General features: G+C 31.8%; 6 protein-coding genes and 2 long non-coding RNA genes across 10 annotated transcripts; 1 reads left to right on the top strand and 7 right to left on the bottom strand.

The window, feature by feature from the left end:
* Positions 1-1,203: 1,203 nt before the first annotated feature.
* LOC143052637 (uncharacterized) lies at positions 1,204-6,176 on the bottom strand. Its single transcript, XR_012971190.1, has 2 exons — positions 5,940-6,176; positions 1,204-2,183 (listed from the first exon to the last, which is right to left on the bottom strand). It is a non-coding gene; the product is annotated as an uncharacterized LOC143052637 (long non-coding RNA).
* Positions 6,177-35,601: 29,425 nt separating this feature from the next.
* Positions 35,602-66,508, bottom strand: LOC143052636 (uncharacterized). 2 transcript variants are annotated; one of them, XM_076225702.1, is made up of 18 exons: positions 66,402-66,508; positions 59,900-60,067; positions 59,193-59,264; positions 57,910-57,981; positions 55,555-55,626; positions 55,185-55,256; positions 54,529-54,600; positions 54,070-54,141; positions 53,092-53,163; positions 52,357-52,428; positions 47,201-47,272; positions 45,036-45,107; positions 44,101-44,172; positions 43,270-43,341; positions 42,068-42,139; positions 40,812-40,883; positions 38,741-38,901; positions 35,602-36,328 (listed from the first exon to the last, which is right to left on the bottom strand). In XM_076225702.1, the coding sequence occupies exons 1-18, from the start codon at positions 66,428-66,430 to the stop codon at positions 36,207-36,209; spliced, it is 1,488 nt and encodes a 495-aa protein (XP_076081817.1). In that variant the 5' UTR covers positions 66,431-66,508; the 3' UTR covers positions 35,602-36,206. The 2 variants fall into 2 exon arrangements, 1 of the variants encoding a protein (XP_076081817.1); XR_012971189.1 differs by lacking the exon at positions 35,602-36,328 and having other exon boundaries at positions 38,835-38,901; positions 43,263-43,341.
* A 6,267-nt stretch (positions 66,509-72,775) lies between these two features.
* On the bottom strand, positions 72,776-76,631 carry LOC143052635 (uncharacterized). Its single transcript, XR_012971188.1, has 2 exons — positions 75,993-76,631; positions 72,776-75,195 (listed from the first exon to the last, which is right to left on the bottom strand). It is a non-coding gene; the product is annotated as an uncharacterized LOC143052635 (long non-coding RNA).
* Positions 76,632-83,127: 6,496 nt separating this feature from the next.
* On the bottom strand, positions 83,128-87,923 carry LOC143052634 (potassium voltage-gated channel protein Shaw-like). Its single transcript, XM_076225700.1, has 2 exons — positions 86,894-87,923; positions 83,128-84,474 (listed from the first exon to the last, which is right to left on the bottom strand). Exons 1-2 carry the CDS (start codon positions 87,368-87,370, stop codon positions 83,614-83,616), a joined length of 1,338 nt encoding a protein of 445 aa, XP_076081815.1. The 5' UTR covers positions 87,371-87,923; the 3' UTR covers positions 83,128-83,613.
* A 3,998-nt stretch (positions 87,924-91,921) lies between these two features.
* On the bottom strand, positions 91,922-103,369 carry LOC143052633 (shiftless antiviral inhibitor of ribosomal frameshifting protein homolog). Its single transcript, XM_076225699.1, has 7 exons — positions 103,260-103,369; positions 101,523-101,634; positions 100,749-100,795; positions 99,795-99,926; positions 96,266-96,369; positions 94,946-95,097; positions 91,922-92,150 (listed from the first exon to the last, which is right to left on the bottom strand). Exons 1-7 carry the CDS (start codon positions 103,278-103,280, stop codon positions 91,975-91,977), a joined length of 744 nt encoding a protein of 247 aa, XP_076081814.1. The 5' UTR covers positions 103,281-103,369; the 3' UTR covers positions 91,922-91,974.
* A 9,744-nt stretch (positions 103,370-113,113) lies between these two features.
* On the bottom strand, positions 113,114-120,954 carry LOC143052632 (shiftless antiviral inhibitor of ribosomal frameshifting protein homolog). 2 transcript variants are annotated; one of them, XM_076225697.1, is made up of 7 exons: positions 120,840-120,954; positions 119,155-119,266; positions 118,249-118,295; positions 116,609-116,740; positions 114,510-114,613; positions 114,031-114,182; positions 113,114-113,335 (listed from the first exon to the last, which is right to left on the bottom strand). In XM_076225697.1, the coding sequence occupies exons 1-7, from the start codon at positions 120,858-120,860 to the stop codon at positions 113,160-113,162; spliced, it is 744 nt and encodes a 247-aa protein (XP_076081812.1). In that variant the 5' UTR covers positions 120,861-120,954; the 3' UTR covers positions 113,114-113,159. The 2 variants fall into 2 exon arrangements, with proteins under 2 accessions (XP_076081812.1, XP_076081813.1); XM_076225698.1 differs by lacking the exon at positions 116,609-116,740.
* Positions 120,955-125,149: 4,195 nt separating this feature from the next.
* LOC143050868 (potassium voltage-gated channel protein Shaw-like) lies at positions 125,150-131,815 on the top strand. Its single transcript, XM_076223973.1, has 3 exons — positions 125,150-125,626; positions 130,672-130,851; positions 131,777-131,815. The coding sequence occupies exons 1-3, from the start codon at positions 125,150-125,152 to the stop codon at positions 131,813-131,815; spliced, it is 696 nt and encodes a 231-aa protein (XP_076080088.1).
* A 7,884-nt stretch (positions 131,816-139,699) lies between these two features.
* LOC143050867 (uncharacterized) lies at positions 139,700-141,409 on the bottom strand. The gene has a single exon (XM_076223972.1). It carries the CDS (start codon positions 141,407-141,409, stop codon positions 139,700-139,702), a length of 1,710 nt encoding a protein of 569 aa, XP_076080087.1.
* Positions 141,410-144,179: the final 2,770 nt, after the last annotated feature.

Below are 144,179 nucleotides of genomic sequence, written 5' to 3'. Positions count from 1 at the left end.
GTGTACATAATGAATAAATTATATAAACGCCTAACAAAGTGTACACAACAACTCCAAATACAAAAAAAGGTAACTATTAATGTAATTATTTATTAATATTTCGGATAACAGATATCCTTCCTCAGTGAGATTCTGATATTAAATGAATCATCTTTAAGTCTTCTTAAGATTAAACTGTTACAATCTTGAAATTTATACAATAAAAAAGTCAAACCGAACATCCGTTAGGACGTTTGCACCATTCTAAAAAATTATTAAACATGAAATAGATTATATGGCTTATTACAACAGACAGTTCAAATATATGCTTTAAATACAAATAATATTGTGCAATATGAACTAGCACAATTCTAAAACTTTAACGGGAACGACAATTATGACGGTATAAGAATGATTACGTCAATAAAATTACCAAATAGACAGCACTGAACGATCTGAATTTATAAATATTTTAAATTGACAGAGTTATTAAGTAGCTGCAACAGACTCTGAGTATTTAAACATCGCGAACAAACAGCCGTTAAAATGTAATAATAAGTTTATAAACATATATATAAATATATATTACTTCATCAAAGCAAAATGTAATGAATTATATGAAGAGCATTGTGAAGATTAATTCATCTATATTTCTATTGATGTGGACGAAAAATTCCAATTAAATCATAGTCATAGAAATCATATATTATGTATATGATGCCTACAGAATCTGTTGCTGAAACTAAAATTTAAGCAGTAAAAACGCTAAAATACATTAAAATTGAGATAGACAAAACTTAAACAAAAACAAAAAATAAATTAACATAACATAACAGTCAAAAGGATCACTTTATTTGAGGTTATTTGATATAATAATGCCATTAACAAAGTGTCAATTATCAAATCAAATATAATAGAGAAGGGAAATCGGCAATGTGACGAAGAGGCACAACCCGACCAGTATAACAATTGATATTGGATTCCTGTAGGAGTCGAATTGTGTAAATTTCAATTCCCCGATTTTGACTGGATCTTACTTTTAAGGCATTTAATGTCAACAGAATTCAACAGGTTTTTATGCAAGAAGGATTCTGTCAACTTATTTTACCAATGTTAATCTTTTCCCTTTGTAATAACTCTTCATGGAAGTAATAAGTTTCGCTGGTACTTGCCTTATTGAATCTATGGGGAGAAATGTTTAGAATGACTGATTTAAACATGAAATATTCATAATATAACCACGTTCATTATATTGGAAAACTCTTAAATGATAACGATACGTATTCAAAATGATGCATAATGAGGGGACATTATAAAACAATATTCATGTCGATTATCCATCGTCAAACTGGAAATATTTTCAACACAAAAAATATCCATTATAGAATTGAACACATCGAAAACACCGCAGCAATAAAAGCGGACGGTCCAACAGTTGCCGCACCAGTAAATAACGATCCAACAATACTACCTATTCCAGCACTAATCAAGTATTGCATCACTTTAGTCCCCTCTCTCTGTATTTCCTTTCGCACATCTGCAGCCTGTCCTATTTCTTTCATGCTTTTCAAAAAAGCCTCTTCAGCACATTTAATCACATAATTTGTGTAAAATGAATGATCACAAATCATGGTGTCAATCATTTCAAGCAAATCATTCACTGCCTGTAATTTTTGCTCATCAGTGCCTTCGTTGTCTATAGCAAGCATACGATACTCGCATTTTTTCAAAAGGTCTTGCAATGGTCCAGGAGCATTCGACACATATTCAGATAATTGTGTACCATTTAAGTCATTTTTTCTCGTAAATACCACTATAACAAAGTTAAAAATGTTCTCTCCAAACACCTTTGTGAACATTTCTATGCAAGTTCTTTCATTCCGTGTAAACCTATCGCCTACCCTCATGACATAGAGAACTGCATGTGGACCAGGTACAGAAATGCCTATACTTTTAATGATTTCTGTTTTTATTTCAATCTCATCGCGATGCGTATCCATAATTCCTGGTGTGTCGACAACAGTCAGTTGTTTATTGTTATGTGTTCTTGTCCCAAATGATGATTTACCAGTCACAGACAGGACACATGCTTCAGCTCTGAATATTGTTTGATTAAGAATGGTGTTCCCGGTAGAACTCTTTCCTGTCCCTGTCTTGCCTACCAACACAATCCTTCTTTCACCTTTAAATATTGACATACTGCCCTGAAACATAAATCCTCACATTCAAGGATACTGAATTCATGTTCTGATGGATATAATTCCTCAAAAAAAAAAAACAAAAAAAAAATGCAAAAGAATTTTCAACAATTTAATAAATAAAAAAAAACGGTTCTTCATAGTCTTCAACTTCTTTTTGATAATTAACTCTTTGAAATAATTTGTCGAAAAAAAACTAATCACATTTCTTAAAGTAACATTCGTCGATAATGATCAAATATTATCGATAATATTACCTGATATTAAGGTCGTTCCACTTTTCTAAGGAAAGACATTGATTTTGTTTTAATCATTATTTTTTTTCTTCTTCCAACAAACCCTTTACTTGCGGTATGAAATTGTTTCGCAAGATGTCGCTTAGATATTTAAGATATTATTTCGAACTGTTTTTGTGCTTTAAAACTTCATCTTGCTTAATAAAAGATTTCTTTATTGTAGAAAATATCTCCAGTTTTTAATGCTAATGCATCTCTTCCGTAACCAAAAAAGATAACAACACAATTCTGTTTTATATTACAAGTATTTGTTTATCAATTCCTGGAAATTTGATGGCTGATTTGGATCGAAACATAATAGGAGAGATTTACCTTTACCCAAATAAATTTGTAGTTATGTTTTCAATAGCTCATAAATCGTAAGCCGTACAAACCTAGAATCTTGTCCATAGAGGTACTTTGGTCCCAACTTAGAAAATGAGGTAACGGTCATGTTTTTGCATTTTCTTATACACTTATATATAAATTGATTATTTCTTCAGATTGGTACATCAGGTCGTTTTCGAAATTTTTGGGTGACACATGATCTTGAAAATGTCAAATAGAAGTGATCAATGCGGTATGAGTGCCAATAACACACCTCTCAAAATGTGCAATAAACGACAATTTCTGAAAAATATGTTACTGACTAAGGCAACATGCAAACAATTGGACTGGGTTTAAACCATTATACAGGCGCCAACCGTCACCTTCATACATACATGGAATATCAGTGTCACATTACAACATACTTCAAAATATCATTTGCAATGGCGTAACTCAATAAAAAAAGACACATAAACAATAAAAAAAGTAATCAAACACTTAACAAATAAATTTCATATATGACAAAATATAAATAATATTAAATTAAAAAAAAAAAAAGGTAGATGTAAAACATGAGCTATAACCTAGGAAAAAATGGCTCCACAAAATAACGTACGGAGGGAAATTTAAATATAAATGTTGTAATTGCACAACATGTTCCGAAGGAAAATATATTTTTACACTGAGTTTTACAAAAAGTAAGACGTGATACGCCACAAAATACTTACACACTGAATTACAGAAAAGCAATACGAATGGTGTAAACAGTTAATTAACACGCAAGTTCGAATTAAATGTACTTTGCTTTATAATATCTAACAAAAAGCTTCAACAAAAATTAATAATAAATCATACACTAAAGTTTAAAATAAACAAAAATTAAAAATAAATCATACATCAAAGTTTAAAATCATTTCAAACAAAACACAGGGAGTAAGTGTTTTAACGCCATGGATATATCAAAGTAGACATGACTTCTACAATGTATTTTCCCCATCCAAATTACAGTTCAAACGATGACGCATCGCACCCAGCGAAAATGTAATACGGGTTTCCGTGTTTCCGAGAACAAATTTCTATTTATGTAAAAATTATCTAGCAGGACAAATGATAGTGATGCGAATTACAAGGCAGATATTGGAATCATGATTTAATAAGTTCGTTGATTTGTTCTAAAATATATTTTTGATGATATTGCCGAAGAACAACAGTTAAAGTCTTTCTTAATATATTTTACATCACAAGTGTGAATAATTTTATCAATGTAGACCAGCGTTTTTAATTCTTCAGCAATTTAATTTAAAAAGGGAACGATTAAAAATCTAGCTAAAAGAATATAACATGTGCATATTGCGATTATTTCGCTACGCATGCATAATACTATAGTTTAGAATATGAACATAAAACATACTCTTCCAATCAGTTTAAATGAGGTCTGGAGCTGGCATGTCAATTAACTGCTAGTAGTCTGTTGTTATTTATATATGTATTATTGTCATTTTATTTCTTTTATTTTGTTACATCTCTAGACATCGGACTCGGACTTCTCTTGAACTGAATTTTAATGTGCGTATTGTAATTCGTTTACTTTTCTACATTGGCTAGAGGTATAAGGGGGTGGGGGGGGGTGGGGGGGGGGTTGAGATCTCATAAACATGTTTAACCCCGCCGCAATTTTGCGCCTGTCCAAAGTCAGGAGCCTCTGGCCTTTGTTAGTCTTGCATGATTTTTAATTTTCGTTTCTTGTGTATAATTTGGAGTTTAGTATGACGTCCATTATCACTGCACTAGTATACATATTTTTTAAGGGACCAGCTGAAGGACGCTTAAAGGGTGCGGATGTTTCTCGTTACATTGAAGACCCATTGTGGCCTTCGGCTGTTGTCTGCTCTATGGTCGGGTTGTTGTCGCTTTGACACATTCCACATTTCCTTTCTCAATTTTATGTGTATTTCTTTCATCCATAATATTTAAATGACGGTACAAACATGTACTATAAAGTTGATTAGTACATGCATCATCATAGGCAGAAGGGTTGGTCGACAAGAGATAATCTTTGTCTGTTGAAAACAAAATGACGTGTTCTTAAAATAATCTTTAAAAGTAACAAAGAAACTATCGCTGTCTGTTAAATAAAAATAAAAATTGATAAAGAAAACAAATCACGATAGCACACCCACACATTTAAGGATTCACATTAAAACCGAAAGGAGCGATTCCAAAGGTTATCGTACCTGCCGTGCATGCTACAGATAAAACTGACAATTTTGGGCCATTCGAAAACCGTGAATGAATATGTTTACACTGGAGGTTCATTTTTGTTATATTTGTCCATGTTGTCGGCTCTACGATCTGCGTACTTATTCTGAGCATCTCAGATCACTTTATATCTTCGGCGGGCTTTGCTTTGCTCAGTTTTCTGTATAGTTTTCTGTATACTGTTGTTTAGTTTTATATGCATACTTGTTGACAAATTGTTACACTATCGTGTTTAAAGGTCGAGGGAAAAATGGACATTGCTCAAAGGATACATCGTTGGTGATGATTCGAATATTTCATTACATTTATATTAGAACAATTATGACCGGATAGGACATGAAATTCAACAAATTATATAATATGAAACAAACTTATTTTAAAATTGTGGAATTCGAGTAAGTCTTCGATAATCATTCTCACATACAATATAAATGTTAAGTGTACTGTCGAAAACAGGCGAAATAACATGAAAATCTTTGTCAGAAGTATACCACTTTACATCATGTACATGACCCTTTAGAAAAAACTTCAGATATGATACAGTAGCATGATACAAACTATGAAATATAATTCTGGAATAACATTAAATTTGAAAAGATACATGAAGGTTTAAAGGTTTTTCAAAATATTGTAGATACAAACAAACATAAGAATTTTAATTTAACGAGCGTTAACTCCATAACTCTAAAAGGAGGGTACTTTTAGGCAAACCGAATCGTGTTATTATTTTTTTTAAAAAGAGAAAAGTGTGCTGTTCTAAAATAAATCATTTCAAAATAAGATATCTATATTGTGTACATAATATTCGAATTCCGTGTGTCTAGTCAATCATTTCCAATAAAACATTTCTTTATTTCTTTGGCATTAATTTGTAAGAAGTGAAATATCTCGAAGAACTTACCTTTTCTCAGTTATCACAGCGACTAAATCGGCAGACTAAACGGTTGACGACGACTATCGTATTAAGTTCCATAAATTCGTCCACACGTCAACCCATTTATCTTGAATGAAAAGGAGAAAAAAAAAGGACAAAATAAGGAGACGTGGTATAATTGCCACGTTCAATTTGTGATATGAAAACAGTCCAACATGATAACACAGATAACCTACTAAGAATCAAAAGAAATTGATATCAACTTTTCTGTTTAGAATATTGCCATTTAATGAACAAAGGTAAAGTTTGTCCTGACCAGAGATTATCAAGTATACTTTTACACCCAATATCAATTGAACCTTTTTGGATATTGGCGGTAAGAAATAGAATATTTTTAGTGAATAAACTTGTCATGTTTATAGAAGCACATACTTATAACTGCGTGCTGTGAAAGGGAAAGTATAAAGAAATTCTTAAAACGTACAAACTCAGCTTAATCGCAGGTATTTCCAATTATATATTTTATAAAAAACACAAACAAGAATATTAATATAATTCAAAACGTTCACTTCATAATAAATTAAATTCCTTTCTTATGTTCTTCAATACGATGATTTGTTTGCCTCGCCAACATACTCTGTTATTATTAAATGGAGGATGTTATCATTTGATTTTTCTATTTGATTAGGGACTTTCCTTTTGAATTTTCTTCAGAGTTCAGTATTTTTGTAATTTTCCTTTATATACAAGTTATAACAGGATATGTCTTCAAAACTAATTCTGGGAAATGTTTGTCACAACAAAAATAAATATAACATTTATTGAAAATGCACTTTTCAACTTCAAAAAGTACTGCTCTATACTTATAAATATTTTGAGCTAGACTTTACTTGATAACATTATTTGTTATGTAATGCATATTTATTTTAGATAACCTTCAATGTAGTTGTACGTGCGAAAAGTGTGAATATTGCAAGCTATACATTTACTGAGATATTTTGTTTAAACAAGGAGTTTAGAATAACATTAATCTTTTTCTCGAGCACTGTGATGATCAAATACACACGTTTCAGAAAGATTATTTGGTTCATGTTAATGTGTCCATTTATAAGGAAATTCTCTTAATACATTTTACCAATAGACATGTTACGAAAAGGTATATTCACGACGCTGAGGTCGACAAATTACACTTTAAATGTGGGGACTGTGTCAAAACACAAAAAAGAGTACCTGTGTATACATTGAATATTATTAAAAAACTGCATTGATTCTTTTGGAGGCAATTTCGTATGAAACGAATAATAAATAACATTTGTACCATAAGAAATACAAGAAATCAATATTAATAAATTCCATAATATTTTTAAGAAACTCTAATGCAAAAAAAAAAAATGGGGCAAAAGGAGGGGGGGGCTGCAATGGAGACACGGGGTACATACGTGTGTGAATTTTTCGGCGAGCCCTTTAAAGACCTTGCAAATAATCTTAAGTATTATAATCTGTTTTATACCTACATTTATCATAAACTTAGCATTTATATGATAGCTTTTGCATATGTGTAATGAGCGGAAGTACACAAGTCATAATTTCCCACCCGGGCCAATAACCCATATCAGGATGCATCTCGTGCACAAAACCCATAATGGTGCCTATCGTGCAAGTTACTTCCGGTGTTTCCGGTATCGGTTGTTTACTTTTTAATTGTGACTTCAGATATTTTTTATGACGACGTCAAAATTTACGGGAACTTTTGTGGGAATAGTTTAGTACTTGCTAAGTTAACAAATGCCATTGACAATTATGAATCATTTTATAGTACAACAAACATGGAGTAGTAATGATAATAATACTCTTCCAAATTTTCAATGTTTCAAAATGCCTCTATAGGAAATGTTACCATAAATATATATGGAGGTAATGGTGCTGTTGTTGGACAATTATAGCATATTTGATTCATAATTTAACTTCTTTATAAAGTTTTAGTTATTGCATTTGATTATTTGCCTTACATAAAACTATTGTCGGAAATATATGATAAAGTGATTAATACATGGCCTTTTCCATATCATCCTGGGTATCATCCCTCGACCCATATCAGCACCTCGACTCCGTCTCGGGCTGATATGGGGGTCTCGGGATGATACCCAGGCTGATATGGAAAAGGCCATGTATTAATCTCTATTTATCATATACTTAGCATTGATATGATAGCTTTTGCATATGTGTTAATGAGCGGAAGTACACAAGCCATAATTTCCCACCCGGGCTGATAACCCATATCAGGTGCATCAAAACCCATAATAGTGCCTCTCGTGCAAGTTACTTCCGGTGTTTCCGGTATCGGTTGTTTACTTTTCCATTGTGACGTCAGATATTTTTTATGACGACGTCAAAATTTACGGGAACTTTTGTGGGAATAGTTTAGTACTTGCTAAGATAACAAATGCCATTGACAATTATGAATCATTTTATAGTACAACAAACATGGAGTAGTAATGATAATAAAACTCTTCCAAATTTTCAATGTTTCAAAATGCCTCTATAGGAAATGTTACCATAAATATATATGGAGGTAATGGTGCTGTTGTTGGACAATTATAGCATATTTGATTCATAATTTAACTTCTTTATAAAGTTTTAGTTATTGCATTTGATTATTTGCCTTACATAAAACTATTGTCGGAAATATATGATAAAGTGATTAATACATGGCCTTTTCCATATCATCCTGGGTATCATCCCTCGACCCATATCAGCACCTCGACTCCGTCTCGGGCTGATATGGGGGTCTCGGGATGATACCCTTATATGGAAAAGGCCATGTATTAATCTCTATTTATCATATACTTAGCATTGATATGATAGCTTTTGCATATGTGTTAATGAGCGGCAGTACACAAGCCATAATTTCCCACCCGGGCTGATAACCCATATCAGGTGCATCAAAACCCATAATAGTGCCTCTCGTGCAAGTTACGTCCGGTGTTTCCGGTATCGGTTGTTTACTTTTCCATTGTGACGTCAGATATTTTTTATGACGACGTCAAAATTTACGGGAACTTTTGTGGGAATAGTTTAGTACTTGCTAAGATAACAAATGCCATTGACAATTATGAATCATTTATAGTACAACAAATATGGAGTAGTAATGATAATAAAACTCTTACAAATTTTCAATGTTTCTAAATGCCTCTATAGGAAATGTAACCGTACATATATAAGGAGTTAGTGATGCTGTTGTTGGACAATTATAGTATATTTGATTCATAATTTTACTTCTTTATAAAGTTTTTGACTGTTTTAGTTATTGCATTTGTTTATTTGCCTTACTTAAAACTAGTATGGGGGTCTCAGTGATACACAGGCTGATATGGAAAAGGCCATGTATTAATCTCTATGTAATTGTGAATATATATGTCATTTATATATAGTTATGAAAAGCAAACAAAGGAGCGTATGTTTTTTTTTTATTCAGGTGTTTGCCACCTGAAGTTTTATCTAACAGGCTAGGGTTTGGTTTAAAACACCTAAATCACAATTTTTATACAATTTTAACTTGAAAAATGATGCATTGTAGTTTCAGAAAAAATCTCCCTGTCCTATAGCTTCAAATGCATGTATTTTATTCCTTTATTTCCTTCCAACTTTGTTTTAATTTAAACAGTTTTACTCAATTTGTTTTCTTTATAAGGGGTTTGTGATTGATTGATCGTTGGTTTATTAACATCCAGTGGCAAATATTGCATGCATGTTCAGAAGAATAATAGGTTTGTGACACCAGAAACACTCTCGGAAATGTTAGGCGTAGTTGGACTTTCGATAAACTGTCTAATGATGGTAATTTTGTAGTTGAGAAGCTACCCTTGCTGTGTAATGCTGTCTTTACTCTTTGACGTTTCTGTTCATGCTGTCAGTACACCAAAAAATGACTTAATTCTCATTCTTTGGGAAATTATATTTGCCCCAAATATCTTGGCCATCTGAAGAAAATTTGAGCCAACTACGCGATGGGTGGCATACATAACCTCTCATGCCATTTATACAGACCACAGACGGAGCCTCAAGAACACAGACACGGACACAGACATTGCACTAATAGAAAAGTGATTGTTGACAACAAAAATCATATAAGATTTATTCGAAGTGTTTTCATAGGACACCAAAATGATGCCCAACAGAATAATAAATTGCCTTATATTGTACCAGAATTTTGAATTTGTCCCTCGTTACCCCCTACAGACGCCATCAACAAAGAGCTTAACCACGAACAGAAAGATTTTGAAATGTAAAAAAAGAAAATTGCGTATATCAGTGTGTCGTGTATATGTCGAACACACTATAAGGCGCTTAAAAACTTTCAGAGTAATTGGAAGCTGATGGAGACACCAGAGAGACAAAATCAACCAGACTGTAGAGCTTTGTGCGGTATTAGTGGAGCGACTCATTAAACTTTTTTCAGGAACTGTAATACAACAATAAAACATATATCTAACTGGCTTACTATGTATATATTATCAATCTAGAATCGAATGAACTTGTATAACTCTCAGCCCCCCTTTTTCTAGCCCACCCACTCCGGCACGCAAATACCTTTTATGTCTTGTGATAGCCAGCAACGATATCACAAAACCAATTATCATATAGGATGTTACATATGTGATTTGAATTAACCAAGACGCATAGGATTTAAATTTTACATATTTAAATCTATAATCAATGTTTTGACACTGTCCCCAAATATAAAGTCTAATTTGTCAACCTCAGCGTCGAGAATATACATTTTCGTAACACGTCTAATACTTTGTGATAATATGTGGCTTTGAATCTATTTGTCTACTGATATCGATTTGCCTTTAATATTAAATGTCATTCAATGGTTTATCTTTTCTAAAAAGGTATTTAAGAGACTGATAAATGCATATAAATTTCTTTGTGTTCCTAAACAGAGGGTTATACAGACAGAAGAAGAAGAAGTATACTTAACAACACAACTATTTTCATTTACATGTGTATAATTTTGATGTTGCAAATGGCGTATTTTTTTTTTAACAAAATTGATGTTTTTTTTTTTAATTGTTTAGCATTTCAAAGCTGTATAATACTTTTACTTTAATTATTCATCCCTTATTTTTATTAACTTTTTATTTACATTGTATCATATATCAAATTTATTTGTTAGTTCAGTGTATGTTCATTTGTATTACTATGTCTTTTGATTGAGTTAAGCCATTCAGATTGATATTTTATTGTGTGTATTTCAATGTTGTGAAGTTACACTATTGTTTCATATAAGGGTGAAGTTTTGTGCCATTAAGACATTTAAACCCGCTGTAATTGTTTGCACCTATCTTAAGCCAGGAATCGGATGTTTCGCAGTTGTCGTTTGTTGATGTGGTTCATAAGTTTCTCTCCTTTCTCTTGTAATAGATTAGACCGTTGGTTTTCCCGTTTGAATAATTTAACACTAGTATTTGTTTGTGTTCTTTATAGCTTTTTGTTCGGTGTGAGCCAATGCTCGGTGTTGAAGACCATACTTTGACCTATAATGGTTTACTTTTATAAATTGTGACTTGGTTGGAGAGTTGTCTCACTGGCACTCATACCACATCTTCCCATGTTTATATATCAAGGCTTGATTCGTATGATAGATCTTGAAGTTCATCACCAAATATTATGTTTGTATCATATGTGAAATTTCAGGTTTTGGAGGTTCGAGTAACGTATAATCAAAGATTAAGGTAATATAAATCATATATCTTTTTTACTCCACAAAAATATTCAATTGCATAATGTTTTATTTGTGTTCGGGAAAAGTCTAATTTGGTAATAATCTTCAATTATCAATTTGAAAAAAGAAAAATAGTCCGGTTTTGTTAAATACGTAAAGATAAAAAAAGGTTGTTAACAATCCACTTTATTGGTGAAGGTAGAACGATAGTATTTCATGAACCATAGGCCTGGATATTGATAGAGTGTTTTGGTCGAGATTTTTCACTTCTTTCTAGCACTGTTCAAAATTCTACATACACAGTTATCTGGGGTACTTTCATTATAATATTTAACATAAACAAATATGTATGATGACCGTTTACCTTTTTTCTATTTTTATATACATAAGGCCTCTAGTGGTGTGTTGGTCTTTTATCAGGTAGTGAATATACCCGATTTACAAAAGAAAACCCGCATAGATTATTGTTTACCTGTATGTAAAAAAAAATCATATTTACTGTATACTTTGTCCAATCACACAGTTTAGATACTTTGCCTTAAATAGGGTACACAAATGAGTAACCGAAATTCCAGGATGTAGTTAATTACCGTGGCACCTGCATCTACATGTAAGTATTTGTTCAGAGCAAATTCACCATAAAAAAATGCATTTTGAATATACTATAAAAAACTTATAATTTTGTATGATTTTATATACATAAATGTTGCTAAGCAATTGACAGAATCGAGACTAAATTACTTATTCAGTAATAATGAGACTCGTATTTTGTCAAAATTTGTCAAATACCTTCACCTATTCTATAGAGGGGTATAACTTGTGAAACATAACCTCTTTTCAAAGGAATATAGCTCAAACTTCAACTCTTAACATACGATTGTTAAATACGAAGAATTTAAACACAGTTTGAATTTATCTTTTAAAGTGTTGAGTGTATTTAGAACAATGTATAAAACCAAAAACTACCACGATCTTTCATTTTGCCAGAGGGATATGGAACTAAGTTTTCTGTTTTTCTTGTGAAATATCAACATATAAATGTAAGTATCAATGAGATACAGGGCAAAAAACCCAATGATACTAAATAGCAAACATGTACGATCTGAGTAACAAGTGAAGATATGAAATAGCCATTAAAACAACATAAACGTGAAATGGTATTTATTACAAAATCATAACAACATATAGTTTTAGAATGATTGATGCCGAAATTAGTGTTTCTGACGTCGTGGCTCAATTTATTGTGCATAAGTCAACAGTTTTGAGACTAACAAACATATATCGACAAATTGCAACTGCACAGGATAGGTCGATAGCTCTTAGATAAAAACAAACTATCGTCAAGGGAGGAGCGATACCTTCGCTTTCCGTCAACACGTGACAAGTTTTTTTCGGCAACAAGAATAGTGGATTGACTTAGAGCAGCTGCTGGTGTGCCTGCCCGTCCATCATTGGTGCACTTGGGGCATGGCTGAGAAACTGATTTTGAATAACACTATACTCATTTCCACATATTGACCCTACCAAGAAAATCCTATTGGATGTGGGTTATACACATTCATGTTGCTTCTGACATGTCATAATTCCATTTTGTTATTATTAAAACTATATGTTGTTATGATTTTGTAATAAAATATCGTTTCACGTTTATGTTGCTAAACTTTTTTGGCTCAGTAGATATATATATAGATGTACAAAGAATGTCATCAAATACTGAGTTTGCGGTACCGCGCTATTTTTCAAGGTACGAGTCGTTCAAAATTGCAAGAATTTGCTTAGATTGTTTGTGAATAAAAAGAAATCTACGAGACAGAATTTTGAAATAAAATATGCGAAGATAGTTTTTATAATATATTTCAGGAAAACAAAAAAATGTTGTCCAGAAAAAAGAGGCAGGGGCAATTTCCCCTGAATTTTTCACAGAAGGGTCAATTTCAAAGAGTGCTGAAAGAAAAGAGTTTACTTTAAAAACAAAAAATAAAAATGCTTTTTGATCAATATCTCGATTTTCATATGTATCATGATATTTGTTATAAATGATTAAGTTAACCCTCCAAAAAGAATGGAAGTCCAATATGCAGAATTTAGGGTGTTTTTAAGTTGGAAGAACAGGGAATCCTCGAGAAGGACATTTCAAATAAAAAAAAAGTTATGTTTTTGTTATTGTTGTAATTTATACAATTTTTTCATTTAAAAATGAAATTGGTTTAGTGTGTCCTTGATATATACAAAACAACTGTTTAATGAAAAAAGTGCAACTTCGCTAAATTGTAACTAAATGGCTCCTTAATAAGAAAATCAGATTCATAATCATATTTTCAAAACCTTTTTTGAACATGGTATTATATCTAACAAATGCAGTCAACAGCAATTTTGTCGCCAATTCACCAACTGTGTAGATACTAGTACTGACATTTTAACCAACGTCCCTGCGTCGGTACTAAAGTTGTCAGAAAATAAAACAACACCACAGAATAAACCAATTACACTACAAATCGTTATTGTAGGTAAAATATCAAGAAGCTGTTGCATCTGTATCACAACGATGTTGTCCGGTTAAAACATATCTTATCTTATCTTATAGACAATAAAACATAAAAGACCAGGACAAATACAGATAATTATACCTATTTTCAGAATGAGAAAAACAACATCCCGTTTGAATTTGTTCGATATTATTTGGCTTCTTGACAAGTTACGTGGCATGGTACCTTATGGTCATGAAGGGTAATAACAATTAAACAAAATGAATATGAAAAAATCAATAGTCTTGGCCTTGTTTTGTGTAGGAATACCTGTTCGAGGTATGAAAATAGATGATGTGACGTATTTTCATGTCCTATAATTAGCATCTATCGGGCTATTCAAAACATGATTTACCTATTTAATCGAATGAAAAGAACGCCAGGGAAAATGGTCCTAGCTCTTTTGTACTAAAAGAGTTATCTCCAATTAAATGGCTGTTTAACAAAAATAATCTACAAGCACACATATTTAGTATTTGTTAAAACATTTTCGATAATGCAATGAATAACTAAGTTCTCTTTAAATGGATCAACAATGTAGCCAATAAATTGCAGATCTGTCTCCAAATTTGCAGATTTGGGCAAAGAACTAGACCGATTATTTATTGTGGTGATTGTACAATTTAAGATAGCGGTATACCCCTGAACTACCTTAAGTTTACCGAACACTTGTTCTTACACAATTGTTTACACACTTGATTGCTGTTGTGATCATCGAATAGTATTCTAAGTCATGCTTGAAATCGCTCTGGAATTACCGTATGTAAATTGAAATGAATATGGCTGGAAACTATGATATGATGTTTATCATATCATGATTACAAACAGTCGAGTTGTTTGAGCTAAAATAAACTGTTCGTTTGGAAAGAAAAACATCGAATGTAAAGCCGTCTAAATCGAATTCTGGTAATAATAATCATATGTTGTTTTATAACAATTTGTAAGCCATTATTATAAGGTATTCATTTTCACTTCCTTGTTCCTTACTGGCAACATTCATCAAGCTTTGAACAAAACAATTACTTTCGGAAATAAGCTTATTCATCTATTCTTAATTAGATATAGGAAGAAGTTGTATGAGTGCCAATGAGACAACTCTCCATCAATGTAACAATTTATAAAAGTGAACCATTATAGTCAAGGTACCTTGACTCACACGAAACAGCAAGCTATAAAGGGCCCCAAAAATTACTAGACAAGTGTAAAACCATTCAAACGGGAAAACCCAACAGTCTAATCTATATGCAATCGAGAAAGAGAAACACGTATGAACTACATAAACAGACAACAACTACAACTAGATAGGAGGAAAGTGAACTGTTTAAATATTACACACAAGTAATCAGACGTGATGATACTATTTAACCCGAGTTCGATTGATCAACCTATTTTAAGGCTTACCAAAGTCAATAATTACGACATAAAGATGTCACTCGTATACAACGCTTACAGAAATATACTACAAATACACCTAATTTGTTTTTGATTAAACATGATAAAAAAGAAGCCCAATATCAAATTATTGTGACGACATGAGCGAATAATTAGTTGATAAAATCAAATCTAAAAGTTACTTTATTATCGCATATTTTCACCTGAAATTAGACTTATGTCGATTAAAACTAATTTTGCATGAGAACTAAAATGTCAAAAGTCCTCATATTTTTGTTTGTTTAAAGACTAGGTAAAACTTTCTCTAAATTTGTAAACATGTTTGTTGATAATCAATGTAGTCTTTAGATCATACTCCCCAAAACTGTTCTTATATTTCGTTTGACGCTAAAATTCGAAAATAAAGCCATCACGAAAACCATAAAATATTGTAAAAATGGATACCCTACAAATAATTCACATTGCAAGGTAAAGAAGATGAAGGAGCGTAAAAAAAACATTTAAAACATTTCAATGATGTACAATGCAATTTGATTATCAGAAAACTCCATTCATCTCTGATGTTTTTGTTTTGTAGGCTTCACATAACCATGACATTCGTATTGTTATACTAGGTAAAACGGGAACTGGAAAAAGTGCAGCTGGAAATTCTATTCTAGGTAAAAAAGAATTCGAATGTTCACCTGGAGGAAGCATTTCGACATGGAGTTGTTTGAAGAGAGAAACAAAAAGTTTTGAAAGAAATATAGTAGTAATCGATACCCCTGGACTACAAGACGTAAAAAAACCAATTCATGCCATTCGATCTGAAATTCAAAAGTCAATTGAAATGGCGTACCCTGTTTCTGGAATGGCACATCCAGGACCAAATGTATTTTTACTATGCCTGAAGATGGGTCGTTTTACAGCAGAGGACGAAACCTTGTTTCAGGAGTGCTTGCTCACTTTCGGAGAAGAAATGTTGCCATTCACCATTGTTGTGTTTACCCATGAAGACACATGGGAGGTTGATATGGAGTATTCTGGAAAAAATCCAAAACATAGCGAATACATGCAATCGCTACCATTATTTGCTTTAGAGTTTATTGGCAAATGTCGCAGCCACGTATGTTTTAACAACAGAAAAACTGATTTAGATATGGATTTGCAAGTTCAATTACTGTTTAAACAAATTGAAGATGCAATCGTATTAAATAGTGGGAATATATATACAAATGAAATACTCCAAAAAGTTGTGATTCGCGAACAATTCAAAAACAATATTAGCTACTGGTATACCAATGGGAAGAAAATGCTTAACTCAGTTCTAGCAATAGGAAATGTTTTTTTGTTTTGGAGAAATTCAAGACGATAATTGAACTTTTAAGTTAACATTTTAAAAAGCTTTTGACTGCTTTATGATAGGCTACATTTCAAAAGAAAAGAAAAACAACATAAAAAAAGATCTATGATCACGGGATTCGAACACCGATAACTTCAATGTTCACAGACTAGATGTTTGACCACTCTGCCATCGATGTCATTTTAAAAACAACATAAAAAAAGATCTATGATCACGGGATTCGAACACCGATAACTTCAATGTTCACAGACTAGATGTTTGACCACTCTGCCATCGAAGTCATTTTAAATCTAAAAATAAATGAACGTCAAGGGTTTTAGCATAGTAATATTTTCAGACAAATACTGTAAATTAGGTTATTTTGGTTGTAGTTTTATTTTGGTTTATTTTGCGCCTCCAATGAAAGTGCCAAAATTAAACATACTTATATATTCAAAATCACGGCAACATTACGTAGCGGTATAACAATACCGTAATGATAATTGTTGGGAATAATACACAAGTACATTTAGAAACCACGGAACGCATCAATAATGCAAGTAAAATTTGTCACGCCACTAATTTGGACCGTGCCAGAAATCACATATCAGACCGAAGTACATTTTCTACATAAAATACTTCCTACGCAGAAGTGTTACTCTCATATATTTTTTACTTTTTTGGAAGTTTTCTAGAATTGTCTAGAAAACACAATGTGAATTTCTATTTAAACATGTCATAAATATGCCAGGTATATAAGAAATTCGAATGTTCACCGAGAGAATATTAAAACGTTTTAAAAAAAATATAGTAGTAATCGATACCCCTGGACTACAAGATGTAAAAAAAAACAATTCATGCCATTCGATCTAAAATTCAAACGTCGATTGAAATAGCGTTTCCCATGTTTTGATTAACAAATCCTGGACCAAATACAAACAAACACAGTATTACAAAATATTTACCTATAGTTTTATTTTAATACTCGTAGTTAAACTTATTTGGTATACTATCAACTTCAAATCCGAACATATTGATTTACATTTAACAAAGATTCAGAAGACGACAAGTAAATGGGAACTTCATCATCTCGTCCTCTTGATGCAACTAGTTGATGTTGTCTAAATTCCTTTGCGAAACAAACAACAAAGTCATATTTTGTATCATCGTATTTATAGTATTATAGGGGACTTTTCTCGAAAGCCCATGCACCCTTAGAACTTTTCCATTTGTATAAAGATCCGATTTCAAAGTTCGTACATGTTTCCTGCCAATATATTGAACCACGGTAAAACATTTCCGACATATGTTTAGACTCAGAAGAATATAAATATCTTTTTCTTTTATTTGTCCTTCCCTTGTTCTGTTTATATCTCCAGTCATAGTTATAAAACCCATCGATAACATTTTTTTTGATTTGCGGCGACGTTAACAATTTCGGAATCAGTTTGAAAAATTACAAAGTTCTATATCTAGGAAGATATAAAGACACATAGAAAATATGTAAAGGTTGACGGATTGTTAATGTAAATCGTAATTTTTTTGTGATGTACGATGTTGAAAATAGGTCAGTACATAATAATAGAGTACGTTAGGTTAATGATCGTAATTACGGTGGTTAGTAACTACACCAATGCACAAGATTCATTTTTAATGTGTAAATACAGAAACACCTTGTTTCAGTGAGTTTTCTAAATAGTTTAAGTGGTTACAAAAGTTAAGTTTAGCTGAAGTATCAGTCATTAATATGCTCATTACTAAAAGAAGGTGGTCAAATCGTTAACTATTTGTCATACTGGAAAATTAATTTAATAAAGATATGTTATTGCAATATTTAGCACTTATATAGCACATATTAAATAAATTAATAGCTAGGGTGTTTTATGTGTTTTTTATGTCGTTGTTTAACAAACAATCATCCTTTTTTATTTAGGTGTTATTTCGTTGTTAGATTTAAGACTGACTAGAAATTAATTATTTTTAAATTACAAGTAAATATTTGTTTTTGATTATCAGATATTAAACACGAAACAACAAATTCAAATTATCGAGGAATTATTCAATACTACAACAGTTTCTAAAGTTTTTACGTATATTAATAAATGGTGATCCTGTTTCATCTGTTTATTACCAAAAATGTAACTGTATCAGAAATGCGTTTATTAGATTTTGCTTAACGGATAGGTTTTTTTTAACGGAATGATATAATCACGGTTATAGTACATTTTGTTTTAAAATAAAGAATAACCATTCTAAATCATGTACACATTGAAATCAGTATTCTTTGTTGTCAGTACTTGCCTAAACAATACAGGTACGTTATAATACTATTCAGGATTTGACTTGTTCTTCTGGATTATTATTGGGCAGTTTTATTTGTATCCGAACCCATGTCCTGCTTTCGAAATAATTGCATCACCTTTATAAGATAAATGGTTTGATATCAACTGCCTCTTACTTTCAATTCATCAATGTAAATCAAAGTAACAGGCAATCACTTTTTTGGCTGTCCCGGACCATATGAGTATATGAACCATACGCGTATGGTCGGACCATATGAGAATAATAAGATTTACGGTACCAATTTTCTTGCACCAGATGCGAATTCGACAATACATGTCTCTTCAGTGACGCTCGTTGCTAAAAAATTTGAAATCCAAAGCTTATATAAAAGATGAAGAGCTATAATCCAAAAAGGTCCAAAAAGTATATCCAAATCCGTTTTGGTTTGGTTATTAACGGGCCGGACCATGTGAGTATTTGGACCATATAGGTATTTTTTTCAAATAATATTATGAACATTTCAATAATATAAAAACTTTATCTAAAAAAAACTAGAGGCTCAAAGGAGCCTGTGTCGCTTACCTTGGTCTATGTGAATATTAAACCAAGGACACAGATTGATTTATGATAAAATTGTGTTTTGGTGAAGGGTATGTGTGTGTATATCTGACTTTTCTTAACATTCTTGCTACTTACAATTTCCCTATCTGTAATGAACTTGGCCCAATAGATTCAGTGGAAAATGTTAGTGAAAATTTACAAATGTTATGAAAATTGTAAAAAGTTTACTAAAAAGGGCAATAACTCCCTAGGGGGTCAATTGACCATTTCGGTAATGTTGATTTATTTTTAGGTCTTACTTTGCTGTACATTATTGTTGTTTACAGTTTATCTCTATCTATAGTAATATTCAAGATAATAACCAAGTTTCCTTAAAATTACGAATTTGGGGTCAACAACTCAACAACGGGTTGACTGATTCATCTGAAAATTTCTGGACAGATAGATCTTGACCTGATGAACACTTTTACCCCATGTCAGATTTGCTCCAAATGCTTTGGTTTTTGAGTTATAAGTCAAAAACTGCATTTTACATCTATATCTTTTTTTAGCCGTGGCGGCCATTTTTGTTGGTATGCCGGGTCACCGGTCACAATTTTGAAACTAAATGCCCAAATGATGATTGTGGCCAATTTTGGTTTAATTTGTCTCAGTAGTTGCAGAGGAGAAGATTTTTTCTCAAAGATAACTAAGAATTACGAAAAATTGTTAAAAATTGTCTATAAAGGGCAATCACTCCTTAAGGGTCAATTGACCATTTAGGTAATGTTGATTTATTTGTAGATCTTACTTAGCTGAACATTTTTGCTGTTAGCAGTTTATCTTTATCTATAATAATATTCAAGATATTAACCAAAAACAGCAAATTTTCCTTAACATTACCAATTCAGGGGCAGCAACCTTACAACGGGTTGTCAGATTCATCTGAGCATTTCAGGGCAAATAGACCTTGACCTGATAAACACTTTACCCCTGTCAGATTTGCTGTATATGCTTTGGGTTTTGAGTTATAAGCCAAAAACTGCATTTTACCCCTCTGTTCTATTTTTAGCCGTGGCGGCTATCTTGGTTGGTATGCCCGGTCACCAGACACAATGTTTAAACTAGATACCTTATTGATGATTGTGGCTAAGTTTGGTTAAATTTGGCCCAGTAGTTTCAGAGGAGAAGATTTTTGTAAAGTTTACAGGCGACGGACGACGGACGCTGGACGCCGAACGACGACGTACGACGGACGCTAAGTGATGAGGAAAACTCACTTGGCCCTGTGGGCCAGGTGAGCTAAAATGGTTTCTTGACAATTCGTTTATTTAATAGGTCAAAACTACGTAAAAATTAAATGTTGATGGCATAGGTAGTTACATTCTTACATGTAGTCTTGGGGTGACATTTACATTCACACGGTATTATGGCTTTTTTTGTAATAACATGTCTTGGTTATGCACGACCCTTTTCATGTACACCTTTTGTTTGGGAGTGAAAAGCTAGCCTCTCTGCAGCTGCGTACAGTGATACCGAGGTATTTGGCCAGTTAAGAAGTTCTAGATCTCAAATATCGTAAAAATGACTGCAATACAATTAAATTCAATTCAATCAAATATTTTATTTACGTCTCAACTTATGTATAAAATTACACAATACATTTTATAAAAGATACATTATGTATACATAAGCCAATCTGTACAGATTTATGAAAGACGATAATCACTTAAAAGAATATGTATATTACATAATACATATTAAACCTGAATGGTAAAATTATACAACAAACGTATTTAATTAGTATTTACAATATAAAACTTCTCGGCGTCGTTTAAGAATAAAATGTCCATATTTACCATATTTAAAAGACTTTTTAAATAAACTATGTCACCATACAGTGACTTCTTGAGTAAAAGTTCTTTAGATTTTTTTTTTGAAATTTAATTAATTTAAGTCGACATCTTGCCATTCACTCTTAATAACAAATCTGTAATGACTATCGGTATAAAATGTATTTATCATAGTTTTGACAATTAAATAAAATTAACTATGTGAAACTTCTATTTTTTCTATTACTAATCTTTTAATTATAATATAAAAATTTTACCTATCTGATAGCGTCTTTTTAAAGAACTGTCATACCATATGAAGAGTTTAGAAGTACTAAAAGTAATTGTTAAAGAATGTTAATTTCCCCGACCATACGCGTTCGGTCGGACCATACGCGTACGGTCGGACCGAACTCGTACGGTCGGACCATATGAGTTTTTACCAATATGGTCCAAATACTAATATGGTCGGAAACATGGCTATGCAATCCTTATTTCAAGTATTCCTCGACATCAGTGCAGCTACAGCGACTTTTGAAGTTAAACCTACAACTTCGCCGATGCTTGCAGCTACAACTGCAACACTATCAGCGATTGCAGGTTCAATAACATGACTTACAAATTGTCAGCTATAATTGACCCAACTGCTTTGACAACCTTAATAGAAGCACCAGCAATTAAGATTCCGATAATGACCTGTCCAAAAAAACTTAGAGAACGTTCTACGTTCATGAATGCAGTTCCTCCACCTGCAATTTCTGATCTTACTGCATCTACATGTCCCATTTCTTTTAATCTTGCCAAGAAAGGAACTTGAGCACTTCTTAGCATATCATTAGAGTAATAAGATTGTTCATAAATCATGTTATCAATCATACCAAGCAAAGTATCTACTGCCTCTTTTTTTTCCAAATCAATGCCAGTGTTATCAAAAGCAATAACGCGATCACTACATTTTGTTAAAAGACTTCGAAAAAAATCAGGAACTTCTTGACAATATTGACTTAAAGGTTTACCATTTAAGTCCCTTCCTCTTGTGAAAACTACTATAACATATTCGAAAACCTGTTCTCCAAATATTTCGGTTAATAACTGTATGCACTTTTGGTCATCATCAGTAAGTCTATCACCAATTCGCATTACGAACAAAAATGCATGTGGACCAGGAACAAAAATACCAACGCTCCTTAATATTTCTGTTTTCATTTCTTCCCTGTCGCGATGTGTATCAAGTAATCCTGGTGTATCGACTACAATCAACTTTTTTCCGTTCAATACTCTTGTTCCAAATGATGATTTGTCCGTAACTGCTAGGCCTTGACATTCAGCTTTGAATTCCTCACGATTCAGAATTGTGTTTCCAGTAGAACTTTTACCAGTTCCTGTCTTTCCAACTAACACAATCCTTATCTCATTGTTAAAACTATCCATATTGTCCTGAAACATATATTATCTTTTTTTAACGAATAGCGCATTAAAGATCATAATGTATATTTATTGACTCTATATAGTGGGATAGTGCATTTATTTTCCCCGAGGTGAATTTTTTTCAAGTGGCGGAATCGAGGGCACTACTATTTCACGAATATCCATTTAGTGTTTTATCATATCAAAAAGACACAGAAAATAAATGAAAGAGGGACGAAAGATACCAGATGGACAGTCAAAAACATAAATCAAAAATAAACTGACAACACAATGGCTAAAAATAAAAAGGACAAACAGATAAACAATAGTACACATGACACAACATAGAAATCTTAAAAAAACTTTTGTAATATACTGATTATAACGTTTACTTCATTAATATTCTGAAATGCTTAGGCTACATCGTGCACTGTCGTCAACCTTTAACTTTATATAGGTTAAACGCGACGTCATAAACCCAGAATAAACCCTGCGGTATTTTCAAAATCCTCCAGTATCGTAGCTGCATTTGAAATTCCACGAAACATGATGACACTCGCAGTCATATAGTTTAATCGAGGTAAAAAAATTTGGAAACTTTTGGCCGTTTATATAGTTCAACGCTTGCAATTGGAAAAAAAAGTCAATATATTGTATACTTTTTTTACATAGAAAATTGTAAGTTAGGTATTCTAATAGATGTAATTCATAATTTGAATAAAATAGGCCCTAATCACGTAGAAATGCAACCATCTTTGAAAATGCAGCCATCGTTCATGAACAGTCGAGTAATAATAAATAAGACCTCAACCTTAAATATGATCCTATCATAGAATTGCTACATGCATATACCTGTTGAACAATAATTAAAAAAATAATAGATATTGACAAGTGTACAATAAGAATATTAAATGAATTATACTATCTTATATACTTAGGTGTCTTCCTTAACATGCATGAAAAATTTACCAATGGACGGTACGGAACCAACAATCGATCACTCAATCAATCAAATAAATGAATTTAATTCCATAATTCTCTGACTTTTCTGTAGACAAATAAGCGTTTTTGTCTTAAGGATGTCTGCCTGTCATGTTTTGGATTTTTTTTGTCAGATTTGCGGAATCCTCTGTTTTTATCCATTTGAATGCATTAAAAAAAATTCCCCATGAACCCCCATTTTTCTTTTGATAAATCTTTTACATGTATAATTATAAGTCATTTGTAAAAGTCTTTTTAAAAGTATTTTTTAATAATATTTGAGAACTATAACTGGTCAATGATAAAGCTATGAAAATTCAAGAGAGAACATTTTCCCGCCAAAATTCCAATGGATAATATCTCGAAACAAGCACATGGACCCCTATATTTTTTGCTATTTTGATTCCTCAATTTATTCCCTACCAATATATAGTAGTTTTATGAAAAGTTATTTATTTTGAAACTGAGCAGCGAACATCCTTGAGAACGATACACATATCATAAAATTTGCAAGATTGTTTTTTAAATATTCATTTTGTAAATGAGCAAACGGTGTTACGACAGCTGATGTCAAAGGTTAAAACTCTTCTAAATTTGTCAAGGAATCATCATGTAATCTTTACTATACTGCACTTATACATCCCGTCAGTGTGGTATAGTATTTTGATACTTTTAATATTCTTGTGCCAATTGACTTTCAATTGAGCTTATGTGCTCAATCTAATGCCTTGTTGTGTTTCGTTGGTACATACGATATAGATCTGTACTTTAACAACCCGTCTTTGTGTTTTTGTAAATTTTGTATTCTGGTCTTTTATTTTCGCTAATGTGCTTTGTCTACATGCCTATTTATGGCCCTTTGTAACATATTTACTTGTTTGATAGTGATTAAAATTAGAACACAGTTTGACTGCTCTAACCCTTTGTTTGACCTTTTTATCTATTAAGCATGTTTGCTTTGTTCACACATCGTTGTCTTTCCGGAGATAAAATAGATAAAAAGGTCACACAAAGGGTTACAGCAGTCAAACTGTGTTCTCATCTTAATCACTACCAAACAACCAAATATGTTACAAAGGACCATAAAAAGGCATGTAGACACATAAGTGAAAATAAAAGACCTAAATACCAAATTTACAAAATCAAAATGACGGAATGTTAAAGTACAGATCCATGTCATATGTACCAACGAAACACAAAAAAGGCATTAGATTGAAATATAACTGGCACAAGAATATTTAAATTAGCAATGCACTATAAAATTGAGAATGGAAATGGGGAATGTGTCAAAGAGACAACAACCCGACCAAATAAAAAAACACAACAGCAATAGGTCACCAACAGGTCTTTAATGTAGCGAACAATTCCTGCACCCGGAGGCGTCCTTCAGATGGCCCCTAAACAAATACATAATAGTTCAGTGATAATGAACGCCATATTAATTTCCAAACTGTACACAATAAACTAAAATCAAAATAATACAAGAATAAAAGAAGCCAAAGGCTCCTGACTTGTGACTGGCGCAAAAATGCGGCGGGGTTAACATGTTTGTGATATCTCAATCCTCACCTATACATCTAACCAATGTAGAAAAGTAAATGCATAACAAAACGCACATTAAAATTCAGTTCAAGAGAAGTCCGAGTCTGATGTCAGAAGATGTAACCAAAGAAATTAAACAAAATGACAATAGTACATAAATAACAACAGACTACTAGCAGTTTACTGACATGCCAGCTCCAGACTTAAATTAAACTGACTGAAAGATGATGATTTCATCATATAATCATCAGGCACAATCCTTCCCGTTAGGGGTTTAGTATCATACCATCATAACATATATGGGAAGAACATATACCGTGTCATGCCAATAACTGTTTTTAGAATAAATGTGTTTAGTTCCGATGCAAAGACATTATCAGTGACTCAATATTAACGCCAAAATATGCAATCTTTAATGACTTGACAACAGTATCGTAATTATATCCCTTCTTAATAAGTCTATTCGAAGATTTTGTAAGTTTTGAGGTGAATACTGACACCTTTGTGCTTTATAAAGAATTTTTCCATAAAAAATTGGATATGACATACCTGAATGTATAAGAAGTCTATAGTTGAGCTATATTTACGAATGATGTCTTTATACCGATGATAAAATTTGGTGAATGTTTTGACTAGTTTGTGATATCGAAAACCCTGGTGTAATAATTTTTCAGTAATACATGAATTTCTCTCGTTAAAATCTAAAACATTGTTACATACACGAGCGAATCGTACAAGTTGAGATATATAAACACCGTAAAATGTTGACAAGGGAACGTCACAATCTAAAAACGGATAATTAACGATAGGAAATGAAAAATCATCCCTTTTATCATAAATTTTAGTATTCAGCTTTCTGTTAGTGATATAAATATCAAGATCGAGGATTGGGCAGTGGTCATTGTTAGTAATAGCTTTATTTAAAGTAAGTTCAACAGGATAAATTTCATTAATATACATACTGAAGTCGTCATTATTGAGAGCAAACATATCATCCAAATATCTAAAAGTATTATTCAATTTGTTTATCATATGTTGTTTCGATGTGTCTATGCTTATTTTTGTCATAAATTGTAACTCATAACAATACAAAAACATGTCCGCAATAAGTGGTGCACAGTTAGTTCCCATTGGAATTCCGATAATCTGACGATATACAGAATCCCCAAAGCGAACAAAAATGTTATCTAGTAAAAATTCAAAGCATATATAGTATCAAAGCCGTGTATTCAAGTGAGCTTGTGCCATTGCATTATCAATGAGTAAGTTTTATTTGGATATGATCTGTGGTAGAAAATAAGTATTATTTCGGGGAAAATAAATTTTAACATGCAATTTATAAATATAATATTTAAATCATATATAACATGTACAAGATAAAATTAATAAACAGCTGCGCCATGAGCGCATGATACGCACGACGTCTTATGTGGACGTTATATGCAATAATCATGAATAGTTTCTGAGAAAGTTTTAAGCAATAATTTTGAGACACGGCGGGAAACCCCCACCCTGGTTTTTTTTAACAAAAACTAAATATCACCAAAATAAAATTTTGAATCAAAACCAAAAAGTATACAGATTTTTAGATTAATATAAAAAAGAAGTGTGTAAAGTTTTAAGCAATAATCATAAATTATTTTTGAGATACGGCGTAAAAAAATCCAATGTTTAACAAAATACTCAATAACTCAAAAATAAAATTGTTAATCATCACCAAAAAGTATACAGATCTTTAGATCAATATAACGAAGAAGTGTGTAACGTTTTAAGCAATAATCATAAATTGTTATAGAGATACGGCACAACATGTAAAAAAACCTCCCCCTTTTTTACAAAATTCTCAATCACTCAAAAATGAAATTTTTAATCATCATCAAATAGTATACAGATCTTAAGATTAATATAAGAAAGACATGTGTAAAGTTTGTAGCAATAATCATAAATCGATTTTGAGATATGGCGCGACATGTAAAAAAACCCTCCCCCTTTTTTTTTAGAAAATACTCAATAACTAAATTTTGAATCATCACCAAAAAGTATACAGATATTAAGATTAATATAACTAAGAAGTGTTTTAAGTTTTAAGCCATAATCAAGAATCGTTTTTGAGATACAGTGCCACATGTGAAAAAAACACCCCTGTTTTAGCTACAAAGTGCCGTAAATCAAAAAGTTTAAATCTAATTTTTACCAAAAAGTATACAGATCATTTGATTATCATAAGAAACAACTATATTAAGTTTCATGAAATTTGGATAAGTCGTTGTCAAGATACGGTGCGACATGTTTACGCCGGACAGACAGATGGACGGACAGACAGACAGACGGACGGACAGACAGACAGACGGACGGACAGACAGACGGACGGACAGACAAACGGACGACCACCGGACATGTGTGTACCATAATACGTCCCGTCAAAATTTTGACGGGCGTATAAAAACAAATTCAAATCTGTCTGATTAGATTACTGAATTCCAAAGTTTATTGTTATCCGTATTATTGATACAAGTAGGTCAAATGCTAGATTGAAATGCGTTATATGTTAGGAAAATATGATATGTCAGTTTTGTATCTAAAAGTAAAATCGGCGAAGGGGGGAGATTGAACTCTAATGTTATTTTTTTTAAGCAAATTGTTAATGAAACCTGGTTTTGAAATTGCCAACCAAAAAATAAACATATTACATGAATATACAAATAATCACAAATAGAGGTACAATGTGCATCAGTCAAAATTTAGTTAAAGTCTTATTCACTAAAAAAAAATTAATATATACAACGAAAAACAAACTGCCTTAAGAATTAGCACATAATCAACAACGAAAGGAAAAATATAGAAAATAAGCATTACGTTTTGATTATTTTTATGGTTATTATGATTGAATGTTATCGCCAAATAAACCTGTGTCCTTAATCTAATAAAATATGTGTGCACATAAGTTTTATGACTACTGCACAATAATACATTTGATCAAATTGATATATTTCATCAACCTTACACTTTTTCAAACTCTTGAATGATGTACATGTTTTTACTAATTCATTTATTATTACTGTAATGTGTTGCAATTGGAAATTGACATATTTTACCTAGATACGATTTCCGCTCATGCTGGCTGTAAAAAGTCTTCCCTTTGAACAGTCACAATGTCAATTGCTTGTTTAAAAACAAAAAAGGTAGGCAAAATGGATGGTGTGACCTAGACACATAAGAACTATAAGAATTTCAGACATACATACGATTGACATGCCTATTTAATGAGACTTTACAAAACATAACAATGATTAACTAAGTACAGAACAGCATTAAACTGTCAAAAGCAATATCATTGGGATTGTGTGTTTCGATTCTTATATAATTTGAAAATCATGATTATTAAAAAGTACTAACTGAATTGTAACTATTTGTAATCCTTATAATTTTGTAACCAATACGTCAATACTAGATCTCATTCGAAATGACAAACGTATTGAGCGTATACCTATCTTTTCATCTTACTGCTTAATGTTAACAAAATAACTCGATTTCCGACTGATCACTTTTAATTGTAAACACAAATCACTGGAATAACACTTGATTTCACAAGTTTAAAACACGCAGATCTGTTTTAAGTAATTTCAAAATAGATAACCAAAGTAAAAATAAAGCTTACCATTGCTCGTAATTGTTTCTATTTCCTCAATCTTGCATACACAGTTACGTTAGAATTCCTACAAAAATATACAAACATACAAATAAAACGCAAAAATTGATATCAACAAAGTACCGCGAGATTTACTGTAAGATCTAACTTTAGATTTAGCTGTCACATGGATCTGACAGATTTATTTAAACAATGATAAACAAACAGAGTAAATAACGAATATGCATGTCAAGGTGAGCCGAAATCAGCGGAGTGGTTAATTGTAAAAATTGTAACAATGTAATCAAATCCCAAGGTTAATTAGCAAAAAGGGAAGCATATAAAACTGCACAAAAAAGTTTGATTCTATCGCCATACGGAGCCAAAGGAAACCAACAGTCATATTCCGGCCTTCTTCCCGACAGTTTCGCGAAGAAAATTGTTAGTTTAATCGTGTTTTGAAGGCTACCTAAATGTCTCATCTGTATTACCGTAACAAGATCCGTTGTAGTGAGCAGCCAAACAGGCATCGAATGTGAGAGTGACACAAATCGGCATATAGCAACCGCAATAAATATAACATACTATATCATTATATAGTACATTCAACACAAAAAAAAACCCAAAAAAAACATAATTCATACAGAATGTACAAATAAATCGAACTAAGTTACAAACAAAAACTTTTTTTATATACTAGTAAAGTTGACGAGGTTGCAAAACAAAAGTATGTACGTTAGTAGGAAAACAACTTTTCGTTTATGTTTGTATGTTTTTAGTCGTTGTACTTATCATATTTGTTTAGTTAATTTTTCTAGTAGTAAAAATCATACCATGCTGAGCAGACGCGGATCCAGAGGGGGAGGGGGTCCTGGGTTGGAACCCCCCTTTTTTGGACGATCAATGCATTTGAATGGGGAGATGTAATTGCCACCCCCCTTCGTCCTGGGTTAGGAACCCTCTTTTTAAAACGGCTGGATCCGCCTTTGCTGAGAAACAAAGTAGGTTAATGCTCATACGTCTAAACTGATACAGTGTGTACGTCATTACACATAGTGATGCCTAGAAGGTGTAGAACAAACATACATACATATCAATTTATAGTTATCACTTTTGGCCTTTTTAACTTTTTTTATTCGAGCGTCACTGATGAATCTTTTGAAGACGAAACGCACGTCTGGCGTATACACTTAATTTAGTTCAGGTATCTATGAGGAGTTTACTTTGTGATATTTCAGAAATAAGGTAAGATGTGAAGGAAATGGTTATCAAAATGGAAACATTGTGAAACAACATATGCATACGAATTGTGCACTGAAACAACTTAAACAACTGAAACATAAATATTCTCTATCGAAATTACATTACATTATTCATCATTGGTATTTAAGACCAGTTATTGTTTATTTCTACTTGTAAAATACTTCACTTTATTTAAAAGCTATCTTTTTAAGGTATAAATGTAGTGTTTTGTACCTTCTGAATTTCATCTTTACACAGAAAACACTTATTAAAAAAAAAAACGAATTTGGACACAGTTGTCAATCTGTGTCTTATATTCTTTCGCACATGCTTAATCTACCTGCAGGTAAGTTCCTAGTGGAATTCCGATAACTTGACAATAAACAAAACCTTCAAACTTCAAAGCAAACAAAAATCAAGGGCATTCACTTTTAACTACTCTGAAACCACCGTTGATGTACAGTGAAATGATCAAATCCGCTATTTTGCTTGATACGCTCTTTCAAACAGTTTTTTTTTCATCATTAATATTTTTATATTCCCGATTTACGGTTTGAACTGGCATTAAAGTATAAAAATGTGAGCATTCCATAATATTGCCTAAAATACCTTGACATTTAGCTATTTGTATTAATACCACGTCTATTGATTACACTGGACACTTGTGATATTGAATTGTTTGAACAGTTACTTAAAATCATGTGATCGTTTAATAGTGTTCTATTAATTGACATCAACAAAATACGCTCTAGAAATACAGTGTAGCCAAGTGGGATGTTATAACGTGAAACGTTATATAATGATTAAATTGGCAAATTAAATTCTTCAAAAAGCTTCCTTAGTCATTTAGTGAAATCAGTATATTTTGTGATATGCATGTTTGCATTGTCTTTGGTTTAAAGCTAATCAACAATTTGTTTATCTTGAATTGAACGAAATATATTATCTGTAACATTTTGTATCTTTTGTATCGATTGTTATAAAGATGTCGTTTGTCGATATAAAAGTAGTGGCTTCAGAAAATATATAGCTGTCAAGCCTAATCAAAAACAAGTGGAAGCAGTATTAAAAAATATATTAAAACATACTCTTATGATTCAAAATGCAAATACATGTGTCAATTAAGAGTTATCTCTTTATGTTTTTATAGCCATCACATAGTGACATTCGTATAGTTATTCTTGGAAAAAGGGAACTTGAAAAAGTGAAACCGGAAACTCTATTCTGGGAAGGGAGGAATTTAAATGTTCACCGGGGGAAAATATGACGACCACGGGTTGCTTAAGAAAAATAGCAACACGTTTTGAAAAAAATATATAAGTAATTGATACACCTGGACAACAAGACAACAAACCATCAAGTCATGAAACTCGATCAGAAATTCAAAACTCGATTGAAATGGCGTATTCAGTGTCTAGAACTGGAAATTCAGGTCCAAATGTATTTTTATTGTGTTTAAAGATGGGTCGTGTTACAGTAGAAGACGAAACCATGTTTAAGGAATGTTTGGTCTGTTTTGGAAAAGAAATGTACCGTTTTATAATTGTAGTTTTTACCCATGTAGATATATGGGAGGCTAATATGGCATTTTCTGGTAAACCGTCAAACAAACGGTCTTATATTGAATCGCTACCGGACTTTGCAAAAGAGTTTATAGGCAAATGTCGCTCCAAAATATTTTTCAACAACAGAAAAACTGGACCCGATATGGAGTTACAAGTCAAGTTTTCAGAAGATTGATGAAATGATAGACTTGAATAATGGTAACATTTATACAGAGGAAATTCTTAAACAAGTTTTGCATCGAGAAAAAATGCAAAACCATATGAACTTTATCAATAAAACAAATATTGTTACTTCAGTGCTTGCACTCGGCAGTGCAGTTCTCTTATTTGGAATTTTACGAAAATAGCTGTATGGTTAATTGTACCGTTTGAAAATGTTTTAGCTGCACGTTGTAATTCCGTTTTTATCATATTCTTAGCTATCAGATTTTATAAGTCATCTAGAAAAAAAAATATTGTGCAGCAACTTTGTACAACGATTTATATGCCTGGTGATCTAAAGCGCGAAATGTATTTTCAAATATCTAATAAAAAAATGGTTACACTAAAGATAAAGTCGAACTAAAGCCGCTGTTGTCTAACTCCGATATTATTATTTTATGTTTGTGTAATTAGCAATGATAAGGCGTCTGTCGTATTGTTTATTCATACTAAGTCTATGAGTGTGTAATTAGCAATGGTAAGGTGTCTGTTTTATGGTGTATACATCCTATGTCTATGTGTGTGTAATTAGCAATGATAAGGCGTCTGTTTTATTGTGTATACATTCTAAGTCTATGTGTGTGTAATTCGCAATGATAAGGCGTCTGTCTTATTGTTCATTCATACTAAGTCTATGAGTGTGTAATTAGCAATGGTAAGGTGTCTGTTTTATGGTGTATACATCCTATGTCTATGTGTGTGTAATTAGCCATGATAAGGCGTCTGTCTTATTGTGTATACATTCTAAGTCTATGTGTGTGTAATTCGCAATGATAAGGCGTCTGTCTTATTGTTCATTCATACTAAGTCTATGAGTGTGTAATTAGCAATGGTAAGGTGTCTGTTTTATGGTGTATACATCCTATGTCTATGTGTGTGTAATTAGCCATGATAAGGCGTCTGTCTTATTGTGTATACATTCTAAGTCTATGTGTGTGTAATTCGCAATGATAAGGCGTCTGTCGTATTGTGTATACATCCTAAGTCTATGTGTGTGTAATTAGCAATGATAAGGCGTCTGTCTTATTGTGTATACACCCTAAGTCTATGTGTGTGTAATTCGCAATGATAAGGCGTCTGTTTTATTGTGTATACATCCTAAGTCTATGTGTGTGTAATAAGCAATGATAAGGCGTCTGTCGTATTGTGTATACATCCTATGTATATGTGTGTGTAATGAGCAATGATAAGGCGTCTGTTTTATTGTGTATACATCCTAAGTCTATGTGTGTGTCAATAGCAATGATAAGGTGTCTCTCTCATTGTGTATTCATCCTAAGTCTATGTTTGTGTAATTAGCAATTGTAAGGTGTCTGTATCATTGTGTATGCATCCTAAGTCTATGTTTGTGTAATTAGCAATGTTAAGGTTTCTGTTTTATTGTGTATACATCTTAAATCTCACCTTCATCATATTTTTTCAAAGGCTTGTCGATAAACAAATATTGTGTTTTTAACAAATTAAACCATTACAATAATACATGATAAAAAATACAAAGTCAAATAATGTATTTGTATTTCGTATCGATCATTGTTTTCGAATTTCATTTTACTTTAGCTAAATCATGGAAATGATGTATATGAAGAGTTAATATGCTAGAAAACCATGCAATAGGCCCCAAAAACAGTTTTATAATATTGACCAGAAATTAGACATGAACCACATCTGATAAAAAAAATTAATGACAATTTTAGATATTTAAATGATTTAATGGCTCTCAATAATGACGACTCCAGTATGCCCAATAAAGAGAAATGTATCCTGCTGAACTTACTCTGAATTAGGCTTATACTAATATTATAATGAATAATATCTTTCACGGGAAGCTTAATTCAAGCATGCATGACAAAAGAAACGAGTTTTCATTTCCAATTGTTAATTATACACTTTTTAAAATTGACGTTGCCTTTTCACCATCTTATTGTGTTCATATATCTCAATTTGTTAGATTCCCTTGTGTATATGCAAACGTTTCTGTTTTCAATGACATAAAGATTGGTGCAACTGAAAAAATTATTACAATAAGGATTTCAATGTTACCAACAAGTTAAAACATTTACAAAAGTTAATCATCGGTACCAGGACATCATTTGTAACTATAAATCAACATGCAGACATCATATGCGTTAAGATATTTTACATCTTGTATTTTATTTATATTTTCTTTAATTTTACAAAGCACGAAAATGTCGGCATTCACCCCTTGAGCTAACTAAACCTTAACACAGACTTATTCGGAAGGGATTTAGTTACAATACTGTTATCAGGTTTAACACATGTTGGCATTATATTGATCTTCGCATCGGACATAAACACATTTGTTCTAACATCAGTTGATGGCATGCTACGATTATGATTTTCTTATATATCTTATGATGGTATGATATTAAATCCGCGACGGGAGGGATTGTACTTGATTTTCATGTAATAAAGACATAGACTTTCAATAAGTTTAATTGAGGTCTGGAATTTGCATGTCATTAACTGCTAATAGTCATTTGTTAGTAAATATGGCATTTGTATTTTCCTTCGTTTCTTGTGTTACCTATTCTGACATCGGATTTATTTCTATACTGAGTTTTACTGAGTGTATTGATTTGTGCTTCCTTATTCTACGCAGGTATAGTGGGAGGGTTGAGAACTTACACATCATGCTTAACCCCACTACATTTGTGTGCCTGTCCTAATTCAGGAGCGTCTGGCTTTTGTAAGTCTTGTATGATTTTAAATGAAGTTTCTGTTATATATTCTAAAGTTGAGTATGCCGTCCATTATCATTGAACTAGTATACATGTGTGTTTAGGTATCAACTGAAGCACGACTCCGTTGTGTGAATTTCTCGCTGTATTCAAAACCCGTTGGTGGACTTCGGCTGTTATCTGCTCTCTTGTCTTATTGTTGTCTCTTTAACACATTTCCATTTTCCATTCTCAATCTTATTGTGTATATAACATTGGGGGAATACAATTGAGAGAAATAAACTCTTAAGGTTCTACATAATAGGTTACTGTAAGGACTGTCACAACAACAAACTAGTTTACGATACACAAATATGACAAAAAGAATGAATAGCATTATAAAAAAATAAGTTGAAATAAGTTCCTTTATCAAAATAGTGTAAATGACTGCTAGGCCTTCATTTAACCTGTAAATTGGAGGTGTCACTAAACGGTGGCGAGAGTTTTTGAAAAAGGTCTTCTGCTTCTTAGACACGTGGTTTTGTCAGGTTACATATATGGTCAAGTTCAATTTGAATGCCTTCTAGAACAGGTTTGTGTTTTCTTTTTAATTATTAAATAAATCGACAAAGTAATACAGTCGTGATCAGCTGATATATTCACTTCTTTAAACAACGTGATTTATCAAATGCCAAGAATATGGTACGTGGCCCAAGATCTGGAGATACCAGAATGGGCGTTTTATCATCTGCATTTTAACCAATGATGGCGTATTCCCATTCATGATATTAAGATTAAGGATGAATTGTAAATGCAGCTTACTAGTTCGCATGCTAAATAGGGAATTAATATTTTGTTAAAGAACCTGTTTTTGATATGCTTAATGTTACATTGCTAGTATGGTTTAAAATGTTCCGTACATTTGAAAAACAAAAATTTAAACTTGGTGGTTTACAATAACTTCTATTCTTGAACACCAACATCACAATACATTGACAATTGTAAATACTACAAGAGAAAACAAAATTACAATACAAATCTAACTGAGTATACGAAAAACAGCTTATCAGATTATTTCAGCTCAAATTGTTCTAGATGAAAAAGGTTCTGTAAAACAGTTTCGTTAAATCATTATCCTTGTTGTGAACCTGATTTCTGTTTTTCTGCGGCTAGGCATTCCTCACTATTAATACTGCACAAGGCTGGACAATATGTGTACACACAATACAAAATAAACATTGTACCTACGTGGTATAATGTCTATACATATATAAGAAGAAAAGAAACACATTGGTTATTAAAATTTCTCAGGTTTCTACAATAACATGTATCACACTGGCAAAATTAGTTGTTTGAAGTTCAACAAAATATATAAGCACATGATAGCTGACTAAATATATTTTATGTTAAAATACAAAAATGCATTTATCTAATTTTTTGAGTATTTCTTTTTTCTTTGCCAGACTATCACCACTACAACAACTATTAGTACTATAATTCCTCCACCAACTATAAAGTATGCATACATAGCTACCTTTTGTTGTTTGTGTACTGAAAATAAAGAATATACAAACTGGTTAAATCATAATATACGGCCGCCTCTCCTCATTAGTGATGATGTAACTGTACCATAAAGAGGACATTAAGATGTGATATTCTATAGATAAAATAAAAGCTAATTGCATTTAAATCAAAACCGATGATAATCATGATAATGAAGAGAAAGACAGTTGGTGAACAATTAAAATCTTATTTAATATCCAAATCAAAACTACAAAAAAAAAAGGTAAGAGACATATATCAGTTATCGGTATTCCCGGGAAACTTTGAGATGTCCTTTTTGTCTTCGCAGTCTCTATGTAACTTAGTTGTGTTTTTCGTATTGGTGTATTTATGTTCAAGACAAAAATTGTTTTGAAAGGCGTTGTTAGTTCAAATCGACTTATGAGTATATGTTTCGTTGATTTTCACAAATGATAAAATGAACTTGGACTATATCATAACGACGGTTTTTACATATTTGAGTTTGTAATATTGTCGTGTTCACAACTCCCTTTCAGGATGTCAAGATTGATTTAACATATATGTTGAGCTTAATTTTGCAAGGATCTTTATAATTAAAATACTTTGTTTACTTTTCAGCTAAACAATTCACTTCAGCTATAATTTTAAAGTAATTGTTGTAATTGTAAAAGTAACTAAATGTGGATTTGTTTGGCACTACCTTTCAATTGATTACGTATTATGTGCATTACATTGAGGTAAACATTCCAATATCAAATATATATAAATATATAGGCATACGAGTTTCTTCTGTGCAATAATTCACACACTTTAAAAGAAATTAGAGGCTCTAAAGAGCCTGTGTCGCTTACCTTGGTCTATGTGAATATTAAACAAAGGACACAGAATAATTCATGACAAAATTGTGTTTTTATGATGGTGATGTGTTTGTAGATCTTTCTTTACTAAACTTTCTTGCTGCTTACAATTATCTCCCTCTATAATGAACTTGTCCTAGTAGTTTCAGTGGAAAAAACAAATGTTATGAAAATTGTAAAAAATGACTTTGAAGGGCAATAATCCTCAGGGGGCAATTGACCATTTTGGTCATGTTGACTTAGTTTTATGTCTTACTTAGTTGTATCTTATTGCTGTTTACAGTTTATCTCTAGCTATAATAATATTCAAGATAACAACAAAAAACAGCAAAATTGCCTTAAAATTACCAATTCAGGGGCAGCAACCTAACAACTGCTTGTCTTACACATCTGAAAATTTCAGGGTAGATAGATCACTACCTGATAGACAATTTTACCCCCATGTCAGATGTGCTCTAAATGCTTTGGTTTTTGAGTTATAATCCAAAAACTGTATTTTTCCCCTTTGGTATATTTTAAGACATGGCGGCCATATTGGTTGGTTGGCCGGGTCATCGGACACATTTTTTTTTAACTAAATACCCCGATGATGATTGTGGAAAAGTTTGGTTAAATTTGGCCCAGTAGTTTTAGAGGAGAAGATTTTTGTAAAGGTTAACGCCGGAAGACGGACGACGCCGGACGACGGACGACGCCGGACGACGGACGACGCCGGACGACGGACGACGCCGGACTCTGAACAGTAATCGATGGTTTTTCAACCCTTGATGATGACGCTGAAGTGCAATTGTTGGACGCTATAGTGCGTTTATTTCAAGTAGAAGTGCGATGGTTGAATTGTGACGTTATCTTTACGATATCTACCACAAAGTGCTTTCGTGATAACGATGAAGTGCAAGAAGTTCATAAACCGTCAATTATTGTCATGTTCTCATGTCAATTGCGAGGTCGGAGTGTGTGTTACTGTAAAGCACACAGAGTATGATAAAATAAAGTCATAACAATTCGTATCATAACTGAATTGTTGATGTTTACCTTGTTAATAAGCTTGGACAACAAAAATGGAACGTTCATCGAGATTGATTTATATAGACACCATATTGTAAGGCTATTATACATACAAGTCAGTACTGATTTTGAAAACTGACAAAATGAAACAGCTTAAAGAAATTAAAAACTACTTGCTTGTTCACAACGAAACAAAAAAGCCTCAAATATAATCGGTTGATATGAATGTGAGCAAGTATTCAGATAGATAATCGTATCTTTCACTGCAACAGGACACAATATGAAATCCTTTTTCGTGACACGAGATTTATCTTTTAATGGTCGCTCTATCATAACGGTCCAGTCTCTCGTATCACAATCTCTAACACTCCGTCCATATTATAAGACAGAAATGAGGACCATCCCTTTTCAGCGTGACCATTACACGTCAACATCTCCATCAAAAGTCTGAGTTGCAACTTTTTATGTTTTAAATAGTAAATTTTTTAGATAAAGATCAGTAAATGGAAATGGTTTTGTCAACACAATTAGTCTATTAACAACAGATAAATGTTCAGAACAAAATAATAGTTACCAGCTATGCATTTGTCAAAAGAAGAAACCTTGACATCATATATTGCTGATTTTACATCGACACACCATCCCCTAAGAACAATGTGCTGTCTGGTTTTCGACCATTCTACGAAGTCTTTAAATCCACATTGTTTGCATTCTATTGGATTCTCGCCAACATCTCTAAAATGCAAATCAAAAAGTGTAACAGTATTAATTTAAAACCGTTTTTAACGAATGTGTATAAAAAACAATAATATCCAGAGAATGTCATATGTTTCTACTTCTAAAAATGCCAAACCATATCGGATGTGAGTTTAAACACATATACACAATGGAAGTTAAGAATTTATCATTGTGACTTCAAATTCTATTTTCGATTCGAGAGTTCTTCCTCTTTTACCTGCTAGAGTAGTATTTGTGTCAAATGTATTACCTATTTTATTGTGAATATTTGTTTTATTTATGCAGTCAATTTTGGTTATTAATATACTAGCAAACTGTGAATTAAAGGATAAGTAAATAGTTGTATAACAGTTTATTGTTCAATAGTATGACTGTGACAGGCAATAGCTTGAGATCAGTTATGACTACTGCAACGACTAGATAACATTAAACCTACAATGGTGACTATTATCGCATGCGGTTACGGTATTGTAATATATTTTCATATACACATAATACATGTAAACTACACATTTAATATGTATGCATGCATGTTATTCAATTTAAATGCAACTACAAAAAAGCAAGTCTTATATCCACGATTTTTTTTAATAAACTTCAATTTACAACATGTACCACTAGACTAGCGCTATTTTTATTTTAATTTTTTTTTCGCTAGATCTACATGTCATGCTCAAAGCGACTTACAGATTCGTGATATTTACAAGACCAAAGACATATGAGTTGTCTATTGTCCTAATTTCATTAAATGAAAGTGACCTGAAAGTAAATTATATTGTTCTACCCATGAATACAAAATATGGATACGCTGATATATATATATATATATATATTTATTATGTTTATGGTATGCAATTCTAGAATTAAACATTTAACATGTCTAACTCCACCACATTATTTATGTATGTGCCTGTCCTAAGTCAGGAGCCTGTATTTCAGTTGTTGTCGTTTGTTTATGTGTTACATATTTGTTTTTCGTTCATTTTTTTACATAAATAAGGTCGTTTGTTTTCTCGTTCGAATTGTTTTACATTGTCTTATCGGGGCCCTTTATAGCTGACTATGCGGTATAGGCTTTGCTCATTGTTGAAGACCGTACGGTGACCTATAGTTGTTAATGTTTGTTTCATTTTGGTCTTTTGTAGATAGTCGTCTCATTGGCAATCATACCACATCTTCTTTTTTATATAAAATTGATCATGTTATTGGCACTTGAATTGTTTCAATTGAAGAACTTTCCAGTGTACACATATTATAAGTACATTTTTGGTACAATAGCTTACCTTAAAGCAACAACCCTATATCTAGGAATCTTGACCATACGCCGTAAACACACAAAATGGTAAATCATTTTAAAAAACAATAACGAACATTAAAAGTTCCAAATAGCCTTACTTTGTACACGCGTAACTTTCTGGCGACCTATCAGTATTATATGCCGTTAACTAGAATATTACTAATAGTGTACATGCTGTAGACAAGAAATCGAAAATTGATGGTTGATTTACGATAGGACTCTAAATATCTTTGATGATAAAATAAGCCAACGATCTAGTAAACTTTTTTTTTTAATTATTTAGTTCAAATGGTAATTTGGTTGTAACGTTCTGTGAATTTTTTTTTTTGTATTTTGACAAAGATGTTGTCTGATTGTCCAGTTTGAACAATCACTGAATGTTATGAATTGGGTTTATTTTCTTTCTCGTTGTTTGGTCTTTCTGTATTCGATTCGGTATACGATTGTAATGTTTGTCAACGGTATAGCCTTTATATACATCATACATTTTGCTATTTGTAATATGATTACTTTTGGCGGCTTTATTTCTCAAAGTAGTGTATGTGATATATGTTAGTAAGAATTTAATGGTCAGTTGTCCAGCACGGGAAACCAACAGTGTAATACTTACAGGGATGACAACAAGACAAGGTCGTCGAATGAATTGCTTTCAATGGAGGATATATTGTTAGAATACAACGACCTACAATGATATAAAGTGTGGTTTTGACAATATAAACAAACAAAACAAGTTCCAATACATCTGACATGTAGGGTTTCCGCTAGAGATCGTTATTTTTACATTTTCCGAAACAAATATAGGTGTGACAATTAGAAAACTATTCTAAGATTACAATAATTGTTTCTAAGTGGACACTTCCAAAACGTTTTGCAGTGCACCCTTTTGAAAGCTTATTTTTTATTTGAACGATCATTTGAACTGATTGTTAAATAAACTGATTTGAGATGAATACATGTTTCCTGAAAGTCAAATTCAATAGTAATTCTAAGATTATTTTTGTCGGATTGAATGTTTATTTATATAAATGTAGGATATGAAAAAGATATCTGAATCATAATAAATAAGTAACAGTGTTGCATCAAGGCTAGAAAAGACAAAAAAGAGAGGACAACATATATTTACTTTTCAGAAATTTTCTTATTTTAGATTTAAAAAAAAAATATTTGAATGCAGTTAATCAGGTACTGTTCGGATGCTTTTTTGACAATTAAGAAGATATCAATCTGCACAGTTAGGTGATTGGAAATTTTTGGGCAGTATTGACAAATCATTATTGGACGGGAACTACTGTTCTCCAACTGTATTTTTTTTTATTTTATATCCAATGATGGGTAGAATATCGCTAGAAATTTAAAAAGACAAAATGACAAAATAGAAAAAAAAACTGTTTCCCGAGGTCATGCCTTTTCGAAAGGGACAAATATATTCAACTCTCCTGCAATGTTGACCCTTGAAATACTTTTGTCAGTGTTCATGATATGTTACACAATTATTAAGAGTCCGCTTTTTTCGGATAACGTGTTTTCAAATGACCTTTAAGTGAAACACTATAAGCATGATGAGAATAAATTCAAGTATCTAGCAGTTGTATTTATAAGCTGATGCATGTATATACATTTTTTGTAGAAGTTGCTTGTTTTTAGTAGGACCCTGTTTGATCCTTTTCCAGTTGACAAACTTTAGTATTACTTAATTAATAGAGATATTTTACTTTCAGACATTCGATTTTCAAATCAATTATATTTCAATCCTGTCTACAAATCTAACTATAATGAATATCGTCCAAGAGATCGTCTCAATATATCTGATTTATTTATTTAAATTGTATTGTTTAATTAACCTTTACACCAAATTAACATACTTACAAACTATCAAGCTTCTTTAAACCTACAAACCAGTTCCGTTTTATTCCAGTTATAATATTGCGACCGATATCCCTGCAATAATAATAATACGGCATACAAATATATTGTAATTGTATCCGACTGTAATGCAAGTTAGAGGAATGACTAGCTACATGTTTACGATCAGATTACAAAATGTATGTATTAAGTCAACTGAATTCAAATTTGGACATCAGTGAACTAGGTGTTTACATTTTTATTGAAATAAGGCTTGACTTGTTGTAGACTTACAGTCTGTCTTTAACATTGATTCGTTGAGTCGGTTTAACAGTTTTATGTTGTTCTTTTTTATTTGTGTGATGCATTCAAAGTTTGTTTGTATTGTTAGCAATAAGTACATCCAGCTTACTTAAGTGGTTGGAATATCTTAGTTAATTGAACATTTCACAGCTTTTGTAGCATATAATTTGAAATTTAGGATTTGACAGCTACTGTTTAAGTCTGCCAAATATTATTAAGATACCCGAGAATGAAGGTTTGCTTGGAACGTAAAATATGTGTTTTGAGCTTCACAATTGTGAAGTTCTCATTTCTATTGTACAATTTCTATCGATACGATATTCTAGGGCGGCTTGCATTCAATACCATAATGTCTTTGATAGAAATGCCTGCTTAAACAGAACCTATTACATAATAAATTTAAAGTGGAATATGTCTGTAACAGTCCTGTGTATTCTTCTTCTAGAAAAAATATTCTAATTTTAAAAATTTACAGTAAGTTACTTTTAAGAAATCCGTTAATTTTTAAAAGTTATTAATTTGGGGATGTCAAAAGTGTTTAAAAGTTAGATAAGAGTTAAATATAAATCCGCTAGTGTGAAATGATCACTTAGCAAAACAAGCATCTAACGAATGATTAGGAGTAAATCATAGGGTTTGAATATAATACAGAATCTGCTCACAAATCTGGAACACATGAGATCATCCCCGTTGTTGCTAGTTTGGTATGTTATATTTTGTATACGGTTGTTTGTCTTTGGATCGTGTTTGTTCTTTCTTTTTTCTTGATGGCATTGTTAATTTTCCCTCGAGTTGTGAGTTTTTATTTTCCGTTATAAGGTACGCCTTTCTTTTATATAGACATTTAATTGTAATTATAGATTAGTACACTGAATAAGGAAAATTTTACTAATAATACGAGTAACAGTAAACTTACTACATACAAGGAATTAAGTTCCGTCATTTTGGAAAACGTGAAGTCTTTCAGTGTTGCAATTTTGTTCTGATACAACATTCTGCAAAGTTTGAAAACACTTTAACTCTTTTAAGTAGATTTGTAAATCTATACTTTGTGTAATGATCAATCTTTTTAAGGTGGTACCTAACACTAAAGGGAGATAACTCTGTAAAGTCAGCTAAACGTCTTAATTACTTTTTGTTGTTAAGGGAATATTAAGCTTTTCAAGGAACAAAATTGTTGTTTGTCAAACTACTATATAACCAGTGTAATTTTTCTGACAAAACGGTTAATTAGATTTTTTGAAATTTTTAGAGTTTTGTTAAAGGGTCAAAGTAAATACTTTTACAAAGTTTAATGAATTTTAAACGAGCCAAATTAATTTTAGTGAAAGTGTTGGGTGCCACCTTAAATTACAAACTTTTTAGAAATGCATCAACACCACACAAACTTAATAATGATAAAAGTACTTCTTAAATTTGCATTAGTTGCGATATACAAATATTTTTAAAGAATTATTTAACAATATGCGTTGTAGTTAATCATCATGCTGCATATAAATTCAATTAATGTAGGTAAATAAAACTAAAAGAAAAGAGAATATATACATCTGTGTTATATAGATTTTCCAACACAAATACTAAAACATACATAAGAAACAGAAAACAATATTAGACAAACGGATCCGCAATACACAGGAAGGGACTAAATTGTAGTCCTTTGAAATCAATCCCATATCAACTTCAATTTCAAAGAACAACGTAATCCCGTTAAATTCATTTGACGAAAATCGGATTATGAAAAAAGACATACTTACATTCTTTGAAGATTAGATAAACTGAAAAACCCTTCTGCATGAATGTCTGATATTCGATTGAAACGTATCTCCCTTGTAAATGATAAAATTATTTGATTGATTACGTTGAACAATTTTCATGCAGATTGAACTATGATAAGTAACAATGAAAATAAGAATACCGCTAAAGTGCGTTAAATTCGATTCACGGATCTATATCAACATAGTTCATTGAGTGTCAACAACAAATGTCATGAATCAAAGACTTGACATAAAAGAAACATATGAATATACAGATCAAAATTTAAGATCAATCACTTCTTTAGGTGTTAACAGATATAAGAAGATGTGATTTCAATGCCAATGAGACAACTTCCCATTCAAGTTACAATTTATTATGGTAAACAATTATAAGTAAGGTCTGAGCTGCTAGCTAGACTCTCGTAAAGAATACTGTGGATTCATTTATTTCCGTGGGTACCAATTTTCGTGGATTGAGGAAAACTTACATATTCGTGGATATTTGATTTCGTGGTTTTGCCGAAATCTACATACAAGCCTATTGAAAATTTGTCATTCGTTGAACATTTAATTTCGGGGTCCAACTTTTCCCACGAAATCCACGAAAATTGGTATCCAACGAATAATAATGAATCCACAGTAGCATGTACATAAAACTGTTCGTCGACTGTATTTTCGTAGTTTATCAACTGATCTACTGCTTGTGACTTTATATGTTACCTGGACATCTTCATTTAAAGTATCTTATTTCTGATTTGTTCATCTTCTGCAAAGTCTTCTACCAAAAATGTAGTTTTGAAGGGCTGTGAAAATCGATCTTGCAACGTGAGAATATATCTAATGTCCTTCACAACAGATTACGATTATTCCATACATATTAACACATATAATTTCCAAATAAAATCAAACCAATTAAATCGTATGTATGTACTTACAACTGACGTAAATTTTCTAAACCATAAAACATATATTGTGTTATATGTGTGATCTTGTTAACTCGTATGTCTCTGAAATAAAAGAACATGTGTTTCATGTTTATTGAAAGTATCTCTAGATCGTATCTCCTTATATGGAGTGAGCAGATTTTTTTCTTCTGAATCGCTATAATATTAACAGTCATTTACCTTGTGTGAAATAATATGTGAATTTATGTAGAATTTTTACATGCGTTTTGTTTGCTTTGTTTTTCATATGTATTTTTTAGGAGTCAATTTTAATTTCAAACAAGGCGCCTCAGTTGCCAGGTATAATTAAGAAATAATTGATGCAAACTATTTCATTGTAGTTTTAACATGGATAGGCATTAAATTTGTGATTATGTTTGCTCGAGCGATAGGGAGAGCTACAATAACGCGAATATATTGCCTTCCCATGTTAAAACTACAATAAAGTATAGCGTGCATCAATTATTTCGATTCTGAATAGGACAATTATGTTAATTTCTTTGTCCGATATGTATAAGTGTATAAACGTCTGTGTAGGCTCGTCCATGAACTTCCTTTTTTTGTTTTTTAAAGAAGCAAACGGCTGGCACTTTGATTTTTTAGAGTGAGAAGTTTGAACAGCAAGCATAAACGGTTGTCGTATCAAGGTCAAGTATGTCAATTTCGGAATGCAACACATTACAGTCATAATAAATGAATTAGTAACATCATGTGCACCATTTAAGAACGAAAGATAAAGAATACTACAGATACAGTTAAGTCGGCTTCATATCTTGACTTACAACTAGAAATTGACAATGAGGGTCGGTTGAAAACAAAACTTTACGACAAAAGAGATGATTTCAGCTTTCCAATTGTGAACTTTCCATTTCTAAGAAGCAGCTTTCCAGCAGTACCTGCATACGGGGTATATATCTCCCAATTGATACGATATGTACGTGCTTATCATTTCCTATCATGATTTTCTTGATAGAGGGTTGCTGCCCAGAAAGAAGCTATTTAACCAAGAGTTCCAAATGGTGAAATTGAAATCATCAGTTCGTAAATTTTACGGACGCCATCACGAGTTGGTTGACCGTTATGGAACAATCGTTTCACAAATGATATCGGATATGTTCTTTACGTCGTAACTACAATCCATCCCCTTCCCTTCCATGAGTATGACCTACCGAATTAGACTATTTACCGGATTTGTAATCACACAAGCAATACGACGGGTGCCACATGTGAAGCAGGATCTGCTTACCCTTCCGGAGCACCTGAGATCACCCATAGTTTTTTGGGGAATCATTATTGTTTATTCTTTAGTTTTCTATGTTGTGTCGTGTGTACTATTGTTTGTTTGTCTTTTTTTTTCATTTTTAGCCATGGCGTTGTCAGTTTGTTTTTGATTAATGAGTTTGACTGTCCCTTTGGTATCTTTCGTCTCTCTTTTTTAAGAGTTTAAGAGGGTTTTTTTAAAATTAAGGAAATATATTAAGTGCATGCAAATTTGATTAAATGCATTATTTTGAAGAATCCAAAATATGCATGTGCAAATAAATTGCATTGGATGTAAAGCATGGGTTTGTTCACAAAGCAAAAGAGGCATGTCATTATGACAATATGTAATTAAAGTGATCACTATTTCGTCTATTATGAGTTAACAAGTTCGAGTTTCGCTCGTTTTTAGATCTGTTAAACTCAAACCTTAATTGATTACCACTTTTGCCAAATATTTTCTCCTGATATTTCCGCTTCCTCAATCATTACATCATGTACATTATGGCAGTAATGATACAGTCAATTTGTCATCAAATAGCCTCAATACAAACATTAATTTATGAAACGAAATGTATTTACATTCACTTGCTCAGCTTTATGTTTGATTAAACGACTCGTGTTATAAAACTACGTTAGAAACGCGTTACGATGGCTTGATATGCCTTGCGTATTTTTGTTTTCTTTTGTTGTTAAAATAAGTGTTTTATTACAAAATGTCGTTAAAATTTGAAATATAATAGTTGTTCTGCGTTTGTAGTGTTTAAATGTTTTAACTTTGCCATTTGATAAAAACGTTCAGGGTAGTTTTGTATTCCTTGAAGTGCAGTAGTTTTGTTAATATGTACTGTTTTCTTACTTAACTTCTCTACTGTACAAACCTCTTGCATACTTACAGGCTATTAAGAGATGTCAAATTCGAAAAAGAAAAATCCTTAATTTCAGCTATTGAGTTGGTTCCTAAATTCCTGTGAAAAAATATTTTGATGTAAATATCGAAAACAAAACGACTAGTATGGAAGCAATAACAAAGAATGGGTTGCCAATGTCATTGTCATTGAAACATTTCCATTAAATTGAAACTGTTATCTTAAATATACAATGTACTCATCATAGATATGTAACACTCCCAAACGTGTCCTTCCTCCCAAACGTGTCCGATTCTCCCAAACGTGTCTTTTCTCCCTAAACGTGTCCGAAATGTCCAATATTCCCCAAACGTGTCCGATTTCGTAACCCCCAAACGTGTCCGATAATTGTTATTCGCCAAAACGTGTCCAATATTTAACGCCAAAACGTCACACGTCTTTTAGCGCTAATACAGATATCTCCTAATTAAGGGCATATCCAACAGTTTCAGGGGAGGTAATAACAAACGTAAACATCGTCTATTGTTTCCCGTAATTTAACGTTGTTTCAACGACGTCATAACGGAATCACCATTAGCTATGGCCGTCTGGAAAGCGCGGGTTCTTTCATCAAAAGAAAGAGCATGGTGGGAATCGGCAAAAAAACTCATACAGAATAAAACAGAAATAGAACTCAAATCTTAAAAGATATCTTTGTCGTCTTAGTCTATTATAAAAGAACCGCAATTATCTTGATCATTATAAACTATATTCACTTGAGTTTCCGTTTTATTGAAATTTATTTTCAATACAGTAGTGAACAACAAGAATAAATGCGTACAATGATTTATTATTGCATTATAATGCAAATTGTAATTAATTCTTTATCAAACTTTTCCACGATTTTGTCATTCAGGATAGAAAACTCAAAGTTTGGTTTAACTTAAGAAAGATGTAAAAACCCTAGTTTCTTGAGAAAAATAAGATACAGCGTAAACTAACATTTATCATGCATCTAGCTTTGCGTTGAAGTCCTAATGTACAGTACATACATATAGTAGATCTTTAAATGAATAAGACCTTTAACTGGTAAACGTTGTAAAACAAAAGATGACACTGTAATAAAAACAAAATTGAAATAGGAAAAGATTGTAGTATATGAATATACACTGACATACACGTAGAAAAGATCTGACGATTTTGATGTTTACTTATGTATAAGAAAACAAATATAATTTAAAAAAAAGGTGTAGGTCTTGATGTTTGTCTTCACTAATAAGACACGTTCTCATAAAATCAGTGGGTCCATAATAGGATAGGGGAAAAAAACAGCCATCGAAATGCCATAATTTTAAATTGAGGAAAGGGGGAGGGGGCTAATAGCTTAACTCAAAATTTAGATTTTATTCAACTTTATTCTAGTACGGCATACGTTTTACCGCTAGCAAACTATTTATCTTAATAATGTACCAATGATTTACTTCAGATCCACTTTCGCCTCGTCCTAAATATGTGTAATATATTTGCCACGGGAGAAAGGGAGCAATCAATTTATCAGTTTCATATAGTGATGCATAATCATCAGTTTTCAACAGATAATTGTCTGAAACAGGGTTCCAGTTTTGGTATTTTATTTTTATTTACATTTATTTACAAAACGAAAATTTTAGAATTTTTTTTCGCATCTTTCTCTTTGAAGTCATTTGTTTGCATGATCAAAAAAAATATAGTAGTCTACATCAGTGGTTACATTGTATGCAGTCAAACTAGTTGGAGGGCAGTAGAACATAAAATAATCTCCTTTGTGTATATGCAGTAACTCATATATTGAAGAGTAAATCAACGGCAGTCACGAAGTTCGTATAGCCCTTCAACCATTTTAATAATGTACCAATGATGTTCCAGTTTTGGTATTTTATTTTTATTTACATTTATTTACAAAACGAAAATTTTAGAATTTTTTTTCGCATCTTTCTCTTTGAAGTCATTTGTTTGCATGATCAAAAAAAATATAGTAGTCTACATCAGTGGTTACATTGTATGCAGTCAAACTAGTTGGAGGGCAGTAGAACATAAAATAATCTCCTTTGTGTATATGCAGTAACTCATATATTGAAGAGTAAATCAACGGCAGTCACGAAGTTCGTATAGCCCTTCAACCATTTTATTTAGATGTTTTTTTAACATATAGATAGCACGAAACTCACTGCACTATGCATCGGATATTATAAAGTCACATCGCAAATTTATACATCCATGCAGCCAAACGGCCGCACCAAAATTTAGCAAAGATATACTGTCGGATGGGAGAAGTCCAGAGATGTGAATATTTCTATACCCAATCAATTCTTTTGTTTGGAAAAGATTTTAAATGTATACATTAATACGACAGCAACACAACGACCCATATAATTCAAAACACTAAGAGTCAACATACAGATTTTTGTTATTGCTAGAAGCCTATAAAGAATAAAAAGCACGAAACTGCAAAATGCATTAATACGGAGTCAGTGAGTTTTTCACTATCAAGTTTCCCAATTTTGATAAACACAATAGTAAAACTATCTGAATTGTTATCTCGTCCAGATACTGGTTCATTATAAATAAGAAAATGTAATACGATTGCTATCGAGACAACAATCCAACAAAGTCAAAGTGTATACATACATTTGTCTACCACACTGTCGCACTGCCTTTGAAAAATTAGAGGGAAATATAACGTTATTTTCCGAAACGTCTTAATTTTTGGCGCAATTTGTGAGGCTTACCGGAGAGATTGAGTAAACAGTATTGTATTACTCAATTTTTCTCAAAAACGAGCATGGTGACAAATGTTTTTCAAAAAGTTATAAAGTTCCATTTTTTTAAAAAGAATAACATATCTCACTTTGGCCAAATCAACACCGTTAGAAATACTTCAAAAAATCAAAAATGTGCATTTCAAATGTTCATTTCTTGCCGTTGCTTGGGTCCACTATAACCTTTTTGGCTTTTATTTGAGTAAGAATTAAAGCTTTAAATGGTAAAGTTAGATTTTCCTAACCATCTTGAATTATTTTGCTTCAATTTGAGCCCAATAATATAAGTATATGTTGATTAAAATATCGTATTTATTTTTTTCAATAAAAAACGTTTTCTACTCAAAAATTGCAAAAAATGTTCAATTTTCAGCAGTAATTTTTGCAAAAACGAAATCGACAACATATATTTTTTTTGGCAAAGTTCGATTCTCTGCCAATTGAAGAACGAAATATCTTAAAGGGAAAAAATTCTCACCGTCAGAAAGAAACTGTTGGATATGCCCTTAAAATCGCTGATAACGTTTACGGCAACTCTATGATGGGAGACACACGTGATGAAGTTGTCTTTCATTAGATTAAGTTAGTTCGATGTAGGTTTTTAATGATCATAATAATGGCAAAATTAATCTGTTATTATTAAGAAACTTTGACTGCAGTTGCTTATTGTCCAGTTGCAAAGATTTCATATTCATTTAGAGCGAACATACGCATAGTTCTGGAGTCGAATAAATCGTTAACTTTTTTAATTATTTTGTACTTATTAACTCCGATGATGCCTTTTATATGTATCCGAATATTGCATGGCGGGATTTTAACAGCATTTTTCCCCCACTTTTGTCAAAAGTTTGTGTGTATTTCAAAAGCTCTTCAAATCATTTACTGGTTATCCGTTGTTTTTTTTTAATTTTTGGTTTCCGCCATCACTAAAGACACAAGATAAGAAACATAACGTTCAGTGCCAAATATTTCATGCATAAGTTTTATAGTTTCTTTTTTTATGAATATGACTGTTATGTGATCAACGCCGGTTTTAATTGCACATTTATTTTGTAGTCTATAAATAAACTTCAGACTGTTGATTACGTATTGTCCAGTTGTAAGTACCTTATGCATATTTAGAGAGCACAATAGTTTTGCAAGTTTTAATGTTTTTACACTGTACTATACAAATTAACTTTAAACTGAAATTTAAACTGATGATCACGTATTGTCCAGTTGCAAGTATGTCAAGCATATTTAGAGAGAACATACAAATTTTATTGTTTTTGCAGTTCTATTTAGAGAGAACAAAGACTACCTGTTTTTATTTTTTTTACATTTGAACATACATGCTTTAATGTTTTTTACTGTTCTATTGTTAAGATAAACTTTAAATTGCTGGTTGCGTATTGTCCAGTTGAAAGTATTTCATGCAAATTAGAATAAACATACAAGTTTGAATGCTTTTTTCAGTTCTACTGAATAAATCAACTTTAGACTGTTGATTGCGAATCATGCATAAGTAGAGAGAACCTTAAAGTTTAAACGCGCAGAGAAAGTGAAACTTTGACCCGTTAACTGAACAGTTTAACTCAACATGTCTGCTTACAATTTACATAAGATATAGTCGAAATGACGCCCCCACTTTGACCCAGTTTAATTCTTCCGGTTTGAAAAAGTACTGACGTGCCTTATGTATATTTTTAATGAAATGGTAAAATTAGTATACGGTAATGAAATAGCAATAACCAAATAATGCTGGATGTGGACACGTTTTGGAGATTGGACACGTTTGGGGGTTAGTTGAGAAATGGACTCGTTTTGGCGTTTATACAAATGACAATTTTCAACTAGACATGTTTGGGGGAATCGGACACGTTTGGGGGGAAGGACACGTTTCTGAGTGTTACAGATATACCATGCATTCTCCAGAAAAAAGTGTTGTTACAGTATTTCTTACTTTTTACATTTTTGATTTTGTTTTTGTAGCTTAAGTCGGACTGCATTTTGCTAAGTTTTTGTGTTTACTGCAGGCCTCTTTTTTTTTACGTAGGTTCCTTTCTCTAATGCAGTTGATTTGATGTATAAAAATTATTTGTTTTTTTAAATAATGAAACACGTGTTTTATATTTTAAGCGAATGAACAACTATGGTAGGCAAAGAAAAAGAAAATAGAGGTGATTCCATAAAGACCTTATTAGAATACCTTTTATTTACATGTGTTCGTGACGCCAGCCTTTTTTAGATGTTGGCGTGTTAATATTTTTAAATATCTAGTGTGTTTGGTGTTTATTGTAATAAATGTAATATACACTCTTGGCGACTCTTCATGAAGATTGTTTAAATTCTCTGTGTATGCTAGTTTACTTTGTATTTATTATCATTTATGATCAAATATAAATTGAATTGTTTACTCAAACTTACAGTATTTCAAGGCGCTGTTGGTCTTCAAATAACCGTTGCTGAATACTAGTTATCTTGTTAAAAGACAAATCACTACAAGGAAACATATATAACATTTTGTGCCGACATGAATTGTCATTAATATGGTTTTATTTATAAATTTACTATTTACAAACTTTTGAATTTTTTGAAATACCAAGGCTTTTCTTCCTCAGCCATAGATTATCTTAGCTGTATTTGGCAAAACTTTTAGGAATTTTGGTTCTCAATGCTCTTCAACTTTGTACTTTTTTTTTGGCCTTTTAAACTTTTTTGGATTCGATCGTCACTGATGAGTCTTTTGTAGACGAAACGCGCGTCTGGCGTATATACTAAATGTAGTCCTGGTATCTATGATGAGTTTATATGTAATATTGCCGAACGTGTTCTGAATCATATATCTAGAATCAGGTATAACAACAACATTCGTTCGTGCTTATATTTATTTTTTCGTTTTTATAAAATGATCCTTTCATATTCTATTTAATCGTAAGGCGTACAATAATTGAGTTTAAATATTACAACACCAAATGGGAAATGAAATTAAGCATGGAATTGTCTGTCATGCTGACCTAGTTTTTTTTTATTACAATTAGTTATAATAAGATATACAGAATAAGTCGAGGCAAGAAAGTAAGTACAATGTAATAAAGAAAGAACTAAAACAAAGAATAATAGACTGAGAAAAGGAACGACAAAACAAGAGCAATTACTTACATGTTTTTTAGATTTCGAAGTCCCCTGAATGCATTTGTGTGGATAGTTTTTATAGCTTGATGACTTAAAGTTCTAGAACGAAATTCAATGTAAGAAACAATACATGAATAAATATGTTTCAAATTAAAAAAAAAATAAAAACAAATACGAGACAAAACGTTGGTTTAGTCCCCAATGATAAAACAAACTACACAGCTACTATTGAAAAGGTACTATTTCTGTACTAAAAAATGTGTAGTACTTTTAATATTCATGACTATTTTGTTACTCTAAAATTATTGTAATATTTAGTTACCTGTATTTTACAGTACTTTTTTAGTTTAGGTACTACAGATGTTTGGTTACTTCCGTTACATTTTCAGCATTTTGAAAGTTTTTCTATTGCAAATTTTTTAAAGTTATGATTTTCAAACATTCAATATTGTATTATTGTTGTACCAAAATATTTAGTACAAATCAAGTACTGAAAAATACAAATACCTAAATATTACAATAGTTTTAAAGTAAAGAAATAGTACTAAATATTAAAATTAAATTTCCAGTACTGTTTTTTTTAGTACAGAAATAGTATCGATGCAAAAGTAGCTGTGTATATGTTTAACCTCTGACATACATCTTCTTTTAAAGTCTTTGAACATCTGTAACAAACCAATAGCAAATCAAACAGGTAAATGTCTTGATGTTTAGAGAATGATCCATCATACGTTTCATAGTTGGATTATAGTTGATATATTTACTATAAAATATAGATTTTGTTTGTAATGCACGAGACCAAAGATACATGTACATTTACATCGAGAATTGTTGACAATTGTTTTTTGTTTGTTTTCATTATTATCAGCTCCTGATCGTCACTGATGAGTCTTTTGTAGACGAAACGCGGGTATGGCGTATATACCAAATTTAGTCCTAGTATCTATGATGAGATTATTTCCAAGCTAGTTGCTATCATTAATTTCTGAAGTAGTTGTAACTTACAGTGTTTGAATATTCTGTAGATGTGTCAAAGCGTATTCAGGTATACTTGACAACAAGTTGTTTTGTAAATTCCTGAAAACAAAACTGGCAATATTAAACATTTACTTTGTACAATAAACTAACGAAAGTTGTTTAACTTCATTTTCTTTTTGAAGATAGTTTAATAGAAATATACAACAATAAACTATCGCCAAAAGTAGAGTTACTTTTCAAATCTGTTTGATATATACAGCTTTTCATTATTCTGCAATGAATGCTATTTAATCATACCACATGTTTTTCTTTTTTTTATATTTTCTCTATTTCGATTGAAAGACTGTTGCATGGTGGTTTGTAACATCTTTTCTGATGTTTAATTTTCAGTTTAACTGGTCAGATTTGGTTACTTCCTGTTATACGTACTTTAAAGTAATGTTTGGAGATCATGTAAATGAAATAAAAGACTGAAAAAATACTCACAATTCAACCAACGATTCCAATGTATCTAACAGTCCTTGAGGTAGAGCACTTAATTTGTTGTAACTCAAATCACTAGAAAAAGGAAAAAAGGAAAGTCACAAAAATACTGAACTCCGACGAAAATTTAAAATGTAATGTCTCTAATCAAATGGCATAATCAAAAGCTCAAACACATCAAACGATTCGATAACTGCTGTTTATCGGATAAAGCTATATAAAAACAATAACTTAAATTTTCAAATCGAGTAACTCTTATTCAATTTTTTTAATCATATATAAATTACAATAAATAATTATATCATTGATCTGTTTTATGTCCTTTTGGTTAAATATATGTAGCTCCACATTTCCTGTCTATTTATAAATTCCCGAGTTTTGAATGTCAATTTTAAGGCTGAGCGTAACTTATGTCGTGAAATAAAGACATGTATTTTTGAAGTTCGAAATTTATAAAACGTTATTCAAATTAAAACACAGAATTTTTAATAAGTGTACAAATGGCAAATAAATAGGCAAAATATAGTGATTCAGAAACACATTGACGGTTTTGGAGGTCAGGAAATGGAGACTATGATGGTGAAAAACCTAACCTCTTGACTCGTTGTTGTTACATTCATTCATTAGTGTCCAGGGAATTACATCTACTCGGTACTTACAGTTTTTGAAGCGAATGCAGATCAAAGAAGCTTGTATTAGCGATGAATGTCAGTCCATTTCCGCTCAAGTATCTATAATTCGTTCAAATGAAAAGTTAAAATTTGATCGTCAGTAATAATGTTTACACGTTTATAAAAAAAACATCTGTTTTATACTTTATTAATATTGTCTTAAAGAAAAAGATACTATAGGTTTTCTGAACATACAATTTAATTTCCAAAAAAAAAATGGAATATGTGCGATGTTTCAGGATCGATAAGATAAAAGCAAAGAGCACTGAATGAATAAATGTTTAATTCTGAATTATATTATACAAAAACAGTTTTGCCAAAATGCTGTAATTTGTATTCTGGAAAAGGTCATACTTACAACTCAGTCAGGTTGTTTAATCCAGAGAAAGCAAACTCTTCTATGGCTGTGATATGGTTGTAATCTAAGTTCCTGAGGGTGGTTTACAAAAATGTTATAGGAAAAGCCAATTAATGAGTAAAGAGCTCTACATATAAACGAAATGATTTAACTTTCTCGACATTATATATATTTATATTTTGTACTATATGCATGTAGCTAGCTTGCAGTAACTACGATTTTTCGTAACTTTAATGCTTACTTATTAATTGTCTTAGTGCAAATACCGAACCTTTGAGTCATGTAAATCGCAGCTGATTTTCCAAGTTTATTCTTATGCTGTGTGGCTTGTGCTGTTTTACCACTGTTCGTACATGTAGCTAGGGGCGAGCTGGACGATTACAAACACGACTGAACCTGCCAAATTCGTTATGTGTTTATCTCGGGTCAAATGTTTTTCACCAATAATAGTTCGTGTAAACCACTTTACTAGTCATGAAAACTTCGTTACAGCTTACCATTAATATAAGTTGTGAGAGTTTTAAATTGTGAAATAGATCATGTAGGTCAGGTGATCTCGGTGGTTCATGCTTGTCATATTTTTTTTTTTTTAACTGTCGTGCATTAAATACGTAGCATTTTTTCCGGTTTTAACTGTTTCACATTTTTACTGACAAGACCTTTAAAAGCAAACTAAACAGTAAAGATTATTTTACCATTTTTACATTCCATGCTTGGTCCTATAATTGCTTTTCTCAGCTTCATTTGAACTATGTTGGATATTTGTAACATTGGCAATCAAAAAGCGTGCAACTTTTATTTAAATGGTATTCTTAGCAGTATGTTGACTATCAATCATAAACTGATTATGTTCGTTTAATTTTTTTTCAAATTTCAAGGGGAGAAATGTAATTATTAAAAACAGTGTGTTTAATTATTTGATGAATTCATATTTTTGATGGTGCACACAATATATTCAAACACATAGAACCCTAAATTGCCCGGGAAGGCAACTAAGCTTTGTAACTTGCATCACGTAAGTTCGATTTTCAGATGCAGAATATAATATATAAGGACATTATTAAAACAATGTTCTCAATAAAACTAAAAATCATATGCACAATTAGTATAATTTCTTACGAATTAAAACATACATACGTAGTATATTTTCTTATTTGAATTGTTTGACATTTTTCTGACAAGACCTTTACTAGCCAACGAAAACGTATCTATATATTTTTATCATGTTTTGAATTTCATACTGGGGCTTATAATTGCTTTAGTTGGCTTCATTCGAACCCTGTTTGATATTTGTATCATTGCCAATCATATCGCGTGTAACTTTAATGGTATTCTCAGCAGTACGTTGACTATCAACCATAAAATGATTATGTTCGTTTCATTTTTTCAAAGTGCAGGGGAAAACAAGTGATTGACAAAAACAGTGTGTTTGATAATTTGATAAAGTCATAATTTGATGGAACACACAATATATATTCAAACACTTGACAATGTTAGCACGAGTTCATATTTATGCTTTCTTTACGTTTAGATTAATTTTCAGTTACAAGTATTGTAAAACCTTGCATCAAGTCATTTCGTTCTTCAGTTGCAGAATTTAATATATCTAAAGACATTCTTCAAACAATTTTCTCAATAAAACTAAAAATCGTATGCACAATTATTATAATTTTATATATCCATTTCATTAGTGGATAGTTGTATCATTTTCGGAATCATACCACGTCTCCTAATTTCGTTTAAACTATATGTTTTAAAAGAAACTTTTACTCAGTTTGTTAGTCAGTGGTCATATTAAGGCTATTGCTATAATCTTGATACATAATTATGACAAGAAGAAAAAGGCGACAGGGACCAAATCAGACAACTGGCTTTTAATATTTTTTAGACAAAATGCGTTAAATATATGATTTAATAAATATAGATTCTTACATTGGTACCAGTGAATTATCGGATTTATCCAATCGAGATAGTTAAATTATCAATTTTAAAGTCCGAGCCGCCTCGGCGAGGACTTTAAAATTTATAATTTAACTATCGAGATTGGATAAATCCGATAATCCACGAGTAACCATGTAAGAATCTGTTTCTCTAATGATTAAACAAACATTTTCTTTTTTTGTTAATCGAAAAACCCATTCGGGTGCCTTTCACATTGCACGAAGTTGTCACTTTCATTAACACCTGTTATAGCATATTTTGAATCATCTAGTTAGCTAAAAAGGTCATGACCCTTAAAATCATCCAATGATCATGATCTGTTGAGATCACAGTCAACCACACGTTGATTAAATTTTTTTATACAATGGGTTCGGAAAGGGATAAATTTCTATAGAATTAGAGAAATTAACATACAATACTTGTAGACTAGATATATCCGAAAACATCCCATTGACGATGTGCATCAACTTGTTTTGTAGCACATTTCTGAAAAAAAAAATGAATGAAATGTTCTCTCTTACATTTCATTGGAAGTATTTTATTAAAATCGGCGACAATAGCACGAAAAATAGGTTAACTTCAGTGTTTGCCTTCCTTTTGTCTGTTTCAAAACACGTGTGAATAACTATTAAACTTATCAAATATTATATTAACAAAACGCATTATCAGATTTTTGAATTAATCAAGTATACTCCCGTTGGCAAAGTGTGGTTATACAGTTTTGGCTGATAATCGTCAAAAACAAAACTATAATATAGGGTTTCCCGTGCCAGGTCTTAAACAATAACCGTATGGTTTCAACTATACATATCATATCAGAAACATCCTGTCTAAATCAAACCCCGTTTAAAGTAAACATGTTAGAACTGCAAGTACTCTCAGATCTATTCATTGTGTCTTTTTGTGTCGGGATGTATAAGTACCCGGCCACGTCCACTTTTATATATGGACATCTGATGAGTTAAGACTTTTTCAACTATTTTTTATAGTTCGTTCTTATGTTGTACTGTTATACCACTGTCCCAGGTTAAGGGAGGGTTGGGATCCCGCTAACATGTTTAACCCCGCCACATTATTTATGTATGTGCCTATCCCAAGTCAGGGGCCTGTAATTCAGTGGTTGTCGTTTGTTTATGTGTTACATATTTGTTTTTCGTTCATTTTTTATACATAAATAAGGCCGTTAGTTTTCTCGTTTGAATTGTTTTACATTGTCTTATCGGGGCCTTTTATAGCTGACTATGCAGTATGGTCTTTGCTCATTGTTAAAGGCCGTACAGTGACCTATAGTTGTTAAGTCTGTGTCATTTTGGTCTTTTGTGGACATTGGTCTCATTGGCAATCATACCACATCTTCTTCTTTATAGAAAGAAAACAAAATCTTAACAAAAAGATACATAAAATGATATTGCAGTGAAGCAAACAACGTTGCTGACTAAATATTTGTAAGCAGCGATCTTGAATGCTACCCGTCTAAAGATATAATTAAGATATCGAGACTGACGTACTGTAATAACTGGTGATATTCTTTTGCTATTTAGTGTGATATTAATTTGAGCATATATGCTATATGTTCTTTCAAAAGCTGCATGTATATATTTCATTTAAGTATTTATGGTTTTTTTTATTTGCCGGAGTAATCTTCCTTGCTACATGTACGAATTTGTTTATGAAACATTGAAATAGACAATACTTACAGGCTTTTAAGTTCGAGCAGATCTATAAAACTGCTTATGTTGATACTTTGGATGTTATTATTGTTCAGCTCTCTAAAAAATAGATTTTTTTTTATTCTTTAAATTCATCCTCTTGACAAATTGACGAATTCATATGGGTGTCTTGACTGATAAAACATTTACAGATATGTTTTATGTATCGCAGCAACAATATATTACCTCCTAATTCCGATTGTTTGTTACTGAATGTGACAAAGTATGCAATAATAGACAAACAAACAAAAATATATAAAAGAATGTAATAATAGCTAATGTATTACTCGAAAAGAACGCTTGTATACTAGATCCCCGTACGTTACTGATGGAAAAAAGAAAACAATTCATTTGTTTGCTCAATATATTCTTCATTATTTTTCTTGATATTATATCAATTTTAATCACTATCTTCTATTTACAATTATAAGCATGCAATAATTGCTAGTTCATAACTCGATAAGAACGCTTGTATAACTAGATCTCCATATATAAATATATAAAAGCATGTAATGATTACTAATTTATAATTCGCAAAGCTCGCTTGTATAACTAGATCCCTATATACTACGTTACTGATGGAAAAAAGAAAATAATTCATATGTTTGCTCAATATAATTCTACATCATTTTTCTTGGTGCTGTATCAATTTAAATAATTATCTTCTATTTACAATTATAAATTCTTTGACTTACAAGATGACAGTGTTGTTTGGGATGCCGGACGGAACTGCCAAAAGATCTAGGTAACTACAGTCAATATCTACAGCAGCTTTAACTACCTTGCATAAACAGGTAAAATTGGAATCTAAGGCGTATTCACATTCAATATTTTCTTCATATGCGAGCGTAAACATGAACAAACTAAAAAGATATATGCGTATGAAATATATTAAACTTAAATGTCAAATAAAATTAACGGTACCAATGTGCTTGCACCAGATGCGCATTTCGACAATACATGTCTCTTCAGTGATGCTCGTGATCAAAATATTTTAAAACCAAAGCTAATATAAAAGATGAAGAGCTATAATACAAAAGGTCCTAAAAGTATGGCTAAATCCGTGACAGGAATCAGAGCTTTGCATGAGGGAGATACATTCCTTAATTTTTGATAATTTCTATCATTTTGAAACAGCAAATTAAAAAAAAACACAAAAAATCCGCATTTTCATGCCAGTACCGAAGTACTGGCTACTGGGCTGGTGATACCCTCGGGGACTAATAATCCACCAGCAGAGGCATCGACCCAGTGGTAGTCATAAAATTAACGGTACCAATTTCCTTGCACCAGATGCGCATTTCAACAATACATGTCTCTTCAGTGTTGCTCGTGGCCAAAATATTTAAAAACCAAATCTTATATAAAAAATGAAGAGCTATAATCCACATGATCCAAATGGTCCAAAACGTATTACCAAATCCGTGAAAGGAATCAGAGCTTTGCATGAGGGAGATACATTCCTTAATTTTTAATAATCTCTATCATTTTGTAACGGCAAATTTTAATAACACAAAAAATCCGTATTTTCATGCCAGTACCGAAGTACTGGCTACTAGCTAATACACTCGGGGACTAATAGTCCACCAGCAGAGGCATCGACCCAGTGGTAGTAATAAAATTAACGGTACCAATTTTCTTGCACCAGATTCGCATTTCGACAATACTCGTGGCCAAAATATTTGAAACCAAAGTTTATATAAAAGATGAAGAGCTATAATTCAAAAGGTCCAAAAAGTATTTCGACAATACTTTGGCCAAAATATTTGAAAACCAAAGCTTATATAAAAAATGAAGAGCTATAATCCACATGATCCAAAAGGTCCAAAACGTATTACCAAATCCGTTAAAGGAATCAGAGCTTTGCATGAGGGAGATACATTCCTTAATTTTTAATAATCTCTATCATTTTGTAACGGCAAATTTTAATAACTCAAAAAATCCGTATTTTCATTCAAGTACCGAAGTACTGGCTACTGAGCTGGTGATACCCTAGGGAACTAATAGTTAATCAGCAGAGGCATCGACCCAGTGGTAGTAATACAATTAACGGTACCAATTTTCTTGCACCAGATGCGCATTTCGACAACACATGTCTCTTTAATGATGCTCTCGTCCAAAATATTTGAAAACCAAAGCTTATATAAAAGATGAAGAGTTTTATTCAACAGGTTCAAAAAGTATAGCCAACTCCGTAAAAGGAATCAGAGCTTTGCATGAGGGATCTACATTCCTTAATTTTTAATAATTTCTCTCATTTCGTAACAACAAATTTTAATAACACAAAAAATCCGTATAGTCATGCCCGTACCGAAGTACTGGCTACAGGGCTCGTGATACCCTCGGGGACTAATAGTCCACCAGCAGAGGCATCGACCCAGTGGTAGTAAAAGAATTAACGGTACCAATTGTCTTGCACTAGATCAAACTTATGAATGAGAAAAAACAGATTCATCAAGGAGATAAAAAATATGTTCTATCGTCTTTTAATTTAATAATCTACAAGTTAGCCATTGTTATTGTCCTGTTTTTTTTTATTTTCTTATTTTTTAATAATTATTCGTTTTGCCCAAATTGTAGGTTGACAATTGTTCCCCCCCCCCCTCTTCTCCCGGGGCTCATGTGTCATTGTGTCTGAATAGGTAATAGTAAATGCCGTTTAATGTCAAGTTTAAAAATGATTGTTCATAGACCAGGGTTTGGCGAAGTACATGTACGCATTTGTCTGCTGTTTAGTGGTTTCGTTTGTTGGTGTGGATAATAAGTTTCTTATTTTTTTATATAGTTTAGACCGTTGATTATACTGTTTCAATTATTTCACACTAGTCATTTTGGGAGTCTTTGAAATTTGCTGTTGGATGCGACCCATGGTTCCGTGTTTAAAGCCGTAATTTTTTCCTATGATTGTTAACATGTTATACATCGTGACTTGAATGTAGAGTTGTCTCATTGACACTCATACCACATCTTCGAATTTATTTATTTCGTTTACCGTCATTATACAGTCAAAAGAGGCTAATTAAAACGACTGCATTCATCAATAGAGTCCAAAAAAACTAATGTAATTAAACAGATATAGCATGTTCTTGATTGGTATTTGCGAAAAGTACCAGTCTTGAGAATAAATTTCCCTCGCCTTACGGCTCGCGAAATTTAACATTCTCTCGACTGGTATTTTTCGCAAATACCCCTCCTTAACATGATATATCTGTTTATTATACCATGATAGCTTTTGTTGAAACTCCCGGCCTTTACCCCACGAGACGAAGTCGAGTGAGGTTGCCGAGGGATTTCAACAAAAACTATAGTATAATTTACGAAACACCACAAAACTTTCCAAAAGATATGGAATTTTTGTTTTAACCTATCGCATCTATTGCTGTTCATATATTTTTGTTATTTACTTAAAAAAAAATCATGTTTTTCTAAGAATCGATAATATTATCCTTTTTTTTTTACCTTACACATTAAGCTCTGCCTTCTTTCTGAAATAAGCATGGGCTTCTAAAACAGAGGGAACATCAGTTGGACAATTTAAAACACTTTTACCCTATACAAGTATATTCATGTAGCTGTACAGAGGAACCTATCGGACTACAATATAAGTACACATCTGGATCACCTAAAATCAGCTTATATTTTTATGTATTATGTAACAATTTTAACATATTTATACCATTTTTTTTTAATTTGTTCTTAAAGCGATTGTTTGTTCATTTATAAATATAGGACATCGGATTGGTGTAATTTGGATCGATTCTCACCCTATGCATTCATTTATATCGGCTGGTGCAAAGCGGGCAGTTAAGCTTAGTCGCCCCTCACTGACTCTATTGTTTCTATGTCACTTAAAAGAATCAGGCGATCTCGTCCAGGTCTTGCCATCTTTGTGTTTCTTTTCGAAAATCATACACAGCAAAATCATGGAATAATTGTGATAATTATACCATAGATAGCTATGGTATAATTTTCAGTTATTGAGATTTATACTCGTGTTACATTCCCATAGGTTCTATTGTACAGCTATAAATTAAAAGATATATAATGACTTACAAAATGAATTATGAAACAGGGCATCTGATGTATTAACAAAAATGTGTCCAAAGTACACGGATGACCCACTCGCACTATCATTTTCCATGTTCAATGGACCATTAAATTGGATAAAAAATATAATTCGGCATTAAAATTAGAAAGATAATATCATAGGGAACATGTGTACTAAGTTTCAAGTTAATTGGACTTCAACTTCATCAAAAACTACCTTGACCAAAAACTTTAACCTGAAACATGCACTTTCATTTTCTATGTTCAGTGGCCGTGAAATTGGGGTCAAAAGTTTAATTTGGCTTTACAATTAGGAAGATCATATCATAAGGAACATGTGTACCAAGTTTCAAGTTGATTGGACTTCAACTTCATCAAAAACTACCTTGACCAAAAACTTTAACCTGAAGCGGGACAGACGGAGGAACGAACAGACAGACGAACGGACGCACAGACCAGAAAACATAATGCCCCCCTTACTATCGTAGGTAAGGCATAAAAAGGGTACCGATTATATTATCAGAGACGTCATCTATGAAACTAATTGTTCCTTCGAATTTATGAAATGATTGTTCCTTCGAATTTATGAAACTAATTGTTCCTTTGAATCTATTAAACTAATTGTTCCTTCGAATCTATTAAACTAATTGTTCCTTCGAATCATTATATATCTTTATTCTCAATAAACCATATACATAGGTATAGAGAAGACATGCAATTATGTACAATATTTACAACAAGACAGAGCAAACAAAATAGTTGCTAAGAAAATATCTGAAGTCCATTTTAGCCAGGAGCACATACACCTGTGTTAACAATCTTTATGAATTTACATAATTTAATCAATACTGATTTGTTTTTTGAAGACATAATCTCTTTGTATTTGACAATATTTGCATTTTGTAAATAATAATGTGACAGATAATGTTTCCTGTTTTCTTTAAAGTATCTAATATATAATGCAATTCATCACCAATATCATTTTTATTACATAGAAGACAAATTCTATTGTTTCTGACTATATTGTTCCATCTACCCTGTTCAATAGGGAGCTTGTGATTTGTGGTCCTAAATCTACACAAATCAATAGACAGTTTGTTTCCAAGAATTTCAAAATAATCTTCTTTTCCAAAAAAATCTTTAAAAAGTTTGTAATTTAGTGCTTTTGGCGAGTTTTCTAGTAAAGAATGCCAGACTTGTACATACTGATCTTTAAGTCTAAGTTTGATGAATGAAATTAACCACTTGCAATTTATAAAAGATTGCGTTTCCCATACATTTGGGATACCACATTCGTTCAGAATAGTCTTTATTCTGTTTAACCATGAAAAATTCACATTGTCATTAATAGACATGTGATAACACAATTTATATAAAATATATGATAGTTTTGTCTCTTTACCAGAGTTTAATCTTCCCCAAAATGAAATCAATCTAGTTTTTATGTCCAAGTCTATAGGATATCTCCCAAGCTCCCCATAAATCATATAAGAGGGTGTAGATGTTTTCAGACTTAATAACAATTTACAAAATTTTAGATGTACCCTTTCAATCATGTCGTTATTGCCAATACCCCATACTTCACAACCGTACAGTAGTATTGGCTTTACCATTTTATCAAATAAATCTAGCTGGCTATATATAGAAAGATTATGTAGACGACCTAGTCTTAACACTTCGTAAAGACCCTTGGTAGCTTTTTCTACATTAAACTGTTTTGTTTTATTAAAATTGCCTGTTCTTGTTAGAACTATTCCTAAGTAGTTAAATTCATCAACAATATCAAGTTTTTTGCCATTAAGTAAAAATTGAAAATTACATGATGGTCGTCTCCTTGAAAAAACCACGACCTTTGTTTTATCAACATTAACTTTAAGCTTCCATACATCTGTGTAATCTTGGAAACAATCTAAAAGTTTTTGGAGTTCAGTTGCTGATTCGGCCATCAAAACAGTATCATCAGCGTACAGAATGATAAAAAGTTTTAAAAAAATATCAAGTTTTTCCTCAAGCTCTATTGACACTGATTTTAGGCCCTCAAGGTTACAGTTTTGCAAAAAAGAATCGAGATCATTTAAAAATAAAGAAAAAAGAAAAGGCGATAAATTTTCACCTTGTCTAACCCCGTTACTACATGGGAAGAAATCAGATAAGGCATTGTTATATGAAATACATGACTTTGTACCTTGATACATATTTACAATCACATTATACATACATCCATTCATATTATTTAAAAGCATTTTGTACCATAGTGCATCTCGCCATATCGTGTCAAAAGCCTTTTCGAAATCGACGAATGCACAAAATAGTTTTTTCTTTTTTAACTTTAAAATTTCAAACAATGTATGAATCACAAATAAATTATCAATGGTTGAATAACCCTTTCTAAAACCACATTGGTTTTCGTTTAAAATCATGAATTCTTCAGAGAAAAGATTTAGTCTCTCGCATAAGATTGCGGTAAAAAGTTTCCCCATACAACTTAAAATGGTAATTGGTCTAACATTTTTGGGGTCCAACTTGCTACCTTTATTTTTATAAACAGGCTTAATGTAACCAACTAGCCAACTATCTGGTATAATACCAGTGCGAAATATAACGTTAAATAATTTTTCGTATAATTCAATGAATAAACTAGCTGTAGACTTGATATATTCGTTTATTATACGATCATCCCCAAATGCTTTATCATTTTTCAGGTTTTTGATGCCCTTAAGAATTTCGTCTTTAGAAATTCCTCTGTTTAAATTTTCATTAAGCCTATCGACATCATTCGGGTTTAGATTGGAATATTTGTATTTTCTTCAATTTCTGGGGCGGCGTTCAGATTTTTGAAAAAATCGAATAATTTGTTGATAGGGATGTCAGGTTGGGCTCTCTTTTTTCTACTGTTAAGTAATTTCCAATACTCTTTTGAGTTATTGGATCTCAATGTGTTTATTTTTTTTGCCATTTTCTTTCTATGAGCAATAATTGCTTTATCTAAAGTTTTTTTGTATTGTTTCTCCGAAGATTTCATGATTTGACGATTTTCATCAGTACTACTGTTCTTAAATTTTCTGAAACTAATTGTTCCTTCGAATCTATTAAACTAATTGTTCCTTCGAATCTATTAACCAAATTGTTCCTTCGATGTTAAACACTTACCTCATAAAAACATAAATATATCTCATCATTATACGTTTTATTTACAGACTTATTTACACAAATATATAGATGTAATTATTAAGGCGACATGACACAGTTATTTAAAAGATAAACGGTGAACAAATATTGAGGTAAATGTATTCTACATCTAATCTTTAACCGAGATTAGGGTAAATATGTTTCACTACGAATTAGTTTTTTGTTGTTTCTGTGTAAAATCCAAAACAAAGGAAATAACAGGCTTTATAAATATGTTTCACATATTATCTTATTGGTTTTGATCCTTATTGAAGGCCGTACGGTGACATAATAACATTAACGGTACCATTTTTTCTGCACCAGATGGTCATTTCGACAATACTTGTCTCTTCAGTGATGCTCTTGGCCAAAATATGTAAAATTCAAAGCTTATATAAAATACGAAGAGCTGTAATCAAAAATTAAAAAAAAAAAAAGAATAGAAAAATCCGTTAAAGGAATCAGAGCTATGCATGAGGGAGATACATTCCTTAATTCATAATAATTTTGAACATTTTGTAACAGCAAATGTAATAAAAAAAAACCACGTATTTCCATGCCAGTACCGAAGTACTGGGTACTGGGCTAGTGATACCCTCGGGGACTAACAGTCCGCCAGCAGAGGTATCGACCCAGTGGTAGTGATAACATTAACGATACCAATTGTGTGGCTTAAAATAACGTTATTTGGACTACTGCGATTAGTTATCTCATTCGTATCTACGACACATGTCTTTAGGGAAGTACTATTTGATTTAAGGGGGAGGGGGGTCTTTGATCAAATTTGAAAATAGGAAGGACAGGAATTTTTAGAAAAAATAAAAAGCATAATAAGCAACTTGGCAAAAAAAAAAATGATAACAAGAAAAACTAATAAAAACTGCAAAACAAAATTCATCATAGCCCCCATAAAAATCAAATGGGATATCCTATATACATGTATTTCTAGCAATTAATCAAACTTATCCTGCCAAGAAAATGTCCTCCAAAAAAATTAATAACACAGAAGTAGTTTGATCGAACTTTGTACACACATTTATGTTTATCAAGACATATTTAGTTGGCACTGTAGTATTTGCATTCCGGAATTTATGTTTTCTTTTGTGTATCCTGCTTTAGTCAATGTATCTGAGCAGTGTGATTGGTCAACAAAACATGAAAATGTAGTATTGAGGTGTATTTTGCGGAATTTGCCGAGTATCACCGGAATGACATGCGATAACGTTTCAGAAAGGCATGTAATAACAATCGAAGCATGTGATAAACTTTTCATATCAGCCCGCTGTCTAAGCATATGATAATATCAGATTATTACATGGCATTTTTCATATCGCATGTATTATCAGCCCTAGGTTCAATATCAGCCCAAGAGCCGCATGGCTCGAGGGCTGATATTGACCGAGGGCTGATAATACATGCGATATGAAAAATGACATGTTATGATCTTTTTATCATATGCTTCAACAATGGAGAAAAATCACAGATTCATATATTGATCATTTTACGTGGTTCCTAAATAGAAGTTCAAAGAGATATAAAATCTTTCTATCAGATGCCTCAACAGAAAAAAAAAACATTTTAATATGGACGAAACGACAAAAGAAATTATTCAAAAATATACATAATGAACACTGTTTGAAAAAGTGAACTTTTTAACGTAACTTTCTAAATTATGTTTGAAACTTTTAAAAAAACGCATTTATTTAATAATTTGATTTTTTTTTTTTTTTTTTTTTTTTTATTATTTTATTATTTTACAAAATATACTTTCCAGTATCCAAATAATTGTTTCGTTAATAAAATTGAGATTGTACACTACTTTGTAAGTTTTTTAGTGAAAATGTAGCATTGAGGTATATTTTCCGGAATTTGCCGAGCATCACCGGAAAGCCATGCGATAACGTTACGGAAAGGCATGTGATAACACTCGAAGCATGTGACAAACTTTTCATATCAGCCCGCTAAGCACCAATTCGAAAAATATGGAATTTACGTTGATTTAATGATATTATCATACAATAAAAATAATATGTTATCTAGTCTAAGTATATGATAAAAGTATTTATCATATGCATGTACTTATCATTGATATGATAGTATTTGCGTATGTTTAATGAACGGAAGTACACAAGCCATAATTTCAAACCCGGACTGATAACCAATATCAGGGGCATCTCGTGAAAAAAAGACATAACAGTGCCTCTCCCGCAAGTTACTTCTGGTATTTCTGGTATCGTATGTTTACTTTTCCATTGTGGCGTCAAGTATTTTTATTATCGTCCTTCCCTATACACCTATATCACCCTGGTCAGGAGCTCCGTTATTCTTGTATCACGGTATTGAGACGATAGCAGGTATTATCAGCGACGTCACAATATGAGAGGAGAGGTTATCAGCGACGTCACAATGTTAGAGGAGACATTATCAAGCATGCTTTCATCAAGCGTAAAACTGTCTTAGGGAGTTGAAAACGATCAGTAATAGAACGATAAACAGATAATCGGGTTTTCTTCGTATAAATATCGTAAAATATCAGCCGCTAGACCCAATATAAAGTTTTTTTGCGCTACGCTCACCGGCCAAAAAGGTTCACATTGTGTTTAGCGGCCGATACTTAACGATATCAATTTGTAGAAAAATATGATAATCTATACTTATAACGTCACAGATTTACTGGAACTTTCGAGATGTCCAGTAATGGCGAACAAATAGCGATAAGATTTGTTGGATCAAGTGATAAATCTGTTTTTTTTTCAGAACCAGCAGTTACTGAAAAACATACATTAACATGGCTAAATCCATTTTCAAAATGATGCTAGTTTACAAATGAGGGACGAAAGATACCAAAAGGACAGTCAAACTCATAAATCTAAAACAAACTGACAATGCCATTGCTAAAAATGAAAAAGACAAACAGACAAACAATAGTACACATGACACAACATAGCAAACCAAAAAATAAACAACACGAACCCCACCAAAAACTAGGGGTGATCTCAGGTGCTCCGGAAGGGTAAACAGACACACCCGTCGTGTTGCTTATGTGATATCAAATCCGGTAAATAGTCTAAATTCGGTAGGTCACATTCATGAAAGGGAATTACAAGTAGAACTTGTAACAAATGTCTTTGACAATTATGAATCATCTCATATAGTACAACATGTAGTAATGATGATCATAGAATTGTAAATACTTCCTCCGTGCTTCAAGCTCCCAAATGTTCAATGTTTCAAAATCCACTATAAGTAATGGTACCATAACATATACGGAGGTAGTGATGCTATTGTTGTACAATTATAGTGTATTGTTGAATTCATGATTAACTCCTTTAAAAAGTTTTTGACTGGTTTTTTTATTTCATTTGTTTATTTGCCTTACATAAAACTATTTTCGGAAGTATATGATAAAGAGATTAATACATGGACTTTTCAATATCGACCTGGTTATCATCCTGTGGCCCATATCAGCACCTCGACTACGCCTCGGACTGATAATGGGGGGGGGGTCTCGGGATGATACCCGGGTCGAGATGGAAAAGTCCATGTATAAATCTCTATATACTAAACATACTTTCATGTATGTGCCTGTCCCAAGTCAGGAGCCTGTAATTTATTGGATTTTACACAGTTTTAATTGATCTCCAAAAGTGCATCTGTTTTTGAATATTTAACATAATACGTAATATATATTACCATTAATATTTCAGAGAACTACCTTCAGTTTCATGTCCGCGTATAACCGAAACCGTAGCGGAACAGTGATAAAAAACAACGGTTACTTGTGGGAATATTATTATACATGTATTCAAATAGTTTGCTTTTTACAATGTTTTGTTTAAGGATATTGTAACGTGATCGAGGGGAGGTCAACACCGACACAGACGGACGGACATAGCCTTCTATGACACTACAATATATCCTGTGGTAAATTCCCAGTAACTAAATAGTACGGTATTTATATATACAAGTTTATTAGCAAATGTACATTACTTCAGACACATTGACAAAGTTAGCTACAAAGTTTAAAGATATAAACTTTAAATACAAGTCCTCCAGAATCTAACTGATTCAAGACTTCAAGGAATACACATCCTTACAGTATCACAGCTGATAGACAATCTGCCAGTCTCTTGACTAACTGACCTTATCATAGAGTTTAATTACTTCATCTCTAAACAAACAAAATAGGCAAAGCTAATTTTATTACCCTACACACCAGGACATCGTTTCTGGTCTTAATGACATCTGACAGTTCAACTTTAACTGCAGATACTAAACTAGCAACTTGTCAAATTAGCCTTGCGTCATTAATTTTCTATGTACACAAATAAACAGTTATAAAGCCAAACTAACTAGAGGTCAATATATACAAAACATTAAAATATTACAATATGGAAAAGGCCATGTATTTACCTCTATGTACTAAACATACTTTCATGTATGTCCCTGTCCCAAGTCAGGAGCCTGTAATTCATTGGATGTCGTTTGTTATAAGACCATTAGTTTTCTTCTCGTTTGAATTGTTTCACATGTGTAATTGTAGGGCCTTTTATAGCTGGCTATGCGGTATAGTATTTGCTCATTGTTGAAGACCGAACGGTGACCTATATAGTTGCTGATAATTTAATTGTCAGTTGGGAACTTCTGAAGAATTGTCCCATTGACAATCATACCACATCTTCTTTTTTTGTATTTCAACATATTCTGATTATCCATTAATTCGGCGCTGCTCATTGCTGATATATGAAATACATTTTGATTCATTTTGGTAACAGTTTTTTTCTCTCATAGCCGAGCAATCACGACGTCTTCATGACAATTTCAAATGATTTCTATAAGAGCATATACATTAAATTTGAATTTTCAACAATGCGCTTGAATCTTAAACATATACATGATATATGCTATTTAAATAAAAATATAAAATCGTAAAATGAATAAAAGACGTCCAGAACTTTCGAAAATATATTTGTATGCAAAAATGTACGATAAAAGTTACCATGGTGACTGACTACATATACTTATTTGTGTATCTATAATTCATTTTTAAAGTTTTGTTTAATATGGAATACCGATAAATGTTACATATTTGTTTTACGTTCATTTTTTTTACATAAATAAGGCCGTTAGTTTTCTCGTTTGAATTGTTTTACATTGTCTTATCGGGGCCTACTATAGCTGACTATGCGGTATGGGCTTTGCTCATTGTTGAAGGCCATACGATGACCTATAGTTGTTAATGTCTGTGTCATTTTGGTCTTTTGTGGATACATGTAGTTGTCTCATTGGCAATCATACCACATCTTCATTTTTATATCATGTAATTAAACAATTGATAACTGTACGAATACAAATCATATTGCAAATGTAAATTTGAACTGCGGGAACAAACGTCTCTTGTTTCACATTAAATAATCATGTCATATTCTTTCAAAATGGAAAACTCAAATTAAAGTTCCATACAAACTGAAGTAATATTGCTTTTGTTCAGAAATACACGTGAATTTTAAACTTCTATTTAAAATTGAATTGCTCTTTTGGGAAATTTAAATCCACAGTTTTAATTGATCTCCAAAAGTGCATCTGTTTTTGAACATCTTCCATATATATATACATTACCATCAATATTTCAGAGAACTATCTTCAATTTCAAGTCCGTGTATAGCCGAGACCGTAGCGGAACAATTGATAAAAAAACTACGTATTTACTTGTGGGAATTGTATCCAAAGTATTTGATGGTTACAATGTTTTGCTTGACGGATATACTTGTTTAGAAGTAGACTTTAAATTTGTAAAGTTAAACCAAACATAGCGTAACATAAACTTTTTAAAAGTTAATTATAGGTTATAGTACGGTCTTCATCACAGAGCGTTGGCTCACACCAAACTGCAAACTATAAAAGGCCCCAAATTACTATAACTAACGAAAAACAGATATGAACCACACCAATAAACGACAATTCTAATGCAACAACATTTTTACCGTTCATTGGGCCATTCCTGTTAATATCTGCTGAAGGGGGATGGATGGTCCTTTCTGAGGGGTGTAAAATTTATACATATTAGGGTGAAATTTTGGGTTTTTTCATCTTATATGCAAAAATTTCTGTGGGTCTTGCAGCAATAAATAATTAAAAATAATTACATCTTAGGGGTTACAAAAAAATACTTATTTCAGATCTTAGGGCAGTTTTGGAATGTAGACAGTTTTGTATCATGCATTATCTGGTATTGTATTTAAAATTCTGATGGGTACAGTCCTTGCAGTAAAATATTCTGATAGGTCATTTTTTCCCATGAAAGCCCGTGTATAATCGAAACCGTAGCGGAACAATTGATAAAGGACTCAGGAGTTATGTTAAATAAAAGGTTATTCAATACCACAATAAAACACAGACGACACTCAGAGGAAAATATACTGAATTGAACTATAGACAAATTTCTAAAACAAAAATTATATCTTTATATTTGTAAGAATGAAAATATAATTGTTTTTCCTATTATAAAACAAATCCGTGGAATACATCTGATGTTTGTACTTCTCTGACCTGGTATCTTTCGCTCCTCTTTTATAAAAAGTTAATAATTATAGGTTATAGTACGGTCTTCATCACGGAGCGTTGGCTCACACCAAACTGCAAACTATAAAAGGCCCCAAATTACTATAACTAACGAAAAACAGATATGAACCACACCAATTAACGACAATTCTAATGCAACAACAGTTGTAACGTTCATTGGGCCATTCCTGTTAATATCTGCTGTAGGGGGGTGGATGGTCCTTTCTGAGGGGTGTAAAATTTATACATCTTAGGGTGAAATTTTGGGTTTTTTCATCTTGTACGCAAAAATTTCTGAGGGTCTTGCAGCAGTAAATAATTAAAAATGATTACATCTTAGGGGTTACAAAAAATACCTATTTCAGATCTTAGGGGTGTTTGGAATGTAGACAGTTTCGTATCATGCATTATCTGGTATTGTATTTAAAATTCTGATGGGTACAATCCTTGCAGTAAAATATTCTGATAGGTCTTTTTTCCCATAAAAGCCCGTGTATAGCCGAAACCGTAGCGGAACAATTGATAAAGGACTCAGGAGTAATGTTAAATAAAAGGGTATTCAATATCACAATAAAACACAGACAACACTCAGAGGCAAATATACTGAATTCAACTATAGACAAATTTCTAAAAAAAAATTATATCTTTATATTTGTAAGAATGAAAAGATAATTGCTTGTCCTATAAAACAAATCCGTGGCATACATCTGATGTTTGTACTTCTCTGACCTAGAACAATTTAGGTCCAGACTTTATCTACAAAGGTTAGAAAAACAAGTGGGAACGCGTATTCTTGCATTTTTAGATTTATTTCCTCTAAAGTCATTGTACTCAAAAGAATAAATATTTGAAGAGTGACACTGCAATGATAACTCACGAAGGTGCTAAATTTGAATTATCGAAATTTCCCTCGACCTGCTCGTTCGAGTTTGTAGCATTTAAAATATGAAGAAATTCCAAATTCCGTAAAATATGTTTAACGAATTTAAAGTATGTCTTATCTCCATTCAGTTGGTTATAAATAAGACATTAGTTACTTCTAGAAACTTAGACAAAGTTCCTACATTTAAAAACAAAAGATTGGAGTATATTCGTAACTGCTACACTTACATTTTGACCGCAATGCGGCATCATAAAATCCTATCTATAAAAACAGCCGAAACTCTTCTGAAAAGCTATGCAAGATACATACAATTTTATGAAAATTAAGAATAGTCGTATATCAAGTTACACTGGTTCAACTTTTAAATGTATAAATCATGCAGATTAAATAAATGGAAATATATTAAATTGTTTCAGAATTGGTCTATTCCCTCTGCCTCTGCAAAGAGAGGAGTGCCTGTCCAATTCAAATTTTTTGATTGACTGGTAGAACACTGTTTTCCAGAAATGCTTCGTTTTTCGTTTTCTTCTTTTGTTGCATCACATTAAGTTGACTGTTAAAAAGCATGAAATTATTTACAAGTGATGGGATCAGTATAGCGAGCATACATACACCAATTACTGCGCATGCGGAGGCAACTAACCTTGCCGCTAATGTTTTCGGAACAATATCTCCGTACCCTACAGTTGTCAAGGTAACAATTGCCCACCAGGAGGCCTGTGGGATGCTGGTAAAAGCAGAATCACGTGTGAAATAGGCTAAAGAGGAAAATATTAGCACTGCTGTTAAAAGACAAAGTAACATCAAAAGCAAATCTTTCAAACTTGCACGGATAGTAAAGACTAAAATGCGGAAACTAGACACATGCTTCAACAACCGAAAAAGTCTCATGACTCGGATGATCTGCAGGGATTTTATCGCTTCAACAAACGTGTCCTCGTATTTCTCTCGTTCGTCGACCTCGTTTGCTATCATGTCAACGTACATCACTATAAGGGACACGGCATCCACAACAATGAAAAAGTTTAAGAAATGTTTCCAAGGCAAGGGAAAGAAAACGATCCTAAATATAATCTCAATTGTAAAATAAACAATAGTTATCAATTCTAAATAGACCAAATATTCCACTCGACTTGTTAGGTCTGGCAAAAGGTCGATTATTGTTTTATTAAAACTACCCGCTCCTTTCCATCCGTATGTTTCTTTTTCTATTTCATTTAGATATTCTGCCCATTCATCTTTTGTTAATGATTCAGAAAACATCGGAGACGTGCTAGCCACAAGGATGAATAAGGATAGCATCACCATTAAATTGCTGAATACCATGAAAATCTAAAAAATAGTGAAACAAAGCAAGTTCTAATTTTATTTTTACAAATTGACGTGTGTGACTTGGTTAATTGTCAACACCTTACTACAAAATTCAACGGACACTGCGTTTGTAATTTGTTACAAGGTGAAAAACTACATGAGATTTTTCTTTTTTTTTTTTTTTTTTGCTATCTGATCGACAGTTAATGGTGCATTCATATCTATACATGCATGTCTATATTCATCAGCAAATGTCTTCATTCCTTCATGTCCTTCAAATTTTTTAATTTTTTTTTAAGTTAATAACTTTTATTGCATATCTGTTGTCTAAGTATCGTAAGTCGGAGAATCTCTGGTATAATAAGTTACTGAATTTTGAGAAAAACCTCAGTCAAATGTTTAAAGTAATAAAATCTACATTCTTTAAATATAGTGTATATATCAAGTGTTGAATTCAACGGTATAAATAAACGTTTTACAGAATATCAATTCGCTTATATCAATTCACCTTATTTTATCAATTTTTCAAAAGAAATTATTTAAAAATAAATTAAATAGCAAGCATAAATTTAAGAAGTCAACAAATATTTTCTAACACAACTTTGTTATATAAAATATGAAAGCTGAAATCTTCATGTTATCTAAAGAAAAGGATATGTGGTATGAAAACCAATAAGACAAATGTCCACCAAAGTTCTAATGAAGTTTATACAAGCAATTATAGGCAACTATACACCCCACAACAGTAACACAACATAACCGTAAAGTAGAATAAAATGGCCCCGACATGAAACATATAATATATGTTTGGTACTCACCTTTGCCATGACTGAAGTGCTTGGATATTCCATAACTTGCCACATTTTTGCCTGTATTGTGTTCCATCCCTTGCCTTTGCTAAGAACGTGTACTCTTTCCTTTCTCGTATGTCGCTCATTTTCATCTCGTTGTAAAACTCTTAATGTTTTTTCATCATCCAAAAAACTTTGATATTTTGTTAAACAACAAGTCGCTATTTCATTTTCAGGTATTCCCCAAAATTCCATTTCCTGTCGAAATTTCTTTGGACAGACGTCTGCTGGGATATGTAAACAATCTCCTCTTACGAAGTCCAAAATATTGGATGTACATGTTTGGTGTCGATGGAAATAAAATTCAATTGCTGTTTTGTCCTCAGTTAGACCAGATATTATCTGTTCACCAGCACTTGACCCATTACAAGAAATTTTATCCAAAATTATTTTCGAAATTTCAAATTTGTCACCCTTGTTAATTATCGTGTAAATAACATTTTCCATGGTGTATATCAGAAGATGTCTGAATACCACAAATGCTTTATCCAAGTGAAGGAAATCAATAAATTTTATGTAATATATATCTTTATCGCGTAAAAAATCGACTCGCTTTTATTGATAATTAATTTATTTGCATGTACGACCTATAAATTAATGATGAACTTTCATAATTGAATTTTCAAATGTGATGGTTATAGTCTAATAGTTATGAATTTCAATTTTAACAGCAACGTTTCAGATGTCATTCCATTTCATGCAAACATACTTTAAAAAACTAAAAAAAAAAAAAAAACATGAGGAAATTGATTTGTTTAGTATGTGAAAGTAATGTATTAAAATATATAATTATGGAACCGATGAACCGCTGTTTTAAAATGTAAATTATTAATCAGTATGATTATGACTAATTGCCTTTTCTGTAAAACTTTCGTATTACAAATTCAAATAAAATACATAATCCGCAACGTCATACTGTTAAATGTGTATTTAACTGACAAAGCGTTACAAGGATACTTTGAATGTTCGTGTGTTCTGTATCTCTGTGTGTGCATAAGTTGTGGTATAATGTATCCATCAAATAGAATTCAATGATTGCAAATAATTTGTTTTAAACAGTTCTTTGTATATAGCGTTAATAGATAGTATAATATTGACAAGAGCAAAGAACAGTCGTAGGTCACCAATGGGTCTTAAATGCAGCGGGAAAATATTGCACCCGTAGGTGGGCCTCAGTTTACAATAAAAAAAAAACGTTTAACTATACCAATTTCAACACTATTTAACATGTCCTAAGTTTACATGTCAGATGTCCTAGTCCCCACTCGTAACAAACAAACGACCGTGTGTGTATGTGTCCCAAGTTATTCTTTTAAATAAAGCTTTTTTTTAATATTTTTAAATTAGATGTCTACTTAAAATAGTATTTTCATTTTGAGATTTAAGTATGATACGTAACTGTGCCGATGTACAATATTTATTTTTCGTGTTCTTTTATAATTCTGTATGGAATTCCTCTAACTTCATGTAGAATTGTTGTACAATTTATAAAAACATCAACAGCACTTATTGAGGGATCATAATCAATTACAAGTTTTAGCTTTCTTAAAAGCTGTGGACTGCTTAGCTCTATCCTAATTTAGTATATTAATATGTTTGCATGTGGTATTTTTAGATAGTTGATTGATATAAAATGGATTTACTTTAAAAGTGTGCGTTATAGGTGTGCCTCTCTGGAGGTGTGCCTAGATTAGGAGAAGTTATAAAATACAGATAACGTTCTATAGGAACATTGTTTAAGCAGAACAAATCGTGTTTATTGCAGATTTAAAAAGCAAATAAACTTGTATTGATAATTGATATTTTAATATTGAATTTCAGTGTGTAATTTCTATACTATTAAAGGAGAAGACCTCATTTTGGGTGTCGCTTCTCTTCCTATCACAACAAATAAATCATCATGCCTCTGTATCCTATAGGTACCATGTATTGTCGCATTTGTCATCCATTCTTATGATTATTCAGTTTGTGTTATTTTGGGAGAAAAACGAAAAAAAAACTGCATCCGCATATTTTTTCCGTCATTGGACGAAATTTTAAGTCGGACTAGACATCCGGTTTGCGTTTTTTCTGTACTTTGTACATGCCAAAGACAATGAATAACGTGTATTTGCTATCTGCTATCATTTTCAAGTTTACAATCCACGGCGGTCACTGAGTTTATTATATAGAGAGGGTCTATATAATATGTCAATGACCGCCGTGGATCGATTAGTAAATTGAGAGTTGATAGTAAAAAGCAAATACCAGGGGCGGATCCAGCCATTTTAAAAAGAAGGGGGCGGATCGAGCCATATAAAAAAAGGGGATCCCAACACAGGTTAAAGGGTGGGGGTTCCATCTATATGCCCCCATTGAAATGCATTGATCGGTGAAAAAAGGGGGGTTCCAACCCCCGGACCCACCCCCTTTGGATCCGCCGATGAATACGTACACGTTATTTACATTAATGTATGTTTATAATATACAGATCAATGCTAACATTATTAAAATCAATAGAAAAAAAAAATGTAGGAGTTTTGGAGGAAAAAAAATAGGAGCCGGGCTAGAAAAACAATTGTCATTTCCCAAAGTACCTATAACTTTTGATACCTTTTCTGAAATTCTTCAGTCATAAAATCTTTTACAAATTCATCGGGTCACTAAGTATACTAAATAGAGGGGTCTATATAATATCAATGACCGCCGTGTATTGATTATGTAACTGATAATTGATAGTAAAAAGCAAACACACTTTATTTATAGTAATGTATGTTCATAACAGACTAAACGTATGCTCATATTGCAATAAATAGAAAACAAAAAAAAATGACTTTTTGAGAAATATAAGACTTCCCTTTAGGCCTGTTTTGAAATTAAACATAATTTGCATAAGTACTTGGGACAGAACAATTATTTTTTGCGTTTTTTTTCTGTATACTATGATCATACATATACTATAGATAAATTGTATTTGCTATTAATATATATTATCAATTCCAATAGAATTTTCTATCAACAGCGGTCACTGAAATATTTCTGTATACTACATACATATATACTATGAATAAATTGCATAAATTTGCTATAATTAACTATAAATTCCAATAGTTTGCTGGGGTGACTTTTAATATAACAGTGACCGTTTTATATAGTAATTATAGTATATATATATATACATGTATGTTCATAGTATACAGAAAAAACAGAAAGAATAAAAATCGGTATTTGGATAAAAGGGGGAGGGTAAAACAAATATGCCCAGTCCCCAAGTACCTTTGACTTTTGATACCTCTCCTGGAATTCTGCAGTTATAATTAATTTTACAGTTTACATACGCTCTACTTCCCCGCGATTTCGCGGGTGTGTTCTAGTATGCATAATAAAAAGAACATGACTAAATCAACAAATAGAAGTGTTTAACGACCTTGAATAAATGACAGTTGATCGGAACTGATATACACATAGTTAATTTTCCGGCTTTTAATGACTTATCCTGAACGCGAAAAAGTCTGTATTTCTTTATCTCATTTACACCAATGGCTGTTACTGATTCTCAGGCGCATCATAAAGTAACCAATCAGTGATCAGTAATTATTTCAAGATGGCGTGTATGTCTACTGAAACTTATAGCTTCGCACCGTGATGCGAGGCAAAAACATTAACCTGTCTGAATTATTTGAAAAAAACAAAAGTGCCTTAATTGGTTACACGAAGCCCAAACGCATTCATATTCATACAGTATAAAGATATGTTCAATATAAGAATAACAAGATGTGGTACGATTGCAAAATGAGACAACACGCCACTGGAAACCAAATGACAAAGAAGTTAACAAATCTTCTGTCTTCTTTCTGATACGGAAAGACTCCGGTGCCGGAGTATGGAATATCCCAGAACCGTGGCGTTATGTACATGCAAATGGAGGTCGAAAACTGCGTTATATCAAAAACTTTAAATATTTGTCACAGTTCAATTAAAATTTAAAATAACACTAGTTGTAACTTAATGCATAAGACATTCACATTTTGTACAGTGGCTTAAATACATTTACTTATTCATGTTATTAGCCAGACAGGATCCTCCAAATGTTAAAGGCGGAGTTACCACCTTTGAAGGATTCAAGGAAGGGTGACATGCAGATTGCTTCTGGGAGATTGTTCTAGACAGCAATAGGGCTTGGGACAAAAAGATGACCTAAAAAGTCTTTATTTGTATATGTATATATATATATATATATATATATATATATATATATAGAGTCTATAACACTTTTTAGTGTTTTGTTTTCCATCTATTTATCGGTATTGTTACACAATCTTTCAGACTCATATATATATATATGTTTAAATTTATGTTGTCCTCTAGTATGCCTGTCAGCTTGAGTCAGGACGTCATTAGTGACTTCAACGAACATACCAGTGACCGCTTCTGGTGATCTATCATTATAGTCATTAAACACATATCTTGCTGCCTTGTGTTGTATCTGCTCAATTTAGTTAATTTGGTTTTGTTTGTATGGATCCCAAACTGGTGAGGAGTACTCGACGGTCGGACGCACAAGTGATGTGTACGTATGGTTTTTAACCTTACGTGTACAGTTGTTCATGTTTCTACGTAGAAAGCCTAGTGTTTTATTAGCCTTTGAAGTTTTATTAATATGGGGCCCCCAGTCAAGATCATTGCGTATTGTAACTCCTAAATACATTTGTACTTGCTGCCGTTGACAGATTCAAGTACATGATTATGTAATTTATATTTAAATACATCAGGTTTTGATTTTTTAGAAATATTTATGACATAGCATTTTTCAGAATAAAATTTCATTTGCCATTCAGATTCCCATTTTTCAAGGTTTAATAGATCTTTTTGGAGTGCGCCAGACTCATTTATATTGTAAGATGTTTTATAAAGTAAACAGTCGTCAGCAAAAAGACGAACCTTACAAGAGACATGCTAAGATAGGTCGTTTATGAATAACAAAAATAAAGTTGGGCCTTATACTGTGCCCTAAGTCAACATCTAATTCGGATGATTACACACCGTTAAATAGGACTTGCTGTTGCCTGTTTGACAAAAAATCTTTTATCCAAAGTAAATTATTTTTACGTATACCATAGTAATTAAGTCTTGATATTAATCTTTCATGTGGGACCTTATCGAAAGCTTTAGAGAAATATAAAAGTCTTGCATCGATCTGATTACAATCTGTCAAATATTTGGCTATGTCCTGTTGGCTGATAATAAATTGTGCTTCACAGGAACGTTTACTCCTAAAGCCATGCTGGCAGTCATTTAAAATATTGTTTGAATCTAAATGTTTTCTTATATTGCTTGTTCTAATACCTTACAGCAAATAGCCGCTAACGAACCGGCCTGTAATTAATTTCATTATGTTTATCCCCCTTTTTAAAAATTGGGATATATGTTTTCTATTGCTTGTGATGACGTGTTCTAATACCTTACAGCAAGTAGCCGTTAAAGAAACCGGCCTGTAATTAACTTCCTTATACTTATCTCCCTTTTTAAAAATTGGGATAACATTTGCCTTTTTCCATCATTTATAGATTTTTGAAAAAAAGAATTCAAGGAAGGGGGATATTTCTTCCTAGAGTTTGTTAAGTAAAATAGCAGGGATATTATCAGGCCCACTAGCTTTATGGAGGTGTATATTTTTAAGAAGTGAAATTATGCCATTGATATTAATGGTTATATCTGGCATGGTGTGGTTGGATCGGTCAAAGTATGGCATTCAACAATGATCAAAATTCATATCGCAAAGACTGCTATAAAAGAACCCCATATGACAAATGATTATCGATTAAAACTAACGGAAAGTATATATTAATTTAGTATATATGAATTGCTTACATGTGTTTGTATAGGTTTTTAGTTAAATGTGGGAGCACGATTTCGATTTTTTTTTTGGTACGGTGTAACCTTTTATTAGTGTTTATACTTAAATTTAGCATGTACATGATGATATTATAAAACTCTTAGATTAGAAACAACTTTCACAAAACAGGAGATTAATGTAGGTGTAAATACATGTGGATATTGTCAGTACCTTGATACCTTAATTATATAGTATGTGTCTCTTGTGTTGCAGGGATGCAAATATACCTTGCCACATCTGGTCTGTAGCTATGTATCACATTTTATACTTCCTGCGTTGTTTTTTTTTTCTACATAAACCAGACCGTTATTGCTTGGTTCATAATGTTTCATTAGTTATCTAAGGTACAAGGATTATAATTTAGTACGCCAGACGCGCGTTTCGTCTACCTAAGACTCATCAGTGACGCTCATCTCAAAATATTTATAAAGCCAAACAAGTACAAAGTTGAAGAGCATTGAGGATCCAAAATTTCAAAAAATTGTGCCAAATACAGCTAGCATTTTTCATATCTGGGCTTTTTATAGCTGACTATGCAGTATGGACTTTGCTCATTGTTGAAGGTACACTGACCTATAGTTGTTTACTTCTAAGTATTTTAGTTTCTGATGAAAAATTGTCTGATTTGGTTAGGCTTTGACTTATATTGCTTTACTTTTATAAATTGTGACTCGGATGTAGTGTTGTCTTATTGGCACTTATACCACTTCTTTTATAGCTTAGTACCAATATATAGGCAGTGTTGTCTAATTGGCACTTATGCCACATCTTTGTGTAGCTTAGAACCAATATACAGGCAGTGTTGTCTAATTGGCACTTATACATCATCTTTTTATAGCTTAGTACCAATATACAGGCAGTGTTGTCTAATTGTCACTTATACCATATATTTGTATAGTTTAGAACCAATATACAGGCAGTGTTGTCTAATTGGCACTTATACCACATCTTTGTATAGCTTAGTACCAATATACAGGCAGTGTTGTCTAATTGGCAATTAAGCCACATCTTTTTATAGCTTAAAACCATTATACAGGCAGTGTTGTCTAATTGGCACGTGTACCACATCTTTTTATAGCTTAGTACTAATATACAGGCAGTGTTGTCTAATTGGCAAGTAAACCACATCTTTTTATAGCTTAGTACCAACATATAGGTAAAATGATCTGTTAACGTAACATGTCTGAAATTACCAGTAATAGATTCAAATGACATGTGACAATAATCTTCATACTATATATTCCATATGTAATGAATATATAAGAATAAAACAATTTTCAATACAACACCTATCAATATATGTTAACTCCCAACTACTATGGTTTCGTTGTTTTTCATTTGTTACTGTTTTTAATGGATTTGGGAATAACACCTAACTTCCAATTTAAGTATTCAATGACGGACAGAAGTACTAAAGGTTTGTTTGCAGACTTGATCCAATCGGTAATCCTCGGGTGACTCTGCTACTCTCCTTCGTTTGATGAGGTACGGAATCGGCCGAGTTGTGACGATTGAGACTTGATCCAATCGGTAATCCTCGGGTGACTCCTCTACTCTCCTTCGTTTGATGAGGTACGGATTTGGCCGAGTTGTAACGATTGAGACTTGATCATAACCACAACATCTAATATTCACAATAATGCAGGGGTTCCTCAATCCACGAAAATAAAACACACCCAATATAATCATACAACTTTCTTTCTGTTTTTTCCTTCATTTTGGTGACACTGCTGTTTTCCTAGTCAACAGTTGTTCCTTTAAAGTCTGTCGTCTTTCAATTCCAGCATAATGAGAGGAAAATAAGAGAAAATTATTAACAAGTACTGGTATCAGAAGAGCAAAAAGACACACCCCAGTGATTGCACATATTGAAGCAATGACCCTGCCTTGGATAGTTGTCGGGTAGATATCTCCATACCCAACTGTCGTGAGAGTGATAATAGCCCACCACGCTGCGTCAGGGATAGTTGAAAAGGCAGAATCTTGCGAGTGGTAAGCGAGAGACGAAAACAGTAAAACAGCTGTACACAAACCTAGCAGCATGACTAATAGATCTCCAATACTAGCCCGTAGCGCGTACATCAATATTCGAAATCCAGTGATGTGCCGTACCAACCTGAACAATCGACAGACTCGGAATATCTGCAGTGAATGCACGGCATCGTGTACAGAATCTTTATATTGTTCTTTAGGATTCACTTGATTAACAATGAGCGTGGTATACATTACAACCAGGGCCAAAACGTCTATGAAGTTTAAAATCGTAATAAATTCTCTCCATGGCAAAGGGAACACTATAAGTTTACAAATAAGTTCAGTTGTAAAGTACGCCAATGTTATCATTTTGAGATACCATAGAGCACCAATCTCAACGTAGACATGACCTGGAAGCGATATTCCTGTGCCGTTCAATGTTTCATACAGCCAGTAATCATCGTACAGTTCCTCTTCTTCCTCTGTAAAGTAATCATACCACTCGTCTTTTGTTAATTTCCTTCTGAATAGCGGATGTGTACTGCTCACCAGTAGAAATAAAGACAGTATAACAATTGCATTGCTGGCGTATAGATATACCTAAAATTAAAATCATAGAAAACCTGTTCATTATCACATAATCTCTAACATAGTTTTTTTGAGCTTTTTTAACAGAAGATTTGTTTCTATTTTTTTTTTTAACTTACATTTTTCATATTTAATTTAATTTAACTAAATATTTGAAATATCATAGTATTGGCACTTTGTTAGAATCCTTAACAATTTTATCGAAAAGACTTTCTCTCTGTAGACTTGCATTTGCGTTTGGAAACCACTTTAAAAAATTGATACACACTAAAGTCTTACAGTTATCATATAGAATTCTGCAAGTCATAGACTCTTCTACATACTGGTTCGCATTGGAAAATATGGAGAGGACATAAACATTTTCTAAAACTCTTCTGTGCAAACAAAGGTCACGATGCCTTCAATTAATGAGATATTCCAGATCACACCCTCATTTTAATAAATCTGTACATATCACCAATCAAGCAGCGCCTGCATTTGAAAAATATACTTTCAAGATATGGAAATGCTTGCATTTCTGATCTTAATGCACTTCATACAGCCTTCTTGTTTACAAGGAGGTGTTAAAACTAAAAGTTTCAAGTAATTAAGTTAAGGTCATTGCTTTTTTAGACGTTTGTTTATAAGAAGGATTGCATTTTTAAAATTAAAATGTACAGGACTGAACTTCAAAGCGTGCGAAATGGGATTCCTCCAAAAAGAAAGAAACAAAGAAAAAAGGGGGGTGGAGGATGGTGGACCTTGGTTGATAAATCACAATAAGATGCATGTATACATCATGATAGTTGCAAATAATAATAATCAGAACAAATACAATAGGTCTTTCCACAGAAAAGAGGAAAGACCTGATTATCTCACTCCTTTTGTTAGTTATACTGTTCAAATCAATTTCTTCTATTTCGTTTCTGTAATGATGTGAAATAATAATAAACTAGTACATGGTTAACGGGTAGTTATTTACTGTCCATGTAGTATTGGTAATTGTGTTGTTCTATACTTTTATATCACTGTGGATTCATTAATATTCGTTGGATACTAATTTTCGTTCGTTTCGTGAGAACAGGTGAACCACGAATTCAAATGTTCAACGAATAAGATATTTGCAAAAGGCATTATATACAGAGATTGGCAAAACCACAAAATTAGATATCCACGAATATGCAAATTTTCAGCAATCCACGAAAATTGATATCCACGAAAATAAATAAATCCACATTAATACAATGTAATTCATTTGATACGAACGACTTCCGAATAACCCATTTGATACGAACAACTTCCGAATAACTCATTTTATCTACACGCTAGAGTATGAGCCTTCTCTCTAACAAAATCAAAATGCTTTTCAATATCCAATGAAATGTGATAGTCAAAATATTGAAATACTCTTTCATGTCAGGCCTTCGTTTATCCGACAGTAATACTTATCTCTTGCATTTTCACAGCAATTAAACATCACAAATTTGTTACTATTTTTGTCATTTTTTTAGCACTATAAGAGTTTATTGATATTTTGGTAACATACGTCTGACTGGTTACGTTTTCAAATTCGCCAGTTTTGAACTTCTTATTGAACAATAAAATTATTATAAAATGAAGACGTTGTATAAACTCCATATATAAAACTATTATAATAAAATCTGCAATAGTAGGTGTCGATATGTATAAACTTTGTATTTGCTTACAAATATAAATTTATATAATCGAATACCTTGATTATGCATTTGTAATAATAGGTTACAAATTGAGCTTACTATGCATCTGAAATTTAATTTGTAAAAGATGTTTACATATCGTTACATTATTCGTAGCAGTTTTAAGGCATATATTTTAACATATTAATTTAATCGCTGACCACGGATTGGCCCACGAATTTGTATTTGATTACCTTTTCTAACAATAGTTTGTCGATTGCGATTGCCAGAAAATTGGTAGGAGGGGGTTATCAGAAACGCGCTTTACTCATAAAAGCATTATTTATGTAGATCTGCTCAGTGTGAGCCAAAGCTCCGTGTTGAAGTATATACTTTGACATATACTGGTTTACTTTTACAAATTATGACTTAGATGGATAGTTGTCATATTGACATTTACCTCGTTTTCTTACATCTTTAAATATATCGCCATGATCTGCAAATGTAAAGGAAGACAAACAACATCTTTCTAAGAGTCCACAGGTGGCACGTCTCAAGCTAAGGCAAATCTATCCACATACCGTAAATTTGCATTGTAAGAAAAAAAAAACACCATTTATCCTGTTCTGCCTATATTGTAATCTTATTTTTTTTTCATCTGTCTAATCCTGAATGTTCATGAAATACTCGGCAATGGACTTTCAGTAATCAAGAATCAATTGTAGATTTCATCTTCTTGCCTCAAATATACATTTTTATAAAAAATAATTAAAAGTAATTGTCATAACATATTTTACCTTGGCTGACATAGATGAAGTAGGATATTCCATTACAGACCACGCTCTCGCTTGAATAGACCTCCATCCGTGTCCTGTGGTCAACGTTGCTACTGTTTCAAACATAGTATTTCTTTTACATTCCCCTTCTTCTAAAACTTTCAAAATGTTTAAGTTATCAAAATAGGAAACATACTTTGTGAAACAACATGTTTCTAATGCAGTTTCTGGTAACCCCCAAAAATCAAGTTCTTCAGAGAATTTCTGCGGACATATGTCTATCGGCATATGTAGTTTTCCTCCTTTAAAATAATCAAATATGTTGTTGGTAGACGTTGTGTGTCTATTGAATTTAAAGTCCATACAATTAGAGTCATCCTTAATTGTGGTGCCGATATGGTCAGCAGCATTAGAGTTACTTTCACGAATTCTTCCTAAAAGTTGATCTGACAATTCGTGTCTTACACCTCTATTTGAAATGTAGCGTATTTTCTCCATTTTGTTCCTACAACTGCCTATGTTACGATATCACGCATACATATTGAAACAGTAAATTATCCAGCTAAAAGTGTTTGATACTTATCTAGTTAATTGTAGTTATGATTTCACACTGTACTGAGATATATATAGTGTATTATGAAATAATCCTATAATTAATATACAAAAATGTTCATCAATTACTGTCATTACAATATTAATAGTCATCAGTTAGCAAGTAATAAGACTATTATAACTCCCATCTCCACGAAGCAAACATAAGTATACTAATATTATCACATGTACAATGAAAAATGTACTTGCAGTAAAAATCGTCAGTTTATGAGTTTGAATAGTTGATAATCTAACCGGATGTTCCGACTGAGAACAATGCTAAATATGATCAGAAATATTGATAAATCTGAAATAATCATGTTCGTTTAGAACTCTAAACACTTTATTTTTGTTTTATGAATTATTAACACTTGATATTTATTGACTTTTGAAAAAATGATATTCACTGAAGCCGACGGCCGAAATGAATATCAGTTTTTCAAAAGTCAATAAAACCCCATATTTACCAAAACAAAAGACAGTAATTGTTTTATTCCACAGTCCACAAAATTTACTTTCAAATATTATATTGCTATACAATAAAAGGGTTATTGCACAAAAATTGCAATGTATAATGATAATAAAATTATAAAAATAAAAAAAATAATAATAATAATTATAGTGATTTTAATATAGGGTACTTGTACAAATATTGGGGAATATTGTCCCTCGTAGAACATGTATTGCACTCGCAAGCTCGTGCAATATAACATTCTACTCTGGAAAATATTCACCAATATTTATGCAATAACCCTATATTATTATTCTTATTATTATTATTATTATTATTATTATTATTATTATTATTATTATTATTATTATTATTATTTTAAAATCATTATTATTATTTTAAAATCATTATTATTATGTTTTATGATCATATTTTTTACAAAAATATTTGTTACATATTATATTACTGTTATTATCGATTCGTTTATTTAATTTAGCCATTCGATAACGGCATTTCCGTTTTACATTTTTATCGTGGTTTGTTATTTTTGTTATTTAATATTCTATATTATCCACTATAACAATCATACTGTTTTGATCTACACAATTTGCATGCATTCTTTTCGTAATAAACGTGAAAATAAAGCATATACTCCCCATTTAGAAATATAAGCTAACAGCTTGTTCCTAGATCCTATTAATTATTTCACTCGTATTATTATGTAAATGCCTATTTGTGTACATTACTTTACCTGAATTTAATTGATAAAATATGTGTACACTAATCACTTTCAAACACTTAAAATTTGTCCATGTTCCCATTTACCTGTACTTGTGTATTTAGTATATAACTATTGAACTCAAGAAATAATGAACGTAAATATCTAAATAATCATAACACTTCGACATCTTTAATTTCAAACATCATGTTTATTGAACTTGTCGCAATATCAACCATTATCAAAACGTATCTTCTCCATCAGAAATTATTCTTCCGATTTGTTAATTTTACAACAACTAAAACACTACGTTTTGTTTACCAAATAATATTACATAATTATTAGGAGAAGTGCGCTATCTAGAACCATGATCATTACCTAAAGTAACAATTGATTAAAGTCATCATTATGATTATACAAATTGTTAAAAATCATTTACATCATAATGATCTGTACGATTCCAAATGCGACTATAAAAATCTTTAAATAAGATTAGTATCGTTAATAGCAGGTCTTTTAGTTTGATTTAGCACCAATATTAGCATTACTATCTGTTGATATTCAAATAGGTTAAATTAAAGCTTTTGTGGTACTTTTTTTTTCAAAAATACATTACTACATGTATATATATATGGCGGACTATAAAGTGCGATGGTCTACGCTAAAGTACGATGGTGTATCACGCTTAAGTGCGATAATTGTTTGCTTGCAAAAGTACGATGGAATATCACGCTAAATTGCGATGGACAAAAAGGGTAATGTTAAAGGGCTTAAAACTTTAAAGAACACGGATGTTAATAAATAGTCTTTTTGCAAAAGCTGGTTTCTTAGGTTTTATAACATATGTGATAGGCTTTATAATGTACAGGTACGCTTAAGTGAATGCTTCTGAATGTAAAAGACTGGCCCCGTGATAATTGTTAAAATGGTTATTTAGGTGTGACAAAAATCTATATATCCTGTGTGTCATTTTTTCGAAATTCGTCCGTATCAAATATTTTTATAATTAGCGTAGCTTGCAGTTCACATGTAGTCTATCCCTTATGTGAAGATCTGCCCTTATTTATGATTTACGCATGAAAACATGTACCTTTGTTTTTACCGACTTTAATTTTTAATAAAATCGACAATATTTTAACGGAAAGCGCAAAATAAACTGCAACATAAACAATGATTTGAATGTATCCGTTATCTTGTAATAGAAACAAGATAAAAGAAACTAAAGACTATACTTTTGTATCTGTATAGTACGATAGTCGAGTGCAGGACACAAGTACTTCTTTCAGCACCCGGGAAAAAAAACACACATTTGCTTTAGCCGACAAAGCACGGTTAGGTTTGAATTAAGTAAGTCATCGTCATTTGGTTTAAAGGTGTTTATCAAATATTCTACATTTGTTTTTCTCCATGTAATTTATTTTTTTGTATAAACGACTGTTGACGTCATAGTCCATAGCACGTTTGTTACGTCTATTCTTTAGCAGACCATCGCACTTTAGTGTGTGTTGGCATCTCACTTCAGCGAAGATCATCGCACTTTAGCGTGACCATCGTACGTAAGCGTCCACATCGCACTTTAGAGTCCTACATATATATATAGTTATTTGGTATTTAATGGTTGCAGCATTTTTTTTTTAAATTATTTGTTTCAGTCAAAAATAAATGATTAAATTCAAAAGTAACGAAATCTAGAATGTCTAATTTTGTTCAGTGTAGCAAGTAAACTCGGGAAAACTTATTTAAGTCTTCAGTCCAAATAAATTCAACAAAGAATCTGCAACTTATTGTTTACATTAAACTATGATTTACTTAGATGTATTTGGAAAATTCGTTTGAATTATTTGGTCAACAATTCTCTTTGACTTCATACTTTATTTGGCCTTTTAAACTTAAAGTTTATCCTGGTTTCGAAATAAATGTTTTAATTAACCATTTGAATAGTTAAAGTCCATTTAGGCAGAGTGATGCTTTTAAAACTCTTGTAAGTTGACACAAAACCAGAAAGATCAGTTTCCATTTCTCCAAATACGAAGAACTGTCCCTGATTTGATATGGGTAATGCTATCTAAGTTTTTTTACAACTGAATCTTATTTAAAGCTATTTGCGCTCTACTGGTAGGGGTACATCTCATCTTCAGTGTCTTAAATCTTAAAATGAATGCCTCTTTGTCTCCAGATAATTTTGGACCGGGCAGTATAATGGCTATAACGTCAGACTGGCTCTGAACATTCTCGTATGTTTTGGACCGGGCAGGAAAATGGCTATGACGTCAGACTACCTCTGAACATTCTCGTATAATTTGGACCGGACAGGATAATGGCTATAACGTCAGACTGGCTCTGAACATTATTGCATGTTTTGGACCGGGCAGGATAATGGCTATAACGTCAGACTGGCTCTGAACATTCTCTTATGTTTTGGACCGGGCAGGATAATGGCTATGACGTCAGACTGGCTCTGAACATTCTCGTATGTTTTAGACCGGGCAGGGTAATGGCTTTAACGTCAGACTGGCTCTGAATATTCTCGTATGTTTTAAACAGGGCAGAATAATGGCTATAACATCAGACTGGCTCTGAACATTCTCGTATGTTTTGGACCGGGCAGGATAATGGCTGTAACGTCAGACTGGCTCTGAACATTCTCGTATGTATTGGACCGGGCAGGATAATGGCTATAACGTCAGACCGGCTATGAACATTCTCGTCTGTTTTATAGTTCTGATTTTGCTCAGAATATCCTTCAACTGATCAACTACTTTGGTAACTTCCCCAAGTGGAGTCTATAGCTTTGATTTTGAAGTTGTATAATTATCACTTAATATTTAACAAGATTAAAATTGTCATTTATTTAAGTTAGTTCATCCTTAACATTATCAAACGTAGAAAGTTCTTGGAACATTTGTTGTATTTGGTTCTTTTGGAATTTTAACATTAAAAACAAACAACCTGGTTTATGACATAACGATAAAGAAAAAAACATGTATGACCGATAGCATCGAACGACCCTCAGCCATTGATACGAACAGGCACAATTGAAAAAGGCGGATAAAACCATATTTGTGAGCACAAAATCATGACCTTGTGCAATGCCAAAAATTGTATCGACAGGTTGTAGGACCAAATGTTTTTTTTTTTTGGGGGGGGGATCGTAATTTGAGGCGGTGAAACTTCAGTCCCTATTCAGAGTATGTCATTACCGACACATGCTAAATGGTATTATAGTTATGTGATGCTTTAGAAATAATTGTTTTCGGTTTTCATGTATTAAAAATTGACAACAACAAAAGGAAGCGATGTAAATTTATTAGCTATGAGTGGATATCATTCTCCCTTTCGGCATTATTCATCAATATCTGATAACATTGGTTCGAAATCAGATACTTGAGAAGCTAAGTCATCTTGTGTTAAGAAGGTATCTACTGTAGAACCGGTGCTGAGGTGTTGTTCGCTAGCATACACTACACGCCGGTGCAATGAACGTGGATGGACGCAGGTTTCTTCAACAATAGGTCCATCTAAAAATTATAAAATGAGATACGCCTCAATTGAAAATAAAGTAAAGAAGCAGAATGAGACTAAACAGCTATGACTTTCAAACTTAATAACATAAAACAAACTGGAAAAACCTAAAAAGGCATCAAAGAATATTAACAAATTGTTAAGCAAGAGGTAAAACGCAGTGGCGCATATGGTTGTGGATTAGATTAGTTTTATAAAATAGACATAATTTATAACAGTTTGGATCCTGTTGACACTTGAGAAATTTGTATTGGAAGCTGATGATGATTTTTTTTTAATTCCAAGATGTACCAAGTTCATTAAACTTACAACTCACTATTCAGATCTCCTAATAGTAATTTTGTAAGAGTAAACCTGCTAAGGATGCATTTTTTGTTAGGAACATGATATTTGATCGTTACTTTCTTAATTGCCATTGTCAAATTTTTAATTCATATCCATGAAAGCGGGATATAAGTATACACTTCGTCTACATGTATACAATGCAGTGATTTCAATAAAAATTGTTTTACAACAATGTACAAGGATCTTGTACTCATAAAATATTATTGAATGTTACTAGTCTTATTAAAAACCTGTGTAAATGCTTTCTGTTTGTCAGTTTGTATTTACATAATTGTATTTATAATAACATGAATATGTTAATGAATACATCCGTCTACTATCATAACTATGATTTAACATGCGGGAGAATAGCTTTCACTATACTAGTAAAACCTTAACCTTAAAATGATTGAACCCAAACCAACTAACAAATTTTATGATATTAGATCAACGAGGAATTTACACATATCTATGTCTTTAATGAGAAATTTAATACCACAATGTATGATAAAAGAGATGATTTTTCATGTCCTATTGTTAATTATCCATTTTAGATGGTGATGTTCCCTTGTCATCATCTTATGGGTTTTATATCTCAACTGTTTCGATTTGGTATGTAACAATGTATTTGATTTGAACGAAAGAAATCTCTGTATTGCTGCAAAATTATTACACCAGGGTTTTCAATATCACAGACTAATCAAAACATTTACTAAATTTTATTATCGGCAGAAGGACGTCATTCGTAAATAGAAATCAACACGCAGACATCTTATACGTTCAGATATTTCACATCCAATCTTTTGGGAAAATATTCTATAAATACAAAGCACAGAAATGTCGGCACTAACCTCAAAAGCTAACAAAATCTTCAAACAGACTTACTAAGAAGGGATATAGTTACGATACTGTTATCAGGTCATGAAATATGGCATATTTTGGTATTAATATTGATTCACTCAAAGGGTCTTTGCATCGGAAATCAACACATTTATTCTAAAACCAGTTGTTGGCATGATACAGATTATGTTCTTCTCATATATTTTATGATGGTATGATACTTATCACCTTAGGGGAGGGATTGTGCTTGAATTTCATATGATGAAGACAATATATATCGATCAGTTTAATTGAGGTCTGGAGCTGGCATGTCTGTAACTACTAGTAGTCCTTTGTTTAGTTATGTATCATTGACATTTTGCTTAGTTTCTTTTGTTACCTATTCTGACATCGGACTCGGACTTCATTTAAACTGATATTTACTGTGCGTATTGCTTTGTGTATGTTTATTCAACATTGGGTAGAGGTATAGTGGGAGGGTTGAGATTTCACTAAACATGTATAACCCCGCCAAATTGCGCCTGTCCCAAGTCAGAAGCCTCTTGCCTTTGTTAGTCTTGTTTTTTTTGTTTTTTATAATTAAAGTTTCTTTATATGCTTAGGAGTTTAGTATGGCGTCCATTTTTCACTAGCTAGTACACATTTTTGTTGAGGGGCCAAAGTCCGCCTCCGGTTGTGGGATTTTCTGGCTGTATTGAAGATCCATTAGTGGCCATCGGTTGTGTTTTTACTTTTTGGTCGGGTTGTTGTCTCTTTGTCACATTCTCAATTTCCATTCTCTATTTTATAAGTCTAGTGCTTGATAAAACACACTGCGTCACTTGGTTCAAAGAGATACAATCAACCAATTTCTCTCTTTGATATTGATATCTTAAAATGCTCCGAGCGAAATACATAAAAAAAAAGTACCACCATCAAATAGATAAAGGAAGATGTGGTATGAGTGCCCATGAGCAAAATGTCTACTTATAGAATCGTTGTCTTCTACGGAGGCGTATAAATATCCTCTTACGTTGTTAAAATGTGTATAAAGAAGAGTATAGTTTGATTATTGCTTAGTTTCTGGTCGTAAACAAATGACTTGAGATAAATATATGACTTGAGATAAATGTATGACTTGAGATAAATGTACGTATGACTGGTGGAGCTAGTTCCATTCGGAATACAATTTAACTGACAGTTCAATCTTTCTCGTATCAAACAGAAGTATCATTAAGCAAACAGATAACGACTATAGTTCTAATTTGTGTGATCGAATAACATTTTTAAGTAATAAACGGATTGACTGGGATACAAATTTTTGTTCATTATTAACCAATCTACATTTTGTTTTAAAAGAGTAATGTAAACAAAGGTTTGTTAAAGAACAATAGTTAATTAACTATAGAATGCGTCGGCGAAAATGTTGACACTACTATTTACAGAATGTTTTGTCACACACATTTTTAATCATGCCTTTGAAGACTGTAGGAACACATACCACACAGTTAATACGTGATACTTCTTTCAGAACATTTCATTTTAATTAACGTATCAGAATTTTCATAATGTCTGTCTATAAGAGAGGCGAAAGAGGGACATTCAAACCTGTTGGCCATTTTTATGATAATTTTGGCAATTAACAAACCTGCCCGATTGAAGCAGTTCCGGCAGAAGCATGAATGAACATTTCTGGATCTTCTTCCTTCTAACCTTCGTCTTGGCAGAATTGCATTCGGCGAACATGCCGTGCTACATCTGTAACAAGGACTGGAAGCGACTCCCATTTGTCCAAACCCTCTGTAATAATTGATACATTGCTTACTATCTTTAATATAATATTTAGTGTACTTTAAAATACCTATAAACTGTATTGTTTTTGGAAAAAAGAATATGATATGTTATTCAGGTCTCATACAGGGTATACAATGTGACGTTCCCGAGTTCTCGAGTACCGGATGTTTGTTAAACATTCACTATGCAGTGAATATATTTTTCGCATACGTGAGGGATTTTGTCATTAGCTGTGAAAATAATCAAATCGTGTGTGCAATATATTGTATTTACACTGTAAGATGTTAAATATTCGATGTGATAATCACGTGATTTTAAATAGAAAACGTATTATTGACGTATACAGCTTTAATTGTAGATTTACTTTCCAGGGTACTATGAATAACCTGTACATGTATTAATATGATTAATATGCATACATCATTGAATATCGCGATGACAATGAACTGCAGATTTGCAAGTTACGAAATAATTTTTAAATGGTCATGATATACATTTCGTTATAAGTATCTGAATATTTCAATCTTAAAAATGTAAGATGTTCCGTCCGTAAATTAGCCTACTTTTATGTGATGTGTGAATATCTTAATGCGTGGTTTGAAAGTTAAGTTCTTTCAAACCCCGAGACATATACAACATTGATGGATTGGTTCTAGAGAAAATTATATTGAAATCCGAAATTTTATTTTAGTAAATATTTTCTATCAAAAGAAAACATTCATCATTAATCCATTTAAGTATTCCATTTTTACAAAATAGTATTTATCTGAGTTATACATTCATCTATATATCTAAACTGCTGTACATGACCAAACATTAACAAACGTATGCTCGAGTATCGACAATGTCACCATCACCATCGTCTAATAACAGAATCGATCAGCGACAACAACCTCTCTGTTACAATAGTTTAGCATAATTTAGATCAAATATAACGAACTAGAAAAAAAATAAATATGTGCAGCTCGTTTTACAATTTCTGTTTGTGAGTAAACCGTTTCATTTTCATAAAATAAGAACAGCAGCTCTATAGGAGACGTAGGATATGTTAATAGGCTGTTAAATGTGGTTTTGAAATCGATTTACCTTGCTTTTGAAGTATATTTAGTTGACATTCAATATATCTAAAGCTTATAAACCATTTGTTATTCGAGTTGTTTAATACTATACATACCTGAAGACATTTCCGCAAAACTGGCAATGAAATTCCGCTCTTCCCCATTCGTAGTCGGTCGGTACAGCTTCATATCGTATGTTACATCGCACACACTTCGAGACCTGTTTATTGGTATTGAAACCTGAATTATTTGTTTGATTTGTTTGTCTATTCTATTCGTAATTCTATTATACTGGTTTTGTGTACTGTCCTAAATTGCTTTAGGTATTTGGTGTTATTCTGTGGTTAACATATCGAAATGCACTATTATATTATTTATTTATGGATTTATCTGTCCTGAGTATTCTTGCATTTATTTGTACTGTATTCCTGTCATGTAATGATGTCATTTTAGCGGTATATTTAACATTTTTTCTTAAAATGTCATGTACCAAGTCAGGAATATGGCAGTTGTTATCTAATAGTTCGTTTCTATGTATGTTGCATTGTCGTTTGTTTGTTGTTGCACTTCAGTGTTTCTGTTGTTTCGTTGTTTTCCTCTTATAATTGATGTGTTTATCACGGATTTAGTATGTAGCCCGGATTTGTTTTCTCTCAATCGATGTATGACTGTTGAACAGTCGTATACGACTGTTGCATTTATCTAACATTATTCAATTGTTATTTGTTGGCAATAAGTATTCGTAAAAACAATCATATATCTGGTATAAAAATTGGGGATACTGAAAATTTCACAGTTGGCTGATGATACCACTTGTTTTTTGAAAGATGTATTTTCTGCGCAAATTTTATTAGATTCCTTTAACGATTTTGAGAAGTGTTCAGGGTTAAAAGTATTTTTTTCAAAAAACCGAAGCAACATGGATTGGAAGAAATAGATTTAACAAAGAAGGTTCCCTTCCTATTAAATGGACAGATGGTTTTTAAAACCTTAGATTAAAATTAAATGCTTTTGAAGAAATGGTTTGTTCTAATTTAGATACATGCAGAAAAAAAATGGAATCAATAATTAAACTGTGGTGGATCAGAAACCTTTCCTTGATCGGTAAAATTGTAATTCTTAAATCACTTGCAATATCGAAGCTCATTTATGTCATTTCACTTACACATATACCAAAATCTTATGTAATTAAAATACAACGTGATATTAATAGTTTTTTATGGAATAGTAGTACTCCGAAAGTTAAATCGAAAGTTATTCAAAAGTCTCCTAACGAGGGGGGACTGAAAGCCCCAAATTTTGAAGTACAGCTGTTATCCTTTCGTATTATGTTGGTAAAAAGATTTCTGTCAGAACATGACTCCAACTGAAAACATGTTCCCAAAGCATTCTTCTCCCTTTTTGATTTAGAAGATTTATTTATGAGCAGATGTGAATTTGAGTTTTTAAATTTAAAAGCACCTCTTTTTTATATAGAAGTGTTATCTGCATGGAAACGTTTCAAGGGTATTTTTATCCCGTTAAATGCATTTCATGTTAGAAAAGAATTTTTTTGGTTGAATTCGTTTATCAAAGTTGACAGAACGAGTATTTCTTACAGATCTTGGCACATGTAAGGCATAAGGTTCATTAATGATATTGTAGATGAAAAGGACGATTTTTTGTTACTTTTGTAGACATTCTATCTATTTAACTTGTTATACCATGTGACAAGAAAGATTTGTTATTACAACAACACATGTCACATACAATGTAACAGCAACTCATTTGGATTCATTTTTGAGCATGAGAATAAAAAGATGTCCATTAGTAAATTATTTGCGAAAGATGTATATTCTCTTTTTATCGATCGGGGAAGTGTTTGCTCTTTATCACGGCAAAGGTGGGAAGAAAGTTTTAATATAGAAATTAGTGACGAAAAATGGAAAAAATATTTATTCACTAGCTTTTAAATGTACTATAGAAAGCAAACTACAAGCTTTCCATATATACATTTTTATACAGAATAGTCTCACATAATTATCTTCTTGAAAAATATAAACTTTCCTTAACTAATGAATGTGCCAGTTGTAAAGTAATAAAACCTATAGAGCATTCATTTTGTACAGAAATAAAACAATTTTGGAAAGAATTTTTTAATTAGTGGTATTTAGTTTTTGGAGTTAAAATATCTTTGAATAAAAACAGCATCTTTTTTGGTGTATCGAATTCTGATAACTTAGTTATAAATTACTGTACTCTACAGGCAAAGTATTACATTAAGGTAGATATGGTGTCTTCCTCCATCTTGGATTTGGAAATACCAGAAAACAAGGTCTAGATCTTTAATAGAATGGGCAAATTTTTAGAGTAGTAGGTAATTCATGTGTAAGAACTTCCACTTCGATGTAGAAAATGACATGTTTTATCATATTTACGGTTTTATTTTACAAAAAACAGAAAACTTTTGTTTGATCATTTTTTTTCCAATTTTCCCATATAAGGGGAGGCAACTCAAATGCAAGGGCAAATAATTCATATTAAGGTACTTTACACTAGAATGTGTTAGAAATTTACCTATTTTATAATGAAGCAAGAAAACGGGTCCGGTGACCCCATTGTTTCATTTTCTTAACTGAAAGCATACTATTAAAGCCATCTTCTCCAATGTTATCTCAAAATTCTATGGTGTAGATTACGCTTTATTGCAGAAAATTAGGTTTTCCATGCATAACCTATACAAAATTTGTCAATTTTGAACACCGTGTAGCGTCGAAATAATCCCAGTGATCCATTCTTTTTATATTTTTTTTTTAAAAAGACATAATATAAACTACATGTCGACAAATTATTAAAAAATTCTATGGATTATAATTTAGACAGCCCATCTATTAATTATTGCATTAATTATGCAAAGAACACACAATTAGGCAGACTGTTAATATCTTTGCAAGCTTTTCTTAAATTTTTGAAAAGACGTCTGGAGATATTAAAATATGTATATCTTTCTAAAGACAAACACGAGTCATTTGTCGACAGATGGAGTGGGGGGATGTATGGAAGTTATTTAATTAAATTTATTTTTAATATGATTATATATTTAATGTATTGCAAAGTATTCTTAAGATGTAACACTAAGTATTCACATCTTTAACTTGTAAATTTTTACTATGTCTTATTCGCATAACATAAATAGTATAACAATGCCATAATGTCATGAAATTAACTTATATCTTGTAAAAATGTATCCAATGTTGTTTAAATACCAAAAAGATCAATCAAAAACAATAAAAAAAAAATAGTTATTTGTTATATACGTTCCTGTTTTGATTTTATAATGTTTTATACAAGATAAAACTAATACAAAGGTCTACCTATTAGGTGATATAACTGAACAAAAGTTGAGGAGCACGAAGAAACAGATACACACCGTTTTTACCTAAATAATTTAGTATCTTCTTTTTCTTTTTCTTTTTTCACGGTATTAAATCGAACGCACCAACATGTACTGAACTCAATTGTATCAAGCATCTAACGAGATTGTTCAATGGTTGTCACGGCTTGAACACGAACATAATTCGGCAATAAAATACTACACAATATTCACCGATCTTATTAAGTAAATTTTCTATTTTTTTTCAAATCTTGAATGAACGGAAATTTTACCAGCTTCCTGTTAGGAACTTTTCTCCACCAAACGTTGTCACACGTGATGCATGCAAATTGTCTCTCTTGTTTTATAATAGTTCCTTGTCGTATTAAGTCTTTCCATATTTGATGATTTGCTATAACTTGCCACTACAATAATAAAACGTCTATTTAAAAAAGCTGTGGTATTTCGTGAAGAGAAGGCTTAAATATTACAAGAATTTAGTTTTCAGTATGAGTCTGAAACTTATGAGAATATATATTTTTAGATCTGTCTATGTGTTGATTTTAGGATATTTAACTTCTTGCATTTATTTAAATCTCTAGAAAATGCAAGAATCTCTTATGATATATTTTCAAGCTTTCAGATATGAGCCGAACAATCCTGTTAAAAAGGGACAAAATAGCTTAAGTTTATATATCATTCACCATAGTCTTTCTTTCTTTTTAAAAAAACTCAACATAGATACCAGGATTGAAATTTTGTATTTGCTCTAGACGCGCGTTTTGTCTACAAAAGACTCATCAGTGACACTCGAATAAAAAAAGGTTAAATATGAATTTGAAGAGCATTGAGGACCCGAAATTCCTAAAAGTTTTGACAAAAACAACTAAGGTAATCTATTCCTAAGAAAAGCCTTAGTAATTCAAAAATGTCAAGTTTTGTTTACAGTTAATTTATAATTATGATAATATCAATGATAATTCATGACAACACAGAAGTGCTGACTACTGGACTGGTGATACCCTCGGGGAATAAAAACTCCACCAGTAGTGGCATCGATCCAGTGGTTGTAAATAAACTCATCATAGATAATTAATATTGATATGTCACCGTACATAATCATGATAATAATATAGAAAACTTTCGAAAATAAAACTTTTAGTTTTATTCATAAAAAATAAATGTTTTACTTCAGATGAGCATTTGAACTGCACAATTTCAAAAAAAATATATTCAACTAAACGTACCGTTTGATTTTCCGTCCCTATGACATCTCTAACTCTTGCAGGCTCCTCTGAAACACAAGTCTTATTATAAGGTCAGATTTAAGAAAATATTTAAAACATGACGTCTCAGAAAAACGATACTGCAGCAAAACGAATAGTAAATTTAATAATCCAATTTACTTTTTGTTCTTAAAATTCTTTATTTAATCGACCTTGCTGTAAATACAGATTATCTCATTTTGATCAGGTAACAAGCTTTCATTACGCTTCCATCGGCTATCATCCCCGTCCTTTCAACTTTTAGAGTTTTATCTCATTAGATTATTGTAACACGACATGTTGACCTGAATAAACATGAAACACCTGCCTAACATGCAACAACGTATAATTTTGATACAGTTTGTTCTTTTGTTGTGATGTTACACGATTGTCCCAGGTAAGGGAAGGGTTAAGTGATCAACAAACATATTAAACACAGCCACAATTTGTATGTGTCTGTCCAAAGTCAGGTGTCTATGGGTCAGTTGTTTTTGTCGGTTCATGTCTGTTATTTGTATATAGGAAAGGAAGTTGATAGCTTTATTTAGATTATAATTTCACATTTATGACACAAGGAGTTAATTGAATTCAATGCTTCTTGTATTGTTATTAAATCAATGATCGTGTGCAAATTATACATACAAGCGCTCCTTACAACCTGTGTTTCGTTCAACGCTTTAGCAACCAAATGAACTTATAAAACAGATTTATTAGGAATTAAGTAAAATATGAAAAGGCAGAACAATTATTATTTACCATCAAGAACAAAATTAGCAGCAACCTGACAGTCTCCATGGTGATGATTGATTAGTGACTGTGCTTCTTCAAACGTGAATCGTCCTCTGAACAGCTCCTGTAGCCTTTTGATCTATAACGATTGTAATATGAACATTTATGTGGCTGAATTATTATATGCAATGCTCATGGTTTAGGTATAGAAGATTACTCGAGAATATTAATTTGAATATGCTTGAAGGTCACACAATTGGTGAAATCATAAAAATTATAAAAAAAGGATAAAGAAATGAACAAAAAGTATACGTTAAGGAAAAATAAACCAACGACGCACGAAATTTAACGCATCTATATTTAGCATACGTTCATTAACAAAATACGAGCGTTTTATACAAGGTGTCAACCTAATATCTTGAAAATGAATGAACTTAACGTAAACTATTGTTCTCTTTTTTTTAATTTAAATGCATACATGCTTTTAAATGGACATTTGGCTACAGTTCTTGCATTGATGTTAAATTTAAATCATTGCAATAAGTCTCATAGGGTTGAAACTCTTAGATTGTCATCAAAAAAAAATTCCCACGATGACCGTTTTATAGTTGAAGACTGAAGTGTGTTAGATGATTAAAACATTACTCAGTTCGAAACTCTAAAATTTTATTACCGTAAGTCGTAGAATTGATACGTGTAATTTTATAATAAAACACTCAAAGGATCATGATAACCAAAACCGTGTTGTCATTGAACTATAAAACAATCAGATGATTTATGGACAAAAATCAACAACCCGTATTTATCTGTTACTAAAAGGTGTAATCATTAATATACAAGTTATGTGATAGCGAAGGTAACTAAGTCAAGTAGATACAATATAATGATAGTGCATGTAGAATGTTCAAGGGTTTAATGAAAAATGTCAAACAAAATCATTTGTTACCACCGAAAATAACATATATTTGTATAACAACGATAATAGTGTAAAAGATAGAGATTTTGGAACATTGCTGATACATTGAAAGACATGAACCAAACATATTTCATGTTAGCCATATCCTTTTAATATCAACCTTGCTAGAGGAAGATATAGCATTACTTTTAGTCGAATATTCCAGATATTATTGACTGTTAATTAACAAATAAATTATTCAAATGCAACATTTAAATCATGCCAGAATCAAAGCACTGGCTACTAGGCTACTAGGCAGATGACAAACTCTTATTATTCACAAATATTTTCCAGCATTTATGATTGTTAACAAAAAAACATGTAAACAATAAAGAACACAAAAATTTTAATACAAACAAGATCACATTACTTCTAAAATGTTTTCTTGGAGCGGTAAAACTTATTAAATATCACATCGAATGTGATTCGATTTGTCCCTACTGGAGACAACTTAACTTAACTTCAACTTAAAACACGAGGCTTGACTATTGTTTTTAATATTCAAAATGTTAGTGTACGAGTTCGGAGAATATGCCATTGTACAAAATTCGGGAGTCTCACGTGCGAATCATAAAATATCTATGCACTTTATGTCCAATCCGAAATCTAAAGATAACATACTGATCTTCTTTACAGTTGCATGTACATGTAAAATACGACAGGTGTTACCTGTGAAAAGAACGTATTACGTAAAATAATATATATTTTTTTTATCTAGAATGCATAAACATGTGCGAGTTTAATATACTTTATCTCATATCATATTGAAGGATAACAATAAATTTACTAAGTAAACAAACTAACAATACCTCAGGTTCGCTGTCCTCCATTTATATGAACTATAAAATCATATCTGTTCAGATAAAGTTATTTCCTGTTTTGTGTTTACATATCAGTTCAATACTTGTCTGCAGTTATCATCGATTACATATTATTAATTGTTTACAAAACACATTTAATTATTGTGTTTAAGAATCAATTTAACTAAACATACGTGATGACATTTGATAATTTTGGATCAATGCATTTTGCATTTTGTCCCAATTTTCAAATTCTTGTTTAAATAACTCATCAAACTACTGATCTGATGCTTATTTATGTCTTAAGTTATATGTATTTATGGTCTGTATTATAACTTTTTAACAACTGTCCACAACAACATTTACAGTTGAAAACGACACCGACATGTAAAAGATCATTTAAGATGTCATTACAAAAATAGTAATTATCATGTATGAATATCGGTTTAAAAATTGTTTTCCCGTATCTCCGTTATACTACCACAACGATTTTTCTTTTGTCAGTATATCAGTTTTAACAAAGAAATCCTATGTTTTGTTTAACTGAGTATAACGAAAAGGTCGAAGGGTCACATTTAAATTATTTAATTTTTCTACACGACATGCTTCCGTGAGGAAATTAAGTAATAACAATACCAATCTCCCATGTAAATTCAGAACGTTAAGTTCCCTAACAAATGCACAATCAAAAGCTCGTACACATCAACAAGTAAAATGACGGACCTTAAGGAAAATTCACAAAGGACTTAACATGGCAAAATCAAATGTTCAAACACATCAAAACCAAAGGGAAAACAACTGTCCTATTCTTGACTTTGGTACATGTTTTTCGTAATGAGTGGAAAAACAACGAGTAGATATAAAAGGTAAAAATGTCAAAAATAGGATTACGCCAGTCACAATTGTGTTATAATAATCACTTTTAGTATAATTATTGCAACGGTATTTTCTTTTTATTTGTCTTTTATTTCGGTATTTTTGTCAAACTTTTTGCTATAATATTGATAGATATAAAACAAAAAAAGCAAAAAAATATAATACAGCAGGAAAACGGTATCAGTGCATTAATATTCACTGTGTCCGTAATGACAAGAATGATAAGGTTTACATATCATAGTAAAGGTAAGAAATGGGTAATTACATTATACATTATATTTATTGAAAAAGTTAATTGACATTTATTTAACTAAACGTTCATAAAATTACAGGTAGTTCCATATGTAGCAAATAGTGGATTAAAACTGGTATTATAGCTTTATAGCTAGGTAACCCTCTCACTTGTATGACAGTCACATAAAAGTAGTTTCTGTGGAGTTTCATTCAGTAAAGTAGATGTTGTAAGTCAATGCTCTGTTGTGATGTTTTATCTAGTGTTAAAGATTTCAAATTGTGTGATGAAAGGTTTCGAGTAAACAATAACCCGCATTTTGAAATAGTTTCACCTAATTTCGAAATTTTACAGTTAAGTCTGCCTCATATCTTGACTAATACCAGACAATGAGGTTCTTTTGAAATAACTTTCCGACAAAAAATGATTTCAGATTCCCAATTGTGAACTTTCCATTCTATGTAGAAACATTCGAGCAGCGCTGGCATACGGAGCATATATCTCTTAGTTTTTTACAATATTCCAGGGTGTATTCAAGCTATCGAACCATGAGTAACAAGTGGTGGAGTAGAAATCATCAATTTGTAAATTTTTCGGACGCTATCACGAGTTGGAATATCTGTATTACAGATAACGATTTGTTTCAAATGTCGTAAAATGTTACATACCGAATTAGACTTATCATTGGGTATGTACCTACACAGCTACATATGCAACACATGTAGAGAAGGATCTGCTTACCTTTCGGGACACCTGAGATTACACCGAGTTTTTGGTGGGGTTCGTGTGGCTGAGTTTTTAGTTTTCTATGATGTGCATGTTATACTTTTGTTGTTTGTTTGTTTGTCTTTCTTTTCTTTTTTAGCCATGGCAGTGTCAGCTTTTTTCGACTTATGGGTTTGAATGTCCCTTTGGTATCTTTCTCCTCTTTTAAGAGACTTCTAGAAAACAGCATAGCTTATTCATAAATTATACTAAATTATGTTTGAACGACCAATATATCGTCAACCTGCAGTACAACCGTAATATATTTACGTTTATCGAAAAAAGCATCTGCACACACATTGGCTGTTCTGAGTTACGCCAATCTTATTTATACGACTAGGTAAACTCAATTTGCAAGAGTAGAATCCTCGTTTTTAACTTCAAATGCAATACAGTTATCTCTATTCTTATCCAAATAATTAAATCAGTCCATTTCAGTTTTATTTCGGTGTAAAATTTTATAAAACAAAAAATCCGCGAAATCAGAATGTATCGTATTTGGCAACATAACAAGATGACTTCATATTATACTAACGGCGTCAAATATAAACACCGGCCCTTTCAGTCTTCTTGTACGTCTCAGAATGTACAAAAATGAGTTTGTTTTTATTCATTATTTTGCTCGGTATAAAATACTTGAATGTTAACGCCCCACCAAGGGTGATATGAAAACAAATCAACGGCTGCTATGAATTATTTCTTCAGCATTTAAATTTCGGATGTGCATGAATTTCATATTAGAGACTAACATATTAGTCACACAATCTATACTTATCTTAAGTGTTTGGCGTATTTCGTTTACATACAACGAATATGTAGTGAACAGTTCATGTTGAATAATGTTGAATTGAGACTTGGCAATTGGCGTCTAACATTTAGGTTAAGTATTTGTTTCGGACTATATATAAGCTCAAATGAATGGTCAAACCATACGCGAATGGTCCAGGTAATTAGGACTATGAATAATGTAAATTTACCGTCAATGCAGATGGTATGATGCCCCTTCAATTTATAATAAATTAAAGGAGTTCTAAACATGTAATGTTAACTTATTTTATCATATGACAATCATTGTTACATATTACTCACATGTTAGGATGATTGTACATTGTTGTAGCAACCTTTTGTAATTGTTCTTTTTCGATGTTTCTTTACGAAACACAACATGTTTACTTCGGAAAATAACAAATTATTAACTAAATGAACTGTTAAAAAGACGGCAATTGTTTAACCTACATGCACTTGGGGCATTGGAACTTTTTTCAAATATTTTTTTGGTGTTGATATTTATTTCTTTGTAAATAATAATTAGTTTTAAATATTTTATGTGTTCTTGCGATTCATAGGATCTTTCAGTAATCTTAGCTGTCTCTCTAATTTTATGTGGAAATAAGTCTAGATGGACAGGTCTGAAACAACTGGTATAGTAAGACCGTAAAGGGCAAATTGAAAGAACTGTATTCTCTTAAATAAAAACACAATTTTAACACCGTAGAAAAAAAAATGCACTTGAAAATGATTAAAGAATGCAAAATAATTAAGTCCACAATTTTCAAAAAATGTATGAAAGATAGAGGATTTAAGTTAGTAACTTATGACGATTTTGATTCGCAGAAAAAGCTGTGGGTTGCTGCGAATGAAATTCAAGGTTTTATTACTAATATTGTCCACCACGGTCAGAACCAAATGAGTATATACTCATATGGTCGTCCGTACGCGTACGGCCATACTATACGGGAATGGACCAACTACTAATATGAACCGAGACATTATGTTTAAGTAAAGTCAGGTGTGCTTCGTTCTTTGTGGAACAATGAAGCAGTTTGAATTTGGTTATCTCTCTTTGCCTTGAAACATTCAGATACAGAAATAACTAAAATGTAGAGCATCACAAACCGATTGTACATTAAATGTATGTGAGAAAGGTCAGAGTATTGAGTAAATCATACGTTATGTTGCTTTTCTTTACGTGTCTTGTTTCTCATGCTGCATTTCATTGATCCATAACACTTTTTTTTTCTATTTCATGTTGCATGTCATTTTATTCACACAATATAATATTCGAAAGCCTTTTCTTTATTATTACAAACGAGCAATCTATTGTATTCCTTGTCGTATGATAAAGCTCTAGGATATTTTTGAGAACTTCTTTGCATTTTTTACCATCAGCTGATATAACAACAATATTTTCAGAATGCCCACCGACTACAAATATATTTTCATTTTTATTGACGACTATGCCGCGGGGTTGTTTTAAAATGTTTGTGTCTTCGAATGACCATAGCACGTTTCCTTTTATATCACAACACATAATACTTGTCTGGGTTTTTACATAGTAAAGATGGTCGTTATAAATTGCTATGCACGAGTATGATCCACGACTATACCGAAGGAGATCAAAAGCATTGGTTGATTCATCCTTAATGTTCAGGCTTATGATTTCTTTTGAGAATACACAACAGTAAAGTGTGCCATTGTGATATGAAATGCCACTTGCTTCGCCGTTTACTGGTACTTTTGTCACTTTCGAATTTGTCAAATTTTAAAGAAAAACTCTATTACTTCGGGTAGAGATCGCAATTGTATTTTCGTCTTTTTTGAAACTTTGTCTATATCAAATATATGAGTTTCTCTCTTATTTAAATTTACTCTCTTGTTTGAACCTTGTTCATTGACCAAAAATGATTCGATCAAAGAAGAGACCATTTAAATTCACCTATTAATACTTTATTATCGGGCAAGAATGTACAACCGCATATAAAATTGGAATGAGTCCATTGTTTGATTTCAATTGTTCTTTTAATTTAAGAGAAACTGTAGCATGCGTATTTGAAGGTATTGTAAATATCTTGTTTGTATTGGATAACAAAGCTTCATAAAATTCCGTACAAACAACGGTATATTGCTGGCTCATCTTCATGTTCCACTAAAGAATTGTCCATTAGATTGACTAAAATTCTGTCCGTAGTGAAAGAGGGTCTGCAGAAATACTGTGAAACTGTTTACTATAGTAGTGGTATTAACCATATATGTAGATTCTTAAAAATTCTAAGGAACTTCTAGACAATTTTAAATCTCGGTCTTTTTCTGAAATTAGTTCCATCAAAACTTTAGATTTTTCAACCCTGTATACCACCATTCCCCATGTGAAATTGAAAAATCGCCTAAAAGAAATAATCCACAATGCCTTTCAACATAAAAATGGTAGCATACGCTATAAATGTATTACTTTGGGATTTCATAAGGCATATTTCGTTAATAGTGACAAACAAAAAGGTAAAACATGCTACACAGAAGAACAAGTGATCAGTATGCTGGAGTTTCTTATCGACAACATATTTGTTGAGTTTGGAGGTAGACTTTTCCAACAAATTGTCGGTATTCCTATGGGAACAAAGTGTGCGCCTCTTCTTGCCGACCTCTTTTTATTTTCATATGAATTGGAGTTCCTCCAAACACTTGTCAAAAACAAGAGGATCAAAGAAGCCAGATTATTTAATTTTACTTTCAGATATATTGATGATGTTCTTTCCATAAACAATCCGAACTTTTCTGATTGGGTTCCATTAATATAATCCCCCAGAACTAGAGATTAAAGAAACAACAGACACGGCTTCCTCCGCCTCATTTTTATACTTATATCTCGAATTTGACTTGCACAGTCATCTCAGTACCAGAATCTATGACAAACGAGACGATTTTAATTTTGAAATTATAAATCCCCCCCCCCCTTAGAAGCAATATACCAACTTCACCTGCATATGGGGTATATATTTCCCAACTTATTCGATATTCAAGAGCTTGCAGCTCCTACTCCGACTTTGTAAAACGTCATCAGTGTCTGGGTAGAAAGTTGATGAACCAGGGTTATGTCAAAGAACGTCTCGTCCTTTTTCTAAAAAATTTCATCGGAAGGTACCAAGACCTTGTTGATAAATATTCCGTATCACTTCTCAAATAAAACACGATGGTCTTGATGTATAGATTCTGCGTACTTATGTTGTTTATCATCTTAACAACGTGTTTTATAGTTCTTTCATTTGTCTTTGTTCTATTATTAATATAATTTTTACTGTCTTGTTTCGCAGCTGCATTTCATTGATCCATAACACTTTTTTTTTCTATTTCATGTTGCATGTCATTTTATTCACACAATATAATATTCGAAAGCCTTTTCTTTATTATTACAAACGAGCAATCTATTGTATTCCTTGTGATCCTTGTGTTATGGATCACAATAGATGAAATGCAGCATGAGAAACAAGACAGTAAAAATTATATTAATAAGTGCTGTACAACTTTGTACTTTTTTCACTTTCGATCTTTTATATCTGGGCGTTATGTATTCGGGTTTAGTTTTCTGTAATTAGTTAATACTTCAGTTTCGTTATCATGATTATGTATATCTCTTTCATATTCATTTGATAAAATTTACTGTTTGCAATAGCATGAATTGTTCTATATAATAAGAATGTTCTTATCCCGGGCATACAAACAATGCCGTATTTGGCAAAACCTTTTCAATTTTTGATCTTCAGTGCTGTACAACTTTGTACTTTTTTCACTTTCGATCTTTTATATCTGTGCGTCACTATTGAGTCTTGTGTGGACAAGACGCGTTTTTGGCGTATTGAATTTTAAACCTGATGCTTTTTGTTATCTATTAATCATGCTTTTCTTTGTCTAATATGGTCTCCTTTTTATTTGTATTGTAGTCCTGTAATATTATGTTGTCATTTCAATGTTATATTTAACTTTGTCATTAAAGTGCGAGGTTTGGCATGCCATAAAACCAGGTTCAACCCACCACTTTTATTCCCTTTTAAAAGTGTCCTGTACCAAGTCAGGAAGATGGCCATTGTTATAATATTGTTCGTTTCTGTGTGTGTTGCATTTTAACGTTGAGTCGTTTGTGTTTTCTCTTATTTTTTAGATAAGACGTGACACGGTACTTATCTATCCCAAATACTTGTATTTGGTTTTGATGTTATATTTGTTATTCTCGTGGTGTTTTGTGTGTTGTTTTTCGGTGTTGTGTCGTTGTTCTCCTCTTATATTTAATGCGTTTCCCTCGGTTTTAGTTTGTTACCCCGATTTTGTTTTTTGTCCATGGATTTATGAGTTTTGAACAGCGGTATACTACTGTTGCCTTTATTTATGTGATATTCATTTGACGTGACTCGGTACTTATACATCTCGTCAATGTGTTTGTATTGGCTTTCATTTATTGGTGGTTTGATTTGTATATGCGACTTTTTGTATTTCTTTCGTTCTTATAACGTGACTCTGTACTTTAAAGGATCCCGTCAGTATGATATTGTTTTATTATATGTCATTATGATATATTTCTATTATGAATTACTATATACGTTGAACCACAAAAGTCAAAATCATTCAATCGCGTAGTGAACTTAACTATTTGTGTATTCTTATCAATTCTATATATAACTTTTGGACTAGTTTAAATCTCGGTCTATTTCTGATATTTATTCTAACATACTTTTGATTTTTTAACCGTGTATGCTAACATTGCCTATGTAAAATTTCAAAATCGTTTGTATGTACATTGAACGACAAATTTATGTGACGTATAAAATTTTCTGACGTCAGACACTCAAATCAATGATTGTGTTCGTAGATAAATGTTTTTGTGTTCTGTTAAATGGTTCCTTTTAAAATTGTTATACGATGATGACTGATGTACCCATATTTTGACTATTTTATTTATTGTGTCTGTTTATATAACGCATCAATGTAAATATAACGGAATTTGATGAGACTGTCATTAAAGTGAGAGGGTTAGCGCTATAGAACCAGATTTAATCCACCATTTTCTACATTTAAAAATGCCTGTACCAAGTCAGGAATATGACAGTTCTTGTCCATTTGTTTTTGATACGTTTTGTTATTTTATTTGAACATGTGATTATGGACTTTCCGAATTGATTTTCCTCTAAGTTCAGTATTTTTGTGATTTTACCTTTTTTTTCATATATAATGAAATTGGATACACAGTACCAATTACCAAGGTTGATAATTGCCCAATCGGTCTGATATTTATACATTTGTTTTTCTTTTTATCAAAACATTAAGGCAAATACCTGAAAAAAAACTTTGGCGAATTTTTATTTTCTCACTCTTTAATTAAAAAAATCGGTATTTAAACTTAAATTTTGAACTTAAACATTGTCTATTTAAAAAATTTAATACATTTGCAAATATGTGAGTACTTAATTCCCATCTTCGAAATCAGGTGCCGACATTTGTCATAATTTTCCGCAAAAAAATTTGACCACTGTGTTCAATTACTCGGTATTCTCCAACTTCCCAATTCTATCAGATTCTTTAATCAAATGTATTTGCTTTGCAAATGAATGTTTGTCATTGGATATTTCAACAGTTCTCCTTTTTTTTATGATAAATAGGAGATCAAACTTGTGTATCGTTTCTTTTGAAGACTAGAATAGATGTCACTAGTAAGTCTTGTGTGGACGAAACGCACTCCTGGCGTATTAAATTTTAAATCTGGTGCCTTTTGTTAGCTATTACTCGATTGTTTCTTTGTCCAATATGTTCTCCTATTTCTTCGTATTGTAGTCCTGTAATGTTGTGTTGTCAATTTTAATGTTACATTTAACATTGCCATTAAAGTGGGAGGTTTGGCATGCCACAAAACAATGTTCAACCCACCATTTTTTTCTTTAACAAAATGTCCTTCACCAAGTCAATAATATGGCGTTTGTTATATTATAGTTCGTTTATGTGTGTGTTACATTTTAACGTTGTGTTTCTTTTGTGTAGTTTGTTTCCTCCTATATTTGAGTGTGAATTCATTATTATAAGACGTGTCACGGTACTTTTTCTATCCCAAATTCGTGTATTTAGTTTTGATGTTATATTTGTTATTCTCATCGAAGTTTGTCTAATGCTTAGTCGTTTCTGTGTGTGTAACTTAGTGTTGTGTCGTGGTTCTCATATATTCTCTCAGTTTTAGTTTGTTACCCGGATTTTGTTTTTTTCTATCGATTAATGATTTTTGAACAGCGGTATACTACTGTTGCCTTTATTACGGATTATTTGCCGAAATTAGTAGTGGACAAGATAATACAGTAATTTTGATTTGCCTGGTGAGTGCCAACAATTGGTTCCTAATCATATATTGACAATTGTACCAAAAGAGGGACGAAAGACACCAAAGGGACAGTCAAACTCGTAAATCTAAAACAAACTGACAACGCCATGGCTAAAAATGAAAAAGACAAACAGAAAAACAATAGTACACATGACACAACATAGAAAACTAAAGAATAAACAACACGAACCCCACGAAAATGACGAATTCTGACACAGGATTTGATACCTCGTTTATTCAGCACTACGCACATTTTGTTTTTGTTAGATTTTAACTCTTTTGATTTTTTTGGTTTTGTATGCTTTATGATTTAGTTTTTTTTACTTTTAACTTTTGAATTGGGTTCAATTTTTTGTTGTTTGTATATCCTAAGGGATATTCTCTGTTGATTTTTGTTTTTGTTTGTTTGTTTTATTTATGTTTTTGTTAGGGTATAACTTTTAATGGTCATGACAGCATTTGTTTTTTAAATTTTTTTAAGAGTAAATATATGCACCGTTGGTTATAGAAAGTATTATTTTATTACGCATTGACTATATAAGAATAAAGAAAAAGCTGCAATGTATATTTCTGTTTGGATGGGGTGGAATGCAAACTATATCATTGTAATAAAATCAACTGATATGATATTCACCTGACATAATTTTTGATTGATTTTAGAGTCACAAAAATAAATAAAAAGCTGTAATATTCTAATTCGTTTAGGTAGGCACATTGTGTAAGATGTCCTTGTATAATGTATTTCATTATCATGAAGCCGGCTTTTCGCGTCAAATCGTCAAATGATATGACATGCCCCTGTTGTTTAATAAATCATATGATCTACGGTGTTACTTTCACAAGAATAAAAAAATGAAAAAACATGCTTTGAACATTTATTTTCTTTTTTTGATCTGCTGCTAGATTATTCATCAATATCTGATAAAGTTGGTTCGAAATCTGAAGCCAAGGACGCCAGGTCATCTTGTGTTAAGAAAGTATCAACTGTGGATCCAGTGCTGTAGTGTTGAAGGCTAGCATAAACTACCTGCCTTTCCAATGATCGAGGATGTACACAGGATGCTTCAATAATAGGTCCATCTGAAATATAGATTTAATATACTCAGAAAACGAAATGAGGTCAATCACGATTTGGCATACCTGTATATGGGTCTAAAAATAGAATTTGATTTGTATCATATTTAAAGTTTACGAATTAACAAATTACTAAAAAAGTCTTGATTTTTTGGAATTTGCTGATGAGAAAAAAAGTAAAATCACAAAAATACTGAATTCACAGAAAAATTCAAAACGGAAAATCCCTGATAAAATGGCAAAATCAAAAGCTCAAACACATTAAACATATGGATAACAACAATTAAATGGATTGTCATATATAACAGCCTTGAATCAAATCCCTAGCTTTCAAATGTTTAGGCTTGTGCATATCTTATGAATGTGATGTCATAAAGTGTTTCTGAAGCATGACATTAATAAAGCGTATTTAACCAACTAAAAATAAGGCTATTATACATTCTTGGGTTTCTTATATTCGAATCGGTGCGTTTCTGATGATGGTAAATCCAGTAAAAAGCTTTGGAGGCATGAAATGTATAGTATGTTGTTTTCATTATTTTCCATTGTCTATTTAGGTCTGCTTAGAGTATGCTTATATTTGTAATATAATGTAAAGGTGATTGTTATGACGAACACTGATAAGATGCTAATTATACTTGTTTTCTGAAACAAAACTATATATCTTAATGAACAAGAATTTGCTCCTATTTCTAACATACCTGCACGATTAAAACAATTATGACAGAGACATGAATGGACATTCCTCGATGGTGTTCCTTCAGTTCTCCGTCCTGGTAGGATTTCCAATGGAGCACAAGCAGTTTGACATCTGAAACACAAACTAGAAGCGATTCCCATTTGTCCAAATCCTCTGAAATCAGAAATGAAACAATATACGTTAAGGTACTACCAATTATTCATTGTTAAAGGTCATTGCTTTCTTTCCTTTTTTTATCGCAGAATGCTTTGTATTACAATAACACCGAGTTAATAGATATATTTGGACATTAATCTCGATTATACAAATATATTTTATCTAGATGTTCCGTGGGTGGATCAAGTTTAATGTTTGATTATGTCAGTTTGTATTATCTTCAAAATTCTCTTATTTACCATGGAGCTAGCTATTACTGTTTTAATTTTGCAATCCTAGGAAATCAAATAAAAAATCTAATATTTTGTTGACTCATATACATACATAAAGACATTGCCACAAAATTGACAACGATATTTTGCTCTTCCCCATTCATATTCTTTTGGTACAGCTTCATATCTTATATTACACAGCATACATTTTGATACCTATTCAATACATATTCAAACCTGGTTAAAAAATATTAAAGCTAGCAATTTAGATAATAAAATGAATTTCGTGTACATTTTAGACTTTCATAATGCAAATTTAATGTACGGAGGATTAACATTTATATATAGAATAAGGTGAAAAGTAAAATCACAAAAATACTGAACTTAGAGATCAATTCGGAAAGTCCATAATCACATGGCAAAATCAAATAACAAAACGCATCAAAAAAGAATGGACAAGAACTGTCATATTCCTGACTTGGTACAGGCATTTTCAAATGTAGAAAATGGTGGATTAAACCTGGTTTTATAGCGCTAACCCTCTCACTTTGATTAAAATGTGTGCAAACAAAACATATGAAAAACATAATTCCCATTTGAATGTAAACTTTGTATTAAGCGCTACTAAGATGCCTCTGTGAGAAACTAAATACAAACTATATTATAACGAATCCTTTATGACATGTAGATTAAGAATATATGATTAAATTTTGCACTGAGAAAAGAAAGGCCTGTCAATTCATTTACCTATTGATTTATTGTTGGTATAGTCTTGCTTAGAAAGGGATTGACAAGTACAACATGCAGTCAGGATCCTACTTCGTCAAAATTATATCCCCATTACGCCAGTTCATTTTCACAATCGTAGAAATGGAAGCCATTGTAGCGATGACGCGCTACCAATTTTGCTCTTGGAAACCGATAAATTTATCCACATTGCACCAATACGATCCTCATATGTCAGTTATATTTTAAAAGACAAATGATTCAACTAGCAAATGAGCATCAGTTAATGATCTTGTCTGCATTGATTCAACTTAAAACTATTGTCTGATCGGTTGTCAGGTGGAATTTTCGAAAAATCATAAACATTAAAAACAATTCTTATTAAATATTTCGTGGAAGGGCAGACTAGATTTTTTTAGTGGTTGAAGACTATAAACCCTAGTTATCACACACAAAAAAATAGAATTTTTCGAAGATATGCATTTTCATCATCCAACGTGTAAGACTGTCGTCAAGTACTTTCAGTAGAAAAATAGCTATTCGAACACACCTTCTCTGTTTTTTGTGACTCATTAGATAGGTATTTCACTTGACCCATATATTTCATCTTTTAGTACTGTTATTTTTTTGTGTTATAAAGTCAAACTGTAGCTTTAATATATAAAAATGATACAATCTGAAGCGAGACGAGGTATGAAATATTCTTACTTTGTACGATATCAAGACAAAATACTCAACTCAAACACGCCCTAACATAAATAGGTGCACTCGATTTTCTCTTTCGATACAATTGGTACCTATTTTTTGGAATTTTTTTCTTTAGACACATAATGGAAGGGCAGACACGAAAATTACTGAACTATTAGATTGACATGTTTTCCGCCCGTGGTAATTTTTTCAAAAAAATCGGAGGTTATGCATTTTCGTCATCCAACTTGAAAGATACCCATGTCGTCGACTTGATATCTAATTGTTCTGCTTAACTATGTACTAGATAAATTGAAAACTTATGCAAATGGTGTTTTTGAAATAAAACACCTCGTTATTGAGAAGAAAATTGCAGTTTTGTTTGTTTCTATTAACTTTTAAAAAAATTGTCACTATAGTAAACAATACAGTAAACATTTATCGCCTTCTCTAATAAAGAGCTTCGATTCTTTTGTTCTATTTCAACCTGGTTTCCGACTGCTTGGTTGGTAATTTATTTCTGGGTTAAACATTATTAACCGTTTATATATTATTACGACCATATCATCCTTAAAAAAGCATACACAATTCCTAAGTGTTTTTTTATAACATCCGCCATTACTTGGTCCAAGACGAGCACGAAATTATGCGCTAGCAATAGTCAAGTGAAAATATTATGGCACAAATACAACACTATCACGACAATATGCTATGTCAATTGAAAATATAATTGTACTCAACGCTTAAAACAAGTAAACCTGTGCTCCTCATAAGACATTTCAACTAAAAACAACGTACAAGCTTCCGACTTGGAACTTTCCTCCACCAAACGTTATCACATGGTCCGCATGCAAACTGTCTCTCCTGTTTTTGGATAATTCCTTGTCGCACAAGGTTGTTCCAATTGTGGTTATTTGCAACAATTTGCCACTAGAAATTAAAAAAAATATATGAAAAACTGCCCAATTTGAAAGAAAAAATAAGTGATAAATGTCATTAATTAGAGGCGAAAGTTTCGTTTTAGAGTATTAACCGATAACATTTTATTAGACCAAAAAGGGACAACAATAAAAAGGTCTCAACTACAAACCAAATGTCCAAAAAAATGGCATATTGCCATGATAAACAGAAGAAAAAGAAGGAACGACAAGTAAAAGTCCGCACAGAAGATACCAACGGACAATTACGACACCGATATAACGATGTTTATGTCATCTGTTAAACTTTCATTCTAATAAATTTTACGTTTTATTAAAATTTCCTTGTAAGTAGCCACCTCCTATATCAAAACAAAATTCTGTCATATTTGACTAATCTTGTGTACTACGATGTTTGACCAATGACATTGTTATATAAGATCATTTATAATCGGCCATGTGATAAGTCGTACAGAGAATTTACATTTACCATGAACTTGAAAGGTCCTCTAGAGTTAGTTTTTGATTAATCACAGATGGTTTTATTTGTTTACAGAGCATGGTATAGTACCAACAAGAAAAAGACAAAAATAGAGAAAGGAAATTTAATAGAGAAGTTTCAGTTCTTACTTTAGATTGTGTTTCATGAATTAGGCTAATGTTCGTACAATCGTCCGGAAATTGACATATATAGACGCTGCGTGCAAAGGTTATTGTTTCATTAAATCAAAAACTAAGTGTTCTTACAATAAGTTAAAAGCATGGTAGGTTTTTAGATAGCAAAATATAAAACGAGGCAAGTCATTTCGGGACCTCTTATAGCTGACTATGCGGAATGGGCTTTGCTAGAAAGGGGAGTTAAAAATAGAGACGGAAAAGTTTTCTACATATGATACTTTTATTTTCTACAGAATGCCATTTTTTTATTACTAACAAGGATCGTGGTATATTCTAAATAGATACATATAGATCCACAAACATACTCTCAGATATGTTCCTAGTGTTTTTTTGTTGTTGGGATGTACAAGTACCCGGACACGTCCACTTGTATTTTTGTCGATCTGATGAGTTAAACCTTTTTCCACTGATCTTTTTAGTTCGTTCCTTTGTTGTTTTTATACCACTGTCCGGGGTTAGGGGAGGTTGATATTACGCTAACATGTTTAACTCCGCAATATTATGTATGTATGTGATTTTCCAAAGTCAGGAGCCTATAACTCAGTGGTTGTCGTTTATTTATTTGTTACATATTTGTTTTTCGTTCATTTTTTAAACATAAATGAGGCCGTTAGTTTTCTCGTTTAAATTGTTTTTCATTGTCATTTAGGGGCCTTTTATAGCTGACTATGCGGTATGGGCTTTGCTCATTGTTGAAGGCTGTACAGTGATCTATAGTTGCCATATCAGCGATGGGACCATCGAGGGACCATATAACGTCAGCTTATGCCATTTTACTTTAGCGTTCCTGAATATGAATATATTTATTTATAAAATTGCAAACATGCAAACAAATAATCCTACCGTTTCATTTTCGGTGCCAATAACATCTCTAACTCTTTGTGGTTCTTCTGCAAAGAAAATATATATATTGGTTGCATAATCAAAGGGCATAATATAAAATCATGCACATTCATCAACCCTTAGTATAGTAACACAATACAGAAAGAAAATAACATTTCATCATCTCATCAACTATCATTCATTTTAACAGTTTTCGTAACATTTTACCAAACGGTTTATTGTAACACTGTATTTATCTAGATATGATGCAATATTGTAAATGGAGTGGCATTCTACTATTTGCATTGTGTATGAAGATCACGTGATTCAAATGTTATATTACGTATCCAAAGTCTTTATTTTGACGGTCAATAAAAATCTTGCAGGTATATTATAACGTATCGACTTCGTCAAAAGTCCATGATTAATAAATATTTGCCACTGAACAAAAATAAGCAACACACTTACAATTATCACGTTTGATTCCAATTGTTATCCATTTAAGGCGACGACAGTTTACGTCATGTGTTGTGTGTGTTTGACATACAATCTACATCAGTGTGGTGAGTAAGGCGAAAATGAAGACGAATATTTAAAACATTTTCAGCAGACACAATGACTTTATCAGTAGATACATGGATCTAGTTCACCCATAAACATTTTTTCTGTCCTCTTTAATCAGTTTTAAATAACAACTTTTTCTGGTAATGAATCTGATATGAATCAAATGAATAGTTATATATGATAACGAATCTGCGTTCAAAGTATGTTGCTAAAAAGTTTTAATGTGTGAATTATTGCGTATAATTTTTGAAATATCAAAACCAGAATAATCTTAACTTCATGTACGTTATTTTTATACCATATATTAATGTTTTTCATAATCATGATTTAGATTTTGTCTTCATTAAAAATAAACTTATTTACCATCAATGACAAAATTAGCAGCTGCCAGACAATCTCCATGGAAATGGTTGAAAAGTGACTGTGCTTCCTCAAACGTAAATCGTCCTCTGAACAGCTCTTGCAGTCTTATTATCTATTGAAGGTAGAAACAAAATTATCTCTCGCCGAATAAACATTTCGAAAAACATATGTTTATAATAGTGTGAATACATGCAAACATATATTGAAAAGAAAACCAAATTCAGAATATAAAAGATTTTACATTCGCTCATTACCTTGTTATGAGAGAAAGAATGAAATGAGTTGTTGGTTATACAGTATATCACCGAGAATAAAAAAAAGAACGATGGAAAACCAAAAACGACGTACGGCCTTTACTATCAATACTAAATCGCCAGAGTTTAAAAAACGTAATTTAAAATACAAAATGTTTTGTCAACATCGCCATTCTTTAAAAGAAAAACAAAGGTAATTTACATTTATACTAAAGATAGTGTATTATAAGTTTTATTGACGTCAATTCATATATCATGTTCTAGGGAGTTATAATGTTTTTGCAACTTAAATTTACATTTCTAATTTAATTTTCCATTGAAAGTCAATTTCACCGTTATCTATTCATGCACGATACTCAGACAGACATGCATGAGATCCTGTGGTTCCAAACAAATTCAGACTGCAAAAAAACTTAGCTATTATTTCTGTTTCTTATGCAAAAGAATATTAATAATGTATTAGAGATTGAATGTTTTTTATATTAATATATAATACAGTTGCGCGAAATTCCTTGATTGACCTTGACGTATTTACGGACTTTAATTAAGTTGGTGATATAATCGCCCCATTTATAACATCTATCGCTTCTCGACAAAATGTGTTTAATTCTATAGTAACTATACCAGTATAATACATGTTCAACATGGCTTATTAAAATCTTCAAAATATTTGTTTTTTATTGTTTTATTTCTCTTACTGCTGGTAAATGATATGTATTATTACGTAGCTAGTTATAGCTGTGTACTGCCATGACTTGTAGCATACAATTTTTACCACATCCTCAGATGATGAAAAAGAAAGCAGTTAGACATTAAAGTCATACCCCTCAAGCAAATTGTACCGTAATAAAGTTTTGCTATTCTTTCTAGGTTCTTCTTTGTAATATCAATTAATATAGCTCCTTGCATAATCCGCAGCTTATAAATCCATATATTGATTTACTGTTTAGATTGGGCAGACTTGGTGAAGCTACATGCATAAAAGGCTTCAAATGCTCCAAACAAAAAAGGTGTGCCAATCTTCGCTAAAGACGTGCAGACCTGAAAATGTTCTTCCCGCTGACAAGTTGGGACTAGATTAGTATCCATATCTACGTTGTATGCGATATAAATATACGACAAGGAAGTAATAATACTGTTTGGTAAATCTTGTTTATCTAGATATTTAAAATAATTATAGATTAAACGAGGCTTGTATGAACATCGATCAACCACTAGGTTTTCAACAACAAGAATATAAACAAAACCAGAAAGACATTTTTCCATCCAATTACAAACCAAATGCCATATCATATCTTATATCAAGATCTAAATGCTCTCGCAATCGTCGTTACTTTTAAACTAGTAATACACATGACATCAAATCTTCAGATAAAAATACAAGATTTTAACCTTACGACAAGTTTTGCTTTTACAATGTATTTACAATACCTCATGTTCGTTATCCTCCATTTACATCTACTTTTAGGGTCCTATCTTTTTATATACGATTATTCATTGTATACTGTTAACGTAAGGTCAATACCAATCTTCAGTCTATTATTAGATAAATGTATTTTTGAAAATATTTGTATACAAAATGAATTTTATAAAGGTTTAAAACCCAACTCAATACAATAGACATAATTTCATCGATATATTCGGATCAATGCATGTAAACATTGTGTTGCATTCTTATTTTTAAATTAGTTAAAGTTTGAAAACTTTTCTTGTTGATTATTGATCACCGTAATTACACATTTTAATATTTTCGTTATCTTAGTATATTTGATTATATTAAATAATTACAATAGAGTTACTGGTCAAGTCTTTCAATTTATACTATTGAGAATTGCATCATCGCTATATTAGTTTGAACTTTAACATTTAAACAGATTAGATAAACTTTATATTTCAACATGATACAAAATTGACAGTCCAGATTTGCCAATTTCTATCGAAATGGTTTTGAAGATTAAGTGTTATAGTTTTATATCATCTGAGAAACTTAGAATATCATTAAGCTATACGAAACTACAGATTATCCATGTTTAGATTCAGGGTATGTGTCTCCTGCTGTGTATACATCAATAATCGGTGATATTATTCAACCTACTCATGAAGATGCTCGTAAAAAACTTATTTTACATCGACTTCAGTCAGTAGTTAAATTTTCTCACTATGATCGTGCCTTAGCATTCTCACAAGGAGATTGATGAAAATGCGATAAAAGTGGTTTATTTTGTTCCAAATACTTTACACCAAGACAAGACGCGGGTTTTTCTCCGATTTTCTAACTCTGTCGTCCCCAACCCCCACCATCTGTTCGCCATCACAACCTCACCCTTATTTTTCAAGTGTGTTTACTCTTTGCTCTTATAAGATCTTGCCTTATATTTCAGATATTTTATTTTTATTTTCTCTATGCATATAAAATTTAAGATAATTAATCATTTCAATAATACGATTTTGATTTAAAACAACTATATGCACAGGATTTTTGTTTATATCAGCTTCGATTTTAAAGATAACCCGGCTTGGATACAAAATACACAAATATCGACACCATTACAAACCCATTTCCATTTTGATATTCTTGTTATTACAACCGTCAACAAAAACCTGAGGAAATTGCATAAAATCCATAATAGCCAAAAATCTATAACAAACTGCCAAGTTACAAAATAAGTTTAAAAAAAAGAAAAACATAATCGTTTATTTTTTATAAACTGTTTAAGCATGTAAAATGCAATGATACGTTAAAACCACCTTATTATATGAATATAACTTTAAATGTTTTGAAGTATATTAAAAAGGAAATATGCATATGGTTTTTTTTTCCGAAACCCAATGTTTTTTGTTTTTTTTCTTCTAAAAAAATAATTGTTTCATCAGAAAGTACTGACAGAGCTTAAAATGTATTGAATTTTTAACAAATGTGATTGCATACCTAATTTAATGGCAAACGGTAATTTGCCAAAATAACAGGAAGCATAAGTAAAAGAGCTTGCACTACAAACATTTATGTTCAGTTTTCAGTTAATTTTGGACATGCTGAATAAATAAAGACAACAGTAGTATACCTCTGTTCGAAGTCATTAATAGAATAAGAAAATACAATTGCGGGTTAAAAACTTCAAACAAGGAAACCACATACATCAATTATAAGTGGAAATCAACGGAACTACAGTGAACTGCTACAAATACAAACACCAACATGCATAGAAACAGAGAATTATTAGATAACAACTGCAATATTCAAGACTTGATATAGGATAAGCTGAGAAGAGGACGCATATTTAATTCCAATCTGCGACATCTTGTTCTGAACTATTGGTCATACGGTGATTTTAAACAAACTGTATATTTATTTAAATGTCTTTGAATCACACGATTTACAAGAATAATTTTATAGATACTTGGCAGTTTGACAACCCAAATGTTGATCATTGAGAATCTGCATTTCTCTTTACTTGAGTAAGTGATAGAAAGTTCAGCTGTTATGTATCATCTTCACTCTTGATAATTCTTTGATTTATCGACAGACAATATATGATTAATTGTTGGTTGCATAACGTCCAACAGCAACGGGCAATATGAGAAAGACTGTTTTATCTCGTATAATTAGCAGATAATATATAGTTAGTTCTTCAGCAACGGTATCGATCCAGTGCTACAAGGATATGCAAGTTAAATTTAATAGATTTTGTTATAATTTTCAAAACTAAAACATTCTAAGCTATAGCATTTTCATCAGACTACACACGTTCTGATTATCTATTTAAAAAAGTAAAGAAAAACCAACCATACCGAAAAGATGCTTATAAATATAAGATAAAACAAAATACGTTGTTCATTTTTCCACAACAACTAGCTCTATATGATATGTCTACTTGAGATTAAACGTCCAATAATTTATAATAAATACAAAAATGGGAATGTTTGCAGTACTACTTGACAGGCTATTTAGATTTATTAAATATTCATGAAAACTAGAATTGTTAGGTGTCCTCACAAAACTTATATATCCCGGTTAAATCAATACTTCTTAATTCCCCATGCACGAAGATTTAATTGTCCGCAATTATCAGAACGTCATTTTAGGTATTGTATCATTTAAACTTTTAAATTGCATTGTAACGGTAAACAAGTTATTCATTGTTCATTAATACATATTGATAGTAATATTGTTCCATAGGCAATCATACCACAATTCCTTTATATGTTTGTATTGTATTTGCTTCGTTGAAATGGAAGGTAATAAGTAGTAATTATATAATTACTTACATATTGGTCTCTAAGATTATTCCAGATATCGGAAATTCATGTAGGTTTTTAATATCAATAAGAAGGATCTCAGTTTGTAAAATTTCTAACTCAGCAAACTGTGACAATTGAGTTTAGTAAAAATATTTGCCAACTGGTAATTTGTTCTCTTTATGAAAAATAAAAACTATTTCCGAAATAAATGCTTATAAATATGAGATACAACAATATACGTTGTACAAATTAAATATCAATGACCTCTATCAATATTTGAATTCTCACTTAATTCAATTCTGAACTTTCCATTTCTAAGTAGCAACATTCCAGCAGCACCTGCATACGGGGTATATATATCCCAATTGATACGATATTCCCATGCTTGCATTTCCTATCACGATTTTCTTGATAGAGGGTTGTTGCTCACAAGAAATCTATTAAACCAAGATTTCAAAATGGTGAAGTTGAAATCATCCCTTCGTAAATTTTACGGACGCCATCACGAGTTGGTTGACCGTTATTGAATAACCGTTTCACAAATGATATCGGATATGTTCCTTACGTCTTAATTACAATCCCCTTCCCTTTCATGAATGTGACCTACCGAATTAGACTATTTACCGGATTTGTTATCACGTTAGCAACACGACGGGTGCCACATGTGGAACAGGATCTACTTACCCTTCCGGAGCACCTGAGATCACCCCTAGTTTTTGGTGGGGTTCGTGTTGTTTATTCTTAAGTTTTCTATGTTGTGTCTATTGTTTGTCTGTTTGTCTTTTTCATTTTTAGCCATGGCGTTGTCAGTTTATTTTCGATTTATGAGTTTGACTGTCCCTGCGAAACGCGCGTCTGACGTATATACAAAATTTAGTCCTGGTATCTATGATGAGTTTATTTGGTATCTTTCGTCCCTCTTTTAATTCAAATATTATATAATTATAACTGGAGTGCTTCTCGAAAGGATATTTAAATTTATCAAATATTAATAATCATCAATTGTAGCAAATTTTAGTATAGAGTCCTTAAGGAACACAAATATTAAAGATAAATCAATACTTCTAAATGCCAATGCATTTATTTACAATATTTAAGTTATTGCATTATTAATACTTATACACTGAATATTGTTACTGCGAATGTGTGTATGCTGTTCATTGGTAAATGTGTAAAGTCTATTGTCTCTTTGACAATCAGCCCATGTCACCTTATTTCTATATTATGGAGATTGAGGTTAATAAGTTGTTAAAGATTAATGACTAGATTCATTACTTATAAATTGATGTCTTAGAATATTGCCACTGTCGGAAATGGATGAGCGTTTCTTACATCGATTAGACGATAATTGAATGCAATGGCATTAACTCAACGAGCTGTTAAATTATAACGTATACCTATGACAATTAAGATTAAGTTTAAAAGTTTAAAAAAACATAATAGGTAATTTGTTCTTTCATGTATTACGCTAGATAAGGTTGCATAAGAAAGTGTAGCGAAATATGGCAAAAGTACATTGTATTTCAAATAGAGGAATAAAACACGAATTGTCAGATCAACTTTTAAGAAGAATTCGTGAAACTACCTCTGATGCCGCAGATCATATCTTAGCAACAATTAAGAATGATTCTAAATGTATGGACTTTCAATTCAATAGACACACAACGTCTACCAACAATATATTTGATTATCTAAATGGAGGAAAACTACACATGCCAGAAGACATATGTCCACAGAAATTCAATGAAGAACTTGAATTTTGGGGAATACCAGAAACTGAATTAGAATCGTGTTGTTTCACTAGATATGTTTCGTACTTTGACAACCTACAAGTTTTATCTGTTTTAGAGGACGGGGAATGTAAAAGAAATACTATGTTTGAAATAGTAGCGACGATGGCCGGCGGTAACGGATGGAGGTCTGTACAAGCGAGAGCGTGGTCTGTAATGGAATATCCAACTTCATCTTTTTTAGCCAAGGTATTATTAATATATGTTGAAATAGTATAATGGTGCACGAAGATACCATTCGTTTCCATTTCCTGATATGGTGAATCAAGATATGATCATACCATATCTTAGTTTGATGTATACTAAATAAAATTCTACAAACAATTTTCTCGAGAATTCTAAAATTACCAGACATGCAGAAACAAAATACCAACTGTTTTTAACTTAGGATGATATTAACGTCGACGAAGATTCGTTAGGCTAGTGGTCTTTTTCTATTTTCACCGCGGCAAATATTCGAGAGATAGATAAAAGATTTAAAACAGTGTCCGTGAACGTTAATTCAATTATGTTTGTTTACCACGTGTTTTAAATTATCAGGGATTTATTTTCATTTCCTTCTTGTTTTCGGTGGTTTCCTTTCGAATACTTCATTGAATATTTCCAGGAATAAAACAAAAAATGTAACATTTGTTTAAAAGCAGATAATAAATTATGAGAAAAAAACAGGAAACTCTTTTAAAAGTATCTTAATCAACTGCTATACTTCAGGTTGCAGTCTTGTAATTGATTGCTCCATAGTTTTACATCCAAACAGCTGATCTTTGAAAATAAAAATATAAAAAAAACGCTACAAAGAAAACAAATTTCATGTTCATATTATGTATGTCAATGTATGTACTAATGTGAAATTGTGATGTAATCGAAAAATAAGTGGGTCATGCCATGAAGAATAAAAAGTTAAGTAACCCTGCCGTTTTGGGTTTTTTTTCTTCTTTCTGTTTGCTGTTTTCACTAGGCCGCACCACTTCCAGTATACATGATATCCTTCCACTTTCCTGGATTGATATCCCCAAAAAGATATTTTTATCACTCTAAATATATGTTTCAATTCAGCATAAACCTATAATCAAACAGAAAAAAATGAGTCCAGAACAAAAATCAGAAAAATGGACTTTTTCGTTTCCCTCCATGTTTTGACATGCACCGGAAACTTATGTTGTTATACAAGACTGGTACCTTCAGTTTATAGTTTAAATTTAGAGCCTACAGATAAGATAATGTACCCTCAACTATCATATCTCTAGAGTTGATATATCATTGTATCAACCCCATTAACTGTATAATAAATTATGCTCCTGTACTTGCTTTTGTGTTAGATGAAGCAATTGTTACTTAACAGTTATAACGAAAAATGGGCAGCGATAGATAGTCAAGCGTCAATTCAAAATACATGTTTCATTTTAAGAATGTTCGCTTGTCATGTTTTGCAATTTATGTCAGATTTTCGGAAACCTCTGGCTTAATTCATTCGAAATTTGCCCATTGACCCCCATTTTTCTTTTTATAAATCTTTTACATGACTGTATGAGTATAAGACATCTATAAAAGTCTTGTATTTTTTAAACTTGTTACAGATAAATTTATGAAATATCAAGAAAGAACATTTTCCCGCCAAAATTTCAATGGCTAATATCCCCTATCAATATCAATACTAGTGTTATCAAAAGTTTGTTATTTTGAAACTGAGTAGAAAACCTCTTGAAAGCACATCATAAATCCCGTTTGATATAAGTTGCTAGTTTACCAATACTGAAACTCTGTACTTCTGATTAGTGCAATAGAGATATTCACGACACAGTTGTGTTTTTTTTCGGGAAAGTAAAACAAATTCTGGTGAAGTTAGATAAACAATTTCAGCTATTGATCATGTAGAAATCTCCCCCTGACAGGTATTATTAAATATGGAATTAGGAATAAAAATATCGAAAACCTCGGTTCTCTGATTTATCAATAAAATGAGATACGCATTTGTCCATCTATTTGAATACTTATGAAATAAAAAGTGGATTTATGATTGCAAATGAAAAAACTCTCATCTCGAGACCATTTGGCTAACGTAAACAACTAGAGGTAACCGTAAGTCCTTCACAAATGACCAATACTGCAAGGTTAGCTGTCTAAAGCCCTCGACAAGATAAATGTAAAATGATTCTGAAAGGAAAGTAACAGTCTTATTGATATATAAATCAATAACTAAAAAAACAGACTGTATGGACCAAAACCAACAACCGATGAATAATACTTCAGAGCCAATATCAGGTTATAAAAAAGTCATTGTATCAAAGACTAAAAGGTCAATAAGTTCACGTCCAACATCCATATTTGATCTTAAACTTAAATTAAATACATGAATGAACATTGAATTAATTTGGTTGAACGTGTCTTGAACCCCATTAACTAACTCTCGGGAGATCGACTGTAATCATTATGTGTGTCTTAAATGCTTGAAATCATCATTTCTGACAAGCCGTTAATGGAGAGTATGATATAAAAGACCAAACCATGTTTTTGCTATCTATTAATCCAATGAAAAATCCATCATTTTCTGCTAAAGGAAACGCCTGTGATAAGTCAGGAATTTGACATTTGACATTTGTTTGATCTCGTTGAGCCTTTGGTTTTTGGCATTTGAGTCCAGTATATTTTTGTTATTTTACTTTCTGTTAATTAACTGTTATCATTATATGGGATCTACATGTTTGTAACAATCTTTTCTATATAGCAGCTAAGTGATCAAGTCTGTAGTAAAGAAAGATTTTATAATTCTTGTCGATTGATTATAGTTGGCTTCAGTTCATAAAAAAATACTTTAGGAAAATTACAAACTAAAATAACAGTTATTTCATTAAGTATGTCCTGGAAATTGACACATCAGAAATAGATTGTTAACGAGCTTTGAAAAACCAATATATATTTGGAAAGAAAAACATGTTCGTCTTGCAGCAATCCCCAACTATACACATCTTTAAAAAGCATATGAAACGAGCGAGAGCGGTAAACTTTTTCTTGCTGACACTTTGGTTTTTTTACTCACTTTCTGACTTTTTGATTTTTTATTTATCTCGAACATACAAATATCCGACCCTCTTTATTTGGGGGGTATCATACCGAAAATAAATAAATGTGTCCTACTTATGACTATAACAAAATCTGGTATTCACACATTTTTTGGTTAATTTTGTTTTTCGCCATTTCAAAGTTGATTTAACTAAGGGTTAATGCCCGAAGAATATTTTGTTTAATAATAGGACAAAAAATTGTAGTCGCCCTATGTCCCCCTTGGAACGAAGTGGATTAAGTCAAGTAAGTCAGGACAACATACTACATTGTTTCCATAGAAATGGTAAAGATAACACTATCAATACAAAACTACTTCTGTTTGACACATTACATTTTAATGACTCAAACATTACACATATAGGATGCATTATTTGATATTATAGAATGACTTTCAAGTAACCGTGATTGTTTAAGAGATCTAACGAGAGCAATTATGACGGACAATATGGATTAGTTTCAAATTACTTTTTGTACAATAAGCAGAAAAAATTACCATAAGACCCAGTTAGTAATACACATCGATTAATATATCATTGGAATTGTTAAAACGCACTGTAATCCATTTTTATCCATCGACCTTTATTCCACTATATCAATCTAACATAGGACTCAAATGCTATATATACTAATATATAAAATCAGATGTCCCAAAATTTCTGAACTATAGACCTGACGGATCTGATTTTTTATATTGTTGCTTATTATATTCATTTTAATACAATTCTTTCCCGTTGTAAAGTTCTTCATTCGGTAAGAGTGAAGATGGCAATTCAATTTCCCAATCACGATGAAATGACCTATGTTTACATGGTTGCTGATTGGCTAAAGACTAGTGGAAAATTTATATGCATGACGAGTACAAATAATCAATAAATATAAGAGGTAGGTCTTAGATCTTTTTCTCCACGACGCATACTATATTTTGTTTCCAAAAATTGAAATTTATATCTATCAATCAATTCATATTCGATGAATATTACCATGTTTCTAATGTATGACTATCAGTTACTAGTATGCTGTTTTGAATATTCTGATTTAATTGAGTTGTTGTACACAATCCTTCAAGGGGCACTAGCTACGAGATATATGAAAAACCTAATATATTTGTTTTTAGGCTCAATCAGTAATGAAATACAAATAGTGAAATAATAATTCCTTTTTAGTAGCCAATAAGGTTCAATTTTGTCAAAATAAGCAAAAAAAAACATTGATTATTAATTATTCACTTGCAATAGCTCAACCTCATTGAATACGTATTCATGTGAAATTTAATTTAACCCCTTAGCTTGAGATGGATAACACGTGAATTGTATGTGTAAAGTTATTTAAAGGAAGATAATGTCAACATTGAAAATGAAACAAAGGTAAATCATTTGATTGACTGATTCGATCTACAAATAAACATCTGTGTGCCTTGTTCATTGTTTGATTTAGACTTTTAATAGTTTGGATAAATGTTTTACATTGTTATAAATCAAATATGAGAATTTGATTAGAATCGGTGAACATGAATTTGACAGCTAGCGCCCCTTTAAGTAAGTGAACGCATGGTCATTTTACACTTTTTTTCTTGCTGTACCAATCAAGCTCGCTTTATTTATTGAAACTAATATACTTTTCGTAATGAATTTATGAAATATCCAATTTCAAAATCCGAGTCAATCATGAGCAGTTTATTAACATATCGATAACTTAAAAGGGATGTTTGATTCTCGCATAAGTAAAGTTTGGCGACTATAAAATTGAAAATGGACATGGGGAATATGACAAAGAGACAACAATCCGATCAAAGTACAGACAGCAGCCGATCACCTCCGATGTTTTTTTCAATGCAGTAAGATAATCCCGTATCTGGAGGCGGGACTCAACTGGCCCCTGAATAAACATGTGTACTAGTTCAGTGAAAATGGACGTCTTCTTAAACTCTAAAATATATAAATGAATTAAATTTTAAAAAAACATGCAAGACTAACAAAAACCAGAGGCTCCTAACTTGGGACAGACGTAAAAATGCGGTGAATTTAAATATATGTTTGAGATATCACTCTCCTCTACCTCTAGCTTATGTAAAAATATTTTTTAAACAATCTATTTTAGTTTCTAACTGTTGATCACAGTCATATGCAGTAGTGTATAATAACCAAGTTTTCTTTATTTTATTTTTTATTTAGGTGTTTTTATATATCAGCAATGCAATGGTTCTACTGTCTTTGTTTCTACTGGTCAGCAGTACACATCCATTATTTAGAAGAAAATTAACAAAAGATGAATGGTTTGATTACTTTACATCAGAGGAGGAGGAACTGTTCGATGATTACTGGTTTAATGATACATATCATGACGCATCAGTGGTACTACCACGACATGTTTACGTTGAAATCGATGCTTTTTGGTATCTCAAAATGATAACATTGGCGTACTTTACGATTGAAATTATTTGCAAGCTTATAGTGTTTCCTTTGCCGTGGAGAGAGTTTATCACATTTTTAAACTTCATAGACATTTTGGCCTTGTTTGTCATGTATACATCAGTCATTGTAGATCAAGTGAATCCTAAAGAGGTATATAAGGATTCATAACAATTTAAAAAAGCACTAGTTTGTAGTTGTCCGCTATAGGTGTCATAACCGGGCATCTTTTGAGATAGATTTAAATAATTGTTTGCAGAAAACATCGTGACAGGCGTCTTAAAATGGTAGACAATAATAGTAAAATCTTGAGTTGATACAATAGCTTGTCAAATGTGGATAATATAAAAGAGAGCGTATCCTTACTAACATTGAAAATGTTTTCATACCTTTATTATATCCTACGTTGAAAACACAATTAAATTGTATGTGTGATACAATTTTTCAAATTGTTCTGATCGTCCATTCATGATGATATTGATATACAGGGGAGTCATGGTTACAACATATACAAGGCTATTTTAATCATTTAATTGTAAAAATTCATGTCACATGAATCAATCTAGTTGATGAGTATTATGAAGTATATAATATGACACACTAATTCAACCAACATTTGATTATAGCTATGTCTAGAATTGATACGGATGACACATTGGAAAATACATACCTTATTGCGCAGTTGTTATTCAACTATAGATACACGGGCAGTGTGCTTTACATTGCTTAGATCAATAAGCTTCAGAAATGTGAACGCCGAACCTACACTGTTTTAAACACCGTCGCTTTTTTCTGCTTCTGACATTTGTTTATATTTTTATTATTGTAGTATTTGTCCATTTGTCTCCACTCTTTAATTGATTTTCAGGTTGCCATACTAAGAACTTGTATCAGTAACTACTTATGATACATATTATGTCATTTGTTTGGAGATTGTCATGTAAACAAATTCTTACACTCATTTGTTAAGACGTTTCCCTTTAGATCAGTGTTAAAATCAAGACGACCAAACATCCAAAAAGATTCTGTCATTACATGTTTATGCGACATCATGTTGATAACAAAAATTGAAAATTATATTAGCCGACTGACCTCATATTTTGTTTTTCTTCAAGGTGATAACTCATACGCATTAACTGCAAAACATGTATTTGTATCTTCAATTAAAGAGTTTTAATTTAGTACATGGAATACATACATGTGTTTGCAGTGTTTCTTTTTGTTTTGTTTCAAAGAGTTAATTGTACGATTTTTTAACATAACAAGTTTCTGTGAGCAGTTTGTCCTATTTTTAAGTAGTAAATTTTAATTTCATATACACTACTTTATTTGCAAGTCTATTACATTTAATTCGGAAGAACAATATAATTAAAAAACATAAAACTATAACGTTGATTTTGGTGTTTCATGAGTTATCAGTGTTATTCAACTTTGAATCATAAATAATATAATAAAATAATATTGTCTAATGTGTAATTCTCAAAATCGGTGTGTTCTGTTTCCATGGAAACTGGTAGTTTGATTTGAGGAAAATGATACATAAGTAACTGTTTTCTATACTTTGTTTCAATATTTAGGTGTAATACAAGTTAAAAAGACACAATCAAATGAATTGTGCTATAAATACATGAAAATTATTAAGCTTTTTGTAAGAAAAAAAATGCATAAAAAAAATGAGACAAAAACATTTTTTTTCTGAAAAATCTAAAGGAGGCTACAAACGATTATTTTTTATATGTTATAGACAAAGGTCCAATGAACAAATGTAAACGAACAGGTTATCCATAGGACCCTGTTCTTGGACGAAAATAGAATTTGAAAAACGTAATTTCCACTCCTTTTAAGAAAATGAAAAACTGCAACAATTGGTTGCCATGGAAACAAGAGTTGCCATAGTTGCAACTTCTGTTTATCAACTTTATTTTTTAGAACAAATGTGGAACTATGATAACATATATTTGTTTTATCGAAATTAATTAGCAATTTATAAAAAAAAAACTGTGATGAAAAACAGATTTGGTTTTAGGTTTTAGGACTGAAATTAAATGGTTGTTATGCTGCCATCGTAATCATAGCAACAAAATGTACAACACATATGTAACTGTTATATTTTTTGAGTTTCCTATCAAAATAGAACATAAGAAGCCCAAAAAAGGCAACGTGACAACTATCACTGTATCACCCTCTGCATAATTCTTAGGTGGAGCCATACTAAAATAAAAAAAAAATGAACAAATCACTTTGTCTAATAATATAGCGTCACCCTGACCTCTGTTACACGTAACACATGCTTTATATCATGAAACGTTTTTAATATATGCAGTTTGTAAAAAAAAAAGTATGAATTAAACAATTGTTCACTTATTTATTTTTTCAACAAACTCGACATCTTGTTAAACTTTTGTACATCCCTAAATATTAATTAATGTTTACTTCTAATGATCGCCCGATGGCTTCCTTTGGTTGAAAAGTCGTCTTACCCTTCCAGAGCCGACGTTGATATTCGTTATGTTACCTGTTAAATTCTGGTATATATATAATTCACTTTACTAAGAGTATATTATCTTGTTAATAGAATTTATAATACCGATAATGTGTAACAAAGACACAAACCAAAGAACATACCACATTCCAAGGCCCCAATTCGGCCTTCGATGAAGCGAGAATATCTCGCATTCACAGTGCAGGCCGGTTTAGACAGTCCAAAAACACTATTGTATAATATAAGGAAGGCGCTACCAATACTAAGGCTTTTTTTACCTCAGTCATATATTACCTTAGCTGGATTTGGCAAAACGTTTAGGAATTTTGGTCCTCAATGCTATTCAACTTCGTACTTTATTTGGCCGTTTTAACTTTTTTGGATTCGAGCGTCACTGATGAGTCTTTTGTAGACGAAACGCGCGTCTGGCGTATATACAAAATTAAGTCCTGATATCATAATGAGTTTATTTAAATGCCAGCTTTATACCAAAACAATGTACTATATATTGATTGGTTGTTGGTTGCTTAACGTCTAGTGGCAAATATTTCATGTATGTTCAGTACGAATGTCCTAGGCTACATTAACATATAGTTTTTTTATCTAAAATAAGTTCAGATGGAAAATGTTAAGGGAACGATAATTGAACTTCAAAAGACAGGAGGGGGTATGGTATTTTTCTTTATTATAAAAAAAATTATTCTCAATTCCCAAATTGATGAAAAAAATCTCTTCGGGCAGATCTAGAGGACAAAAAAAAATATTTTGAATCCAGATCTCCACCAAAAACGATTTACTCTTTCAGATATGCAAAATAAATTTAACTTTTAAAAGTCCTATATTTATCTAAAAACCTTTAAAACTTAAGTCTGTACACAGTAGTTTTTTAGGTAAAAATACGGCCGTATTTGCCAATTTGTTATGATGAACCTTAATACTAGTGCTAAATTTTGAGTAAATAATTTTAATTGATAGCGCTGAAGGGCCTCGGTGAAAAAAAAAAACTGACTCGAACAAAACAAATTCGTATTCCTGATCATCTTCAGTTTGTGGGTTCTAGATCAATTTTATGTACTAATTCAGAGTCGGTTTTAAGCCATTACTCTTATATATATATATTTTTTGTTAGCTTACTTTTCAAGTTTTTATATGACAGCAAAATAAAATTGAGAATGGAAATGGGAAATACAAGCATGTCAAAAATTTGCTTTCGAGTAATGCTTAATCATGTCGTAGTTGTTTTCAAGAAGAAACATTAGGTTTCCAGACAAAAACTTTATCATAAGTGAATGGATCACTCTGACATTGTACTAGAAAGTTCAATACACAAAAGGAAGATTAGAATTGATTTTTGGGTTATGGTAAAACATTTTTGGGGGTGTTTTTTTTTTTACCAAATATTGGGTTTTTCTTTAAAAATTTACCATATTTACATTGATTCTTACTCATCTAGTATATATAGATGCAACAAATACTGATTGACAGGAGATGCACACAAAATAAGGTGGTTTAATTACTTTATCTGTAATTTGTGTTTTTTTCCTACAATGTGTACTCCTTGATAATGTTGACGTCAGTATCATGATAAAGAAAATATATTTGGTAAGTAATTTCACAATTGACATGCGCCAAAAAAGGATTTCTTTCCATTTAATTCCCAAAATTGCACAGAAACATAATAGTTACTACATTTTGGTGAATAAAACACTTCTAATTATTTGAAACTTTCAGTAATAAAAATTTAGTTTAGCCTTTTTGAATGTTTCACTGATTGTGTGAAAATTTTAACAGAAAATATACAAAACACTTGATTATCTGCAGAATTATTGATAACTTTCCTCACTATATACGTATTCACAAGGACATATAACTAACATATCGTCAATGCTATTCTGATCTGAGTTTTTATTCATACATATACTGGCATGGCTTGTGCTGTTCCAAGTTGTCTTCTGTTTCTGTTTATTACTATAAAGTGTTACAATTCTTATTTAGACGCAACACATAAATAGTGACCAAAAAGGTACCGCTTTCACATGAGAGAAGGTAGAAAAAAAATTAAATGTACACATTTTCAAAATTGAAATGTTTGGGTTCACCTGATACCTGTTTTCAAATTAGTCCATATTGAAGTTTGAAGGGTCCTAAATTAAAATATGTTTGATTTCCACTGACATATAAAAATGGTGTTTTTTATAGGCTACATAAACATCTGTGGTCGTATCAGGCTGTGCGTGGCAAATGAAGCATTTTATTGCCTTTAGGTTTGTACTTTTTTTTTCGTCATGAAAATAAATTTGTAGTTGTGAAGTTGCTAACATGACAATGCATGAGAGTACCCAAATTGCACCTATATTGTCAGTTTTTTCACCAATTTTTTTTTTTTTTTTATGAACCAGAAAAAAAATCCATTCTGTGCTTATTTTGTAGACTATCCTTGTTTACAATATAGTTACACCAATTTAATTTTGAGTCCATGTAGAGTCATAGAAAAATGGGTTTGAACTGTAATTAATTCTGAAATGAGGTCAGTACCCAAATTCCATACATCATTACATGTTTAATTTCAAATCCTTAAAACTGGAATATAAACAGATGTGTTTTTTATTTCTTCAAATATTTCGATCAATTTGACATTTCCATGCTTCAACTACTATTGTTTTTAAGAAACGGATGCTGGTAACAAATTTAATTTGCCTCATTTAAAAATACGATAATTAGATAACTTCACATGGTGAAAGAAAACTTGTAAGATTTCTGCAGCTTTTTGTTGTTGAATAGGTGCAATTTGGTTACTGAGTGCAATTTTGGTACTGTGGTGTTATATAACTATAAGTGTGTATTGCTCAGGTTGAAATGTAAACCTGATGTAGTGATGAAGTAGTAGGTATAGTGAAAATGTTTTGAACAGGTTTAAACTGACGCATAAAATATACAGGCGACTGCTGCAGCTTGAATTTTTAAGGATGTAGCCCACATACTTCCAAGTAACATGCTCTGTATATACCTATCAAAGTCATGGTATAATCATGGGTTATCACATTAACTCTATCTTCCCATAAAATTCAATTTTGGACAATATGGGAGCATACAATATATAGAGTCTGTACTTAAATGAACTACTCAGAATCAAGTCTCCTTTTATGATTAAACTTAGAGAGAGAAAACAAAACAGTTTCCATCTCCTGGGACTGTATAAGGTAGATATCTGATATGTGACATAATCAGTGAAAAGATTTGTTGAGAGTTTGCCAAATGAAGTACAAAATTAGAAGATTGTGAATTATTTGAATATTTTTTTTTTTTAACTTTTGTTATGTTTTGAATTAGTCTGTGGACTACATTTATAACCATGATCTCATTCAACAGTATAACCAACGTCATTATCACTGTTCAGTGATATGGGGAATTATGTGGCAGAAGACCATAAGTAGTCATGGTAAACCAGTGCAACAGAGTTTACCTCGCATGCCGCATGGATATTATAAAAAAAAAATCCGAAATGTATTGCTTGCAGAGGTTTTTTCTGTGTGCCCATGGCTGGACGGAACTTTTTACGCTAAATATGTTATCATTAATTACGATTTTGTGACTTTTAAATGAAGTACCTGTGATTATTTAGGAAAATTGTTTGACTTCACTGATCATGGAAAAATGAGGCAGACGAAACATGGCGTCATATGTTGTTGTCCAAACTTCGGTAATTTCCGTGGTACAATAAAATTTAAATAAACTACACAAGTTGATAAAATTTCTGAATTCTTGTTTTTGTAAACCATAAAAATTCATGTCGTATTTAACATCGAAAATATTCCGATCTGTCCCGTTTTTTTCAAGTTCTCGTTGAAACGTTAAATTCGGCCGCCATTAAAAAAAAATCGTACCAGATTTAACGAGAGTGACGAAACTTTTCAGATGGGTCGTATAGAGAGAGTTATCGTTCTTTGTTCAAAAACGATGCTTCAACCATAAGTGCCATTTAGCTGGTATACTAGTTCGGTGAATTACATCCCTTAACATTCGTAACTAAGAAACATATAAAAGATCCAAAATTATAAAAAAAAAACCACAAGACTATCAACAGCTGCGGGTACCCGTCTTGTCACTAACACACGAATGGTTTGTTAAATCGCCCCCCTTTACTTATGTCTCTAGCGAATGAAGAATAAACAAACACAGAGCAATATACACTCTACAAAGTAAAATCATAAAGATACTCATTTCTGAGGACAATTTAAAACGAAAAGTCCCTTATCCAATGGCAAAACCAAAAGTTCAAACACATCAAACAAATGGATAACAACTGTTATACTCCTAACTTGGTACACGCATTGTTTTATGTATAAAAGATGGATTAAGATATGCACTGTGAAACTCGATTCAAAAGAAGTCCGAGTCTGATGTCAAGAGATCCTACAGAATAAAAAACTTTACAAAATGACAATTCTGAACATAAATTGTCAACGGACATTAGGAAGTAACTGAGAAGCCAGACTGTAATGCAACTGCTCAAAATACTATGTCTTCATCATATGAAAGTCAAGTTCGATATCTGCAGTTTGGAGTTTCTTAATGCCTTGAATTAGATGATAGACATTAGATATTTTGTTTAAAAAGTGTCTCCTCTGTATAAAAGGAGTAATACGACCAGTGTCACGTAATGATCTACAACAGAGTCATCAGTGTTGTCCGATTTAAGTTAAAAAGGTAAAAGAAATTGAATTTAAAAAGAATCGGGGACCAAATTCGAAAGGCTTTTGGTAAATACGGAGAATATAACGTTACCTCTTCCAGGGGTAGAACACTTCAGTAATTCTAAACATTGTTTTGTACTTTGTTGATTTAAAATCAAGACCACACCAAAGACATTATTGTCAACACAGAAGAGTCTTGATTTTATGTAGCCTTCGATTTGGTCAGTTTGGTCTTCTTGTGAATGGCAGTAAAACCTTCGCCATAGTGGTGCGTCCGTATTGCTGTTCGGGATTGTTTAGGACGCCGCCACGCCTTCAGAATAAGGTAGTTAAATGCGATACCTCTTATAAAATGATGCCAAGCTCCCTGCACGTTAAAACATTATCTTAGGTGTATTATTTCGGCCTGTTTGAAGGCTAAATTTCTACCGTATCCTATATATCATAATTTTTGAAAGACAGTCCAAATATCTACGTTCTTGTCTATATTCGGGACGCAAATTATCATAGAACCTACATTTTATAGTTAGTATCTATTTTTCTCTCGTCTAGAACTTGTATGCAACATTTTCTACTGGACGTCAATCAACCAACAATAAATCAATCTTCAAAACGTACTCTGTTGTGACCTTAAATGTTGCCGAAGGCTCTTATTTTATTTTGTCTTTTTATGTTTTAAAAATGAGAAAAGTCTGTAAATCTTTGTTTTAATTCAGCTTAGAGCTGTCGCTGTATCTCATCTGCATCATAAAGCAACCAATCAGAATATATTTGGGATATGTGATTATTTCAAGACGGCGAGTATAGGTAGCACGGTAGTATTTAAATTCTGGAGTTTAGGTTTCTCTTGTGTGTACCCTATTAAAGTCAATGTATCTGAACAGTGTGATTGGACAAAAAATGCAGTATCAACAGAACACAATTTCCCAAACTGAGGGATCAATCAGTTGTAGAAAAATATTTTACATACAGGTGAAAATGAATTTTTGAGATTTTTTTATTTTTGTATTTACTGCATGATAAAAGACCTTAAATCACTTGTGGTCTTAGGTTTTTAAAAATAGCAAAAAAAGTAAACGGTCATGATACATATTCAAATGCCTTTCTGATTAGTATTATGAAAGTACTTCAGTTAAATGTGTATGTAGAATTTTTGGCAGTGTTATAAAGTGGTGAAAATCCTCAAAAATCCCTTTTCAACTGATTTTATTGTTCATTCTTGTGTTGTATGTTTCGTCACTGTTCATCACTCGTCCCAGGTTTTAGAAAGGGGTATATGGACATATTATGTAGCAGTCATTAATCAGGAGCCTGTAATTCAATGCACAATGTGTTTGTGGTATGTTGCTGTATCATATTTGTTTTTTGTTCATTGTATTATACTTAAGCATGTCTTTCATTGTCTCGTTTAAATTGTTTTACATTAATTCGTTATTTCAGGGCTTGTTATAGCCGACCTAGTGTTTAGATGTGTTTTTTCATTGTTAAGGCCGTACAATGACCTATAGTTATGAACTTCTATGTCATCTGGTATATTATCTGTTTATTGTTATATAATCAATAGAAAGGTAAAATAATAAAGTAAAGCTATATTTGTGTTGCAGTTCATTTTTATTTAAACAATATCGTATATGAAAGCTTTTCCTTGATCGTTGCAAACAAGCAATCTATTGTTTTCTTTGTCGTACGATATAGCTCGAGGGCTACTTAATCCAGAATCCCTGTTCTGAACTTCTCTGCAGTTTAGACCATCAGATGATATAACTATGATATTTTCAGAATTCCCACCGACAACGAATATATTTCCATCTTTATCTATGACTATACCACGTGGTTGCTTTAATATTTTTGTGTCTTCGAATGACCACATGACATTTCCTTCAACATCACAGCATTCAATGCTTGTCTCAGTTTTTGTATAATAAAGATAGTCTTGATAAAAAGCGATGTACGAGTATGTTACACAACGATAAGGAAGAATATAATGAATATTGCTTGAATCATCTTCAATATTTAAGCTTATGATTCCTTGCGGTTGTGAACAACAGTAAAGTATTCCATCGTGATATGAAATGCCATTTATTTTACTATCTTTCATGTTCATATGAATTGTTTTGATATTCAAATTTTCCAAATTTAATATGTGAAGCTTTTTATTACGGGTGCTGATCGCTATTGTGTTCCCGTCCTTTGAAGCTTTTTCTATATCAAATATTGAAATACCTTTTTCAGGTAGATTTACTGTCCTGATCAGCCCATTTTCACAAATCGACAGAATTCGATCAAAGCAATCCTGAGCGTTGTACTCAGCTATCAATATATTATTGTTGGGCATGATGGTACAGCCACATATACGGTTATAACAATTTATTTGTTTGAATTCAATAGTTCTATGTAATTGAAGAGAAACGCTATCATACGTTTTCGGGGTTACTGTTAATTGCTGTGCTTGTATCGACTCGCTATCAATGATATCCATATTATTTGAAGTTGTTGAAATCGAAAATGAACCAAGCGATTTTATGTCTTCAAATCTTTTTGTAGCACTTCGACCATCAAACGTAATTGATTTATTGTCTATTTTTCGGAATGCACAGAGAGATAGCTTTGCAAATCCAACGGATGTTTCTATTTCCTTAACACCTAAAAATATCTGCTTGGTAGTAGCATTATCTTTCATAATATTTATGTTTTTCGATAAAATTGTTACTTCGTCTTCGATTTTTATCAATGCTTTAATGGAATTATCAGTGTTACTTATTTCAGTATCAACGATTTGGGACAGTTCTTTCAACGACACTTTTTCAATGCTTTCTAAGCGGTCAATGAGCATTCTACGAGTTGTACTGATTTTATCTTTAATTGCTTTTTCTTGCTCAAAAACATTTTTTTTGTACTTATCTCTGTCTTTCCTTACTAGTTGTATAGATTCTATTACATCACGCACGCTCTGTTGTATTTTGGATAATCTTGATGTTTGATCCACAGTTTTTAATGCATCCTCTATGAGTGAAATATTTATACAATTTTTGTGATCTAATAAAACACATTGTCTGCAACAACTCTGGTTATGTGTTGGACAGAAAGAATCAAACTGCTCGTCGTGTTCTATACAGACGTGTTTTATAGAACGAATATAGTCTGGGATTTGCCTGAATTCGTCTATTGATACGGTATTATGCCGTTTAGATAATCTGGAAACACCATGAGGTCTGCTACAATCCGAACACATATAGTCTTGACATTCATAACACCATATTTCTGCTTTCCTTGTTATGTCGTTCTGTTCACAGAGCGTACAAAACTCGTCTGAAGAAGTTGCCATTGCTGTATCTGATATATAAATTTAAATTAAGATGAAGTTTTGATTTCAATATGGTGTAAACAAATTAAATTAAAAGACTATTTCTGAATAAGTTGATACAAAACATTATGATTTTAAATTCACATGAGTAAATTTGACTTTGTTTTTTATTGTGTTATTTACAAAATGCATCTAGATGTTAACATATTAGTAGCAATTCACCATCATATAATGTTGGGATAAACATTTCGAAACTACATTTGACCACAACGACCTCGATTTGCGTTTCATAGTTTGGAGTAAGCCTGAAGAATAATTGTCAAAACAATGTTAAGTTCAATAAATCATATTTTAAAAAATTCTGAATGGTGACAATACCGACAATTAGAGAATAACTCGTCATTCAACAAGTTAACTTTAATTCTAAAAAAAACCTAACGATTAACGGCTGTTTATTTTTCTAAACAAAGTCAGTAGTCTAATTGGTACGAATTTTGCACTTCTTATGGTCGACTTGCGTTTTGTTCTCATATTCAGCACGATTCGTACAAAAAATTATCAGACATAGAAAAACACTTGAAATGAATGAAATACGCATTGCCAGAAACATATACCCTGTCTACGCACCTGGTATCGTGCGATTCATAATTTATCTGATGTTTTTTAATGCGAACTTGTAAATAGAACACAATCTGTAGAACAACAGGTGTAGACTGTCCAAAGAAACAAATTTAACAGACAGACGTCTTATACGAGAAACTTTATATCGATATTAATTCCATACAAACCAACAACATCAAGGTTGAAAGTAATTTCTTAATTTTGCTTCAAAATGTTTTGTACATTTCAGATTTGAATTCAAATCAGTATGGAAATCGATTGATTTGTGTTTGTCTATTATAAATAAACAATGACAACATCTGATGTGTAAGCAGATTTGCAAAACATTATTTTTCAAATCTAGTTTTGATAATACGCCTTCAGAGCTATACAAATGTATTGACCTTTTATGAGTGTTATTGGAAGTGGAAAGGGTGTCTTGTACTTTAAAGTCTGTCGTTAAGGTTCTGATAGATTATCTCTTAAACGAGAACTCAGTTTTTTATGAATGATTTCGATGATGCTGGTTACCAATTTTTAATTCGACGAGACACGGTGCAACATCTCTTTTCAATGTCGAAAAGACACCGTGCAAATGAGCCATATAATATATCATTTATAAGTATAATACTTTAAAGTGATCTTTCTTTTCATCCATCAAGTCATGTCAATGTACAAAGGTAAAGTTTTTCACCATTAATAGATAATTTCTCATTGAACAACAACGACTTTATGTGTTTACATTTTATTATTAGTAGATCAAAAAGAATAAGAATACCTTCGACTAAATTTCTAAAGTTATATTGATCAAAACTATCGCTGTGTAACGGTACGGTTAAAAAAAAATATAATGAACTTTATAACATCGTTGAATTTTTACTTTAGTACTGTGTATTCAGTTTTTTCACGTAATTAGTATTTTGTAAAAATTGAAAGAACACGAATGTGTCATTAGTACACGAATGTGTCTCTAGTACACGGATGCCCCATCCGCACTATCATTTTCAACGTTCAGTAATTACTTTCCGTTAGTGACATGTTTTAATGAACGTAAATTAAATTACAGACAAAGATAGCTATCTGCAACTAAAAAAGCATTTTTAATGAATTAATATCAGCTAAAAAAGTAATCTTTTGGTTTTTTCAAACGTAAATGACAAGCCATAAGTCATAATTAGTAGGATAAAACTTATTTTAAGTACACGACATACACAACTGTCATTCTATATTTGTCTGTCAAAAGTAAGAAGCCTGGATGTAAGTGATTGTCGTTGGTTGAAGTCTATTTTTATTGTTTTTCGTTTAACAGTTTTGTTTTAAATTAGTTAGTTTTCTTAATTAAATTGTTTCATATTTTTCGTACCTTTTATAGCCGACTATACGGCTTGTTTTTTTTTTCATCGTTGAAGGCGACTGTCTATAATTGAGTATACATATCTACTTTGTTTAACATTTTGGTAGTTAATTGTCTCACTGGCAATCATACCTCATTTCATTGTTTGTATATATCATTGAATAATTTAATTTTGGATGTAACGCGTCTTCTGATTGGCTGACGTTATTTTGTTATCACCCCATAGACATAATTAAGTCATGTGACCGTGACGTCATCAACGTTTTTTCATGTTTTTTTTTACGGTTTGAAATGGAATTTAGAATTAAATAATAAGAAATGATTGTAATATTTTTTCTGTCTATTCGAAATAACATAACAAATGTGGTACACACTGTTAAATAACCCGCTACGCGTTTCTTCATAGACAGAAAAAATATTACAGTCATTCCTTAAATAGTCATCTAGTCTGTAAGGTTGCAGTTATGGTGCAAAGGCATGACCTTCCAAGGAAACAAAAAATTGAAGAATAAAATTCATCAGTTAATGATGTTTATAGCACACTGTGCAAATTGTTTACACGCTGTAAAACTAAAATTTCATTACCTTAAGTATAAGTTTCTCTTCCATCAAACATTGTATCAGTAGAATATGGCAATAATTAGGTTATCACCATCATATGACCACTATAGTATTATAACTTACAAAAAGAAGACGTCACTTGTTTACATTATGTTGATATCTATCACTAAGAACCAAATATTTTTTTTTCTGACATTGTAAAAGCTTATTGATAAAAATCGTTGAATGTGACCATATTTTAATACAGTGTATAATACCGTTTAATATATTATAATA

This window comes from Mytilus galloprovincialis, chromosome 11 (genome assembly GCF_965363235.1).
Source record: "Mytilus galloprovincialis chromosome 11, xbMytGall1.hap1.1, whole genome shotgun sequence".
NCBI classification, from domain to species: domain Eukaryota; kingdom Metazoa; phylum Mollusca; class Bivalvia; order Mytilida; family Mytilidae; genus Mytilus; species Mytilus galloprovincialis.
The sequence above is the reverse complement of the archived record's forward strand: the minus strand, read 5'-3'. Positions and strand labels throughout refer to the sequence as shown.

What these genes read in the sequence shown, in the direction of transcription:
- LOC143050868 (XM_076223973.1), top strand. Translation starts at nt 125,150, where the DNA reads ATGGCAAAAGTACATTGTATTTCAAATAGAGGAATAAAACACGAATTG. An exon ending in CTTCATCTTTTTTAGCCAAG is followed by an intron (nt 125,627 to 130,671) that starts GTATTATTAATA and finishes TTTTTTATTTAG; the next exon opens with GTGTTTTTATATATCAGCAA. An exon ending in CATATCATGACGCATCAGTG is followed by an intron (nt 130,852 to 131,776) that starts GTACTACCACGA and finishes ATTGATTTTCAG; the next exon opens with GTTGCCATACTAAGAACTTG.
- LOC143052633 (XM_076225699.1), bottom strand. Translation starts at nt 103,280, where the DNA reads ATGGAGGACAGCGAACCTGAG. An exon ending in TAGGGACGGAAAATCAAACG is followed by an intron (nt 99,927 to 100,748) that starts GTACGTTTAGTT and finishes TTATTATTGTAG; the next exon opens with TGGCAAGTTATAGCAAATCA. An exon ending in TTTTGCGGAAATGTCTTCAG is followed by an intron (nt 95,098 to 96,265) that starts GTATGTATAGTA and finishes CAATTATTACAG; the next exon opens with AGGGTTTGGACAAATGGGAG.
- LOC143052636 (XM_076225702.1), bottom strand. Translation starts at nt 66,430, where the DNA reads ATGATGAGATATATTTATGTTTTTATGAG. An exon ending in CCAAACAACACTGTCATCTT is followed by an intron (nt 59,265 to 59,899) that starts GTAAGTCAAAGA and finishes TCTATTTTTTAG; the next exon opens with AGAGCTGAACAATAATAACA. An exon ending in CTACAGAATATTCAAACACT is followed by an intron (nt 53,164 to 54,069) that starts GTAAGTTACAAC and finishes ATTTCGTTCTAG; the next exon opens with AACTTTAAGTCATCAAGCTA.
- LOC143052634 (XM_076225700.1), bottom strand. Translation starts at nt 87,370, where the DNA reads ATGGAGAAAATACGCTACATTTCAAATAGAGGTGTAAGACACGAATTG. An exon ending in CTTCATCTATGTCAGCCAAG is followed by an intron (nt 84,475 to 86,893) that starts GTAAAATATGTT and finishes TTTTAATTTTAG; the next exon opens with GTATATCTATACGCCAGCAA.
- LOC143052632 (XM_076225697.1), bottom strand. Translation starts at nt 120,860, where the DNA reads ATGGAGGATAACGAACATGAG. An exon ending in TGGAGGATAACGAACATGAG is followed by an intron (nt 119,267 to 120,839) that starts GTATTGTAAATA and finishes TACCTTCAATAG; the next exon opens with ATAATAAGACTGCAAGAGCT. An exon ending in TGCTAATTTTGTCATTGATG is followed by an intron (nt 118,296 to 119,154) that starts GTAAATAAGTTT and finishes TTTTCTTTGCAG; the next exon opens with AAGAACCACAAAGAGTTAGA.
- LOC143050867 (XM_076223972.1), bottom strand. Translation starts at nt 141,409, where the DNA reads ATGGCAACTTCTTCAGACGAGTTTTGTACGCTCTGTGAACAGAACGAC.